This window comes from Microtus oregoni, unplaced genomic scaffold, assembly GCF_018167655.1.
Source record: "Microtus oregoni isolate MIOR12 unplaced genomic scaffold, Mior012 000045F_ref0000178, whole genome shotgun sequence".
NCBI classification, from domain to species: Eukaryota; Metazoa; Chordata; class Mammalia; order Rodentia; family Cricetidae; genus Microtus; species Microtus oregoni.
The window spans coordinates 6,418,343-6,541,229 of NW_024543219.1; the positions used below are offsets into that span (position 1 = coordinate 6,418,343).

A 122,887-nucleotide genomic window follows, 5' to 3' on the forward strand; every position below is an offset into this window, starting at 1 on the left:
GAGGGCTGATGAGACACCAAGGACAATGGCAGGGGGTTTTGATCCTACTTAATGTGCTGGCTTTGTGGGAGCCTAGCCAGTTTGGATGTTCACCTTCCTAGATATGGACGGAGGGGGGAGGACCTAGGACTTAACACAGGGCAGGGAACCCGGACTGCTCTGTGGACTGGAGAGGGAGGGGGAGAGGAGTGGGGGGAGGGGGAGAAGGGTGGGAGGAGGGGGAGAAGGGTGGGAGGAGGGGAAGGGAAATGGGAGGCTGGGAGGAGGTGGAAACTTGTTTTTTTGTTTATGTTTTTTTTTTCTTCTTTTCGCAATAAAAAAAAAAGGAAAAAAAAAGATTACTAAAGGGAAAGGCCTCAGGAGACACCATCGTGACAGGGCCACCCTCACACGTGGAGGAGGGGCACTGAAGCCTCTTCCCCAAGCCCCTCCTCATCTGTCTGACACGATGCCAGGGAACTACCACTGGGAATTTCTTTTAATTAAACCATTGTCTTCCCAGTATTAAATGAAAATGCCCCTGGGAAGGTTAGTAGAGCAAGCCTTTATCAACCATTAAAAACTTAGGGCAAATTAGTTTTTCTCCCTCCTCCAGGAAGTAGTAATTCACTTTGTTCTTAAAAGGAAAGAAAGAAAGAAAGAAAGAAAGAAAGAAAGAAAGATTGATTCAGGCAGGTAAAGAAAGTGTGGCGACTGGGGAGTAGGAGCGCTCCTGGAAATTGGCTATAGCTACACAGAAGCTACAGGGGACCAGGTGAGCATGGGGTGGGCAAAAAAAGCCTAGAAGGCAACAGAGAAGCCAAAGACAGACCCCTCCTCTAGACTTGGTAGAGGCCCAGGCCTCTACTGGACCACACTAGCCCAGTGCCATCAGACAGCAACATCCAGAGGCCACTAGAAGCCTAGGGTTACCTGAGAACCATGTTGAGGGGATGTGGCAGGGGCTGAAGATCCACCCACGCCCCTGGAGTAAGGTTTCTTCCTTTCAGGCCCAACCCAAGCTAGGCTGTGACAAAGCCCCGGCAGGCAGGAGGCCATCAAGAGATCGGTGTCAACTTCACTCCCTGAAAAATGGCCATCTTATCAGAACACAAACATCCCCTCACTGCTGGGGCTGTCTCCACAGGGGCTGGGACAGCCCCAGTGGAGAACAAGTGCTGGGAAAAGGCAAGAGGCTCCTTCATGGCGGGTTCTAGGCTGACCAATGTTTAGTCCAGAAGGAAGGGCTTACTGAGGAAACCTGAAAACATGACAAAGAGACAGTGGTCACAAAGTGCTGCTGCATCCTAACCAGCCTGGACCAACTCACGGAGGGAAGGCACCCATCTGCAGCAAACAATTTGCCAGGGCCAGTTGTAAATGGATGCCTCCAGGGTCTAGACAAAGGCCCTGCTTCCTCAAGGGAGTCATGTAGACCAACTGTGGCGTAGAAAACTGGACCCCCATGTTCCAAGGCCAGAACGTGGAGGGTGTTCTGAAACTTCCCCAGAGGTTTGTCCATCCCCTACCAGTGCAGCTGGGGTCACGGTTGAGCCAGACAGGAAGCAGACAGGCTGCACAGGCCTGTATTAGGGAGCATCCAGGTAGGAGCTCCACTCTGACCACCCAGGCAGCCGTCTGAGGCTTAAAGCTTTGTCTTGTCTCATTTTGCTTTGGGGTACACCATAGAGTTCAACTCCCAAGTCTCACGTGAAACCCTGACACCACTTCCCTATCAGGTGACATCCTGGGGGGAAGTGTGCCGGACAGTGTCTGCTACTGGGGTGGGAGGAGCACCTTGCTCATCGGTATGTCCTCATAGCGCAGTACCTGGCACCCGACAGACACCAACAAATGAACTCATGAGGACCTCCACACTTAGTCCTGGGGGGGAGCTGAGCTCCAGAGGGAAGAAGGGGGGGACTAATAGAGGACGTGACTGGGTGAGCCACCGCCATTTGCAAGGCGTAGAGTAAGCTGGCAAATCTATCAGAATAATGAAAACTTGAGTGGTGGCCTCTTGAGGAGGGCACTCCGTGCAAGCACTCACAGGCCCACTGAATCCTGGGAAACACAAGTTTCTAAATGTCTCAGCTCTGGTTGTATGTGACCACTGACGTCCCAGGGCCAAAAGGTCACTTGGTGTCCACTTCAGCTTCTCCTGTGACCCATACTATCCCCTCAAACCTACTTCCCTCAAGTAACACGTGGGAAGAATGGCTTTTGGCTTACTCAGTACAAGGGGGGAAGGCTATGTCCAGCCCACCCTGCCCTGGTCGGGATGTGAAGGCTGCCTCTGCCCACACACAACTAAGGCTGGGTCCCCAAGGGATCCTTCCAGGGTGAGTGTGAGAGAGACTGTCAAATAAGATGACTCTTGCTAGTGCATATGCTGGGCAGTCTGAAGGACCACCAGCCCCTGCTTTGTGGACGGCCACATGAGACACACCACCAGCTTCGTGCCTCTTCACACAGACACGGAAGGCACAGGATCTCCTCCAAGAATCACAGACAGCTGCACCCTGAAATGGCAAGCTGGTCAGATACCGATTCAATAGCCAAAAGTAGAACAGGAAATGGAAAGAGCTTCCCACTTCCCTCCAGGTGTTTGGGGCTGAACAGCCCCCTCCCATTTCCGTGACGTCATGGTTGCTGACAGGGGCAAACAGGGCGCCCTTTGAAGCTCTCCGCAGAAGCCACATCCTCTGGAAAGAGGAGTTAAAAATACAGAGTTGGAGATAGCATCTCTCCAGGCCACGTGCCCAGAAGAGGGAGGCTGGGCCGTTAGACCGCAGCCCAACCACAGGTGCAGAAAAGAAGGCCACCAAGCACACTGGGAGGGGCTTGCAGGCCCTGGTGCTAACACCCATGCCCGACAGCTGGCTGGGGAGGCACTGCTGCTCCATTCCCCAGAAATCACCCCCCCACCCCCACCCCCCAGACCTCTACTGCCCTGAAATTAGACCGTTCTGTATACTTAGTTCAAGGGAGAAAGCCTATTCCCGCCCACCTTGCCCTGGACAAGATGCGAAGGCTGCATCTGCCCACACACACTCCTAAGGCTGGTTTCCCAAAGGTACCATCTGCAAGAAGCCCCATACTCTCTTGTTCCCTCTCCAGACTGATCCTTAAATGTCATAGCCCTGGTGGACATCTGTCTTTCAGGGTCCAAGGAAGTCACAGAACCTGGGACCTGCAAAGCTTCAGTCTTGGGTACCCCGCTGTTGTAGTATCGCAAGATACCCACACGGGGGCGGCAGTGCTCCACCAAAATGCAGGTTTCTCCCGTTTTCTGTTTTTATCTGGATAAGGAAAATCCCCAGAGCCTAGGAAAAACTCTTTCCAAGGGAAAATAAAATGGCAGGTGACTTCCGTTTCACAAGCTCCTGCCCTGTGTCAGTCACTGCACCGGACTCCAGACTCATGTGATCCAGCGGGATCTGAACCTGCGGAGAGAGAGCCTAGGGCCAGGCCCTCAGGCAGCAGGGGGCACTGCCTGCCCAGGTTTTTGAGACCCACCTACAAGAGGCGCCCAGAGAGAAGCCACCCTGCTGGAAGCCAGGAGGGCACAGTAGATGGAATGACTATGGGAACCTGGCTGGCCCAGGATCTGTGGCTTCACTCCTCCTAATCTATGAAGGCACCGCCTCAGTTTCCCACTTTGTACCAACATTGTCTCTTAGGTAGTTTAGGAACCAAGGCTTTCTTCACACGGGATACCTGTCAGGAAGCAGACACTGTGCCAGGTTTCAGGGACTCTGAGACTCCATACAGATGAAGTTGAAGAACAGGCTAAAGGGATAGCCCATGCCAGGCACTCACAAGCGGAGTCCAGAGAGGAAGGAGTGGTGGGAATGGAGCGCACGGGTTTGGAATTCAGGGCTGCTGGCCTGGAATCTGGATGGCGCCTGTCAAAACACATCAAGCTGAAAACCCTCAGTTTACCGCATTCCATTGTGCATAAGTGAAACGCAGAGCGCCTGAAGCCAAGGAGCAAATGGTCCAGGCAGAACGTGAGCGACGCCAGTGGCCGGAATTCCATGGCTCCTGTCAATATCTCACTGGCATCCCCAGCAGGCAGGGGTTGCTCTGTCAGCTTCGCTGTCCTTCCTTCCTGGGGCTTTTATCTTTTCTCTGTCCCAATTTTTCATTATTCACTTGGAGACAGAAGTGCATGCCCACCTACTCCTCACTGTTGTCGATGGGGCTGTAAGAGGTAATGGCTGTGCTAATGCCTGGTGAACTGAAATCCCAAGACAGACGGAAAGCAGTGGCAAGTCAGAATGAGCAGGGGGATGGACCATAATCCTGCATGCCAGATGCGCCCATGCTCCCCCATGCTGAGATAAAAGCAGGCTGCCGCATAAAAACATCCATGCCCAGGTATGCTTGGACTCATGGAGTCCCCACTCAGCAGACGGCCACTTCTCCCATTACTGTGACCCCAGCAGCTTCTCACTGCCACACAGGTTTGTCCTTCCAGGGCTTCCAGGTCTCAGGAAGTCATGATGGAGAAATTTCAGGACCACGAGGAGGCCCCACAGTGCTCCAAGACCTCCCTGACGCCTGTCACTGTGTCATCCCTGAGGAGACATGTCTTCCCTCCTCTCTGGTACCCTAGGAACATTCCTGATGTAGGACTCCTTGAACCAGTAGCAGGACCCCCTGCCTCAAAGTATCTCCCACAGGCAGGTTTTCTGAGCAACTCCTCAGGCCACAGATGCCCCCACGTCATCCCCAAGGGCTCCCCACCTTTGAGAGAGGAGCCCAGGGTGTGCTTTGGGGATGTGAACAGAAGAACCCTGTCCAGAGGCTACAGCATCGCAGTTTCAAAGCCTCCTGAAATCCACCATGGAGTTGTCCAGTCCCCCCGCCCCCCGTTCTCTGAAACACCCGCATTAAAATCATCACCCAGGAAAAGGGAAAGCATCAGCTGGAGGAAGCGTATGCAAATGAGAGGGGCGGCCCTGCTTCAGAGGGTGAAGGGGACCAAAGAGTGGGATTTAGGTAGTGGGAGCAACGGTCTGCCTCATGGTCAGCCTAGGCAGAAGGAACTCAGGTGAGCCTCAAGAGACCGCTCTCGGTGGAGACTCTAAGACACTATAGAATGCCCTGCCTTCTCCTTGCTGACCCAAGTTACTGCAGTGATGCACCAGGAGACATGAACTGGCAGCATCCTCGTCTAGAACCCCAACTCCCAACAGCGTGTGCTGCTCAACACCAAAGCAAGCATTCCCTCCTCTGAGGTTCACAAGCCTCAACAGTAGGCAGGGTATTTATCTGCCTGGCTAAGAGCACTGCCTGTTCTTCCAAAGGTCCTGAGTTCAATTCCCAGCAACCACATGGTGGCTCACAGCCTCTTTAGGAAGAGACCTCATCAGCTTAAACCATGAAACCCTATATGGACAAGTTCAACAGAACCGCCATATACGGGCTGCCCATGCGTGCTTCAGCATTGCCAGGGCATAAATTTCTATTTCATTTCATTTCAATATTTTACAAGTTAGGAAGCGTGTGAATTGGCTTACAGAGGACCACGGTGGACCAGCCTTCATACCCTGACTTCCCCCCAAACACAGCGGACATGAAGCCTCAGGATTCAGTGCAGCCTTGGTGCAGGCAGGACCTCCCCCAGCCCCGGCATTCTGCTCCAGTGACTCTCATGTGACTGTGAGCGCCTACTTGTTCATCTCTGGGATTAGAACGGAGCCCTGCACACTCCACTGAGCATGGGTGGACAGGGCTCACTGCTGAGGTGACATTTCCCTCACGTACAAATTGTACTAGCCTTGTGACGAAGAGGGTTGTCATGGTGGGGAGGGTGTGCCATGGTGCGTGTGAAGGTCAGGGGACAATTTCAGTGGGGCCAGTTCTTTTACATGGACTCTTGAGGTCAAACTCAGGTGGCCAGGACTACACAGAAGGTGTCTTTATTCACTGAACCATCTTGCCAGCCCTGTGTCAAAAGTTCAGTGATGAGGACAAGCTGGCAAGATGGATCTGTAGATAAAGTACCTGCTGCCAGCCCTGGTGACCCAAGTTTGATCCCCAGTCCCTACATGGTAGAGGGGAGAACCAGCTCCTGTCAAGAAGTCCTTTCCCTCACACCCACAGACACACATGCGTGCGTGCAGAAAGAAAGTGAACCATACCCTGTCAAAATGCCAGTAACAGCCATCACGGGGTGCCCAGCCCCAGCTGATCCATCTACAACACAATTCCCGCACCTCAGGCTCAGAGAACATCTGAGAAGAGGGAGGCAATGGGATTTTAAGACCCAGACAAGCAGTTAGTCTATTTCCCTCAAAATGTGAGAGAAGCTATATCCGAAATCTCACCAACATGGCTGCCTAACAAGACAGGAAGAGGAATGACACAGACAGACGTGCTAGCAGAGGGAGGAGAGCACCCAGGCCCCGCCCTAGACAAGGGCTCAGGCAGCTAAAGAACACTGAGAGGAGAAACCGTCTTCCTCGGGGAAGAGCCCCCAGTCGGCTATCCAACACCAAATGGTCAGCCCTGAAACCATGTGTGCAGATACACACAGCAACAGTTAAAGAAAAGGAAGCCAGAGGCCCTGGTTTTGACAGAGACTGCAAGGGATGGGATACACGGGAGGGGCTGGAGGGAGAAAAGGAAAGGGGGAAAATAATGTACTATTTTAATTTCAACTTTTTAATTTATAAAAAAATCTTTTAAATTGTTTTTAAAAATTAAAAACAAACAAAATTAGGGCTGTCAAGATGTTACAGGGCATAAGGGTGCTTGTCTTCCAACCTGATTCCAACCTTCATGGTAGACAGAAAAAAACAGTTCTGTAAGCTGTCCACACACACACACACACACACACACACACACTCACACACTCACACACACACATACACACACTCACACACACACACTCACACTCACACACACACATACACACACTCACACACACACACACTCACACACTCACACACACACACACTCACACACTCACAAACCAACATTAAAGCATAGCTGATCATCTCTGTTAGCCCAGCGGGAACAGGTCCCCTGATGAGACTTCTCTCCTCCCTCTGGCAAGCCGGGTCCTTGGCAAGGGCCCATAAGGCCGGATGAGCCACCGAGGGAGAAAAGCGCCATGTCAGGGTTCTCAGAGTTCCTCATTCCCATGAGAACTCGTGTGTTTGTGGAGCAGTGACATGGCAAAATGCCATCACTCCCATGCTCGTCCTGATTAGCTCATCCAAAAGCCTAACGCAACCGCTTCCTTCAGAAAGAACAAGATCGCACCCTAACATTGGCAAACCAAGACTCCATGAGACTACCGTCCTCACGGGATTCTAGAACCTCATGGGGTCGTAGACCTTAAACAGCAGATGGGCACAGCCACTTAATACCACGCCAAACACACGGGCTCCGTGCTGGCTCGCTCACCCTGGTCACAAGGCGGCTTCTTATCTTACTGCCCCAGGCCCACTGAGCAGAGCCCAGGTGCCTCATCATTTACAGAATTTAGAGACAGAGGCCCAGTGAGGTTCAGAACATGGTGTGTGGCAGAACATAGCCTCAGTTCAACACTCTAGACCACGCAAGCCCAGCCCAGCACACTGGGCTGCCCACCTGCTGCCAATGTATATTCAGATTTATAAATCCAAAATTAAGCAAGTAAAATATTTTTGTCTAGTCTGACATAAGATTTCTTCTGTTTTTGTTTGTTTTTTCTCACTGAAGTACGTGTTCAAGGAAAAGGATCACACTACACCCAGGGAAAACTTGTTTTTATGTTAATCTTTTAAAAATTAGCTGTAGTCTTGTACTGGCTAGTTTTTATACCAATTTGGCACAGTCTAGAGTCATTTAGAAAGGGAGACCCTCAACTGAGAAAATGCCCCTGCAGACTGGCCAGTGGGCAAGCTTGTGGGGCTTTATTTCATGACTGATGAGGGAAAGTCCAACCATTGTGGGTGGTGCCACCCTGGGGCAGGTTGGTCCTGCTAGATAAGAAAGCAGGCAGGGCAAGGCATCAGGAGCAAGCCAGGAAGCAGCACTCCTCCCTGGCCTCTGCATCCGCTCCTCCCTGATTTCCATGGCTGACCAAGTGCAAGCTGCAAACTGAAATCAACCCTTTCCTCCCCAAGGTGTTGCTGTTTGTTTTGGTCATGGTGTTTTATTGCACCAACAGAAACCTTAAAGTCATGGGGTTCTCAAGTAGTAGTCTAGACTCCAGAGCCCAGATCCACGCCCGCCAGGATCAGTGAGCGCCCAGGAGCTGGAAACAAGCTGAGGCCAGGGACAAGATCTCTGACACTTCCGCCAGTGTTTTCCAGCCATCAGAAAGAAAGTGTTTTGTAGCCCCAGTTTAAAGGCCATGATCAAAGAGCAAGGCTGCTGAGGGGAAACATGAGAGACATTTCCATGTGGGGGAGACAGGAAGTGTGTAGGCAGAAGGTGCAAAGGGCGCTGCTTCCTCTCGCTGCAGGGAGCAGGGACAATGTTCAGTGGTTGTGGTAAAAGGCTTGCAGTCCCACAGAAAGAGCACAGGAAATGAAAGATAACCACCCCGGAGAGGCGCTCTGAGCCAAAAGCTGCAGGGACCTGCAGGACACCCCTCAGTCCATACAGTGGGACTCCAGGCACAGGCTTTGACCTGAGTCAGCAAAACAAACCCTTCAGCAGGAACTGGGGAAGGAGCAATGCTGCATTTCCCTAACTAAGGGAACCCACTGCTCATCTTCCTGTGCCCAGGGACTTGAGAACCACAGAGCAAGCTAGCAAGCAGACAGCAAATTAGCAACCTCTAGTGCATTGTCATATTTGAACTCAAGGCTGCAAAGGTGATCTGCAGTTTCCTACTGTTGTAATTGGGGGATGTGGCTGCCAGCAAGGATACTTTGGGAAAATCACAACCCCTGAGACAAAAGCAAATCTGATACTGGGGAACTCAGTGCCTGTCCCACATGGCTCTAAATCACTGAGAAATGCAAACCTGCGTGCATATTAAAGGCTGTCGTGATGTCTTCCTTGACAAAGTTATTACTCATTCCTAGCTGACTTGTTTTCTTGAAATCTGAGCACTTTCATTTTTGAAATAGCTATCAAAACTAAACAAAACATTCTCCAGCTGTCCTGGTAAAGCTACCTGTGTGTGCATGAGTGTGAAGCACACTGGGCCTCTTAGGTCATCTTAGTGAATTTCTCCCCATGGTCCACAGAACCACTGCCAGGTTTTGCCGTTATATTGAACCCAGACATCCTAAAAAGCTCGCTAACCCTGTCTAGAACCTCTCTCCATCCTCTCTGTCTCCTTCAGCAGAGAGCTGATAAGAATGGAGGCTCAAGCTTTGCCAAACTCCCAAGTAATTGCAGGATAGCCAAGGCTGGAAACCAGCGCTCATGACCGGCGCATCTAAGCTTCTGTGTGCACAGCAATCACCTGGGACCTTGTTAAAACACAAGCTTTACTTCTGTGCTTGGGTAAGGCCTGGGATTTCCTTTTCAAATAGCTCCTGAGTGAGGTCAGTACTACTAATGGGAGAGTGCCCATGGAATAGAAACCTGGCCACACCTTCAGATCACCTAGGTGACTAACTGTCCCCCAGAGACCGACTTGACCCAGTGTGGCCCAGGCAATGGAGCTGAGCTCCCCAGGCTTTGCTATGTGCAGCTCACGGGAGGACCTCCACAGCACAGTGGAACTCAGCAGGGATGTTCCCATACAAGGCAGACTTCCTGCTCCTGAGATGGAAGCAGAGCTCAGTTGATACTCAATGCCCAGACTTCAGCCACCAGACCTGTATTCTAAGCAAGCTTTGTCCTTAATGAGATCTTCTGTTCTCTGTTCTAAGACCGTGATCTGAAGCACAGATCTGAGCTTCAATTCTTAACCTCTTTGATGGGAACTGGGATCTCTGAAGACAACTGTGTGATGAGACTGGGGAGCTCTGGAAGGCGACACGAGATGCAAATCTACACAAATGCACAGACACAGTCACACTGCACAGACACACAGTCACACTCCACAGGGACATAGTCTCCCATACAGAGTCACACAGACACACAGTCACACTCCACAGGGACATAGTCTCCCATACAGAGTCACACAGACACACAGTCACACACCACAGGGACATAGTCTCCCATACAGAGTCACACAGACACATGACACTTGTGTCACAGACACACACAGCCACACTGTCATAGTGTCTACCTCTCAATCGCTCTCCTCTCTCTCTCACGTGTGTGCTTGAGCATGTGTGCGGGCACACGCACACACTCTTGAACAAGCATACGCATGCACCTTGCACCCAGCTTACACTGCCTAAGGGACACACGTTCACCTTTCTCCAGAAGCATGTCCAAAGAGATGTGCCGAGAAAGCACACAGCCCAGTTTCTGACAAAGCGCTCGGTGGTGGTGGTGCAGCTCCAGACAGGGAAGGATTAGGAGAGGATACGGAGCTGAAGGGAAACAGTCTCCACACGAGAGTGAGGAGAGCATGTGAGTGCACGGAGCTGAAGGGAAACAGTCTCCACACGAGTGTGAGAAGAAAAAATGGCAGTTGGAGGCACAGTGAGGCTGCAGAAAAACTGTTTAATTTGGAAAGTGAGGGTTACACTTAGGGAAGGCTGGGTTCGCATTAACAGGTGTGCACTGTGAAGCCGGACTGGCGGCAAAGGGAGGTCTCTGGACTCCCCATTTCATGCCAAGTCAGAGTCATCATCAAGCACAAATCTGAAGAATCAATGTTCAACGAGCTGACATCTCAAGAATTCTTTTCCAGGGGACATCAAAGAGTGAACCTGAAAGACAGAAGCAGAAGGGTAAAATGTCACGCCCTTCCATCTAAACTCTCATTCTGTACTCACTCCTAAGCACAAGACAGCATTTCAGCCAGACTACAATAACCAGAATGAGGCTGACTGTTGTCACGAGCACTGTGTAGGAGTAGTGTCTATAAAGACAACGCTCACACCTCCTTTGACAGGAGAGGAGCTGGAGAAAGCAGCCTCCAGCTCTCCAACTCAGCAGTCCTGGTTCTCATCAGCACCATCGTCCTGCCCAGACTCCTCACAAAGTGCTAGTGCCCAGTGTGAGGACACTCAGGACAGAAGGAAGACTTCTCAAGACTTCACAAAGGGCCAAGGTCTTTAGAAGAAGTGATTTGACCTCCAAAATATATAAAGAACTCAACAAGTTAGACATTAAAATTCTAAATAATCTAATAAAAAAATAGGATACTGGACTAAACAGAGAATTCTCAACAGAAGAATCTCAAATGGCCAAAAGATAATTAAGGACATGTTCAACATCCTTAGCTATCAAGGGAATGCAAATCAAAACAACTCTGAGATACCATCTTATTTCACCTGTCAGAATGGCTAAGATCAAAAATACTAATGATAGATTATGCTGGAGAGGGTGTAGAGTAAGGGAAAACACTCATCCATTGCTGGTGGGAATGCAAACTTGTACAGCCACTTTGGAAATCAGTATGGCGGTTTCTCAGAAAACTGGGAATCAACCTTCCTCAGGATCCAGCAACACCACTCTTGGGCATATACTCAAAAGATGCCCAATCATATTACAAAAGCATTTGTTCAACTGTGTTCATGATAACATTATTTGTAATAGCCAGAAAGTAGAAACAATCTAGATGCCCCTTCAGATCCAACTGAAGAATGGATAAAGAAAATATGGCACATTTACACATTAGAGCACTACTCAGCAGTAAAAAACAATGACATCTTGAATTTTGCATGCAAATTAATGGAATTAGGAAACACTATCCTGAGTGAAGTAACTCAGACCCAAAAGAGATGAATATAGTATGTACTCACTCATAAGTAGCTATAAACAAAGGACATTGAGCCTATAGTTTGTGATCCTAGAGAAGCTAAGTAATAAGGTGAACCCAAAGAAAAACATATATAGACAAATCGGGAAATTGGAAACAGACAAGATCACCTGACAAAACTGGGAGTATGGGTGTGGGGGAGAAGGAAGGGTAGAATAGGGGAGAAAAGGAGGGTTGAGGAGGACTTGAGGGAATGGAATAGTCAAGATGGAGGAAGGACATGAGATGAGAGCAAAGAAAAGATATCTTGATCGAGGGAGCCATTATAGGGTTAGCAGAAACCTGGCTCTAGAGAAATTCCTAGGAACCCACAGGGATGACCCCAGCTAAGACCCTAAGCAAGAGAGGAGAGGGGGCCTGATCTTGACTTGCCCTGTAGTCACACTGATGATCATCTTAAATATCACCATAGAACCTTTGTCTAACAGCAGATGGAAACAGAGGCAAAGACCCACATCAGAGCACTGCACTGAGCTCCCAAGGTCCAGTTGAAAAGTGGGAGGAATGAGAATATGAGCAAAGAGGTCAAGACCATGAAGGGTTCATCCACTTAAATAGTCTATCTGAGCTAATGGGAGCTCAGCAACTCCAGTTGGACTGGGAAGGAACAAGCATAGGTCCAAACTAGTTCCTCTGAATGTGATTGACAGTTGCATGGCTGGGGCAGATGAAGGGGCCACTGGCAGTGGCACTGGGATTTATCTCTACTGCTTGTACTGGCTTTATGGGATCCTATTCTCTTTGGATGGATACCTTGGTCAGCCTGGATATAGAAGGGAGGGCCTTGGACCTTACACAAGGCAATGTGCCTTACCCTCTCTTAGGATTAGATGGGAGTGGGGGATGTGTGTGTGGAGGGAATGGGAGGAAGGGAGGAAGTGGGAATTTGGATCCATATTTAAAAAAAAAAATCTAATAAAAAAAAGAAGTGATCTCATTTTTACTTAAAGTAAGTTACTTTGGGTAAGATGGGGCATGGCTGCAGACATGGCTGGGTTGCTGCCCTTTCCTTCTGATACTAAACACTTGAGCCTGAGACCCCAAGGCCAGCCCACATAAAAGGAAAGGGGCTCAGGAAAAAAAGCATTTTTGGCAGTAGTTTTCAGAAAACTCAATCCCCAAAGATCAACTCTCCCCCTTTTGCAGTGAAGATGTACTTGGTGGGTATTCAAACAACAGGGTTCATGATTTCTGAAATATTAGCTCATCACAACTGGGCCCCGTGGACAACTCAGAAGAGCGCTCTCAACTGTTAACAGAGCAAAGACATCACAAACTGCCTGAGAACCTCCTCCCTGATCGTGAGTCAACCAAACGGACAATACCTACTGAGAAAGGTACAGGGAGGTCCCGTCTGTCACCCAGGCAGACACCTGGGGACACTGAAGACCACTGTCCACAGAGGTGAAATTAGTGCCGGGCAGAGCTCCCTCCTGGACATGCTCTTCCGCAGCAAGCCCTCTACTCAGACACCTGAACTGCCACCATCAAATCCATCTTTCCTGGATTCTGATCACCCAATTAAAACTGAAACCGAGGCTGATATAAATCAGACCACTGTGCAGAACTCCCAAGAGCAGGTCGGTCTGATCACGCTCATCTTACAAGGCCCCGATCGTAACGTCTGAAAACCAAGGGCGCTCCAGAAATCAACTAGGCTAACCCTCTCATCTTAGAAATGACAAAACTAGAAATTGACAGCTTGGACATTTTATCCAGAGCTGTGCTGCCCAACCTAGTAGCCAGCATCTACACAGATTCAGTAAAATTAGGGGAAGTTATGGCTGGGCTGAGGACGGAGTTCAGTAGGTAGAGTACTTATGGAGTACACATGACACCATGGGTTTGATACTTAGCATCCATAAAACCAGGCATGGTGACACATGTCTGTAATCCCAGAAGATGGGGGTGGAGGCAGGAGGATCACAAGTTCAAGACCTTCCTTAGCTATATATTGAGTTCCAGGGTAGCCAAGGATTCCGAACAGCCTGTCTAAAAAAAATTTAAAAAAATGAAGGAAATTAAAATTTATTTCCTTGATTAGGGAGTCACTTTTCAGATATCCACCAACCAATATGGATCACATGACTAGTGGTTACTGTTGTGGGTGGTGCAGACCCAGAACAAGGTGCCAGTAGACGGAGTCAAGTCTCCCAGTCTGCATTGCAGTACAGCTCTCCTGTACCACAGTAAAGATGCCTGACTCTGCAGAAACACCTAAGGTTCAGTGTCCATCTCTTCTTATGAACTTCTCTTTAGTTTTTCCCATTCAATAAAGAAAGCAACTTTAGTATTTTAACAAGCATAATTTAATGGGAAATATATCATATATAATATGATTATATATTATAACAATATATATTATAGTATATATATATATAAATATAAATATAAAATCATCCCTCAAAAGTTCTTGAAAATAGAGAGCAACAAACACCCACATTTAGGCTCCAGGAATCTACTCTGCCACTTAGCACCAAGGATTAAAGTCAACTGAAATTTGGCCAAGGCTGTTTCCTCGTGGTATAACAGGGCACACAAGAAAACTATGCACTGATGTCAAAGTGCACATGAAGCCAAACAATGTGGGGGCGTGGTAGCAACAAAACATTTTATAGACGGTCGTTTCGATAACACCGTAGATTTTATTATGAACAATCCCACTTTAAAGTTCCACCTTCAATGCCCAGACAGTGGAAATATGAAAAAAGCAACAGGAGAGAGAGAGAGAGAGAGAGAGAGAGAGAGAGAGAGAACAAAGCCCAAATGGAGTCCACAAAACAGAGACCATCATAAACAACATTAGTGAAAAGAAACTGTGATGAAGGCCAAGCCCCCCACTGTACAGGCAGGAAAACCAAGGCCTGTCACCACCCTTAAGGGCCTCACCCTTCGGGCTGGAGAGATAGCACTGACTTCCAGAAGACCCGGGTTCAATTCCAAGCACCCACACAGCAGTTCACAACTGTCTGTAAATCCACCTTCACACCACCAGTGCACATAAAATAAAGTTAAACACATCATTAAAAAAAATCTTTAAAAATAAATAAAAACGTCCCCACCCTCAGGAACCTGGGTGTGCAGTGCAGGCAGGAACAAGAGTGGACACTTCTAAAGCCATGTGACAAATGCAGAATGTGAGAGGTGTGGACCTGAGAGCCCAGACACCAGGGTGACAACTTCGGGTCCCCAGGGGATGAGGACAGGAACAGAATTCCTAGCATGGATCCCCTGAGCCAGGTACAGCAGTGACTTCGTGTAGCCCACACTCAGGAGGCAAAGGAGTGGATCGTGAGTTCAAGGGTAGCCTTGGCCACAGAGCAAGACTGTCTCACACAAAACTGAAAATAAATTTAAATGAGAAGAACCCATGGGTAACGACACCTGCTGAGTCCAACAACTTCAGTGCCAGCCCCAGGGCCCAGATGGCAGAAGGAGGGGCACAACTCCACGTGGTCCTCTGTCCTCCGACCACGTGTCATGGCTGCAACAGCCACGCCCACGACCACATCTGACTACCTCTGACCGTCTCTCTCTCTACCTAAAAAACAGAAGACTTCAGCCACCAATTCAAAGTCAATCGATGCTTTTAACTATTAGAACTAACTGTAAAGAATTCATCTCACTTTCCACCCCCCGAAGGGCTAAGGAGCTGAGAAAAGGTTACAGGACCCACTCATCAACTAAAAAATCAAAGATTTGTTGCCCACAGCAGTTCATTGTTGGAGGCAATAAAGGGTCTGGAATAAAGGCAACTGACAAGAAAGGGAGACCCCAGGAAGGCAACCCTGGGTGGTGCTAAGGATTCCTAGCTCAACACTGCCCACTGCTGGCCAGAATGCAAAGCACCCGCCAGTCAGCATTTCAGCTCACCTGAGCCTCTGCTGCCCTCCTGTGACTGGGAACGAACTAGCTTTTGCCGTTTCACCAAAATATAACTCAGCATCTCAGCGAAGGAAATGTACATCCACTAGGTGGCAGCAGAGCTTAGAGGGTGACATCTAGGCTGGTAGGTAGCTGCAACACGTGGTCCCACTCCACAGGTGTGTGAAGTGAAGTGAAACATGCCCCCGGGCAATGCTGTTTCAGTGCCCAACAAGGGATGTAGCAAATGAATCAGTCTGGTTCCAAATATTCTCCCAAGTTAATCCAAGTTTATCATTTAAGTTTGGACACATATTGCTAAGTACCAACTGTCACTCGTTCATACTCTGAATGCCTAACAGGTAACAAAGGCCACACCTAACATCAATGACAATCAAAATTGGAAAAACTTCAAGAACATATCTTTTTAAAAATATCCCTGCAATTTATCATTCTTCAAAAATCTTTGGTGCACACCTGTAATCCCAGCAGGAAGGAGGCTGAGGCAGGAGGCTGACAAGCTTGAGATCTGCCTGGGCTACATAGAGAAAGCCTGCCTAGAACAACAAAAATAAAGGGAAAGTTTTAAATCCTGAGTGTTTTTCTTTCACAGTCACTAGTAGAATACACTGCATCGAGCACACTGCACTCTGCACCTTAATAATCTGCAGGACTAAGACGTGACTGCCCAGAACAGCAAGCTGATGATCATGCCAACAGCATACACTGAACCTCCAGGAAATTCTGCAAACGTCACAGCACCACAGAACTCTTCCAACTAGGAGCAGAGCCAGCCCCCTCTAATTCAGTGCTCTTAACTGCTGAGCCATCTCTCCAGCATTTTTCTTAACTGATGATTGATATGGGAGGACCCAGCCCACTACAGTCAATACTACACCACCCCCCCCCCCCCCCAGGCAGATAGTCCTGGGTTGTATAAGGAAACCAGCTGAGCAAGCCAGGGAGAGCAAGCCAGCAAGTAGCATTCCTCCATGGTCTTTGCTTCAGTTCCTACCTCCATGGTCCTGCTTTGCCTTCCCTTGATTATGGGCTGTAATGTGTAAGCCACACAAGCCCTCCCCAGGTTGCTACTGGTCATAGTGTTTACTACAGCAAAGCAAAGCAGGACCCTGTCCGAGAAGTGTGGGAGACAGGTGTGCGGAGGAGCCTCCAAGAATGGCCTGGGAAGTTTCTGAAGGATACTTACCATGCCGGAGACAGATAAGCTGCCCTGTGAGAGGTCTAACCCCTCCGAAACCTGTGTTACTCATGAACATGCCACATTCCTCACAGGCTTTGGACACAATTAAAACATGCTTGCTCCAGAAATGGGCCTTCAGTGTCTCCCAGCACTTCCAAAGACAGGAACGGACTCTCTCCCGAGGCAGCTGCTCCCCCACCCCACCCCCAGCAGTTCTGGTCCATTCACTCCTACATGCTCGTTTACCAAGCATCCTTCTAGATGCTGGGAACATGGCACAGAGCCAGTCAGGAGTCTGGCTCCCATGGAACTTAGTCTGTAGAGACAAACACATGTGCTTCCAGTCATAAGTCAGCAACCAAACAAGAACATTCTGGCAGAGCACACACCGAAGAAAATGGAGCAGGATGAGAAAACTAGAAAACGTCTTTTTAAGATGCTACTAAAGCCCATGTTTGAAGCCAGCCACGTAAAGGACAGAGCAATCAAGACAGTAAAATCAGTCTTGACACATCTTAGGCATAACAAGTCAGAGACACCAGATATCGGTGACCAAGTCTCAGGAAAGAGTCTGCACTTAAAGGGCAGTGTAACAGCACCGCAGGGTCCGAGCACCTGGTGACATAAACGACTCACATTCTTTAAAGCTTAGAACTGCAACGTGAAGAATGGCTTGTAGGACTAGAGATAACTCAGAAGTCATCCGGCCACAAGAGGACACGAGCTCCCCTGAGTAAGCGGAGGAGCTGGCAGCTGACAAGAGAGGGATATGACACCCCAGGGGGAAGCAGAGAGCACAGGCACGGGGCAGGCGGCCGCTGAGATTCAATGGACGATGAAGGGGCTCCTGGCCACGTTCACTCTGCTACTGAAAACCAAAATAAACCGTGAATACAGCTAAAGGAACGCAGAAAAGTGTGAGAGGTCACGAAGCACATTTTGGGAAAGTGAACACACTAGGGACACTGCAGGACCACTGGGCGGGCCGGTAGCCCAGCTGCTCCCATCCTCAGCAGCGCTGCTTCATTTACTGTCTCCAATCTTCAGACCGGAAGTGCAGGGCCGCATCTGTGCTCCTCACAGGTGAACGTGCAGCACCCGAGCAGAGCCTGGCAAACAGCCCTCCATGCTCCTTAAATTAAGACACGGGCCACAACACGCACAGTGCTAAGCAAGGATGAGGGGGTGGAAGCACCCGCCCTCGACTTCCAGAAGGCAGACAAGCACAACACACGCAGCCTGATGGGAAAGTCCCATCTCTCTTCTTCCTTAACTCCACCCCATCCCCGACAGACACAGAATGAAGCAAGGACACAGAGCCCTGGCTCAGCTGGAAGGGTCAGCAAAGGTTCTCCACAGGGGGAAGCATCGAACTGAGAGGGAAAGAGTGCCAAGTGAAGGCACAGGAGCCTGACATCAGAGCTCATGGGACATAAGTAACTTCCTGATACTGGAGCTGCGATGAAGAGGAAGGAATCAACGAGGCCGGCTCCCAAAAGAGCTTATGTGTCATGAAAAACAAACAAACAAACCAAAAACTCGACTTTGGGTACCACAGCCAAATGTGGTTAAGCAACACAATCAGGCTGGCGAGTCAAATCAAGCTAAACGAGATACCAGAGGCTGCGCAGTCAGGACACAGCCAGAGGTACCGAGAATAAAAAGTAGTGATGGATAGGACATTTAGAGGCAGGACAATCAGCCATGAGGTTGGCAAATTTCCATCTCCTGGATAGCAGCTCAGAGGAGTCAACAAATCTAACAGACACTCCCTCAAGTAGCCAGACCCCAGTCCACATAAGCCAATGACTCCTTTAAGACAGAAAATACTCTGGATTAGTCTCCTTGTTTCTCAAACTCAAATTCCTTTGGGATTTCTTAACTGGGAGCACTAAAACTTTGTTTAATAAATGTCTTAAATTTATTGTTTGTGTGTGTACCTGCATGTGCATATTAAGTGTACGGATGTGGTATGTGTACGTAGTGTATGTATGTGTGTGTAGATGCACATGCCTGTGTGTGCATACTTTCAAAGGCCAGAGACCACTGAGTGTCCAGCTCTCTCTCTCACCCTTTGAGATAGGGTCTCTTCTCACTGAACCTGAGCTGGCAGTCAACACTCAGCAATCACCAGCATTGCATTTCAGATATCCTGCATATCAGATATTTACACTATGATTTATAACAGCATCAAAATTACAGTTATGAAGTAGCAACCGAATAATTTTATGGATGGGAGTTATCACAACATGAGGAACTGTATTAAAGGGTCGCAGCACTAGGAAGGTTGAGAACCACTGCCCTAGAGCCCAACAGGGAGTGAAACCCAGTTTACCTGTTTTAGATTCTGACCACCAGAATCATACAGTCATTAATCCATACTGTTTTAAGCAATTAAGTTGGTGGTAATTTGTTTAGCTTCAAAAGAAAATTGTAACTCCCAAACAAAATGAAGGTTAGAGGCTCTGATATCAACTGTGAAGAGGGATGAAGAGAGTGTGTGTGTCTCTGAGCAAAATGACCTGCACTGAGAAAAGTGAAACAGGGAGAGTCGTTCATGGATATTTGAGAAAATAACCTATACTTCACAAGACAAATCAACGTCAGTGAATGGAGCAGTAAAGTGGATTTGGATACAGGGAGGCCTCATAGATGTGCCTTAGGGTTGTTGAGTCTAAAGACTTCCTATGCTTCAAAAGACACTCAGGGGTTGGGGTCGGTGAATCAAAGCAGAGATATCCAATCCACAGGCTGCAGGTCACGTGGGACCCAGATTAGATGATTGCGGCCCAGTACAAAATCTTAAAATAGAATCAGATATTTTTGTGGTTTTCTTTCATTTCTTTGATAATTTTATTGCATGTTTCTCTGTTGAGAACTTTGTAAATGACACTATCTTGTCACAATGTTAGAAAAATTAAACATATATATGTTCTCACAACCCTTAGGCCACAGTTTAGACACCACTAGATTTAACATTTGGTCCCAACTATGCTTCCTCATCAAGTGTAGCCCAGAGAAGCCAAAATATTGGACACTCCTGGTCTAGAGTTTATGTTTAATGATAGTACTGGATAGTGTTCAGTGGGTCTACTTTGTTTGACTTCAGTGTCTGAGTATAACCTTGCCGAGTTGTACCTGAGGTCTAAGTTCATCTGATCAAAATAACTGCAGAAGCAGGGAATTCTTGGAGAAGCATCCCGGGTGAGAGGACAACTGTAAGCTATGGCTGAGGGGGTAAATTCTTTAAGAGGCATCCTGGTGCAGAGGCCCTCAGAATCCTGGAGGGTTAGAAGACACAAAATAGGACAGTTTTATTAATCTGGACCCCCAAATGGGTTAAGGAACTCACTTAATGATACATGTTTTAGTAAGAAGATACCATAGCCTAGCCTTCTTCAAGATGTCAGAATCACAGTCTTAGGATATAGAACTTATATCTTCAAGGTTCAAGATGGTTGTTAATCAACTCAAATTTCACTTGATTGTAAGGAAGGAGGACAAAGGAAGAGAAGTAAGCTGTTTGTATCTCAAGGAGACCTTCCAGAAGATTCATATACCACGTGTGTGCATTTTTTCAGAGACTGGAACACATAAGGCCACATATAGCTGCAACAGAGGCTTGGAACTGGCATCCTTATGAAGCTTGGAGTTTCTGTTTTTCAGGCAGATGGTGTGCTAGCTTTTCATCCTTTGACAAGCACCTGAGAAAACTAACACGAAGAGAGGAAAGAATGATGCTTGACTAAGAGTTTCGGGACTTTCAGTGGATGGCCGGCATGCCCCAGTGCTGTGGGCCTGTGGCTAGGCAGAATGTGAAGACAGCAACAGCATGTGGTAGAGCAAAGCAGCTCACCTCATGACAGAAAGGAAGTATGTCCAGAGAGCCACACCCTAGTTGCTCTCCCGTTTCCTATTCTAGCCCACACATACCCTCAGCCTATGGGACAGCATGGCCCACATTCAAGGAGAGTCCCCTTTATTTGGTCACCTCGAGAGAACACTCTCATAGACATACCTAGAAGTTTAATTTGCTAGTCTAGGCACGTCTCAATCCACGTAAGCTGATGATGACCAGTCACCACAAATAAGGAAGGCATTGTGATACAGACTCCTGAGAGAAGAAAGGAGTGTACATTGATACAGGACTCTGCCATAGACAGTAAGGGAAACAATTCAACAGCTGATACTTCTGCTTTCTTGACAGTGTGAGCAGTTGTAACATGAGGGCCGGCTTGTTGGGGTTTCTGTACCACCTGCCAGCAAGGTCCCAAAGAAAATCACACAGATATCCATAAGATTATAAACTGATTGGCACATTAGCTCAGGCTTCATACTAGCTTGTATAACTTATATAGCCCATTATTCTTATCTATGTTAGCCACATGGCTCAGTACCTTTTTCAGTGGAGCAGGTCACATCTTGCTTCTTCCATGGTCTGGGCAGGAGGAGTCAGGACTTGATCATACTTCTAAATTTTATTTAGGTCCCCATAAGATTATCAGCGCCCCCAACCAGTCAGAAGTAGCCTGGAATACTATGCCCACATTCCCAAAAAATGGACTATGGATATTTTCCTTTGTTTAAAAAAAAGGGGGGGATAGTATGGGAGAATTGTCTATATTCTGTCAATTATGTTTTAAATAAACGCTGATTGGCCAGGCAGGAAGTATAGGCAGGTCAACCAGACAGGAAGTAGAGGCAGGGTGAGGAGAACAGGAGAATTCTGGGAAGAAGGAAGCCCATTCCTGCCATTCCTGCCCAGATCACCAAAGAAGCAGGATGTGACCTGCCCTGCTGAAAGAGGTACTGAGCCATGTGGCTAACATAGATAAGAATAATGGGTTAATATAATTGATAAGAGCTAATAAGAAGCCTGAGCAAGTGGGCCAGTCAGTTTTATAACTTATAGAGATCTCTGTGTGATTTTCTCTGGGACTAAACAGCTGGGGGACCGGGCAGGACAGAAACCCCAACAAGCCCTCTCCTAATGTTACAAGCAGTGAAGCAAAAATAAATGAATAAAATAAAAGCTGTTCTTATATTTTACCCAAACGACCCAGTGAAGACACTTCTCATACTCAAAGCCTCTCCTCAGAACTTCCAATGGAATATGTCACATTGAGCACAATCTTTGCTATGATTGCTTTCTCCCAAAACTCCACTAAGATGATATGCAACAAAACTTAAAAGCAGATGGGAATGAGTTTCTTCCTGAAAATCAGGGGATGAAGTGAAGGAAAGACAACACACTGAACATCGAGTCCCTTCCTACTGCTCTCCTTTTGTTTTCTCAAGAAGGTGGTAGCTAAAGTTGTCACCTCTTGCCCCCACTTACTTGTATCCTCACACGAAGCAGGTAACTGAACATCTTCGAAAGATGATTAATCTGTGAAAATTTATTTACCTCGAAAACAATTTATCTATTAGTGGTTGAAATAAAAAGGTGATAGTAGTATATAAAGCAAAGCTCTATTTGATGAGAAATTAGAGCTTAATTAGAATAGATTTCTCAGATTTAGTGTAGTGTTATTTTCCTCATATCAGCAAGAGATGAATCATCAGGGGACTTTACACTGCCTGGTATCAAGAGCACAGTGAGTGGGATTCTGAAGCAAAGGGCAAAGTCCTCATTTTGCCTCTGGTGGTTCTTTGAGTTTACACCCGCTCTGACTGTGGAAAACAGAATTATACCACCTCTTAAATATTTGCTTTCTAAGGGCAGGAGGTCTCCAGGATGGGTAAGCTCTGAAATACAATAATTATCATGACATAATTCTAAACTTTGTATAGTATAGAAAATTCTATTTGTTAGAGTTAATTTTTTTGTTTGCTTAAGTTATAAACTTTATTCATCATGGGAAATTAAATTTTCTCTCCTGTTTTAATTAAACTGATAATTATGATACATGTTATCACTGAATTTTCCAGTATTTTCCATATAACCTTCCTACATATTTTCTCCTTATAGTTGTGTGAACGAAATATGGAGCTTATAGAGTATTCATTTCTAAAATTTGATGTGAAAAACCATTCTTGTGTAGACTCAAGAGGGATTTGTAAACCCCAAAACATGGTGTTCCACCAAGCCACTGTACAGAAGTCCCAGCTGATGGAGGAAGTGAGCTCAGACTCCACAGCTCTCCTCTCGGGAGCAGACGCCTGAGAGAGACGCCATGCCCCGCTCCCGGGTAGACACACGCCATGAAGCTCCAACCCAGGATGGACTAGGCTAGAATCTTCCCGGTAAGACCGGTTCTCACAGATTATTAGAGATGGGTTGATCGGGATAACAGAATTAGCCAGTAAGGGCTAGAGCTAAAGGGCCAAGCAGTGTTTAAAAGAATACAGTGTCTGTGTAATTATTTCGGGGCATAAGCTAGCCGGGCAGGCAGCCAGGGTGCTGGGGACGCAGCCTCGCTGCTTCTTATTACTACACCCAGCCAATAGATAATCCATGACCATGCACTTGGGAGTTTAACCCTCTCCTTGTTTTTAGTGTCTCACTATGAAATACAGAAACATGGGACATACAAAAAACTGAGAAAGTCTTCCAGTATTTAAAAGAGAAAACCAAGCACAAAAAATTTTCCTAGAAAAAGCCTAGAGAATACAGCAGGAGAATATTTTGGATTAGAAAGATCATACCTAAGATATTATGTAAAGGAGAGGCTATTCAAAAACAGCAAGAAAGATGATGCCACCAACTCTAAATTGAGAGGTGGCCAAAAAGGCAAAGATACAGACAATAGGAGAGAAAAAAAATATACAAATCAATCCAAGATATCATGCGAGTAGTCACTGACATGAACAGGCACAGAAAAAGTGAAGAGATCGAAAGTATAAGAGAAGAAATATAAGACAGTAGAGTGCCATGGTATAAGATTTCAACTGTAGTAGAGTTCATTGAGCATCAAGCAACGTGACTGAAAAGATCACACCAGGGATGTCATCATGAAATTTTAGACCACTAAAGACAAGGCTAGTGTTTATTGCAACAGCTCCTGACTTCTTGTCATTTGCACTGGAATTTAGACAAAAGAGTTCCAATGACTTCAATGGGCCAAGAGGATGCCCAAGATGTCAAGAATGAACATATAACAAAACAGATTGCAATACCATTTTTAAAAAGTTTACCTGCCCTGTACCTTTCTGGTGGGAGCTGGTGAAAGGTGTGTCTCAATGACAGAGCAAGAGAAGGTACAGGGTGCAGCAGAGAGCATACAACCAGCAGCATTAGGAATGCAGTTGTCAGAATAGTTCAGAAGACACCTGCAACCAGGACTGAAAGGACTGGGATAAGGGCTGCAGGGAAGAAAGGAGAGAATGGTCAAGATCTGTTGAAAGGTTTGCTGATGAACTAACAGATGAGTATATGGGAAACAAAGAAACGGGAAATTAGACAATTAACAGCAGGAAACATGGTGTTATACAAGATGGAACTATAACCATAGAACCATACATAGTCAAACAAAAATATTGTTCAATTAATCATAAAACATCAGTATGTTATGTACTTCATACTTAAGCCAACTAATATTTATTATAGATGGGGTACTCTACAGGAAAAAAATTAAAGATTATGCTTAGTATCAAAGAGATTGGAGGAGGATTACGTATGAAAAGTGTAGAAACACACTAGGAGAATAAGTTAAAAAATAATCCCTAAGTTATACACACAGAACACTTCATAGATATATTATCAGAGACAAGGCAAAAGATAAAAAAAATCTGTGTGGTATATCTAATGAATAGTATTGTGTTGTAAAATAATGTAAGATCGTATATGTGGAAATATGTTAGGATACACACCAACGTTTTTGATGCATCCTTGATTAAAATCAGAATCAGCATCCAAGAGGAAGCCATACTGTCTCAAACGGGACTTACAGAGGAATGTTGGGGTGTTGTTGGTTTAAGCTTTGTGAACTGAAAGGGTTGTACTGCCATTCAGCCATTATCTAGATGGGTAAGGAAGATCTTGAGTAAATATTTACAGTGTCATTTGCCACACAATGTTAAGTCGAATCCATTACTCTGCATCTTGCCATTCTCCTGCATCTAAGCCATTCAAGTCTGTATGAAGGTGAGCAAAGCAATTCCTCTGATGTGTGAGACTGTTATTAATACTTTCACAACTACTCAAGCATGGATATCTGACAATAGCTTTTGGAATGAGTGCTATAGGGAAGTGGGTTTGTTCATAGAAAGCTGTGAACTATGTTTGCCACCCAAAGCTGTTCTTGTCGTGGATGTATTTTGCCTAGGTAACTAATTGACTCTGATCTCACTGACCTGGCATTTTCAAATAAAGTGAAAAGATGATTTTAATATGTACTCACAATAAAACTTAACTCTACCTCCTCTTTCCTATGAACTACACCAGGTAGCAAAATGTGCATTAGCTTTCAAGTAGCAGGTGCTACCACTGTGTGTAAACTTTCTATTAGCTATTTAAGCTTGTCTATAAAGACTTAAGATGTAAAATGGTGTGCTCGCTTCGGCAGCACATATACTAAAATTGGAACGATACAGAGAAGATTAGCATGGCCCCTGCGCAAGGATGACACGCAAATTCGATTCATTTAAATATTCAAGAAGCATACAGAACACCAAACAGACTGGATCAAAGAAAAACATCTCCTCGCCATATAATAATCAAAACACAAAATATACAGGTTAAAGAAAGAATATTAAGAGCTGCAAAAGAAAAAGGGCAAGTAACTTATAAAGGTAAACCGATCAGACTTACACCTGACTTCTCGATGGAAACTATGAAAGCCAGAAGGTCCTGGATAGAGGTTCTGCAGAAGCTAAGAGACCATGGATGCAAACCCAAACTACTATACCCAGCCAAGCTATCGTTCACTATCAACGGAGAAAACAAGACATTCCAGGATAAGAACAAATTTAAACAATACGTAGCCACAAATCCAGCCCTACAGAAAGTAATAGAAGGAAAATCGCAACCCAAGGAATCCAACACTGCCAACACTGCCTACAATAACCCAGGCATCTAATGACCCTTCACGAGCACATCTCAAAGAAAGGAGACACACAATCTCTACTACCAAAAGCAATAAGAATAACCGGAGTAAACAACCACTGGTCATTAATATCACTTAATATTAATGGGCTCAATTCACCTATAAAAAGGCACAGGCTAAAAGATTGGATACGAAAACAGGATCCAACATTCTGCTGTTTGCAAGAAACACATCTCAACCACAAAGACAGGCACCTACTCAGAGTAAAGGGTTGGGAAAAGGTGTTTCAAGCAAATGGTCCTAAGAAAAAAGCAGGTGTGGCCATACTAATTTCTAACAAAACTGACTTCAAACTAAAATCAATCAAAAGAGACCGAGACGGTCACTTTATACTCATAACAGGAACAATTCATCAGGAGGACGTCTCAATCCTGAATATATACGCCCCCAATATAAAAGCACCTACTTATGTAAAAGAAATATTACTAGAACTCAAGGCAGACATCAAACCACACACACTAGTAGTAGGAGACTTCAACACACCTCTCTCTCCAAGGGACAGGTCAATCAGACAGAAACCTAATAGAGAATTAAGAGAATTATTGGAGGTAATGAAGCAAATGGACTTAACAGACATCTATAGAACATTCCACCCAAATAGGAAAGAATATACCTTCTTCTCTGCAGCTCATGGAACCTTCTCAAAAATTGACCACATACTCGGAAACAAAGGAAACCTCCACAGATACAAAAAAATATCAGTGTCCACCTGTGTCTTATCAGATCACCACGGATTAAAGTTAGAAGGCAACAACCACGCTGCCCCCAAAAAACCGACAAACTCATGGAAACTGAACAGTCAACTACTGAACCACACCTGGGTCAAGGAAGAAATCAAGAAAGAAATTAAAGTCTTCCTTGAATTTAATGAAAATAAAGGGACAACATACTCAAACCTATGGGACACAATGAAAGCAGTGCTAAGAGGAAAGTTCATAGCACTAAGTGCCCACTTAAAGAAAACGGAGAATGCATACATTGGGGACTTAAAAACACACCTGAAAGCTCTAGAAAAAAAAGAAGCAGACGCGCCCAGGAGAAGTAGAAGACTGGAAATAATAAAACTGAGGGCTGAAATCAACAAAATAGAAACACAGAAAACAGTCCAAAGAATCAATGAAACAAAAAGCTGGTTCTTGGAGAAAATCAACAAGACCGACAAACCCCTATCCAAACTAATTAAACGACAGAGAGAGAACACGCAAATAAATAAGATCAGAAATGAAAAGGGGGACATAACCACAGACACAGAGGAAATTCAGAGAATCATTAGATCTTACTACAAAAGCCTGTATGCCACAAAACTGGAAAATACAAAAGAAATGGACATTTTTTTAAATAAGTATCATATACCAAAGCTAAACCAAGACCAGGTGAATGATCTAAATAGACCGGTTTCTCGCGAAGAATTAGAAATGGTTATCAAAAATCTCCCTTCGAAAAAAAGCCCAGGACCAGATGGTTTCAATGCAGAATTCTACCAGAACTTCCAAGAAGAATTAATACCTATACTCCTTAAGGTATTTCACAATATAGAATCAGAAGAGTCATTGCCAAATTCCTTTTATGAAGCTACAGTTACCCTGATACCAAAACCACAAAAAGACCCAACCAAGAAAGAGAATTACAGACCGATCTCACTCATGAACATCGACGCAAAAATCTTCAATAAAATACTGGCAAACCGAATCCAAGAACACATAAGAAAAATTATCCATTATGATCAAGTAGGCTTCATCCCAGAGATGCAGGGCTGGTTCAACATACGCAAATCTATCAATGTAATCCACCATATAAATAAACTGAAAGAAAAAAACCATATGATCATTTCACTAGATGCGGAAAAAGCATTCGACAAAATTCAACACCCCTTTATGATAAAGGTCTTGGAGAGAATAGGGATACAAGGGTCCTACCTAAATATAATAAAAGCTATTTACAGCAAGCCAACAGCTAACATTAAATTAAACGGAGAAAAACTCAAAGCCATCCCACTAAAATCAGGAACACGACAAGGATGTCCACTCTCTCCATACCTCTTCAATATAGTGCTTGAAATTCTAGCAATAGCAATAAGACAACATAAGGAGATCAAGGGGATTCGTATTGGAAAGGAAGAAGTTAAGCTTTCGTTACTTGCAGATGATATGATAGTGTACATAAGCGACCCCAAAAATTCTACCAAAGAACTCCTACAGCTGATAAACAGCTTTAGTAACGTGGCAGGATACAAGATCAACTCCAAAAAATCAGTTGCCTTCCTATACACCAAGGATAAGGAAGCAGAGAGGGAAATCAGAGAAGCATCACCTTTCACGATAGCCACAAATAGCATAAAATACCTTGGGGTAACCCTGACCAAGGAAGTGAAAGATCTACTTGACAAGAACTATAAGTCTTTGAAGAAAGAAATTGAAGAAGACACCAGAAAATGGAAAGACCTCCCTTGCTCTTGGATTGGGAGGACCAACATAGTAAAAATGGCAATTCTACCAAAAGCAATCTATAGATTCAATGCAATCCCCATCAAAATCCCATCAAAACTCTTCACAGATCTGGAGAAGACAATAATCAACTTTATATGGAAAAACAAAAAACCCAGGATAGCCAAAACAATCTTATACAATAAAGGTTTGTCTGGAGGCATTACCATCCCTGACTTCAAACTCTATTACAGAGCTACAGTATTGAAAACAGCTTGGTATTGGCATAAAAACAGAGAAGTCGACCAATGGAATCGAATAGAAGACCCTGACATTAACCCACAAACCTATGAACACCTGATCTTCGATAAAGGAGCTAAAAGTATACAATGGAAAAAAGAGAGCATCTTCAACAAATGGTGCTGGCAAAACTGGATGTCAATCTGTAGAAGAATGAAAATTGATCCATATCTATCACCATGCACAAAACTCAAATCCAAATGGATTAAAGACCTCAATATCAGTCTGAACACACTGAACCTGATAGAAGAGAAAGTGGGAAGTACTCTACAGCACATGGGCACAGGAGACCACTTCCTATGTATAACCCCAGCAGCACAGACACTAAGGGCATCATTGAATAAATGGGACTTCCTGAGGCTGAGAAGCTTCTGTAAAGCAAAGGACACTGTCACTAAGACAAAAAGACAACCCACTGACTGGGAGAAGATCTTCACCAACCCTGCAACTGACAAAGGTTTGATCTCCAAAATATATAAAGAACTCAAGAAACTAGACCGTAAAAGGCTAATCAACCCAATTATAAAATGGGGCACTGATCTGAACAGAGAATTCTCAACAGAAGAACTTCAAATGGCCAAAAGACACTTAAGGTCATGCTCAACTTCCTTAGCGATCAGGGAAATGCAAATCAAGACAACTTTAAGATACCACCTTACACCTGTCAGAATGGCTAAAATAAAAAACACCAATGATAGCCTTTGCTGGAGAGGTTGTGGAGAAAGGGGTACACTCACCCATTGCTGGTGGGAATGCAAACTTGTGCAACCACTCTGGAAAGCAGTGTTTCGGTTTCTCAGGAAATTCGGGATCAACCTACCCCTGGATCCAGCAATACCACTCTTGGGAATATACCCAAGAGAGGCCCTATCATACAACAAAAGTATATGCTCAACTATGTTCATGGCAGCATTGTTTGTAATAGCCAGAACCTGGAAACAACCTAGATGCCCTTCAACGGAAGAATGGATGAAGAAAGTATGGAATATATACATATTAGAGTATTACTCAGCAGTAAAAAACAAGGACTTCTTGAATTTTGCATACAAATGGATGGAAATAGAAAACACTATCCTGAGTGAGGTAAGCCAGACCCAAAAAGAGGAACATGGGATGTACTCACTCATATTTGGTTTCTAGCCATAAATAAAGGACATTGAGCCTATAATTCATGTTCCTAGAGAAGCTAAATAAGGTGAATCCAAAGACAAACACATAGGCATCCTCAGGAATATTAACCTTCATCAGGCGATGAAAGGAGACAGAGACAGAGACCCACACGGGAGCACCGGACAGAAATATCAAGGTCCAAATCAGGAGCAGAAGGAGACGGAGCACGAGCAAGGAACTCAGGACCACGAGGGGTGCACCCACACACTAAGACAATGGGGATGTTCTATTGGGATCTCACCAAGGCCAGCTGGCCTAGGTCTGAAAAAGCATGGGATAAATCCGGACTAGCTGAACATAGCGGACAATGAGGAATACTGAGAATTCAAGAACAATTGCAGTGGGTTTTTGATCCTACTGCACGTACTGGCTTTGTGGGAGCCTAGGCAGTTTGAATGCTCACCTTACGAGACCTGGATAGAGGTGGGCAGTCCTTGGGCTTCCCACAGGTCAGGGAACCCTGATTGCTCTTCGAGCAGATGAGGGGGGGGGGACTTGATCGGGGGAGGGGAAGGGAAATGGGAAGCGGTTGTGGGGACGAGGCAGAAATCCTTAATAAATAAATAAATTAAAAAAAAAGATGTAAAATGGTACACTAGTTTACTATGGTAAATTGCCTGACTTGAATTCTGTCTAAAATATTTTATAATACTGTTAATGAAAATCCAGAAAGCATGACTTATGTAGTGGTTTTCAATTTATGGGCCACATACGTGGGCTGTGAAAGGACATTTTCATAGGGGTCATATATCATATATCCTGCATAACAGTTATTTATATTACAATTTATAACAATAAAAATTATACTTATGAAATAGCAAGTAATAATTTTATGGTTAGGGGGTCACCATGACATGAGGAACTGTCTTAAAGGGGTGCAGTGTTAGGAAGGTTGAGAACCACTGACTTAAGAAGAGAAGGGTTTATGCTGCTGAGCACTTCCCGTGACCTCAATATGTGGATGCTCAAGACCATTGACTTGGTTGGGACACCACAATAGCAATATAAGATGAGTGGAAACAGTTCTCCTCATGGCTGACAAAAAGCGGAGACACAAAGATGGGAAGGGGCCAGGCAGGACAAGATAATCCCCAGTACCTCCCTCCCCAGAGAGCTACTTCCTCCACTTAGACTCTTCTTTAGAGCGTCTCAGAAACCTCCCCACAGGGCTGGCTCACATTTTGAACATCTGTCCTCCAGCTCTTGGTGCAACCTCAGGAGGTTGGGGACTCTACAGAGGGGCTTCCTTGGGAGAAGCAGATCACTATAGCTGTGCCTCTGGGCAGTAAAGCCTGGCCTAGGTCCTTGAGCCTGTGGGCAGCTTCCTGGCATGCTGCCATGGAAACAATTTCAGCTTCCCACCTCTGGACCCTGCTGAGATGGACTGAGTTCTAATAAACCCTTCCATTCGCAATTGTTTCTGTCAGGTATCAAGGTGAAGCCATACAAAACAAGGAACTTAGGTAGAAATTGACCTCACCACACTGAAATCTCCAGGCTCAGACTGCTTCACAGGAAAAGTCTAGATTCTCCTAGCTCTAGAGAAGAAATAATGCCCTTTTCAAATAAGACAGTCTGCTATGTGGCTCTCACTGGCCTAGGACTCACTATGTACACCAGGCAGGACTCAACATTGCAGTAATCCTCTTGTCTATGCCTCCTATGTGCTGGGTTACATGCTGGAATCATTGTGTTCACCTCAGCAATGGCTTTTCAATGAAAGCTGTTCCCAAACATAATGAAAACAGAGCCTCAACTCTCTGCTTTGTGTTTTCCAAGTGGAGGTTTCTCTGTGTGGCCTGGCTGTCCTAGAACTCACTAGGTAGACCAGGTTGGCATACAACTCAAAAATCTGCCTGCCTCTACCTTCTAAGTGCTGGGATTAAGGGGGTATGCCACCATGTCTGGCTCTGCACCAACTCTTTTTGAGGGTATGTTAGACTTGTTTACAAAATTAAGAAAAGCGAATAGTTATAGGCCTACTTTCACTTATTTACATAGATATTAATATTATAAGTAAATCCAACCGTATATTAAGATATAGTGGAACAAGTTTCAGGCTCCCAAGAAAACAATATTAGGAGTTATAAAATTTATCAATGTGTCTTATCATCTGGATGAAATAAAATAGAAAAATCACATGATTATGCCAATAGATACAAATAAAACATTTGATAACAAAGTTCTAGGGAAACTCAGAGCAGATGAGAGCTTCCTGCACCTGGTGAAGTCTGTATGGCAAATGTTAATAGCAATCACATTCTCTGAGTACACTGAATACATTGTTTTCGTAGATTATGAAAATGTGTTAGCACATAACAGAGGTTCTACTACAGGAATAATGCAATTAATAAGGCACTCAATTGACTGATCATGCATCAAACGAAATATGTATGAATTAGAAAGGAACACAGAAACAAAACACTGTTTTTGTTTGTTTGTTTTTAGAGAAGGGGAGGGTTTATTTCAGCTTACAGGTTACAGTCCATCATTAAGGGAAGACAGGACTGAAACAAAAGCATGGGCTTGAAGCAGAAACCAGGGTGGAATGCTCTTTGATGGCTTGCTTATCTCATATAAGGTCGAGTGTTCTAGATCTCCTCCTCTCTGCATATTGTCTAGCTGTGGATCCCTGTCTTTGTTCCCATTGGCTGCAGGAGGAAGCTGCTCTAATGATGGCCAAGAAAGGCATTGTCTGTGAGTATAGCAGAATGTTGTTGGGAATCGTTTTATTTCTGTTCCTTAAGCAGAACAGTAGCATTTGTTTTTCCCTATGGACCATGGCCTATCTAAGCTCAGGTCTTGGCCAGCCAAGCAATGCTCAGTGTGCTCCGTTTCAGGGAGTGGACCTTTGATCAAGTCAGATACTGGTTGGTTACTCCCACAAGCTTTGTCCCACTATTAAACCATCATATCTTGGATGCAGGTCACCATTCTACATTGGAGGTTTTGTAGCTGGGTTGGTGTTTACCTTTCTCCTTTGATAGTGAGCAGACTAACTTCCAATGCCATGAAATCTAGATCATAAGTGATGAGGGCTCTAGGGAGACATCAGCTTGAATTCTCCAAGTTCAATGGTTTGTGTTAGTGCCGTTTTCAGGAATTGCACCTTCCTGTTAGTTTATGGGGAGAAATGAATATCCTTGCAACACCTTGGATTGTTTGGGGTCCTATTGGACTGCTCTGACCCACAACTCGACTAAATGGAACACAATGCCAAGACTGCAAGCTTCATTTAGTGACAAGAGACATCCAGCTAGGCTTATGTCTCCCTTCTTTTGTGGATTCTCTCCCTTCCATCCCCTCCCCTCTCCTCCCCTTTCTTTCCTCCCCTTCTTCCCCTCCCCTCCCTTCCCCACCCCTTCCTCTTTCTTCTTTTTTCGTTCTTTCTTTTCTTCTTTCTTTTGCTATTTCATCTAGATTCCCTTCATATATGTATATATTTTTGAGTGGTTCTACTCTATTCGGGTTCCATAAGATCCCTCAATTGACTCTTAATTTTAGCTCTCCCTCCCCTATATTTCTTCACTTGTGCCCTCTTCTTGCTTGAATAACTGTTCCAGACTCCATCCCTCATCCGTCCATAAAAATGTACAATCTATTCTATTCCCCCTCCTTATGGAGATCAGTCCCTCCACCCCAGACCCTTACTCTAAGTCTCGTCTGTGGTTATACAAGTTGTAGCTTACTTATCTCCGATTCAACACTTAACATCTTTAACATCTATATATAAGTGAAAACATACCATATTTGTATTTCTGTGTCTGGGTTATCTCACTCCGTATGACTTTTTCTAGCTCTATCCATTTACCTGCTGATTTCATGATTTCCTTTTTAAATGCTGAGCCCATGGTGTAAATGTACCATATTTTCGTTAAACATTCATAAATTGAGGAGTACCTAGAATATCTTCAATGTCTGATTATTCTAAATAGAGCAGCAATGAACATGGTTGAGCAGGCAAGTGTGTCTCTGTGGTAAGTGAAGGATCCTTTGGATATATGCCAAGAGTGGTACAACTGGGTCTTGATTGATTCCTAGCTTCCTAAGGAACAGGCACAACTATTTCCATAGTGGCTGTACAAGTTTGCATTCCCATAGCAATGGATGAGTGTTTCTCTTACTCTACAGTCTCACCAACACATGCTATCATTTGTTTCATTAATCTCATCTATTCTGACTCGTGTTACATGAAATCTTAAAATGGTTTTGATTTGCATTGTCCTGATGACTAAGAGTTTTCCAGACACTAGCATTTCCTCTATTGAAAACTTTGTTTAGAACTGTTTCCTCATTTTTAGTTGTGGTATTTATTTTCTGGATATCCAGTTTTTTGTTTTGTCTTTTAGTTCTTTATATATTTTGGATAGGTAGTTGATAAAAAAATTTTTTTTTCCGGTTTGTAGGCTACCATTTGAAATATAACACTATTATGAGCAGAATAGATAATGTTTTATGGGTTAATACAAAAGTTGATAGACACATTGTTCTTAACAGAATTTATTAAAGATATTTAAAAAGATCCCTATATAAAATACATTCTTTACATCAATAATTTAATAAATATATTTCATTATATTTTTGCTTACTCTTTGAAAATTTTATAGAATGCATTTTGAATATACTCAGTCTTCAATTCTTCCCATTTTAAACCCCAAGTCTGTCCCATATCTGTGAAACTCAACTTTGGTTCTTCTTCATTAAATTACTTTTTAATAACCCCAGGGGAAGACTCATAAAGAAAACAAACTCTCCCTCTGCCAGAAGGCATGATTTGTCAAAAGCTCATCTGTTAGAGGAGAAGGGGCTCATGCACACATCCCAGCCCATGCTTGAATATTGACTGGCGTGATCCCGTCCAAGTGACCAAAGCTGTTCTGAGTCATGAGTGCAGCGGTCCTATCATGGTCAGAGTGCTGCTTGCTGCTCTGCTCAGCTACCTTTCCTCTAAGACCCAGGATCCCTTGCCTAGGGCTGACACTACACACAGAGGACGGAGCCCTACCCCATCAATTAGCTCCATGGAAATGCCACCAAAGCATCCCTGCAAGGCAGTCTGATAGGTCAAATCCTCAAATACTTGTCAAGTAGGCAGCCAATATGAGCCATCACAGCAAGTCATAAAGGGGAAAAGTAAACCAGCCCACTGCAAAGAAAAATAACCTTCCATGAATATAAATATAATTCTATGTCCAGAGTGAATTTCAATTGTAGGAAGAATAATTTCAAAGTCACAAAATGAAGCTATATTTAAAATACTGAGTGACAATAAGCATAAGCCACAAAGGAAAAGTTAGTAAATTTTACTTCTTGAAGCCCCTTCTGGAGGATGCAGGGTAGACATGACCATCTTTCCAGTGCTTTGGTGGAGGACTTCCCATCAGAAGCCCTACCCCTTACTACAGAGGATAGGTCCGAAATACAAGCCTGAGTGATCAACTGCATGCCAAAGCTTATGTTGTAAAGAAATGGAGGAGTGTGTTGTACTTGGTGGTTTGGGGAAGGCTGGATCCCATTTTGAAAGATAGAGATGTTGAAACCTTCTAAAGAAGCACCAGGCACATCATGTAAAGTTGGTGTCCTTGGTGGCACAAACTGCAGTGTCCACACTCATCATGCTAGTGTCAGTGGTGAGGTCTAGAATATGATTTAGCTCTGGAGTATGATGTGTTTCCTGTTGTTGCTGCCTCCAAATCCTGCCCCTTTGACTGCCATGGAGACTTCAAATCTTAATAAACCATTTTTGCTTTGAAAGCAACTAGAGGCTTCTACTGTTGTTCACAATGAAGACACCACAGGAGTCTTCCCTGGGTCCTCCTATTTTATCTAGAAGCCCTTTCCTTTCACAGGATCCATGGAGTAGGTAACACATGGTCTGGAGTTCTAGTCCAAATTCACATGGCTCTTTTTGACACCCCCCATACTTACAGGTACAGTGTTTTTGCTTTCTTCCCTTTTCTTTAAAGAGTACCCATTTTCTGACCCTTTGTACCCTTTCCCACCAGTTTCTACCAAGCATAAAATAGTTATCTGAATCTCAAATCTTCAATTCTAGAGATAAAACAGATTCTTCTGTAACTGGGTTTCTATCTGGTCCCCTCCTACCCAAGAAACCAAAGACTGGTATTTCATCCTGCTTTAGCCAACCATGGTCATACGGAGATCACTAAAAGTCATCATGACCATGAGATCTCCAGCTGATTCAGAAGTACATATTGATTATCACCAGTCCTTCTTTTCACTCTCAAAGGGAGACATTTGCTCATGAATATTAGTGAAGAAAGGAACATGACTGTGACAGCTTTTCTAGGTTGTCAACGTTACTACATCTGGTATTAACTAAAAAAGCAAAATCAAGGGCACACCAATGAGAGATTTCTTCTTAATTTGAAGTAGGAAGGTTGACTTCTAGTATGGATCTTTGAGGGCGGAGGTCACACCTTTTATTCAGATCTTTAATCCAGATGTAATCTAGAACACTCCTATTGGAAGCCTATATGTGTACATGGAGGAAGGAAGCGTTTACCCTTTCTCTGCTTGCTCTCTCCTTGTTAGCAGAACCATTCCTTCACTGGTGTTAGAGCCCATCTCCTTAAGATTCCAGCATATACTGCAGACCAGCTGAGACACCAGCCTTGTGGAGTGAGCAACTACTTGATTCTAGGACTTTCTATCCATAGTCAGTCATTTTTGGATTAGCTAGAGCACAACCTGAAAGCCATTCAATCAAATCCCCTTTCAATATACACAGAGATCCATTTTATAACTCTAGATAGCCCTGACTAATACACAGGCATGGAGAGAGGGCAGTCTAGAGCAGTTTGGGTCTCATAACAGTCTCAGCTCACTTACAAATTATCAACAGCCACTATACCATAACCTTAGCCTTCCCCAGGTGCTTTTTCACTTCAGAGGACTCAACCCTCCTCCTCCACATCATTATGACTTAATTTCTTGGCATGCTTTATTTCTCATATTATTGGGTATGGATGTTCAGGAGGGGAAGGGCCATTCTTGGTCAGTGTTTTATTAAGTCAGTTCAACTCTCCATGGGAGAAGCAGTGAAAGGATTCTAATGAAGCAGAGAGAAATCTCTAGTGTTGGAAGGAGGAAGTGCTGAATGGCTTCCCCTGTGTCACAGGAAAGACTCATGGAATTGAAGCTCAGCTTCTGCTCAGTTCAGGGAGAAATAGAAGAAGGCGAAGGCTGTGCCCGTGACATCAGCAGTTCCTTCTCTGGAAATTCTATTGTATCCTGGAGAGCTCTTGGAATCCTGTGATGTCACTTGTGTTGTAGCAACTCAACTGCCCTCAGGACGTTCGTTCAGTGGCTGTAAGATTCGCTTATAGACATGTTGTCTAGACTGAGGAGACTACTTGCGAGAGAAAATGGACAGCGTGGAGAGACCAGAGTGAGGCAGAAGGAAGCAGGCCCTAGGTCTCATCAGAAAACAGGGAGAAATAAATGGTCCTGGGGAAGACGCAGTGAGTTCAGGGAAGGGGAGGGGGAGTTTCCTGGATGTGGTGGGCTTGAGCCTACCAGGGCTAGGGCTCAGGAACTGGGAGCTTCTGGGAAGCAATAGGCCTATCCTGCTTCTCTGGGATCCTAAAGAGCAAACCCATATCAAGAATTCATGATGATTAGTTTGGCTGAGTCAGGAGTTGGCAAGGCTGTAACTGTTTTGTTGGGTACCCTCTATCTTCATTCTGAGTGGGGAAGGAGGCCCAGAGGACTTACTATTTCAGGTCCATCACCGCACTTCACCCCTTCTGAAGTCCTTTAGGTTGTGTGTCATTAATACTAGGGAAAGGAGAGTGCCCTGGTGAAGCGTGAGGTTCCCATACTTTACATCACAGCCAATAGCAGGGCAGGAGTCACCAAGTATGGCTGTCTTCCAGTTAGCTCTAAGGTTTCTGACTTCCCCCCATTGGTGGCTCACAGATCTCCAGTTTATCCTGAGAAATTAGAGCTAGTAGACCTGGGCAGAGACTGTTCCCATCCTGTCAGCACTGGGTGTCCTGTGCTTTCAATAAGAATGGCTCTATGTTCTACCCCTGCCTGACATCCCTATTAACATGCAAGTCTGAAGCTCTCAACGTATGAGAAAAAAGTGGATCAGTGTGTGCTAATCAGATGGCAGAGGGCTTCCTGGAGGAGGTGAACATGACCTGGGCCTTCTGGTAGTGACGCTCAGCAGCTGAGAGCTTCTGGGAAGCAATGGATCTATATTACTTCTCTGAGATTCCAAAGAGCAGATCCAGAGTCAAGAGTTTCTGATGGTTATTTAGGAGGATCATGAATTGTCCAGGCTGCACATGCTTTTCTGGGAGCTCCTTCCATTTCATTCTGAGTGGAAAAGAGGGCAGGAGGAAGAGATTGACTAATGAGGGTCTCTCTCTAGCTGGGGTGTTGCTGTACACTTCATCCTCAATGGATTCTTTCAGTTTCCATGGGAATCTGATGCCAATAAGATGGAGGGAAACTCCCCTGGCCATGCACCAAAGCTTCAGACATCAGATGCTTTGGCTCTGGACATGTGATCAGGACTCAGGGCTGCTAAGCACTAGGGACAACGGGACTCACCTGCATCATATCAGATGTGAGCTGACCTTGCCCTCCAATTCTACTGGGCTGGGCTAGCTTATGCCTTCCAGGGCCAGGGGACAGCAACAGGGAGCGATGCACGTGATTATCCAGAGGTTGATGATACGGAGCTCAGGGGCCCCAGTTTGAGGATAGCTGCCCTGCTCTTTGGAAGTTTCACTGGGTTCCTAGCATTTTCTCATCCTCAGGCTTCTTCTTAGGACTCAGCATGGACTCTCCTGGCCCTATGCCATTCAAGAACACAAGTTTATTTGTCTTTCTCTACCTGCAGGGACAACTGGGGAGGCACCATCCCAACTCTCCACCTTCACTGAGAAGCAGCAGCAGATGAAGAAGTTGGAGGAACTCACCCATCAGTTACATCAAATGACATGTGAGGCTGATGAGCTGCGTGAATTCTTGGCCAATTACACCGACAAGGATTTGAACAACAGGTAGTCCATGCCCAGTTCTCTGCTGACCATCTTGACACCACACAAGCAATCCCAGGTTTCCCAAGAAAGGGCAGGCTGAAACTCCAGAGTGTTTTTGGTACCTAATTTTTCTAAGAGCATTTGAGATGTAGAACTTGGAGCCCGGATAGGAGTGAGATGGGAACACAGGCTGTTCTGCTTTCTCCAAATGAAGAGCAGAGCCTATGACCCAAATCATTGTCTGGGGATAGGGACTGTAGTGTGTGAGCTCTCAGCATGCATTTCAAGAGGCCTTGACAGGTGTTGGTTTGTGGGAGATCCTAGGCACTGTGAGTTTGTAGTGAGTCTTTGTAATTGACCAGCGGACGACTGTGAGCTGAAGGCTCCTGGCCCAGCGCTGCTCCTCTCTAGTCTTTCTTATTCTTCCTTATGCTCTGCGGAAATGACATCTCCCTGCATTTCTGGGACATCCTGATTGCATGTGCTGTATGTGTGTGTGTGTAAGTGTGTGTGTGTGTGTGTGTGTGTGTGTGTGTGTCTGTGAGTGTGTGTCTGGGTGCTCCTGGGAGTCTGGGGTCTATGGCATGGCCTGAGGATTTTACATTCTCACAATTTTCAGGTGATGGCCTGCTGAGGCCAGGGAAGCCCACGTTGAGCAGCACACCTCTTGGGCACTGTGCTCCCTTTGGTGGAACATTAGAATCCCCTGTGGAGTTTACAAAGCCATCCTAAAGTTCAGACTCCTCCCTGGAAATACTGATTGTGTGCTCTGGTCCTCTGTGTAGCAAGAGGCACTCAGGAATTAGAATTCAGGAATTAGGCACCCTGTTCTGAACACAGGAGAAATCTCGTCATAGGTTTCTGCTGGGTCTAGATATGTGGCACAGATTCCTGGGATCTTCTTAGAGAGCCAATCTAAGCCCATTGAGGGTGCTCATGCAGCCAACCCTGGCTCCTTCCCTTTGGACCTCCTGCCTCTTCTTGCCTAGGGACAGGATAGGAAGTATAAAAAGCACCAGAAGGTCCCAGTGTATAAGTGCCAGGCTGTGACATCCACTGGCCTAGGGCAATCTATAACACAAGCTTCATTCATGTGTTCATGGTATTCTTTTCTCCTGGGTCCATGCTCTACCACAGGCTGAATTTTGAGCTTGAGATGCTCAAAATGGAGCATAAGCAGGTGGTGTCTGACCAGCTGAAACTGCCCAGGGAGATCAGTAAGGCCATGGACAAGTGCAATCAGCTGATGGAGGAGACCGAATCGGTCGGGTAAGTGCCTGATTTAGCTTGAGAGGGACTGTTTCTGTCCTCACTTGTCTTGACCCAAAGTGAAGGCTCTGGTTCCAAACTGTCTGCTCTTAGCAAGCAGCCTAGCCTGTGGCCATCAGCTTTGTGTCTCTTAGACTCAGTTTTGCTAAGGGCAAACATACACTGAGGCCCTCCCATCATTGTCCTGCCAGACTCAGGAGTCCTTAGAAAAAATGCTAAGGAGCTCTGGAAGACACTTCACCGAGCTGGTTTCCATGGGATCCACAGACAGAATTTATTCCCTTTGGGAATTCTTCCCTCCTTCAGAGGGTGTTAGCCCTCTACCCGCTGATGCTTTCTTATACCATGAGCAGTTAAGTATAGGTGGGGCTTCACTCTGTTGTCTTCTCAGAGGCACAGGATACCTTTTGGTAGCAGGGTTTTCCGACGTAGTTTGAATCTTCCTGGAATTTGGTTATTCTCTGGAGCTGGCCTGCCTCTGAGTGATGCTGCCTTGGCTCCTGAGAGCTCCAGTCTTGGGCTGTGTTTTCAACTTTTCAGTGTGGGTGGCACATGGACATAGGCATGGCATATGGAGACTGGTTGAAGCTCACCATTTTTTTTGGTGTTGGTCCAGTTACCGCCATGGCCAGGTCCTACAAGATCGGACTCAGCTGAAGAAAATAGTACATGTGTTGAGACTGAAGAACAGATTGCTGCGGAAGGAGAAGAGTGAACTGCAAGAGACCTGTGAGGAGGTGAAGAGGCTCTTGAAGGAGGTGCTTGAGAAGATCTGTGGCCCCTGTGCTGAGCAGCAGCAGGTAGGCTGTGGCAGTGGGGGCAGGCTGCCCACCTGTCCAAACATAAACGTACAGACACCCATGTAACCATCCATCTACCCATCCAGACTCCACCTACATGCCATCCAGTTGTGCTTTCTGTCTTCATTCACAAGGTTCTCTGTAGAGCTATCCTCTTACAAGAAACCAGATGTTTGGCCAGCAAAACCTCCTGTTTTGTTAGAAGCCACAGAACACTCAGAGAGATGCGTCAGTCACATATCACACCTCCATGCCGTTATGTTTGGAGGGCTGCTGTGCAGGGAACTACTTAGGGAACAGCACAGAGCTTTCCTCGATGAGGTCAGCACACTTGGCTCTTTTGCTGTTCAAGGGTTATGTGAAATCACAGGCAGGAAGCAGCTTGCAAGGACTCGAGCCAAGTGAGTGGTTCTCATTGTCAACTTTTTGAGCTTTGTGTGGTCTTCTCCTTTCTTCCTGCACCCCAATGTGTTCTCTTCCTTTTCTCAAGCTCTTGGTTAACAACAACAGAAGTCCGAGTAGCGCTTTCAGTCCTGTTTTCTGTGGGTGGTGCTTGACATTTCTCCCATCCTGGTCTTCCAGTCTGGTGCTGACCGAATGACCATTGACGTGGGATGACTTTGGCAGGCTTAGGGTTGGGGTGATTTGAGGATTCAAAATAACATTTTCTCCAATCACTTCAACACAGGCTGATGAAGCTGTGTGCTCCCCTAGGCATTTGTAGTCCCCAAGGAATGGACAGCAGTGTTGTGGCTCTCAGTTGAAACACCCGATGAGCATACTCTAAATTCAGCTGTTCATTCACCGTGATGTCCTCTTCATTTTTTCTGCTCACTTCTGATTCCTGTGGTCTGTGTGTATCTATGTAGGCTTGTGTAAATGGGTGCCATGGGGAGTCTGTCTGCAGGCTGCATAGTGAAATCCAGTGCTGTCCTCTGCTGTTCACTCCCTTATTCTCTTGAGCCCAGGCATTCACTGCACCGCAAATTTTCTGTCCAGGTTTCATGTCCACCTAGCTGTCTAGAACAACCCAACAGAAAACTGCTGTGACTCAGTGGTTGTTAGGTATTAGCAGAGGCAAAAATATTTATCTGCAAGGAAATCCTTGGAGCAAACCATAGAAATGTGTGGTACATGAAGTTTAGGAGGAGGCCACTGTGGCAAATCAAGGTGTCTGAGAGGCAGGATTGGCTGGATGAGGGTTTGTGTCCCTTCTCTGCTCTGGGTGAGTGGCGACTGCACCCTTAATGGTCAGGTGGCTCACTATGTCTTCTCTGTCCCTTTTTGTTGTTATACATATTTTCTGTTACCATTTTTTCCACCTTTGTCCAACCTTGGCTCGGTTAACCTTGTTCTTGGAGCTTGGCCTGGATTTTATTCTGTGGGAGATTCTGACGTGCAGTGTGCTTCCAGCACATCTCAGCCCAGCAGAGTCCACAGCCATGCTGTGACGTCAGAATGGGGCTGTCTCAGGGCACCCCTTAGGCTCCGGATGGTCTAAAGCACTCACCATGTGCTGTGTCTGCAGCACTCGGTAACTGCTCTGATTCAGAGTTGTTCACTCTGAGTTAGAACCAGCCGCATGGAGGACTGGAGAAACGAGGACCCTCAGACATTGCTGGTGCTATAAAATTGTGTAGTGCAGTGAGAAGCCACACACAAGTCTTCAGAAAGTCGAACTGCCATCCCCAGGCGACCCAGAACACGAAGTAGGTGTCCAGAGAAGCGAGGTGACATCAGGGTCTTAGCAGCAATCCTTAGAGGAGCCTCGAAGTAGAAACTACCCAGATGTCCATCATTCAAAGAGTGAAAAAGTACAGTGTGCTTGAGCCCTTCTGTGGAATATTTTTCAGCATGAGATAATACATGAAATCACTTGACGCTGACTTAATCAGCCATTTGTTACTCAAAGAAATCGCACTGTGTTCTTCCTTCTTCAGACAAAAGTTAACTTCCTCAACAATATCCCTAGGGATTGCTCTTTATATTAGCGTTAACTGGGCAACTACACATGTTATTGTATTGCACTGTGTTTGTATGTATACATTCACATTCATGCATATTCATGAGTGTATTGTGTACATGGGAGTGGGCAACCCTCCAGTGAGAACACAATCTTCTAATGAACAGGAGCAAGAAAGCCTGGATGAAGGACTGAAGAATGTCCTGAAACAAAAGGAGCTGGTCACCCAGCACAGGGACCTGGCAGAAAAGCTGCAGCATCATCTCAGTGTCCCCGAGATGAGGTAGGTGCCCAGCGGGAGGAGCACTTAGAACCAGGTCGCTCACCCGTACCTGGATTCTGTCTTTTTGGGGACTCTTGCAAGCTGGATGTCTCTCAGCCGCAGTCAGGGAAAGATCACCTCAGGGTATTGTGCTAGCCCAATCAAGAACTTCTCTAGGAAACACCATATTTGATCCTTAGTGTTTCTGAGAATTGTGTGCCCTTATTCCCTTCTGAGCTCTCTGGTATCTTCTCAGTACCTTGTCCCCTGTGTCTCCCCCAAAATCTCCCTATGGTAGTCCTAAACCTAGAAGGAGGGGGTTAGTAGTGGAGGACATTGTGTGCCCCTGCTACTCTATTTTCCTTCCAGAACATCACCTTTAGAGAGAAGCTCCTGCCTTTGGGCAGATCTGCACGCAGCACACTCCTGCTGGTTACAGGCTCTCTGCAGTATGCATTGGTTTCCTGTGAAAAGATTTCTGGGGTTATAAGAGAAGATTTAGGAGTTGAGGAGCTGAGTGTAGGAAGGTTTCTGCGCTGTGGGAATAATCAGAGCTTAAACTGTAGTGTTGTGTAGGCTCCCCTGGAGGGTCCACATTCCGTTTCCCAGGTTGATACCATTCACCCGGTATCTAATCAAGGCCATGCAGATCTGTCCTGAGCTGTTACTCAGGCATTGCTACACTAATATTTATCTAAAATAATGTATCTAGGCAACACGAGAAATGTGCTGTGTTTTCTTGTCTAGCACAGTGAAGTTCTCGGCTCATCTTCTAGCAGATTTTAAAACTAAGGAAAAAATTCCAGGCCCAGGTGCACTCTGACCCTTCTCCCCTGGGGAATGCAGGGAACAACCTCAGCTCAGCTGTAAAGTAATGATGGATTGTCCTGCTTCATTCAAAAGTCCCGCTGAATAGAGCTGCTTCAGGCTCAGTAGCTGTCTTAGCAGGTGCCCGCCAGGCCTGATCCCTAACTGCCTTCCTCTTCCAGCTCAGAAAATCTCCAGTCAGAGCTGGAACAGGTCACAACCCAGGACGATAGCTTCCTGCAGACAGAGCTGCAGCAGCAGGAGCACTAAGTCTCACAGGCAAGTGAGCCACCTTTGCTTCCCAGCCCATGCAATGGCATTTATAGGGGGGTGGGAGGCTAAGTGACTTTGGTTCCTCTCTGTGAATAGGCCCTGATTTTGTCTAGCCTGTGGTCTGCCAGGCTGCTTCTGGGACTGACTGTCTTTCCTTCTCACACAGCTGCTCTTGAGAGAAAGGAGGAGGCCAAAGAAGACAGTTTGTACCCATGGCATTCTCCACCCTAGCATCAAGGCCTCCTCCTCAGAGGACACCCTGCAAGGCCTAAGAAGGCATGGCTATACTATCTTTGAAAAGGCCTTGCACAATTGGTACCTGCCTTCCTACCATGTTTCCAAGGCCAGCCCCAGGCTGTAGGACTGCACTACAAAATCTGAAGCAAGACTAAGCTAATAGTTTAATTAAGCAAGCTGCTAAGCTTAATTTTTATGTTTGGTTTTTTTGGTGGGTTTTGTTTGTTCTGGGTTTTCTTGTTTTCTTTGCTATGGTTTAATGTTTTGAATTCATTTTATCTTCCTTTTGTTCCTGTTGTTTTGGTATTTTGTTAGGTTATTTAGTGTTTACATTGTGTTTCCTTAAAAGAACTATTGAGTAAAATAAATATATTTTTATTAATAAAAAAGTTATTTCCCACTCTTCGCTCTTCAGAGCAATTTCTTTGGTCAGTACTGCTCTAGGCCCTGATTTTGTCTAGCCTGTGGTCCAGCCAGGCTGCTCTGGGTCTGCTTGCCTTTCCTTTTCTGACAGCTGCTCTTGAGGGAAAACTGAGGAGGCCAAAGAAGCCACACATGACCACATGACATGCTCCACCCTAGGATCACGGCCTCCTCCTCAGAAGACACTCCTTTCCAGCTGTGAACTCACCAGTGAGGCAAATGCCAACTCCCTTCCAGGTGATCTCGCCCCAATCAGATCCATGGGTCTGTTGACTCAGTACTCCTGCAGAAAAGAAAGAATCAAAAATGAGCTTGAGATACAGAAATTCTGAGACAAGAATTACCGAGAACCTTGACGCTCAACATCTAGTGGCCCCCATGAGGGGAATAATAACATCAAGGGTAGAGATGTTGGTGAGCAGGACTTTTTTCTGACAGTTTAATGTCATTGGCCTTGGCAAACTGACTGAGTCCTCAGCTCTCCCTATGTGGTGGGAGATTCTCCTGTCATGGAAGATTGCGTTGATGTCCAGTTATTCCAGACAGACAGATTTCCAATTTTTTTTATTCTAAAGAACAATTTCTTTGGTTATGTGTAGTGTTTCATTCCTGTAGCCCCAGAATGTCCTGTGACCCCAGAACTCTTGGGTGCCCAGCTTAGGCTATATAGTTAGTTCCCAGAAAGCCAGGGCTAAACAGGTGGACTGTGTTTGTATGTAGATGGTGTTGCCAACTTCGTGTATACCCATTTCATGATGGATATATATATATATATATACACACACATATACATATATATATACACACACACTGCATCCTTATTGTCATATATTTAGCTATCACTAAACTATAGTATTCTGTTTCATGAAATGAACATGTGGAACAAATTGATGAGAAACACCACAGTATTGTTTTAATGCCTCTCAGGATACACAAACATCTACCAAGGTCGTGTGCAAAAACTTTGTGTCCTACTTGCTACCTGAGCCATGGTGCTGTCCCTGCCTGGGCTGCTGCCAAAGGCCATGGCTCTGATACAGCTGTGGGCAGCAATGCTGATATCTGTGACTTCAGTTACCACTGAGGGCTCTGTAACTACCTTCAGTCTAGGCCACTATGCTACTGTCACAAGAACATACTCCCACAGGGGGCATGCGTGTCTTGGAGTGCTGTGCTGCCACCCAGGACCATAAAGGCATCTGGGCCAGGACTGTTGCTGAGAACCAAGTCTCACTCCATGGCTCTCCTGAAGCCAGGGTCTGAGCATTTATGTCCCAGGCTCGTGCTGCCATCAAAGACAGTGCAGAAGCCTGGAATGTGGACCATCACCTAGGCCCACCTGGGGTCTGCTGCTGGGTCCATGCTGATCTGAGTGACCTGCATTGACAACCATGGCCATGGTGACATCCCTGCCCAGGATGTAGCTTAGGACCATATCTGGGTCCATGTTACAAATGCAGCCAGAGTCTGTGCTGATATCCATGGCTTATGTTTCCAATCAAGAGACACACAGAAGTAGAGATCTCAGCCACCGCCATGTGAGTCTCTGAGGGCTACACTTCTGCTGGGGTCACACAGATCTGAGTGTCCTATGCTGTCACCAGCAGCCATAAGTGTCCTCTGGGTCTGGGCTGCTGCCAAAGGCCATGTCTGCATCCACTGCCCTGCCAGTGCCTCTGTCCATGTTGATGTCAGCAGCTCCTGTTAGCACTGAAGACAGGATATGGATGCACAGATTAAGCCCACCCTTCACAGGCTGCAGCACTAGGGCGAACTGGACCTGCCTCTCCCCAACTATAATAATGGGGATGCTGGGTCCTGCACCTGGACTGAGCAGCACAGTAGAGCTGACCCTGTTAGCAGCAGTGCAGGGGAGCTGGCCCTGAGCCTGTGAGAGCAGAAGAGCTGAGTTTACCCCCTTCTTCTCCCTTGTGTTGGCAAAGATGAGGGAAAGACGTCTGCCTCACCTGAGTACATGTCACCTGCAGTGGTGGGAGAGATGGCCTCTGGGGCATGAGAACAAAAACCTGGGTCTGCCTCTCACCAACTGCAGCAACTGGGAGAGTGGGCCTGGGACCTCACCTGGGCTCAACAGTAGAGCTGGCCCTTTGTGGTCTGAGTGTGTGAGAGCTCGATGGGAGGGCGTGAGAGCAGGATACCTGGCCTCTCTGCATTCTGTTTGCTCTATTGGGAGACCTAACTGAGGCAGTGCTGGAAAGTTTGCCTGGGTGGTGAAGATGAGGGAACCCTGGCAGGTTCACTAACTCAGCTACAATACAGGCCCAGAACCAGGCTATGACTTATCCCACCCTAACATCCTCTTTATCTAGGAACTGCTGGAGCAATGAGGGCCTGGATCTGCAGACCCAAATCTGCAGGATCTCCATGACACAAGCTTCAATAGGATATCCAAGAGGAGTCCCAGTGAGGATATATTATCCATAGTGTAGTAGAAGCCAAAGGTCTGGAAAACTTACAGGAAAAGATGTATGAACTAAAGGGTATACTGTGTGACTCACTGGGCCACACTGCAGAGTCCTCACCAAGATTTTGTGTGTTTGTTTTTGATTTTGAGTTTTGGGTTTTTCTTTCAAACTTTGTTCTGTTTGGTGGGGAGGTAGCAAGAGCAGAGCACAGATGTCAGGGAATGAGTAGGGGGAAGAGTGGGATTGAGATGCATAATGTGAAACCAACAGAGAATTAATAAAATATTTTTAAAAAGAAATTACAATAACTGGAAGTATCTGTCTCTGGTTTCCTTGAAATACAGCATCAGGGATAACCACACAGCAGACAGAATGACTTCTAAGATATGTTGGCCATGTTTTTCTGTTTTGGTGCTGTGCATTAACTATGCTTTGGTTTAATTTTTAAGATTATTTAGTAGATATATATGTATGTATGTTTTACCTGCTGAAGGGCTGTATATCACATGCATTCAATTCCACAAGAGGCCAGAAGAGAGCATCAGATTCCACCAGAACTTGGAGGCTTTTTATCTGCACTGTTGTTCCTTTGGGACAGAAAGAAATACTGAAAATTATGGCACCATCTTTCCAGCCCCTACAATTGACTTATATCCATCATATTAGTTAGATTGAATTACCCTCAAGCAATAAGAGAAGTTTAAGGAGACCAGAGGGACAAATTCAAGATGTAGGAATGCGAATTGTCTTAGGATGCCAGACATTCATGCAAGGCTTTCACAGGTTCAAGACCCTGCTCCAGCATCACTTGTTGTCATGGCTGGAGCTCCAGCATCACTTGTTGTCGTGGCTGGAGCTCCAGCATCACTTGTTGTCGTGGCTGGAGCTCCAGCAACACTTGTTGTCATGGCTGGAGCAGATCTCTCACATCTTGTCCTGGAATGACAGTGCAGATTAGGGACATCTGATGAAATGCAGAATTGAGAAGACCTTCCTGGTGGCAGTGGTATGGTTAAGGAGTCTCTCTTGATGCTCCAACTAAGTGTTGGAAGGAAGCTTCAAATTAGCCAGAGTGGATGGAGCCTGCAGCAAAAGCCACTTGCCTCTGCCTGAGAGCACAAATGTGCAAGGCTAAGAAGGGAGAGGGATGCATGACGCTGCTGTGGATGATCACAGCAGATCTCACTGCATACTGAGGAAGGGTTTCTTCCAGATGACTGCTTTATTCTTGTGCAGCTCCCCAGAAACGGATCTGACATCTGAGACTGACACTGAGTCACAGTTAATGTGTGGAGGAAGTAATCTTGTGGGTCCACAAATGGTGCTGTCAAACCAGGGGGAGTGAATCCACTCTAGATGAATGAAGGACATATGTATTCAGAACACCAATATAGATATATAGCTCATTCAAGTCCATGGATAACGTGATCCACCAGAGAGATGTCTCAGAGACTATAGATATCGGCTGACAGCCTACAGGCCTGAGTTCCTTCCCTGGGATTCACATGGTGAAGGAGAGAACAAAACTCAGACAAATTCTCCTCTGCTTTCATGTGGGTGTGGGTGCCACCCATGGTCCACAGAAGCTAAGACACCCAACTTTCCACTGAATCTCTCCATCTCATGCACTCATTTAATTATAGTACTGTGGTATCCATACTATTTTGTCTTTCTGGCTCTTGGGGATTTCATTCAAGATGTTTTTTTTCCTAGTTCCATCCATTTGCCTGCAACTTTCAAGATGTCATTGTTTTTTACCTCTGTGTTAAATGTACCACATTTTCTTTTTTTTTTCTGTATCATGATAATAGGCTTTTCTTTTTTTATTATTATTATTTTTTTTAATTTATTTGTTTATTAAAGATTTCTGTCTCTTCCCAGCCACCACCTCCCATTTCCCTCCCCCTCCCCCAATTAAGTCCCCCCCCCAGCCCGAAAAGCAATCAGGGTTCCCTGTCCTGTGGGAAGTCCAAGGAACCCCCCACCTCCATCCAGGTCTAGTAAGTTGAGCATCCAAACTGCCTAGGCTCCCACAAAGCCAGTACGTGCAGTAGGATCAGAAACCCATTGCCATTGTTCTTGAGTTCTCAGTAGTCCTCATTGTCCGCTATGTTCAGAGAGTCCGGTTTTATCCCAGGCTTTTCCAGACCCAGGCCAGCGGGTCTTGGTGAGTTCCCAGTAGAACATCCCCATTGTCTCAGTGTGTGGGTGCACCCCTCACGGACCTGAGTTCCTTGCTCGTGCTCTCTCTCCTTCTGCTCCTGATTTGGACCTTGAGAATTCAGTCCTGTGCTCCAATGTGGGTCTCTGTCTCTGTCTCCTTTCATCGCTTGCTGAAGGTTAATATTCAGGAGGATGCCTATATGTTTTTCTTTGGGTTCTCCTTATTTAGCTTCTCTAGGATCACTAATTATAGGCTCAATGTCCTTGGTTTATGGCTAGAAACCAAATATGAGTGAGTACATCCCATGTTCCTCTTTTTGTGTCTGGCTTACCTCACTCAGAATAGTGTTTTCTATTTCCATCCATTTGTATGCAAAATTCAAGAAGTCCTTGTTTCTTGCTGCTGAGTAATACTCTAATATGTATATATTCCATACTTTCTTCATCCATTCTTCCATTGAAGGGCATCTAGGTTGTTTCCAGGTTCTGGCTATCACAAACAATGCTGCTATGAACATAGTAGAGCATACACTTTTGTTGTATGATAAGGCCTCTCTTGGGTATATTCCCAAGAGTGGTATTGCGGGGTCCAGGGGTAAGTTGATCCCGAATTTCCTGAGAAACCGTCATACTGCTTTCCATAGTGGTTGCACAAGTTTGCATTCCCACCAGCAATGGATGAGTGTACCCCTTTCTCCACAACCTCTCCAACAAAGGCTATCATTGGTGTTTTTGATTTTCGCCATTCTGACAGGTGTAAGATGGTATCTTAAAGTTGTCTTGATTTGCATTTCCCTGATCGCTAAGGAAGTTGAGCATGACCTTAAGTGTCTTTTGGCCATTTGAACTTCTTCTGTTGAGAATTCTCTGTTCAGCTCAATGCCCCATTTTATAATTGGGTTGGTTAGCCTTTTACGGTCTAGTTTCTTGAGTTCTTTATATATTTTGGAGATCAGACCTTTGTCAGTTGCGTGGTTGGTGAAGATCTTCTCCCAGTTAGTGGGTTGCCTTTGTGTCTTAGCGACAGTGTCCTTTGCTTTACAGAAGCTTCTCAGTCTCAGGAGGTCCCATTTATTCAATGAGGTCCTTAATGTCTGTGCTGCTGGGGTTCTATGTAAGAAGTGGTCTCCTGTGCCCATGTGTTGTAGAGTACTTCCCACTTTCTCTTCTATCAGGTTCAGTGTGTTCAGACTGATATTGAGGTCTTTAATCCATTTGGACTTGAGTTTTGTGCATGGTGATAGATATGGATCTATTTTCATTCTTCTACAGGTTGACATCCAGTTTTGCCAGCACAATTTGTTGAAGATGCTCTCTTTTTTCCATTGTATACTTTTAGCTCCTTTATCGAAAATCAGGTGTTCATAGGTTTGTGGGTTAATGTCAGGGTCTTCTATTTGATTCCATTGGTCGACTTCTCTGTTTTTATGCCAATACCAAGATGTTTTCAATACTGTAGCTCTGTAGTAGAGTTTGAAGTCAGGGATGGTAATGCCTCCAGACGCTCCTTTGTTGTATAAGATTGTTTTGGCTATCCTGGGTTTTTTGTTTTTCCATATAAAGTTGATTAGTGTCTTCTCCAGATCTGTGAAGAATTTTGATGGGATTTTGATGGGGATTGCATTGAATCTATAGATTGCTTTTGGTAGAATTGCCATTTTTACTATGTTGATCCTCCCAATCCAGGAGCAAGGAAGATCTTTCCATTTTCTGGTGTCCTCTTCAATTTCTTTCTTCAAAGACTTAAAGTTCTTGTCAAATAGATCTTTCACATCCTTGGTCAGAGTTACCCCAAGATATTTTATGCTATTTGTGGCTATCGTGAAAGGTGATGCTTCTCTAATTTCCCTCTCTGTTTCTTTATCCTTAGTGTATAGGAAGGCCACTGATTTTTTGGAGTTGATCTTGTATCCTGCCACATTACTAAAGGTGTTTATCAGCTGTAAGAGTTCTTTGGTAGAGTTTTTGGGGTCGCTTATGTATACTATCATATCATCTGCAAATAACGAGAGCTTAACATCTTCTTTTCTGATATGAATCCCCTTGATCCCTTTATGTTGTCTTATTGCTATTGCTAGAACTTCAAGCACTATATTGAAGAGGTATGGAGAGAGTGGACATCCTTGTCGTGTTCCTGATTTTAGTGGGATGGCTTTGAGTTTTTCTCCATTTAATTTAATGTTAGCTGACGGCTTGCTGTAAATAGCTTTTATTATATTTAGGTATGACCCTTGTATCCCTAATCGCTCCAAGACTTTTATCATAAAGGGGTGTTGAATTTTGTCAAATGCTTTTTCAGCATCTAATGAAATGATCATATGGTTTTTTTCTTTCAGTTGATTTATATGCTGGATTACATTGATAGATTTGCGTATGTTGAACCAGCCCTGCATCTCTGGGATGAAGCCTACTTGATCATAATGGATAATTTTTCTAATGTGTTCTTGGATTCGGTTTGCCAGTATTTTATTGAGAATTTTTGCGTTGATATTCATGAGTGAGATAGGCCTGTAATTTTCTTTCTTGGTTGGGTCTTTGTGTGGTTTTGGTATCAGGGTAACTGTAGCTTCATAAAAGGAATTTGGCAATGACTCTTCTGTTTCTATATTGTGAAATACATTAAGGAGTATAGGTATTAGGTCTTCTTGGAAGTTCTGGTAGAATTCTGCATTGAAACCATCTGGTCCTGGGCTTTTTTTCGAAGGGAGATTTTTGATAACGGTTTCTAGTTCTTCGCGACTAACAGGTCTATTTAGATCGTTCACCTGGTTTTGGTTTAGCTTTGGTATGTGGCACTTATCTAAAAACATGTCCATTTCTTTTGCATTTTCTAGTTTTGCGGCATACAGGCTTTTGTAGTAAGATCTAATGAGTCTCTGAATTTCCTCTGTATCTGTGGTTATGTCCCCCTTTTCATTTCTGATCTTATTTATTTGCGTGTTCTCTCTCTGTCGTTTAATTAGTTTGAATAGGGGTTTGTCGATCTTGTTGATTTTCTCCAAGAACCAACTTTTTGTTTCATTGATTCTTTGGACTGTTTTCTGCATTTCTATTTTGTTGATTTCAGCCCTCAGTTTGATTATTTCCAGTCTTCTGCTCCTCCTGGGCGTGTCTGCTTCTTTTTTTTCAAAAGCTTTCAGGTGTGCTGTTAAGTCTCCGATGTATGCTTTCTCTGTTTTCTTTAAGTGGGCACTTAGTGCTATGAACTTTCCTCTTAGCACTGCTTTCATAGTGTCCCATAAGTTCGAGTATGTTGTTTCTCTATTTTCATTGAATTCCAGGAAGACTTTAATTTCTTTCTTGATTTCTTCCTTAACCCAGGAGTGGTTCAGTAGTTGACTGTTCAGTTTCTATGAGTTTGTCGGCTTTCTGGAGGTAGGATTGTTGTTGAATTCTAACTTTAATCCGTGGTGATCTGATAAGACGCAGGTGGACACTGATATTTTTTTGTATCTGTGGAGGTTTCCTTTGTTTCCGAGTATGTGGTCAATTTTCGAGAAGGTTCCATGGGCTGCAGAGAAGAAGGTATATTCTTTCCTATTTGGGTGGAATGTTCTATAGATGTCTGTTAAGTCCATTTGCTTCATTACCTCCAGTAGTTCTCTTACTTCTCTATTAGGTTTCTGTCTGATTGACCTGTCCATTGCTGAGAGAGGTGTATTGAAGTCTCCTACTACTAGTGTGTGTGGTTTGATATCTGCCTTGAGTTTTAGTAATATTTCTTTTACATACATGGGTGCTTTTATCTTAGGGGCGTAAATATTCAGGATTGAGACATCATCCTGACAAATTGTTCCTGTTATGAGTATAAAGTGTCCATCTCGATCTCTTCTGATTGATTTTAGTTTGAAGTCAGTTTTGTTAGAAATTAATATGGCCACACCTGCTTTTTTCTTAGGACCATTTGCTTGAAAGACCTTTTCCCAACACTTTACTCTGAGTAGGTGCCTGTCTTTGTGGTTGAGATGTGTTTCTTGCAAACAGCAGAATGTTGGATCCTGTTTTCGTATCCAATCTTTTAGCCTGTGCCTTTTTATAGGTGAATTGAGCCCATTAATATTAAGTGATATTAATGACCAGTGGTTGTTTACTCTGGTTATTCTTATTGCTTTTGGTAGTAGAGATTTTGTGTCTCCCTTCTTTGAGTTGTGCTAGTGAAGGGTCGCTAGATGCCTGAGTTATTGTAGGCAGTGTTGGCAATGTTGGATTCCTTGGGTTGCGATTTTCCTTCTATTACTTTCTGTAGGGCTGGATTCGTGGCTACGTATTGTTTAAATTTGTTCTTATCCTGGAATGTCTTGGTTTCTCCATTTATAGTGAATGAAAGCTTGGCTGGGTATAGTAGTCTGGGCTTGCATCCATGGTCTCTTAGCTTCTACAGTACTTCTATCCAGGACCTTCTGGCTTTCATTGTTTCCATAGAGAAATCAGGTGTAAGTCTGATCGGTTTACCTTTATAAGTTACTTGCCCTTTTTCCTTTGCAGCTCTTAATATTCTTTCTTTAACCGGTATATTTTGTGTTTTGATTATTATATGGCGAGGGGATGTTTTCCTTTGATCCAGTCTGTTTGGTGTTCTGTATGCTTCTTGAATATTCAAAGAAATATCTTTCTTTAAGTTGGGAAAGTTTTCTTCCATAATTTTGTTCAAAATATTTTCTGGGCCTTTGAGCTGTGACTCTTCTCCTTCTTCTATTCCTATTATTCTCATATTTGGTCTTTTTATTGTGTCCCATAATTCCTGAATGTTTTGTGATGAGAATTTGTTGGCTTTGCAGTTTTCTTTGATCAGAGCGTTTATTTTCTCTATGGTGTCCTCAGCATCTGAGATTCTTTCTTCTATTTCTTGTATTCTATTGATTATGCTTGTTTCTGTAGGCTGTGCTCGTTGACCTAGATTTTCCATATCCAGCTGGTCCTCAGTTTGTGTTTTCTTCCTTGCTTCCATTTCAGTTTTCAATTCTTGAACTGTTTCCATTACCTGTTTGATTGTTCTTTCTTGGTTTCCCAGGGTATTATGTACGTATTTACTCATTTCTTCAAATTTTTGGTTATACTTCTCATCCATTTCTATAAGGGCATTTTTCACATGTTGTTTAAGGGACTCTACTGCTTTCAAAAAGTCAATTTTTTCCACTTCTTCTGTGTTAGGGTGTTGGAGACCTTCTGTTGTAAGATCATTGGGTTCTGGTGTTTTCATGTTGTTTTTCAGATTATTGGGTGAACTCTTTCCTTGACGCCTGCCCATCTCCTCCTATCGATGCTATCTTAGGGGTCTGTTAAAACTGGTTCAGGTTTCCCTGCTGGCCAGGGGCTCCTCTTACAAAATTCCCTTGCTCTGTTTCCTGGTTCCTGCCGGGGGGCCAAGATCCCTCTCACCCCTCAGAAGGGTCTTCAAGAATAGGACCCGGCTCCTCCTTTGCCAGGGACCTCCCCAACCGAATGCCTACCTCTTTGGTTTAATTGTAGTGGGGCGATCTGTTCTCTGTGTTTCGCGCGGTCCCTGCAGCCTGCTTCTGCTGCTGGGATGGTTCCCGCCACCAGCAGCCTGTGTCCTCTGCTGCCGCTCAGGTCCCAGCCGGTTCCAGCCTGTCCCAGTTGGTCCCCGCCGGCTGCGCTGGGCGTCCTCCGCCGCCTTCTGCCGCCCAGTGTTCCGGCCGCCTTCCGCCGCCCAGCCCCTGTACCACATTTTCTTTGTCCATTCTTCAAGATATAAGAGGCAGCTAGAAATATGCCTGAGTTATTGCCCAAACAGTGTTGCAATTAATATAGTTTCTGTGTGATTATTCAGGTCTGGGTAGCCAGGAAACAAATGAGCAATCTCTTGTTACAAATTGGGAAACCAATGTGGGGCAACTATATCAACATGAAAACTAAGAAAGCTTGGTAAGGAACTCTAAACACAAAAGAACAGAGGTAAGCACAGTTTCTTGGTAGCCACATTTTTTTTTTTCAGATAGACTCTGATTGCTGGGCATGGCACCATTAAGAGAAGTTTTAGCAGCAAAAAGTTGCACAGATTCTTTAAGATCCAGCTTCCTGGTTTGTGCTGGCAGAATGAACTCTTGTTATTTCAGGAGGTCCTGTACCTAAATGGGGTCTGTGAGCAATGTGTTACAAATTGCTTAATGGCGACATAGATCTGTTGGGCCCTCTAGCTGGGGTGATGAGTATGGCTCACAGAGGCAGTGAACATGCCTCCACCATGTTGGAATAGGTGGAGCAAACAGTCAGAACTGCAGAGCTAGTTATAGCCATGCCTTCTTTGCATTAAACAAAAGGCACTCCTGGTCAGAAAAGGATTTCAGATACACACTTGAATAGATTCAGACATAAAAGACCTCTAAAGGGGTCACAGCATGTTTTTAAAAATGTATGTAGGCTTTGGAGAGAGAAGAAAAAGAGGAATGAGAATATGAGCAAAGAGGTCAAGAATATGATGGGTACCCACTGAAACAGTCTACCTGAGCTAATGAGAGCTCATAAACTCCAGCTGGACTGGGAAGGAACAAGCATAGGATCAAACTAGTCCCTCTCAATGTGGCTGACAGTTGCATAGCTGCGGCAGACTGAGGGGCCACTGGCAGTGGCACCAGGATTTATCCCTACTGCATGTATTGGCTTTCTGGGAACCTATTCTCTTTGGATGATAACTTGCTCAACCTAGATATAATAGGGAGGGCCTTGGACCTTCCCTAAAGCAATGTGCCTTACCCTCTCTGAGGAGTGTATGGGGGTGGGGTGGGAGGGTGTATGGAGGTAATGGGAGGAGGGGAGTGAGTGGGTACTTTGATCGGAATGTACAATGAAAAAAGATTGATTTCTTTTAAAAATGAATAAATAAATAAAATAGTTTTAAAAAATAAAGTTTTCAAAGAAACAGTAAAAGTGATATGAAAGAGTAAATACAGTTATAGATTAAAGGGCTAAAGAAAAATAAGTCATGTAAAGATGGAATATTTACAGAGAATCTGGATTATGATATTGTTGTATTTTCTTTGAATTTTTTGACTGAAGAGAGAGACTTGATTCTGGGGGCTGCTAAGTTAAACCAACATAAAGGTATCTTGACTTCAAAATTTGAGTCTAGGGATATGTTACTTTGTAAAAGAGTTTCTGATTTTGTTTCCACAGAAGATGAGAACCTATGGATTCCTTCTAGGCTAATGTGGTTTGATGGAACAGACCGTCCTGAAAGGTCTCCATGAACCCTAAGAATACATCATTCAACAATCAGAAGGAAGGATGCCCAAAAGTTCTATAGGAATTCTAAGAATACTTCACCCAATAATCAGCAGGAAGTAGTCTCTAGAACTATGCCCAAATTCCCAAAATGATTGGTTATGTTTGTTTTCATTTAAGGGGAAACGATTATAAGTGTTTAACGGTCATAGTCAATTTCTAAGAAGAAAAATAAGGGGGATATGACATAGACATAATGCTTTACATTGGTATAAACTTTGGTTTATTGATACAAATTTAAGATCAATTTTATTGTATGTATATATCTATTCTTGTTTAAGATGTTATATTTATACAGCTCATTTATAATTAAAAATTACAGATTAATAGACATTTATAACAGTCAAATTTGTAGTCATGTTAGTTAGGTTTTCTACATGTACAGAGATATTATTTCAAATGGATATGTATTCTTCAACCCTTTCAAAGACCTATAGAATACGGCATTTTAAGGGTTTTAAGAACTTAGAATTTTCTCAACAGCAAGACAGGTCTGCTTCTGGCAGCACCAATCTACTTCACAGAGATTGAGGGGTATTGAAGAAAATCATTATGGAATTTGCCTTCAATGTGGCAAGGCTAGCCATTTGGGCAAGAAACTGCTCTTGCCTAGACTACTTGATAGTATGCTGTATGAACTAGACTTGCAGGGCACACAAAAAATAACTGGTGAACTTACCTAAAGAAAGTGAGACAGTCCTTCAGGGCTCCTCATTCATGAAAGAGTCTGCCAGACATTTTGTAGGACAACAAAGATATTATGGGTCTGTAAGCTGAAGATGGATATCCCAATAGTACAGAAGAACTTTGGGCGACTGTCCAGGCAGCAAGATTTCTCTGTCAAATCTAGAACTTTGGAAGTTGTTTATAATGCACGTCCTGTTTACTTAGGTAATATTATATCCTTCTGAGGTTTTTAAAGAGCTGAAGACATATAGTTATAGTAACAGTTTTCCTTAGTTATCATAAAAGATAAATTAGATATAAAACTTCAGATTCACAAGGATAGGATAGATGATAGAGTATTTTACCTAATTTGACAAATGTAAAAGGACTAAATATTATAACTATAATTCTTGCTTGATAACTGTTTTGTATATGCAGTTTTACAATATTAAAACTTTCTTTTTTATTTAGACAGAAAAAGGTAGATGATGTGGGATGTTATTCTGTTTATGTGTGGCTTTTATTGGTTGATGAATAAAGCTGTTTAGGTCAATGGCTTAGCAGAGTAAAGCCAGGCAGGAAATCGGAACAGAGATAGAAAGAGAAGGCAGAGTCAAAGAGACACCATATAGCTGCCAAAGGAAAAGGACCAGGAATCTTTCCAGTAAACCACAGCCTTGTGGTAATTTACAGATTAATAGAAATTGGTTATATCAAAATGTAAGAGCTATCTAGAAATATGTCAGAGTCATTGGCTGAACAGTTTTATAATTAATATAGGTTCTGTGTGACTATTTGGTTCTGAGTGGCTGTGAAACAAACAGTCTCCGCTTACAGTCAGAAAAGCACAGTGATTTAAGTTCAGTGACTGAACTACACATCAAGATGGAAGGACAGAAAAGACTACAAGAAATTTTACTCTGGGTTCGCGAGCTAACCAAGCAGCGCAGAGTTTCGATCTGGGCACCGAGTGAAACATCATTGTGGTGAGTGAGTGCTGCGGCAGCTGGGATCATACCTCAGCCCGCCCACACTTCCTGGCCATCCTACAGGGGCTATACTGCCCAAACCGCCTCTCTCTTCCTATCCCATTCAGCTTACATCCAGATCCCCACACCCCCTGTCTCCCTCCCTCCTTTGGGGCATAGCGCCTCCCTGCCCAGCCTGCTAGGGTGCTGGGACAGAACCCGAACCAGGAGGACAAAGGGGTGGCCGGTAGCTCCTTTGTTCCCATAGCCTGCCCGCAGCGAGCAGGGTGGGCCCTTTGTTCGCGAGCTAACCAAGCAGCGTGGAGTTTCGTTCTGGGCACCGAGTGAAACATCATTGTGGAGAAACATCTCTGGGGAGTGACATCATCACTGGGAAGGTACATCAGTGGGCAAGAAGACCTGATCCTATAAAAGAAGATCCAAAGGGGAGTATTGGGAGGAAGAGATGGGCAGACGCCAATGCAGGAATTCTCCCAACAATCTGAAAAACAACACAAAACCACCAGAAGCCAGTGACCCCACAACAGGAGGACATGAACACCTTAATCAAGAAGAAGTAGAAAAAACTGACTTCATGAAAGTGATTGACACCCTTAAACAGCATATAAAAAACGCCCTTATAGAAATGGATGAGAAGTATAATAGAAAGTTCGAGGAATTGAGTAAATCAGTGAATGATACCCTAGGAAACCAAGGAAAAACAATCAAGCAGATAAAGGAAACAGTTCATGACTTGAAAACTGAAATGGAGGCAAAGAAGAAAACACAAACAGAGGGCCGACTGGACATGGAAAATCTAGGTAAACGAATAGAGACTACAGAATCAAGTATAACCAGCAGAATACAAGAGATAGAAGAAAGAATCTCAATTCTGAGGATAACATAGAGAAAATAAACACTCTGATCAAAGAAAACAGCAAGTCCAACAAACTCTCATCACAAAACATTCAGGAAATATGGGACACAATAAAAAGACTAAACCTAAGAATAATTGGAGTAGAAGAAGGAGAAGAAGTGCAGCTCAACGGTACAGAAAATATACTTAATAAAATTATAGAAGAAAACTTTCCCAACCTGAAGACAGATGTACCTATGAAGGTTCAAGAAGCATACAGAACACCAAATAGGCTGGATCAAAAGAAAACATCCCCTCGCCATATAATAATCAAAACACAAAATATACAGAATAAAGAAAGAATATTAAGAGCCGCAAAGGAAAAAGGCCAAGTTACTTATAAAGGTAAACCTATCAGACTTACACCTGACTTCTCTATGGAAACCATGAAAGCCAGAAGGTCCTGGATAGATGTTCTCCAAAAACTAAGAGACCACGGATGCAAGCCCAGACTACTATATCCAGCCAAACTTTCATTCACTATAAATGGAGAAAACAAAATTTTCCAGGATAAAAACAAATTTAAACAATACACAGCCACAAATCCAGCCTTACAGAAAGTAATTGAAGGAAAATCACTAACCAAGGAGTCCAACAATGACCACAATAACTCAGACATCTAGAGACCCTTCACCAACACAAAACAAAGAAGGGAAACACACAAACTCTACGACTAAAAAAAAATGACCGGAGTTAACAACCACTGGTCATTAATATCACTTAATGTCAATGGACTCAACTCACCTATAAAAAGGCACAGGCTAAGAGATTGGATAAGAAAACAGGATCCAACATTCTGCTGTTTACAAGAAACACACCTCAACCACAAAGACAGGCACCTACTCAGAGTAAAGGGCTGGGAAAAGGCCTATCAAGCAAATGGACCTAAGAAACAGGCAGGTGTGGCCATACTAATCTCTAACAAAGTTGACTTTAAACTTAAATCAATCAGAAGAGATGGAGAGGGGCATTTTATACTCATAACAGGAACAGTTCATCAGGATGAAGTCTCAATCCTGAACATCTATGCCCCTAATATAAAAGCACCCACGTACATAAAAGAAACATTGCTAAAATTCAAGGCAGCCATCAAACCGCACACACTAATAGTAGGAGACTTCAACACTCCTCTCTCACCAATGGACAGGTCAATCAGACAGGAACCTAACAGAGAAATAAGAGAATTAGTGGAGGTAATGAATCAAATGGACTTAACAGACATCTATAGAACATTCCACCCAAATAGGAAAGAATATACCTTCTTCTCTGCAGCTCATGGAACCTTCTCGAAAATCGACCACATAGTCGGTAACAAAGCAAACATCCACAGTTACAAAAAAATATTAGTAACCACCTGTGTCTTATCAGATCACCATGGATTAAAGTTAGAATTCAACAATAATGCTACCCCCAGAAAGCATACAAAGTCATGGAAACTGAACAGTCAACTATTGAACCACAGCTGGATTAAAGAAGAAATAAAGAAAGAAATTAAAGTCTTCCTGGAATTCAATGAAAATAAAGAAACAACATACTCAAACTTATGGGACACTATGAAAGCAGTCCTAAGAGGAAAGTTCATAGCACTAAGTGCCCACTTAAAGAAAACAGAGAAAGCTCACATTGGAGACTTAACAGCCCACCTGAAAGCTCTAGAAAAAAAAGAAGCAGACTCACCTAGGAGGAGTAGAAGACTGGAAATAATCAAAATGAGGGCTGAAATCAACAAAATAGAAACACAGAAAACAATACAAAAAATCAATGAAACAAAAAGCTGGTTCCTGGAGAAAATCAACAAGATTGACAAACCACTATCCAAGCTAATCAAACGGCAGAGAGAGAATTTGCAAATTAATAAGATCAGAAATGAAAAGGGGGACATAACCACAGACACAGAGGAAATTCAGAGAATCATTAGATCTTACTACAAAAGCCTATATGCCACAAAATGGGAAAATGTAAAGGAAATGGATACTTTTCTAGATAAATATTATATACCAAAGTTAAATCAGGACCTGGTGAACAATCTAAATAGACCTGTTAGTCGCGAAGAATTAGAAGAGGTTATCAAAAACCTCCCTACCAAAAAAAGCCCAGGACCAGATGGTTTCAATGCGGAATTCTACCAGATCCTCCAAGAAGATCTAATACCTATACTCCTTAATGTATTCCACAAGATAGAAACAGAAGGGTCATTACCAAACTCCTTTTATGAAGCCACAATTACTCTGATACCAAAACCACTCAAAGACTCAACCAGGAAAGAGAACTACAGGCCAATCTCACTCATGAATATCGACGCAAAAGTCCTCAACAAAATACTGGCAAATCGAATCCAAGAACACATCCGAAAAATTATCCATTATGATCAAGTAGGCTTCATTCCTGAGATGCAGGGCTGGTTCAACATACGAAAATCTATCAATGTAATCCAGCATATAAATAAACTGAAAGAAAAAAACCATATGATCATTTCATTAGATGCTGAAAAAGCATTTGACAAAATTCAACATCCATTTATGTTAAAAGTCTTGGAGAGATTAGGGATACAAGGGTCATACCTAAATATAATAAAAGCTATATACAGCAAGCCGACAGCTAACATCAAATTAAACGGAGAGAAACTCAAAGCCATCCCACTTAACTCAGGAACACGACAAGGCTGTCCACTCTCCCCATACCTCTTCAATATAGTGCTTGAAGTTCTAGCAATAGCAATAAGACAACATAATGGAATCAAGGGAATTCGAATTGGAAAGGAAGAAGTTAAACTTTCGTTATTTGCAGATGATATGATAGTGTACATAAGCGACCCCAAAAACTCCACCAAAGAACTCCTACAGCTGATAAACAGCTTTAGTAATGTGGCAGGATACAAGATCAACTCCAAAAAATCAGTCGCCCTCTTATACACAAAGGATATGGAAGCAGAGAGGGAAATCAGAGAAGCTTCACCATTCACAATAGCCAAAAACAGCATAAAATATCTTGGGGTACATCTAACCAAGGAAGTGAAAGATCTATTTGACAAGAACTTTAAGGCATTGAAGAAAGAAATTGAAGAGGATACCAAAAAATGGATGGACCTCCCTTGCTCTTGGATTGGGAGGATCAACATAGTAAAAATGGCAATTCTACCAAAGGCTATTTATAGATTCAATGCAATCCCCATCAAGATCCCATCAAAATTCTTCACAGATCTGGAGAAGACAATAATCAACTTTATATGGAAAAACAAAAAACCCAGGATAGCCAAAACAATCCTATACAATAAAGGATCTTCTGGAGGCATTACCATCCCTGACTTCAAACTCTATTACAGAGCTACAGTAATGAAAACAGTGTGGTACTGGCATAAAAACAGAGAAGTCGACCAATGGAATCGTATAGAAGACCCGGATTTTATCCCACAAACCTATGAATACCTGATTTTCGATAAAGGAGCTAAAAGTATAAAATGGAAGAAAGAAAGCATCTTCAACAAATGGTGCTGGCACAACTGGATGTCATCTTGTAGAAGAATGAAAATAGACCCTTATCTATCACCGTGCACAAAACTCAAGTCCAAATGGATTAAAGACCTCAATATCAGCCCGAACACACTGAACCTGATAGAAGAGAAAGTGGGAAGTACCCTACAGGAGCTGGGCACAGGAGATCGCTTCCTATGTATAACCCCAGAAGCACAGACATTAAGGGCAACATTGAATAAATGGGACCTACTTAAACTGAGAAGCTTCTGTAAAGCAAAGGACATAGTCAATAAGACACAAAGGCAACCTACTGATTGGGAGAAGATCTTCACCAACCCCACAACAGACAAAGGTCTGATCTCCAAAATATATAAAGAACTCAAGAAACTAGACTTTAAAATGCTAATTAACCCAATTAAAAAATGGGGCACTGAACTGAACAGAGAATTCTCAGCAGAGGAAGTTCAAAAGGCCAAAAGACACTTAAAGTCGTGCTCAACTTCCTTAGCAATCAGGGAAATGCAAATCAAAACAACTTTGAGATATCATCTTACACCTGTCAGAATGGCTAAAGTCAAAAACACCAAGGATAACCTTTGCTGGAGAGGCTGTGGAGGAACGGGTACCCTCATCCATTGCTGGTGGGAATGCCATCTTGTGCAACCACTGTGGAAGTCAGTGTTTCGGTTTCTCAGGAAATTCGGGATCAACTTACCCCTGGACCCAGCAATACCACTCCTGGGAATATACCCAAGAGATGCTCTATCATATGACAAAAGCATTTGTTCAACTATGTTCATAGCAGTATTATTTGTAATAGCCAGAACCTGGAAACAACCTAGATGCCCTTCAATGGAAGAATGGATGAAGAAAGTATGGAATATATACACGCTAGAGTACTACGCTGCGGTAAAAAACAATGACTTCTCGAATTTTGCAGGCAAATGGATGGAAATAGAAAACACTATCCTGAGTGAGGTGTCCCAGACCCAAAAAGATGAACATGGGATGTACTCGCTCATAATTGGTTTCTAGCCATAAATTAGGGCCACGGAGTCTACAATAGGTGAACCTAAAGAAGCTAAGTAAGAAGGTGAACCCAAGGAAAAACATATAGTTATCCTCTTGGCTAAGGGAAGTAGACCCAATTGCCGGGGAGAAAATTAGGATCTTGGGGGTGGGGTGGGATGGGGGTAAGGGGAGATGGGGAGAGAAAAGGTAGAAGGGAAGGAGGGGGGATTTGGGGAATCAGGAGAATTGGGATAAAGGAAAGGTGGATAGGGGAGCACGGAACCACAATTCTTAGTTAAGGGAACCACTTTAGGGTGAGCAAGAGATTTGACCCTAGAGGGGCTCCCAAGTGCCCAAGATGAGGTTCCCAGTTAGTTCCTTGGGTAGCTGAGGATTGGGAACCTGAAATGACCCTATCCGAGACCAATACTGACGAATATCTTGCATATCATCATAGAACCTTCATCTGGTGATGGATGGAGACAGAGACAGAGACCCACACTGGAGCACTGGACTGAGCTCCCAAGGTCCCAATGAGGAGCAGAAGGAGGGAGAACATGAGCAAAGAAGTCGGGACCACGAGGCGTGCACCCACCCACTGAGACAGTGGAGCTGATCTACTGGGAGCTCACCAAGGCCAGCTGGACTGTGACCGAAAAAGCATGGGATAAAACCGGACTCTCTGAACATGGCGAACAATGAGGGCTAATGAGACGCCAAGGACAATGGCACGGGGTTTTGATCCTACTTAATGTGCTGGCTTTGTGGAAGCCTAGCCAGTTTGGATGTTCACCTTCCTAGATATGGACGGAGGGGGGAGGACCTAGGACTTACCACAGGGCAGGGAACCTGGACTGCACTGTGGACTGGAGAGGGAGGGGGAGAGGAGTGGGGGGAGGGGTAGAAGGGTGGGAGGAGGGGGAGAAGGGTGGGAGGAGGGGGAGGGAAATGGGAGGCTGGGAGGAGGTGGAAACTTGTTTTTTGTTTATGTTTTTTTTTCTTCTTTTCTTAATAAAAAAAATTATTAAAAAAAAAAACAATACGTAGCCACAAATCCAGCCTTACAGAAAATAATAGAAGGAAAATCACTAACCAAGGAGTCCAACAATGACCACAATAACTCAGACATCTAGAGACTCTTCACCAGCACAAATCAAAGAAGGAAAACACACAAACCCTACTACTTAAAAAGTGACCGGAGTTAACAACCACTGGTCATTAATATCACTTAATATCAATGGGCTCAACTCACCTATAAAAAGGCACAGGCTAAGAGATTGGATACAAAAACAGGATACAACATTCTGCTGTCTACAAGAAACACACCTCAACCACAATGACAGGCACCTACTCAGAGTAAAGGGCTGGGAAAAGGCTTATCAAGCAAATAGACCTAAGAAACAAGCAGGTGTGGCCATACTAATTTCTAACAAAGTTGACTTCAAACTTAAATCAATCAGAAGAGATGGAGAGGGACATTTTATACTCATAACAGGAACAATTCATCAGGAAGAAGTCTCAATCCTGAATATCTATGCCCCTAATATAAAAGCACCCACGTACGTAAAAGAAACATTACTAAAACTCAAGGCAGACATCAAACCGCACACACTAATAGTAGGAGACTTCAACACTCCTCTCTCACCAATGGACAGGTCAATCAGACAGAAACCTAACAGAGAAATTAGAGAATTAATGGAGGTAATGAAGCAAATGGACTTAACAGACATCTATAGATTATTCCACCCAAAGAGGAAAGAATATACCTTCTTCTCTGCAGCTCATGGAACCTTCTCGAAAATTGACCACATACTTGGTAACAAAGCGAACTTACACAGTTACAAAAAAATATTAGTAACCACCTGTGTCTTATCAGATCACCATGGATTAAAGTTAGAATTCAACAACAATGCTACCCCCAGAAAGCCTACAAACTCATGGAAACTGAACAGTCAACTACTGAACCATACCTGGATTAAGGAAGAAATAAAGAAAGAAATTAAAGTCTTCCTTGAATTCAATGAAAATAAAGAAACAACATACTCGAACTTATGGGACACTATGAAAGCAGTCCTGAGAGGAAAGTTCATAGCACTAAGTGCCCACCTAAAGAAAACAGAGAAAGCACATATTGGAGACTTAACAGCCCACTTGAAAGCTCTAGAAAGAAAAGAAGCAGACTCACCTAGGAGGAGTAGAAGACTGGAAATAATCAAGTTGAGGGCTGAAATCAACAAAATAGAAATGCAGAAAACAATCCAAAGAATCAATGAAACAAAAAGCTGGTTCCTGGAGAAAATCAACAAGATAGATAAACCCCTATCTAATCAAACGAAAGAGAGAGAACACGCAAATTAATAAGATCAGAAATGAAAAGGGGGACATAACCACAGACACAGAGGAAATTCAGACAGTCATTAGATCTTACTACAAAAGCCTATATGCCACAAAACTGGAAAATGTAAAAGAAATGGACGCTTTTTTAGATAAATACCATTTACCAAAACTAAACCAGGACCAGGTGAACAATCTAAACAGACCTGTAAGTCGCGAAGAATTAGAAGCTGTTATCAAAAACCTCCCTACCAAAAAAAGCCCAGGACCAGATGATTTCAATGCAGAATTCTACCAGAACTTCCAAGAAGACCTAATACCTATACTCCTTAATGTATTCCACAATATAGAATCAGAAGGGTCATTACCAAATTCCTTTTATGAAGCCACAATTACTCTGATACCAAAACCACTCAAAGACTCAACCAGGAAAGAGAACTACAGGCCAATCTCACTCATGAATATCGACGCAAAAATCCTCAACAAAATACTGGCAAATCGAATCCAAGAACACATCCGAAAAATTACCCATTATGATCAAGTAGGCTTCATTCCTGAGATGCAGGGCTGGTTCAACATACGAAAATCTATCAATGTAATCCAGCATATAAATAAACTGAAAGAAAAAAACCATATGATCATTTCATTAGATGCTGAAAAAGCATTTGACAAAATTCAACATCCATTTATGTTAAAAGTCTTGGAGAGATTAGGGATACAAGGGTCATACCTAAATATAATAAAAGCTATATACAGCAAGCCGACAGCTAACATCAAATTAAACGGAGAGAAACTCAAAGCCATCCCGCTTAACTCAGGAACACGGCAAGGCTGTCAACTCTCACCATACCTCTTCAATATAGTGCTTGAAGTTCTAGCAATAGCAATAAGACAACATAATGGGATCAAGGGAATTCGAATTGGAAAGGAAGAAGTTAAACTTTCGTTATTTGCAGATGATATGATAGTGTACATAAGCGACCCCCAAAACTCCACCAAAGAACTTATACACCTGATAAACAGCTTTAGTAATGTGGCAGGATACAAGATCAACTCCAAAAAATCAGTCGCCCTCTTATACACAAAGGATAGGGAAGCAGAAAGGGAAATCAGAGAAGCTTCACCATTCACGATAGCCACAAACAGCATAAAATATCTTGGGGTAAATCTAACCAAGGAAGTGAAAGATCTATTTGACAAGAACTTTAAGGCATTGACGAAAGAAATTGAAGAGGATACCAAAAAATGGATGGACCTCCCTTGCTCTTGGATTGGGAGGATCAACATAGTAAAAATGGCAATTCTACCAAAGGCAATTTATAGATTCAATGCAATCCCCATCAAGATCCCATCAAAATTCTTCACAGATCTGGAGAAGACAATAATCAACTTTATATGGAAAAACAAAAAACCCAGGATAGCCAAAACAATCCTATACAATAAAGGATCTTCTGGAGGCATTACCATCCCTGACTTCAAACTCTATTACAGAGCTACAGTAATGAAAACAGTGTGGTACTGGCATAAAAACAGAGAAGTCGACCAATGGAATCGTATAGAAGACCCGGAGTTATCCCACAAACCTATGAACACCTCATTTTCGATAAAGGAGCTAAAAGTATAAAATGGAAGAAAGAAAGCATCTTCAACAAATGGTGCTGGCACAACTGGATGTCAACCTGTAGAAGAATGAAAATAGACCCATATCTCTCACCGTGCACAAAACTCAAGTCCAAATGGATTAAAGACCTCAATATCAGTCCGAACACACTGAACCTGATAGAAGAGAAAGTGGGAAATACCCTACAACAGATGGGCACAGGAGATCGCTTCCTATGTATAACCCCAGAAGCACAGACATTAAGGGCAACATTGAATAAATGGGACCTACTTAAACTGAGAAGCTTCTGTAAAGCAAAGGACACTGTCACTAAGACACTAAGGCAACCTACTGACTGGGAGAAGATCTTCACCAACCCCGCAACAGACAAAGGTCTGATCTCCAAAATATATAGAGAACTCAAGAAACTAGACTTTAAAATGCTAATTAACCCAATTAAAAAATGGGGCACTGAACTGAACAGAGAATTCTCAACAGAAGAAGTTCAAATGGCCAAAAGACACTTAAGGTCGTGCTCAACTTCCTTAGCAATCAGGGAAATGCAAATCAAAACAACTTTGAGATATCATCTTACACCTGTCAGAATGGCTAAACTCAAAAACACCAAGGATAACCTTTGCTGGAGAGGCTGTGGAAGAAAGGGTACCCTCATCCATTGCTGGTGGGAATGCAATCTTGTGCAACCACTGTGGAAGTCAGTGTTTCGGTTTCTCAGGAAATTCGGGATCAACTTACCCCTGGACCCAGCAATACCACTCTTGGGAATATACCCAAGAGATGCTCTATCAAATGACAAAAGCATTTGTTCAACTATGTTCATAGCAGTATTATTTGTAATAGCCAGAACCTGGAAACAACCTAGATGCCCTTCAATGGAAGAATGGATGAAGAAAGTATGGAATATATACACGCTAGAGTACTTCGCTGCGGTAAAAAACAATGACTTCTCGAATTTTGCATGCAAATGGATGGAAATAGAAAACACTATCCTGAGTGAGGTGTCCCAGACCCAAAAAGATGAATATGGGATGTACTCACTCATAATTGGTTTCTAGCCATAAATAAGGACCACGGAGTCTACAATAGGTGAACCTAAAGAAGCTAAGGAAGAAGGTGAACCGAAGGAAAAACATATAGTTGTCCTCTTCGCTAAGGGAAGTAGACCAAATTTCCGGGGAGAAAATGGGATCTTGGGGGGGGTGGGATGGGGGTAAGGGGAGATGGGGAGAGAAAAGGTAGAAGGGAAGGAGGGGGGACCTGGGAAACGGGAGAATTGGGATAAAGGAAAGGTGGATAGGGGAGCACGGAACCACAATTCTTAGTTAAGGGAGCCACTTTAGGGTGGGCAAGCGACTTGACCCTAGAGGGGCTCCCTAGTGCCCAAGATGAGGTTCCCAGTTAGTTCCTTGGGCAGCTGAGGATTGGGAACCTGAAATGACCCTATCCTAGAGCAATACTGACGAATATCTTGCATATCATCATAGAATCTTCATCTGGTGATGGATAGAGATAGAGACAGAGACCCACACAGGAGCACTGGACTGAGCTCCCAAGGTCCCAAGGAGGAGCAGAAGGAGGGAGAACATGAGCAAAGAATTCGGGACCACGAGGCATGCATCCACCCACTGAGACAGAGGAGCTGATCTACGGGGAGCTCACCAAGGCCAGCTGGACTGTGACCGAAAAAGCATGGGATAAAACCGGACTCTCTGAACATGGCGAACAATGAGGGCTGATGAGACACCAAGGACAATGGCAGGGGGTTTTGAACCTACTTAATGTGCTGGCTTTGTGGGAGCCTAGCCAGTTTGGATGTTCACCTTCCTAGATATGGACGGAGGGGGGAGGACCTAGGACTTACCACAGGGCAGGGAACCCGGACTGCTCTGTGGACTGGAGAGGGAGGGGGAGAGGAGTGGGGGGAGGCGGAGAAGGGTGGGAGGAGGGGGAGAAGGGTGGGAGGAGGGGGAGAAGGGTGGGAGGAGGGGAAGGGAAATGGGAGGCTGGGAGGAGGTGGAAACTTGTTTTTTTGTTTATGTTTTTTTTTCTTCTTTTCGCAATAAAAAAAAAAGAAATTTTTCTCTGACCTCCACATGCACTCCATCACGTGCACAATGCACAACACACATGCACACACACACCATGTAGACACAATAACAAATTTTAAAAGAACATAACTGCTTAATAATGGAAAACCAAAACTTTAAATATAGTATTCTCAGCACTGATTATAAAATCAAGTTAATCACCAACTTTAAAAAAATACTCAAGATTCTAAGTTGTTCATTATCAAATAAATTCTCCATCCATCTCATTAGTATGCAAACATTCTTCCATCTTTAAAAGATGATAAAATAAATGCTTTTGTTTTAAAATAAATTTCTTTAATATGTTTTACCATTAAATCTTTAATTTGTATACCTATTTCACATATCTATATACTCAGTATAATATAAAACTTCTCAGGTAAAAATGAGTTACAGGTGAGAAAAGGTTAAAAAGACCTGTAGTAGAGGACCTATTAGTTCAGTTCTTTCAGAACTTGGAAATATGGGAGGTAGGCAGAGAGCTCCCTCATGGAACACAGGGAAGGTGACATTGCTATGTTAAATGTTTAGCAACACATAAAAAGTGGAAGACAAATTTTTACTCAGAGAATTTTTTGGGTTCTTTCCACCAAGCCTACCACTTGAGTTCAATCAGGCCCAGCATGGTGGAAAGAGATGACCAGTTCTTGCAGGTATCCTTTAGAGTCCACATATGCTCCAGAACATACAACATACCCCACAGATAAACAAACACAGAGATAGATATGACAGATGGATAGATGGATGGACGGACGGATGGATGGATGGATGGGTAGACAGAAAATTTACAAAGAAAGAAACTGAAAATAGGAATAAGTTTATAAAGTAAAATTCCTCTTTCCTATCCTTTCAGGACCTGAATTTCAAAATGGCAAAAGGCCACTGTCCCTCCATTACCTTACAGAAGTTTAGGTGAGTGTTAAAACCACACTGAAGACGAGAGAGGCAAAGGACAAAAATTACATAAGAATGCATGAGCATACTAGCATACCGCCATCAAAACATTTGCAACCACTTTCAATTTTTTTTAACTCTATTTCTGTTTTGGCATTAGAAATTATCAAATATTCTACCATTTATTCCTGGTTCTGTGATACTCTAAAATACTTTCCTAACTCCTTATAACTACTTTCTTATAAAATATTCTGCCATTCATTTCAGTATCTAGGACAACCTAAGCGACTTTCACCATCACAAGTTAGTAAATGGCAACTGTAGTGTGTAAATGGAGACTGTATTTTAGTTTCTTATCTGCCCAGACATGAATATTCACACAAAAACCTATACTAATTACAACACCATTTAACCAATGTCTTAGGCACATTCTTAAGCTAGCTTTTATATCTTAAATTAACTCATTTCAATTAACCTATCTATCATCATGAGGAAGTGGCCTACAGGTATGGTCCTGGTGTCTTTCTCCTTCAGCTACATGGTGTCTTCTTGACTCTGCCTACTCTTTCTCTATATCTCTGTTCATATTTAGCTGCCTAGTTTTACTCTGCTAAGCCATTGGCCAAAACAGCTTTATTTATCAACCAATAAAAGCAATACATATACATAAGGACATCCCATATCATCTCCCCTATTCTGTCTAAATAAAATGAAAGGGTTTAACTTAAACATAGTAAAGTTACAGATAGCAAAACAGGCATCAATAAGAATTACAGTTACAATATTTAGTCTATTTGTACTAGGCAGAAATTAAAGAAAATATTCTATCATCTATCTTATCTTTGTGAATCAAAAGTTTTATATCTAATTTATCTTTTATTATAACTAAGGAAAACTATAACTGTCTGTCTTCAACACTATCAAAGACCCTAAAAGGATATAATATTACCTAAGCAAACAAGAAATGCATTGTAAGCAACTTTTAAAGATCTAGAAAGGACAGAGACATCTTGCTGCCTGGACAGCCACCCAAAGTTCTTTTGTACTATTGGGGCATCCATTTCAGTATACAGGCCCATAGGATCTAGCAGACTTTTCTGTGAAGCAGGAAATCTGAGAGACTGGTTTGCCTATATTGGCAGTATACACAGTGTATAAAATCAACCTTAAATTTGTATCAATAGGCCAAGATCCTTAACAATGCAAAGTATTCATCTTTATATCAAAACCCTTATATTTTTGAACTAAAAATCACCCAGTCATTTATTTTTGTTACATACCAGAGAGACAATGAACATATTAAAAGGAAAAAGTATTTTTATGCCAACATATTTCACTGGGCTTCTCTTCTGGACTCTGCCGTTCAGGAAACAGGGACTGCCTTTGCAGTAAGCTGTGGCTCCTCTCCCTTTAACCTATGCTTAGGTTAAGGAAGACTGTGTTTATACAATTATGTAATTAACTTTAAACCATACACAGCAATTAAATTATTCAAAGCCTCAATACAGTAGCTAACTTTTGGAAATGACTTTTTACAAAACCTACTTTGCAAAGTAAAAGAATGTTTTATGTGCTATTAACAACCACATTCTCTATGCAAGTATCAGAACATATTTATTTCACTTTTTATTTTCAATTCTTGCGAATGCCTTAGGAAAGTAAAAATTACACATAAACATTGTCAACTACTGTATTTCTAAAGTCAAGATGATTATCATCTTGTGTTTAATTTCTGCAATGACTAATTTTTAAAACTCAAAATTGCTACTGATGTAATTTAAAAACGGCACTGTGAAATGCCTATTTATGGGTGTCAACAACATAAAGGCTAAAATGTACAGAATATGAAAAGTATAAAATGGCATGGCTCCATAAGTACAAAAACAGCTGCATTCTGACTACAAATGTGGAAATCTGACTCAAGTCTCAAGGCATAAGGGCCTGAAGCAGATGTGCTGGAACTGGGGCATATTGAGCCCAGGATGCTCGACAGGCGGAACTGCTGACACAAAGCACTCACGTGCCAGAAATGAAGCATCACAAATGGAAAGGCAGTCTCAACAGTGCACACTGCTCTACCCCTAAGTTCAGTTACATCTATAAGAACAAAGGGTTAACATGTCTCTTACGATAACATCTTTGGTTTTCAAAGAAATACCTAAAAAAATAAAAATACATCAATCTGCTTTAACAAGTCATACTCATGCTAAAAGAAGTTTTACTAAACAGCTGAAGGTCAAGATCCCAAGTATGCAAAACTATCTTCAGAAAACTTGGGATGTAGCATGCTTAGGTTACTTAGATATCATCAATGTCTTCATCATCATCTCCAATATCATCAAACTGGATTTCATCATCATCCCCAGAACCAAATGTGTCTGTTTCATTGATTTTTGCATGTTCTGGAAGTCCTCCATACGCCTTCAGACTTCTTGCTTCATCTGCATTATACTTTAAGATTACATCAGCTTTGTTATCTTGATAGTCTCATAGACCAATCAATATAATGTCTGAGGTATTTATCCAAACCTTTTTTCTCAACTTTCCTCTGATGTGGCACAGCCCTTCCTTACACCGTCGAAACACGCTGCTTCCAACTGTCCCTTTCCCAGCATTTTGATCACCTGGGCATACTCTTGCCCATCTTCTTATAACACCAACTCTCTTTTTCCAGATTCATTTTCATTTTTACCTCTGTGCTTGTTTTTGCCTCCTTTGCCTTTATTCTTCAGCATGATGGTAAGGGCAACCACAACAGTCGAGGTGGGAGACTCCTTACTGACGGTGATGTATTGACGTTTCCTCTCCAAGAGGAAAGGATGGGCAACAGGAAGTGTCTAACAGTGGTAGGTTGGAAGCAAATCTGCAGCGGCTGGAGCTTTCTGGTAAACTGTCAGTACAGAAGATCCACAGGCAGCAGAAAGGGTTCCAGAGTCCTGGCTTCTGATAGGGTGACAAAACGCAGTGGAAGCCCTTCACCACCACAGCTGAGCGAGCAGCCCAAAACCCTTATTTTTAGAAAAAGATTGACTGTGAGCATTTAATCATTTATGATCAATCCCCTGTAAATGAAAACAAACATTTATAAACAATCATTTTGGGAATTTGAGAATAGTTTTCTCCAAACTGCTTCTTGTTATTTGCTGGGTGAAGTATTTTTATGGTCCATGGAGAACTATCAAGGGGTCTTGTTCTATCAAAGCACATTAGCCTGGAAAGAATCCACAGGTTTTCATCTTCTGTGGAAACAAATGCAGAACCTCTTTTCCAAAGTAAAATATCCTTAGACTCAAATTTTGAAGTCAAGATACCTTTAAAATATATGTTGCTTTAATCTAGTAGTCCCCAGAATCAAATGTCTCTCTACAGTCAAGAAATTCAAAGAAAACGCAGTAATATACATAAACCAGACTCCCTGTGTATTTTCCATATTTATATAGCTTTTTCTTTCTATTATTTTTAATATTAATTATCCTTATTCCTTTAATATATATTGTCTGTCTTCTTTAACATATAATAATATATAATATTGTCTGTCTTCTTTAATATATCATATATAATATTGTCTGTCTTCTTATAAGCTTACATATAGTTTTAAATACACTGTGTCTTGTTCAGAGGTCTTTTATGTCTTAATTTTCATATTGTGTATCTAAAAAACTTTTCTGACAAGGAGAATTTTATAATGATAAGCAGTGTGGTCAAGGCAGCCCTGGATGCTGGCTCTGCCTGTCTTGTCCTTTCAATATGGCAGCTGGCTCTGCCAGCTCTGGGAGCCATGTTCACTGCCCCAGCTTCAGGGATGCAGCAGTCTATGTTGCTTTCATTAAGCAATTTGCTGCATGCAGCTCTCAAACCCTATATGTGCTCCATACAGGACCTCCCAATAGAGTCAGTGTAACACCCTATTCTGTGTTACACCGTCAGTACAGTTCACGTGCCACTGTACCACATGCAAGTTGGGCAAGGGCCTGGAGATTGAAAGAACACACAAAGAGATCTGGGTCATTCGAAAGGAGATCAGCCAAAAGCCCATTTATTCAGACTTGGGGACTACCTAACTGCTGCACAAGGACCTCCACCCAGGCAGGTGGGAAATTACCACATCAACAATGGAGTCAATGCCCTACAGCTAATCACCAGGTGGGGCAGGGGAAGTACAGGGACAAACAGAATGCTTTGTCAGCTGACCAGAAACTGTCCTCCAGATGCACCCCAGGAACAAGGGCAGACCCGGCCCTACAAGTCAGACCATTTGTACCACCAGCATGAACCAGGAAGCTGACTCTTAAGGGAGTTTTACAGGTTTCGCTGCTAATGCTGAGTCAGGAAGCTTCTCTTACAGGAGTCTCACCTCTGTTTGCCACCAGCAAATAATCTAAAAAATGTGGCTACCAAGAAGCTGCACTTTGGCTTCTGTTTTTGTGGGTCTAGAAGCCCTCTATTTTAAGCTATTTTAGGTTTTACATGGATCCATGCCACAGACGGTGGGCACCATAGGCAAATGGTGACTGCACTTTAGTTTCCTGGCCACCCAGACTTTATTAATCACACAAACTATATTAATTATATATTAATTACAACAATGTCTGGCCAATGTCTTAGGCATATTCTTAGCTAGGTTTTATATCTTAAATCAACCCATTTCTATTAATCTTTGTATCACCACGAGTCAGTGGCCAACTGGTAAGATTCTGGCATCTTTCTTCAGCAGCTACATATCATCTCCTTGAGTCTGCCTACCCTCTGTCTATATATCTGTTTGTATTTCTCACCTGGCTTTACTCTGCTAAGCCATTGGCCAAAACAGCTTTATTCATCAACCAATGAAAGCAACACAAATACAGAAGGACATTCCACATGAGTAGTGGTCATGCCTGCGGCACAGTACCATCTTTTCTACCGTCCAATCCCTTACACCAGCATCTACACTAAATCTTCCCAAGAAAGTGTGTGTGCAACACTCACTAAGTGCACATGTATTTCAACCAGCTCTGTGTACATAGTAAGGGTCACTTTTCCCACTTTACACACAAGGAAGCTAGAACTCAAAAGTGAATACCAATCTGAGGCCACAATGGGAGGGGAAAGAATAAGACACAATCATAAAAATACATAATACCAAGATAAATTCAGCCATAGTCCCTCACTAAGAATATGATATACATTTATAGAAGCAAAGATAGCCAGGCACTGCAGAATACAGCTTTAATCACAGTATTCAGGCAGAGGCACGCAGAATGTGCTTACAAACACATTCAAAATAAATAAATAATCTTAAAAATATTTAAGATTTGGATGTAAAAGTTCTGCCTACACATCTATATGTATACCATGTGTATACCTAGAACCTGCAGAGACTATTGATCCAATAGAGCTGGAGTTACAGATGGTTGTGAGCCATCACGTGGATTCTGAGGAACCAAACCCAGGTTCTCTGCAAGAGCCATGAGCATTCTTGGTCACAGAAGTTTAACAATTCTATTCTCAGACTACATGTATTTCACATGTTTTGTAGTTTTCAACTTTAAACATATACATAAAAGTTTATAGATTAAATCTAAAATCAATTTATTCTGTAGAAACAAAAATGAACAATATTAATTTAAAAAGAAAGGATGAACAAAAGCACAGGACTCTTTAATTTATTACTGATTACTAATAATCTGGTAATTTTTATGGCATTAAAAACATTAATAATTGGTACACTCATCCATTGCTGGTGGGAATGCAAACTTGTGCAACCACTTCGGAAATCAGTGTAGCGCTTTCTCAGGAAATTCAGGATCAACCGACCCCAGGACCCAGCAATACCATTCTTGGGAATATACCCAAGAGATGTCCTATCATATTACAAAAGCTTTTGTTCAGCTATGTTCATAGCAGCATTATTTGTAATAGCCAGAACTTGGAAACAACCTAGATGCCCTTCAATGGAAGAATGGATGAAGAAAGTGTGGAATATATACATATTAGAGTACTACTCAGCGGTAAAAAAAAAAATGACATCTTGAATTTTGCATGCAAATAGATGGAAATAGAAAACACTATCCTGATTGAGGTAACCCGAACCCAAAAAGATGAACATGGGATGTACTCACTCATTATTGGTTTCTAGCCATAAATAAAGGACATTGAGCCTATAATTCATGAGTCTAGAGAAGCTAAATAAGAAGGTGAACCCAAAGAAAAACATATAGTTATCCTCCTGGATATTGGAAGTAGACAAGATTGCCAGGCAAAAGTTGGGAACTTGGGGATGGAGTGGGATGGGGGTAAGGGGAAATGGGGAGAGAAAAGTGAGAAGGGGAGGATGGGGAGAGCTTGGGGAATGGGATGGTTGGGTTAAAGGAAGGGTGCATATGGGAGCAGGGAAGTATATATCTTAATTAAGGGAGCCATTTTAGGGTTGGCAGGAGACTTGACTCTAGAGGGGTTCCTAGGTGTCCAGAGAGATGTCCCCAGCTAATTCCTTGGGCAGCTGAGGAGAGGGTGCCTGAAATGGCCCTATCTTATAGCCACACTGATGAATATCTTGCATATCACCATAGAACCTTCATCTGGTGATGGATGGAGATAGAGACAGAGACCCACATTGGAGCACCGGACTGAGCTCCCAAGGTCCAAATGAGGAACAGAAGGAGGGAGAACATGAGCAACAAAGTCAGGACCGTGAGGGGTGCACCCACCCACTGAGACAGTGGGGCTGATCTATTGGGAGCTCACCAAGGCCAGCTGGACTGGGACTGAAAAAGCATGGGATAAAACCGGACTCTCTGAACATGACAGACAATGAGGGCTGATGAGAAGCCAAGGACAATGGCACTGGGTTTTGATCCTACTGCATGTACTGGCAGCATAGCCTAGCCTGTTTGGATGCTCACCTTCCTAGACCTGGATGGAGGGGGGAGGACCTTGGACTTCCCACAGGGCAGGGAACCCTGACTGCCCTTTGGACTGGAAAGGGGGGGAGAGGAGTGGGGGGAGGGGGAGAGAAGTGGGAGGAGGTGGAAATTTTTAATTAAAAAAAAAGAAAAAAAACATTAAAAGTTTTCTACTGAGAGATGGGCATAGTGGCACACACCTGTAAACCAAGCACTGGGGAGGATAAAGAAAGAGCATCACTGAGTTCAAGTTCAGCCTGAGATAAACACCAAGACTCTAAAGAAAGGAAAAAATAAAACTGTGAAATGGGAAGCAGGTACTCATGACTACAGGTGAAACTGTGAACGACAGATGCTTTCCACAGACAAGTCAGCACTATCTACTAACAGCTGCTGATGCAAACCCGTTTGTGCTTGCAATTCTATTTCTGTGTGAGGACGTAACCAAGGATACACAGATATATGTTATAGGACAACAATGTCAGTAAGTAGCAGAAAGGAAGAAGGGAGCAACAGGGAGCAAGAGAGGACAGAGAAATGCAACATAAATATTCAAAACAGATAATTAGTGACCTAAGGATAAATCTAAGTCAACTAACAAAATGGCATATAGCCATTAAATTAATTATACCATGTAGTTAATTGTATATAAACCCAAGTTTATGAAATATTTTATAATCTGTTTTCTCCAAGTATATAATGCCACATATAATTTACATACAGGTACATAAGAATACATGTAAGACCCTCTTCAAATTTTCAAGTTTGGAAAGAGAAGCAACAGATTTCAATAAAAATTTTCTCTTAATAATGTCAAGTATTCCTAAGTGTTACTTATTTGCATTATATCCACTCCTGAATTTCTAGATGGACTTCTCATTATGGGAGTGATGGAAACCCAATATCTTTCATGATGCATAAGAACTATCTGGTCACAGAGACAGAGCGGCACGGCGGCCAGAAGCGGCACAGCGACATGGCATTCAGGAAGAGGCTTTGGGGGAACGGTGGCGCGGCTACAGATGCAAGCGGCTGGGACAGGCATGCGATAAGCAGAGCAGATCGCCCTACTACAATTGAATCAAAGAGGTAGGCCATGGTTGGCCAGGTCACTGGCACACGGGGAGCCTGGTCCTGTCCTAAAGACCCTTGGGAGGGGTGAGAGGGTTCTTGGCCTGCGGCAGGAACCAGGAAACAGAGCGAGGGCATTTTGTAAGCAGAGCCCTTGGTCAGCAGGGAAACCTGATCCGGTTTTTAAAAGACCCAGTAGATAGGATCAATAGGAGGAGATGGGCAGGCGCCAAGGCAAGAATTCACCCAATAATCTGAAAAACAACATGAAAACACCAGAACCCAATGATCTTACAACAGAAGTATTTGAACAACCTAACACAGAAGAAGTGGAAAAAAATGACTTTATGAAGACAATAGAGTCCCTTAAACAACATGTAAAAAATGCCCTTATAGAAATGGATGAGAAGTATAACAAAAAGTTTGAAGAAATGAGTAAATACGTACAAGATACCCTGGGAAACCAAGAAAAAATGATCAAACAGGTAATGGAAACAGTTCAAGAAATGAAAACTGAAATGAAGGCAAGGAAGAAAATACAAACTGAGGACCAGCTGGATATGGAAAATCTAGGTCAACGAGCAGAGTCTACAGAAACAAGCATAATCAATAGAATACAAAAGCTAGAAGAAAGAATCTCAGATGCTGAGGACACCATAGAGAAAATAAACGAACAGATCAAAGAAAACAGCAAAGCCAACAAATTCTCAACAAAAAACATTCAGGAAATATGGGACACAATAAAAAAACCAAACCTAAGAATAATAGGAATAGAAGAAGGAGAAGAGTCACAGCTCAAAGGCCCAGAAAATATTTTCAAAAAAATCATGGAAGAAAACTTTCCCAACTTAAAGAAAGATATTCATTTAAATATTCAAGAAGCATACAGAACACCAAACAGACTGGATCAAAGAAAAACATCTCCTCAGCATATAATAATCAAAACACAAAATATACCGGTTAAAGAAAGAATATTAAGGGCTGCAAAGGAAAAAGGGCAAGTAACATATAAAGGTAAACCGAACAGACTTACACCTGACTTCTCTACGGAAACTATGAAAGCCAGAAGGTCCTGGATAGATGTACTTCAGAAACTAAGAGACCATGGATGCAAACCCAAACTACTATACCCAGCCAAGCTATCGTTTATTATCAATGGAGAAAACAAGACATTCCAGGATAAGAACAAATTTAAACAATATGTAGCCACAAATCCAGCCCAACAAAAAGTAATAGAAGGAAAATCGCAACCCAAGGAATCCAACACTGCCAACACTACCATCAATAACCCAGGCATCTAGTGACCCTTCACCAGCACATCTCAAAGAAGAGAGACACAAAATCTCTACTACCAAAAGCAATAAGAACAACCAGAGTAAACAACCAATGGTCATTAATATCACTTAATATTAATGGGCTCAATTCACCTATAAAAAGGCACAGGCTAAAAGATTGGATACAAAAACAGGATACAACATACTGCTGTTTGCAAGAAAAACATCTCAACCACAAAGACAGGCACCTACTCAGAGTAAAGGGTTGGGAAAAGGTGTTTCAAGCAAATGGTCTTAAGAAAAAAGCAGGCATGGCCATACTAATTTCTAACAAAACTGACTTCAAACTAAAATCAATCAGAAGAGACCGAGATGGTCACTTTATACTCATAACAGGAACAATTCATCAGGATGACGTCTCAATCCTGAATATCTACGCCCCCAAAATAAAAGCACCTACTTATGTAAAAGAAATATTACTAGAACTCAAGGCAGACATCAAACCACACACACTAGTAGTAGGAGACTTCAACACACCTCTCTCTCCAAGGGACAGGTCAATCAGGCAGAAACCTATTAGGGAATTAAGAGAATTATTGGAGGTAATGAAGCAAATGGACTTCACAGACATCTATAGAACATTCCAACCAAATAGGAAAGAATATACCGTCTTCTCTGCAGCTCATGGAACCTTCTCAAAAATTGACCACATACTCGGAAACAAAGGAAACCTCCACAGATACAAAAAAATATCAGTGTCCACCTGCGTCTTATCAGATCACCACGGATTAAAGTTAGAAGGCAACAACCATGCTACCCCCAAAAGACTGACAAACTCATAGAAACTGAACAGTCAACTACTGAACCACACCTGGGTCAAGGAAGAAATCAAGAAAGAAATTAAAGTCTTCCTTGAATTTAATGAAAATAAAGGGACAACATACTCAAACCTATGGGACACAATGAAAGCAGTGCTAAGAGGAAAGTTCATAGCACTAAGTGCCCACTTAAAGAAAACAGAGAATGCATACATTGGGGACTTAACAACACACCTGAAAGCTCTAGAAAAAAAGGAAGCAGACGCGCCCAGGAGAAGTAGAAGACTGGAAATAATAAAAATGAGGGCTGAAATCAACAAAATAGAAACACAGAAAACAGTCCAAAGAATCAATGAAACAAAAAGCTGGTTCTTGGAGAAAATCAACAAGATCGACAAACCCCTATCCAAACTAATAAATGAAAGAGAGAGAACACGCAAATAAATAAGATCAGAAAAAAAAATAAGATCAGAAATGAAAAGGGGGACATAACCACAGACACAGAGGAAATTCAGAGAATCATTAGATCTTACTACAAAAGCCTGTATGCCACAAAACTGGAAAATACAAAAGAAATGGACATTTTTTTAAATAAGTACCAAACCAATGCTAAACCAAGACCAGGTGAATGATCTAAATAGACCGGTTACTCGCGAAGAATTAGAAACGGTTATCAAAAATCTCCCTTCGAAAAAAAGCCCAGGACCAGATGGTTTCAATGCAGAATTCTACCAGAACTTCCAAGAAGAACTAATACCTATACTCCTTAATGTATTTCACAATATAGAAACAGAAGAGTCATTGCCAAATTCCTTTTATGAAGCTACAGTTACCCTGATACCAAAACCACACAAAGACCCAACCAAGAAAGACAATTACAGACCTATCTCACTCATGAACATCGACCCAAAAATTCTCAATAAAATACTGGCAAACCGAATCCAAGAACACATAAGAAAAATTATCCATTATGATCAAGTAGGCTTCATCCCAGAGATGCAGGGCTGGTTCAACATACGCAAATCTATCAATGTAATCCACCATATAAATAAACTGAAAGAAAAAAAACCATATGATCATTTCATTGGATGCTGAAAAAGCATTTGACAAAATTCAACACCCCTTTATGATAAAGGTCTTGGAGAGAATAGGGATAAAAGGGTCCTACCTAAATATAATAAAAGCTACTTACAGCAAGCCAACAGCTAACATTAAATTAAATGGAGAAAAACTCAAAGCCATCCCACTAAAATCAGGAACACGACAAGGATGTCCACTCTCTCCATACCTCTTCAATATAGTGCTTGAAGTTCTAGCAATAGCAATAAGACAACATAAGGAGATCAAGCGGATTTGTATTGGAAATGAAGAAGTTAAGCTTTCCTTATTTGCAGATGATATGATAGTATACATAAGCGACCCCAAAAATTCTACCAAAGAATTCCTACAGCTGATAAACATCTTCAGTAATGTGGCAGGATACAAGATCAACTCCAAAAAATCAGTTGCCTTCCTATACACTAAGGATAAGGAAGCAGAGAGGGAAATCAGAGAAGCATCACCTTTCACGATAGCCACAAATAGCATAAAATACCTTGGGGTAACCCTGACCAAGGAAGTGAAAGATCTATTTGACAAGAACTATAAGTCTTTGAAGAAAGAAATTGAAGAAGACACCAGAAAATGGAAGGACCTCCCTTGCTCTTGGATTGGGAGGATCAATATAGTAAAAATGGCAATTCTACCAAAAGCAATCTATAGATTCAATGCAATCCCCATCAAAATCCCATCAAAATTCTTCACAGATCTGGAGAAGACAATAATCAACTTTATATGGAAAAACAAAAAACCCAGGATAGCCAAAACAATCTTATACAATAAAGGATTGTCTGGAGGCATTACCATCCCTGACTTCAAACTCTATTACAGAGCTACAGTGATGAAAACAGTGTGGTACTGTCATAAAAAGAGAAGTCGACCAATGGAATCGAATAGAAGACCCTGACTTTAACCCACAAACCTATGAACACCTGATTTTCGATAAAGGAGCTAAAAAAGTATTCAATGGAAAAAAGAGAGCATCTTCAACAAATTGTGCTGGCAAAACTGGATGTCAATCTGTAGAAGAATGAAAATAGATCCATATCTATCACCATGCACAAAACTCAAGTCCAAATGGATTAAAGACCTCAATATCATTCTGAACACACTGAACCTGATAGAAGAGAAAGTGGGAAGTACTCTACAGCACATGGGCACAGGAGACCACTTTCTATGTATAACCCCAGCAGCACAGACACTAAGGGCATCATTGAATAAATGGGACCTCCTGAGGCTGAGAAGCTTCTGTAAAGCAAAGGACACTGTCACTAAGACAAAAAGGCAACCCACTTACTGGGAGAAGATTTTCACCAACCCTGCAACTGACAAAGGTCTGATCTCCAAAATATATAAAGAAATCAAGAAACTGGACCGTAAAAGGCTAATCAACCCAATTATAAAATCGGGCATTGAGCTGAACAGAGAATTCTCAACAGAAGAACTTCAAATGGCCAAAAGACACTTACGGTCATGCTCAACTTCCCTAGCAATCAGGGAAATGCAAATCAAGACATCTTTAAGATACCATCTTACACCTGTCAGAATGGCTAAAATAAAAAACACCAATGATAGCCTTTGCGGGAGAGGTTGTGGAGAAAGGGGTACACTCATCCATTGCTGGTGGGAATGCAAACTTGTGCAACCACTCTGGAAAGCAGTGTTTCGGTTTCTCAGGAAATTCGGAATCAACCTACCCCTGGATCCAGCAATACCACTCTTGGGAATATACCCAAGAGAGGCCCTATCATACAACAAAAGTATATGCTCAACTATGTTCATGGAAGCATTGTTTGTAATAGCCAGAACCTGGAAACAACCTAGATGCCCTTCAACGGAAGAATGGATGAAGAAAGTATGGAATATATACATATTAGAGTATTACTCAGCAGTAAAAAACAAGGACTTCTTGAATTTTGCATACAAATGGATGGAAATAGGAAACACTATTCTGAGTGAGGTAAGCCAGACCCAAAAAGAGGAACATGGGATGTACTCACTCATATTTGGTTTCTAGCCATAAATAAAGGACATTGAGCTTATAATTCATGTTCCTAGAGAAGCTAAATAAGAAGGTGAATCCAAAGACAAACACATAGGCATCCTCATGAATATTAACCTTCATCAGGCGATGAAAGGAGACAGAGACCCACATTGGAGCACCGGACAGAAATCTCAAGGTCCAAATCAGGAGCAGAAGGAGACAGAGCACGAGCAAGGAACTCAGGACCACGAGGGGTGCACCCACACACTGAGACAATGGGGATGTTCTATCGGGAACTCACCAAGGCCAGTTGGCCTAGGTCTGAAAAAGCATGGGATAAATCCGGACTAGCTGAACATAGTGGACAATGAGGACTACTGAGAACTCAAGAACAATCGCAGTGGGTTTTTGATCCTACTGCACGTACTGGCTTTGTGGGAGCCTAGGCAGTTTGGATGCTCACCTTACGAGACCTGGATAGAGGTGGGCAGTCCTTGGGCTTCCCACAGGTCAGGGAACCCTGATTGCTCTTCGAGCAGATGAGGGAGGGGGACTTGATCGGGGGAGGGGGAGGGAAATGGGAAGCGGTTGCGGGGAGGAGGCAGAAATCCTTAATAAATAAATAAATTTAAAAAAAAAAGAACTATCTGGTCACCCTAGCTTAATAGATCATAAAATAGAAAATGATGCATAACAATAAGTCAACTGGCAAATTCAAGGTAACATAAGGCTCTGCCAGAGTCATAGCTCACAATGGATATCCTTTTCAGTTAAGTATTTCCATGTCTCTTAGACTGAAGCATACTGAAGTGTTTGGGTTTGAAAGCCAGATCCTCATTAGTTTAAGTCCTAATGTTGAGCAAGTGATCTAGCCTCTCTGAGCCTCATACTCCACAGCCAGAAAATATGGTAAGCAGTCTCCATTGTTATTATAAGAGTGTAATTGTGAGCGTTCAAACTCATCTACGCAGTCACATCCTCTTACAGATGTGAACATTTAAGCTCGTCTATGCAATCCCAACCTCTTATAGTTGTGAGCATTCAAACTCATCTTGCAGAATACCTGTACTGGTCTTAACATTTTCATCACAAAGTTATAAAAAAATCAAAATCATACCGCTGTTATTTTAGTGAACTTGCCCCTGGCCATTTCTACAGGCATCAAGGGAACGTATAAACCATTTTTCTTCTGGACTCGTATTTGGGTCCTGAGCCATCTCCTAGAGGAATCATCAAGAAGGAACTGTCTCCACTGAAGGGTGCATATCCTACGGAGCTAACTACTCAAGTGGTGAGCATTACACTGGCACAGAACTTTGGGCAAAGCAGTCAAATAATACTTTATCATGGTCAGGGCAGAGAACTTAGGAATTTCACAGAATTCACGGTCTAGCATGCACTGCTGTACAACAGGGGCCATGAGAAACAGTCTATTGTTCTTCTTATGGCTTCAAGTGAAAGCTTTGAAGATGATGGTGTAAATCAAAAACATGAAAAAAAATCAACATTTTTACACACACTACCCAAACTATGAAGCATAAAACTTAAGGTATACATTAACCTTAACAAAAGTATGTTCTTCACAAAAAACAAAGTGGGGATGCACTGTATGAAGAAAAGTTATCCCCAAAGGGAAAAAGATAACTAAATCTTATGTGGAAATATGAAAACACATCATAATACCAAAGATAATTTTATATAAATCACAGCAGTCTTGTAATTGTATTTAAAAGAAATAGTCTACTGAAGGAGAAAATAGTCTAACATAGGGAGATCTGCTTTGATAAAATATCTGTCTGATTAATGTCCTGGAAAGAGATCATGTCATGTTTTATAAAAGATGTTTCAGTTTGTATAGTACTATGTATTAGTGTGAGATGCTATTTAAAACTCAATATTGAAAATCAATAAAATTGGGACTGGAGTGATGGCTCAGTGGTTAAGAGCATTGGCTGTTCTTCCAAAGGACCAGGGTTCAATGACCAAACCATACGTGGTGGCTCACAAATCTGTAACTCCAGTTCCTGGGGATCCGATGGCCTTTTATGATCTCTGGGGACACTGTAAGCAAGTAGTGCACAGACACAAAGCGCAAACACAAAAATAATAAAAAAAATAAAATGTGAAATCAAATGTGGTAGCACACATGTTTAATTCTAGCACTCTAGAGGCAGAAGCAAGAAGATCTCTACAAATCTGAGTTAAGACAAGGAAAGGCTACATAGGGAGATTCTGTCTCAGAATTAACTAGCAAATAAAGAAACTAAAAGAAATATATGTTTTCAACTCCAGCACCTGGGAAACACACCTGCTCAAATCTCTTGAGTTTAAGGTCAACCTGGTTTCCACAGTGAGTCCCAGGACAGCTAACAATATTCTGTAGGACACAGACACTGAATAAAAAATAATATATATATTTACATATATAAATGTTTATATAAATGCACACACATATCTATGTGTGTGTTTGTATGTGTGTGTATGTGTGTGTGTTTGTGTTACTTTAAAAACACAAAGAACCAAATGTACTCTACTTTGTTATTTGGGGACTACAGAGATTGGCTCAAGGGTTAAGAGCAAATAGCACTTGTTGCTCTTGCAGAGAACCAGGATTCAGTCCCCGAGCTCCACATGAGCACCACAGCGGACATGCTCTGATACAATAAATAAATAAGATTAAGTAAAAAATAAAAACAAGTATTAAAAGTAGGACTAGCCATATGGCTCAGCAGTTTAAGGTGTTTACCATCAAACCTTAATCCCTGCAACCCATATGATAAGAAAACGGACTCCCACTAATTGTCCTCCGACCTTCACATGCACAGTGCGGCACACATACATGCATGTGTGCTCACTCGTACACACATGCACAAAAAATTGTAAACTTAAAGATAATATCTAAAGACAACTGTTTTACAAAGGATCTCAAACTGCATCACCTATTCCAGATCAAGCGTCAGGCAGGCAGTGTGCAGGAGGCTCTCCCTTCTAGCTATCGAGTCAGGCACTAAGCTTACAGACACCTACAGCTACCCTGAGCTATCACATGGGTTCCAGAGTCTGACCCCAAAAGAATCCTGCACATCATGCACTTTTACCAGGTGAGCTTATCTTCCTGGCCCTATGGCCAAAACTTACCTAGCACTGTGAAGAAGTGACCCATATTTATGATAAAGTTTTAATTAAATATACAAGGAAGCTCTTAGAATTTTTCTTCTTCCTGCCATCAGGTACTAAAGTTTCCCTGGAGAGATTATCCAGACTAAGATTCGGCTCCCTCTGGATGTTGAGGCTATAAACAATGACAAAAAGGATGCCCTTGTCCTAGGAAAGCATTAGACACAGTATTTATTACAAATGCAGCATGTTTTAATAACATAAAGTCATCTATTCCATACAAGGTAGGAAGTCATCAAATCTTAAAGTAATCCTCAATAATATGAATCAGTCTCTGTCCTATTTCTTGTCTAAGAAACTCCTCTAGCCACCCCTTTAAGAGTAAACAAAAGGTGAGTCACCAAAGTAAGACGGTGTGCTCGCCAAGGAAGCCACGTGTCTAGAAGACAATTTTCAAAGCCGTTTCTCTACCATTTTCCCTACTACAGAATAGAGGATCCTGATCTGCCATGGAAGATGCAGTCATAACGTGGGTGACACCAGACAGAACTTTTAGTTTTTATTCATTTCTAATAAAGCTTTATCTTGTGTTAGTATAAACCTGCCATATTTCTATTTTCCAGATGACCAAGACACTACAGCAGAGCTCTGACATCTAACAGTGCTCAGTTTCTCACCTCTTGTTGACACAGCATTTTCCTAAGGAAGTCAGCAAAGGCAAAGTCTCTAGCACAGGACAGTTCTTTTTTTTTTTTAATTTATTTATTTATTAAGGATTTCTGCCTCGTCCCCACAACCGCTTCCCATTTCCCTCCCCCTCCCCCGATCAAGTCCCCCCCCTCATCTGCTCGAAGAGCAATCAGGGTTCCCTGACCTGTGGGAAGCCCAAGGACTGCCCACCTCTATCCAGGTCTCGTAAGGTGAGCATTCAAACTGCCTAGGCTCCCACAAAGCCAGTACGTGCAGTAGGATCAAAAACCCACTGCAATTGTTCTTGAATTCTCAGTATTCCTCATTGTCCGCTATGTTCAGCTAGTCCGGATTTATCCCATGCTTTTTCAGACCTAGGCCAGCTGGCCTTGGTGAGATCCCAATAGAACATCCCCATTGTCTTAGTGTGTGGGTGCACCCCTCGTGGTCCTGAGTTCCTTGCTCGTGCTCCGTCTCCTTCTGCTCCTGATTTGGACCTTGATATTTCTGTCCGGTGCTCCCGTGTGGGTCTCTGTCTCTGTCTCCTTTCATCGCCTGATGAAGGTTAATATTCCTGAGGATGCCTATGTGTTTGTCTTTGGATTCACCTTATTTAGCTTCTCTAGGAACATGAATTATAGGCTCAATGCCCTTTATTTATGGCTAGAAACCAAATATGAGTGAGTACATCCCATGTTCCTCTTTTTGGGTCTGGCTTACCTCACTCAGGATAGTGTTTTCTATTTCCATCCATTTGTATGCAAAATTCAAGAAGTCCTTGTTTTTTACTGCTGAGTAATAGTCTAATATGTATATATTCCATACTTTCTTCATCCATTCTTCCGTTGAAGGGCATCTAGGTTACAATGGAAAAAAGAGAGCATCTTCAACAAATGGTGCTGGCAAAACTGGATGTCAATCTGTAGAAGAATGAAAATTGATCCATATCTATCACCATGCACAAAACTCAAATCCAAATGGATTAAAGACCTCAATATCAGTCCGAACACACTGAACCTGATAGAAGAGAAAGTGGGAAGTACTCTACAGCACATGGGCACAGGAGACCACTTCCTATGTATAACCCCAGCAGCACAGACACTAAGGGCATCATTGAATAAATGGGACTTCCTGAGGCTGAGAAGCTTCTGTAAAGCAAAGGACACTGTCACTAAGACAAAAAGACAACCCACTGACTGGGAGAAGATCTTCACCAACCCTGCAACTGACAAAGGTTTGATCTCCAAAATATATAAAGAACTCAAGAAACTAGACCGTAAAAGGCTAATCAACCCAATTATAAAATGGGGCACTGATCTGAACAGAGAATTCTCAACAGAGGACAGTTCTTTTGTGCTCAGAATCTAGCCATTCTGTTGAGGGAGCCTAAGGGGAAATTTTAAAAAATCAGCTTCAGCTTGTCAAAAGTAACAAATTATTTCATTCAATGCCACAGTCCACTTCAGAAAAGCACCTACTATAGACCAGACAAAACTCAATGCCAGACGAGGAGATGTGCTTCTACAGAGGCAGCACTCAAATCATTCTGAGTTCTCTAAGTGAACCGTGGATACAGAAAATTTAAAATTTAAAAAGAGTCAAATAGGCACCACCTTTAGCACAGCCATCAGCTGGAAAAAATAAGACATCGAAGTGATATATTTCAGATTCTAATAACCAAAAAGTTCATCTTAAGTTTCCATTAATTTCACAACATAGAACAGTACATGTTTTAAGTCCCACATTCATTCCTCCTTAAAATTCAAAATGCAACTGAGGGATGTAAAAAAATAAGTTATATAATTTTTTATTACAAGAGGGAAGAACAAGGGCACATTTGCAACCATGCTTAAGCAAAACCAAATTACAACAGTGTAAAACAGCCATGTCTAACTCCTAGAAGCACGGATTTGGGCTCCAGAAGCTCAGGCAGCTTACTTCTCTGGCTCTGCCATCTGACACACACTTTGTCTCAGAAGCTCAGGCCAGCTCCACATCTGTCACTGTCTTTGGGGGTATCCACTAGAACCAAGGCTATATCTTTATCAATAGCCTCTCCTGGTCTCTTGAGGGAATTTTGATTCGGCTACATGGTGCCAAGTCTCAGCTTCTCACCATGGGCCTCTCAATACTGCAGCTTACATGCTGCTAAAAGCAGTCCTACTTGGGAGACTCTTGCTATTACCAAGCTTGGTCACTCTGGACCACACGTTCTGCATGCTGACCCTGAAGAAATCTTCACATTGATTTCACCTCTTCTAGCTTGTGTCAAGATGACAAAAAAAGAAAGAAAGAAACAAACAAAAACACTACCCAGCACTCCTGGTCTCTTCTCCCTCAAAATATCCTACTGTACCATATCATCCGGCTTACTGACACTGAAACCATGGATCCTGAAACCACATATACGGAACCAAGGACTGTATAAATAAAGCTTTATAAAAATGCATGATTCAACTGCTGAAGAGCACAACACCAATAATGAACCAAAGACCTAGATTAGCAGATCATCCATTTCATGACTCAATAACACAAAGACAACAGTTACCCCTAAGTATTTTCAGATTCAATCCAGTGTTAATCAAAATAGTTGTTGACTAGATTTATATATTTAGCTCAATGGCAGAACCCTTGTCTAACATGTAAGAGGCTCTAGGAATGATCACAGTGCTTCAGAACCTAAACAAAAATCAGGAAGCATATAGCTCAGTGCTAAGTAAGGTATTACCTATGTATTCTAGTCGAAGGTGTGTTCTTTAGCACACTTGAATAATAATAAAAATTGATGAAATACAGTTTGGTTGGTAGAATACTAAGACACTGAGTTCAATAGCAGCATCATATGAACCCAATGCACTGACATACCCCTGTTCTCCTGGCACTCAGGAAGTAAAGACAGGAAGATTAGAAGTAAAAATCCATCCTCAACTACAGACTTTCAGGCCAACCTACTGTATACAAGACCCTTGGAGGAAGGTGGAAGGAAAGGATAAAAACATAAGCAACATATTAGAAGATAGCATTTTAAAATAATAACTGCACATATACAGGGTTACGGTAAGAGGTTAGGGTTAGGATTAGGGTTATGGTTCAATTAGCTGAAGTTTTAGAGTAGACAGTTTTGAACAGATATATCACCAAGAGATGGAAAATAATCACATGTAAAGATAGCATCAGTTAACATACAAAAAGTTACATTCTATATAATTCCATTTTTAATGACACCCCCCCCAACACACATAAATTTTGAGACAGGACTTAACATAATTCAAGGTAGGATTGAACTCTGTGTAAAAATAGATAATCTCAAATGTGTGATCTTCTAGCCTCTACCCCTTCTACCCCACCCCAAGTGCAGGGATTATAGACATCTACCACCATATACAGGGTTATCTGCTACTAGGGATTGAACATAGGCTTTTGTACATACTAGAGAAACACAAATTTCCATACATCCCTAAACCTAAATGTTCCTAAAAAGGATCAACAACAACAAAAACAAACAGTCAACAAACTAATAAAAACCAGATGAAGACAGAAAACAGATTAATGGTTTCTGAGAATTAGGAATTAAAAACTGAATGACGACAAAAGGATACAGCCCAATCTGGAAGGACAAAGGAATTATTCTAATTTAAGCAGTGGTTAGATGAATATACACATTTGCCAAAATCTGTAAGACATTATACACTAAAGTCAGCAAATTTGAATAAATGTAAAGGAAATAATTTTAGAGAATGAAAGTAGTGGGAGACTAAGGAGACATAGTGACAATGTACTGAGTGAAGCTTGACTTTCCCTAGCTCACATCTGTGTGTGGTGTGTACATTATGATGCAGGCCGTGTGCTAGTGCGTGTAGGGAGGACAGTGGGTGTCAGCTGTCTTCCTCCTATCACTCTCCATCTTTGTCTTTGAGACAGTTACTCAGAGAACATGGAGCTCACAGACTGGCTAGACTAGCTGGCTAGGAGCTTCAGGGATCCTCCTGTCTCCACCTTCCAGCCCTCAGATTACAGACACATGGTGTCATACCTGGTCCTCAAGGTTACCACATTAACATTTTACCCACTGACCCATTACCCAGCCCCTCCATAGCTTTTAAATGAATGTTAAAAGAACATCAAATATATGCTGAAAAATATAGTATTGTTCACATTAGATGTGAATAACTGGGTCTTGTTAGGTATAATTAAGGCTCAACAAATTACTTGTGTAGAAGTGTTGAGCTCCAAAGCAGCCATAGACAATATGGGTGTGGCTGCATCTAACTAAATCCTTATTTACAAAAAAAGGCAGCAGGTCAAAGAAGATAGCACTACACTACCAAAATGCAGAGTACCCTAGGGGATGCCTATGGTAGAGTAGGCAACAGATGAGCATTAAAGAGACTAGCCTAGAAGGTGGCAGGTGTATCAGTCCTGAAAATGGTAAAAATGTTGGTTTGACCCTGTTGAGTTACAGGCAAGTATGCTTTATCATAACATACTAAACCTCATGTTCTCAATATGGGTGTATTTATTGCATTCTGTAATACCTCAACAAACTTGATTTGTTTTTAAAATGAACTTGAAATTTTCATGTGACAACATCAACGATATGGAAAGGCCTGACCTCTGAGGCATAATTATCAACTCAATGACACATTAAGGCCTACTAGGTAATTTTTCCTTATCCTAAAAATTGGTTAATAATTTCATTCTCAGGATTCTTTGTTGGTCCCCACCCATAGGAGGGAGGGGTTGAGAATGAAATGATGAAAGTAGGTAAAATAAAGGGCACCTAGCACAGAAGAAAACTGAGTGAACTAATTTTAAATGATAAGTATGAAAATGACAGTAAAGAACAGCAGCTACACTGACCTCCTCCGTAGTCTGCTTTAAAAATCCAGACACTGCTCACTGTTAACTGCTGCTTCATCCGACATCAGGCCCCAGCATCAAAGTCAGCTGCTGCATCCACTGTGATTTGCAACTAACAAGCATTCTGAACAAAAGGTTAGTTTAAAAATACTCCCTGATAATTATTCATGGAGAGAAAATGTGAGAAGACCCAAACGGAAAATGACAACAGGCCAGCGTTCCCAAGCAAGAGGACGGACAGATGTCTTATACTAGTTTCGTGGCTTTCCATGGGGGAAAATAACAGTGAAGTGAGTGACACGTATTCCGTTGAGGGCTAGGGTTTCCATTTTGTCCATACCAGGAGCTGATCAATGAAACTGGACCAGCACACAGTATGGGGCTTTCTGGCCTGTTTCCCACAACAGTAGCATTTAGCTGGCAGGATAATAGTGGGGAGTGGGGGTGGAGGTGGGAATAATAAGCAAAGATACAAAGTCTGAGAAAGATAAAGTGGCTTGCTCAAGATCAGACAGCGGAAAATAGCAATGTCCTTTAGTAGAGATCACAGGAGAGTACCAACTTGGGGTTCTACAAAACTTGATGCTTACCTTCTAGGAAAGGCTTTCCCCTATGTTGACATCTCAAGTTAAAAATGGCAACTGATTGCAGTGTGCTACCCTAATTAATTCCAAACCTTTCAAGAGTAATTTATTATTTGTGGTGGCAGGAACTGATTCTAAGATCAAGAGCAGGCTTATGATCAGCAAATAAAAATCCCTACAAGAAGCCTACATCATGGCATAAAGAGTAAATGCCTCACACCTTCCCCTTTCTTTCACTTACCAAACATATCATACAAATGTCCCAAGACGCAGCTCTGAAGAGGTAAAACAAAGCACCCCATTGCCCAATGCAGAATTCAATCACAGTGTTTCAGTACTGATCTACCAGTCCAACCTCCCAGCAAAGACTGATAAAAATAATGTCTGATCTACTTACAATGACCTGATCAACACAAAGATGAACTAGAAACTATACACTTGAAGACATGTGCATAAAATAAACATCTTCCTACTAACAGCTTCCTTCTCTCTCCCCCAATGTGGTAAGCTAGGCAGAACACACAGCACAATGACAATCACTTCCATGAGGATGTTCATCCTTGTCAGTAATAACTATAGTTCAAGACTCTTTCAGTGAACTTAAAAGTTAAATTTAAGGAAAGCAAGGATCAAAGTCCAAGCTTTCCCAGGTAATTTGGTCAAAGATATATATATGTGTGTGTATATATATATATCCACAATCTTTAGGTTCCATCAGGTAAACTGTTCTAAAACATATCTACTCCATTTGGTATCTTAAAAATTCTAAACTAAGTTGGTACAACCCACTTTAATAAAAACTTTCTTCTGTAAATGGTGGCATTTGGAAAGGCAAGTGAGTGGTGTGCTTAAGTCTCTTAACTGTGTATTCTGCTAACACCCAGTCCAGTTCTATCTTGTGCAAACTTGAGATGTCAGAAAGCCATATTGTTTTCAAGGCCAATGGAAAATGGAAAAGTTAAACTGTCTGTAACTTAGACACTGTGGTGCTTTGAATAAGAACGGCCCCCACAGGATCTTAGATTTGAATGGTTGGTCACCAGGCAGGGACATTAGTTAACAGGGTAGGAGGTGTGGCCTTGTTGGAGGAATATGTAACTGGGAGTGGGCTTTGAGGTTTCAGAAGCCAAAGCCAGACCCAGAATCTCCCTTTTCCTGTTGCTTGTGGATCCAGATGTAGAACTCTCAGCTACTTCTCTAGCACCATGTGTACCCGCATGCTGCCATGCTTCCCAGCAAGATGACAAACCTAAAACTTCGCAACTGTAAGCAATCTCCAATCAAATGCTTTCCTTTTAAAAAGTAGCCATGGTCATGGTGTCTCTTCACAGCAACAGAACACTAAGACGGACACACTATTGCTAGTATTGGAAACAATTATCTCTTGTCATTTCCCAAACCACACAGCTGTACAGAATTCTTTCCTTCCACACCATCTGGAATCTCACTGAGAAGAAGGCTAACAGGTGATGAAACAGTATAGTTTCTATCATCCTCCTGGTCAAATGACATTTTGTGATTTTACAGTCAATTGTGAGTTTAGAGTGGGGATAAGTGTCACAGTGTGAATGTGGAGGTCAGAGAACAACTTTCAGAAGTTGGTTCTCTTCTTCTATTATGTGGAATTCTGGAGGCTGACCTCAGGTCATCAGGTTTGGTGACAAGTGTCTTTACCGACTGAGCTATCATCTGTCCAGAAACATCATTTAAAAACACTTTCTAAAGTCATGTAAAATGTATCAAAATTATCATTTGAACCACCAGGAAGCAGCCACAACACAATATCGGACAGTGTACTAAGTCCCTTTTACTGTTTCATGCATTCCTAACAACATGTAACGCTACTACCCCTTACAAGGAAAAAAACAAGCTCAGCACTTAAGTGAGATGCTCAAGGCTTCAAACACAGATGAAGAGAAGATAAGGATCTAAAACCAAATTTACATAAATAGAAAAACTGAATTTCTTCTAAATTGAGCTCTCTTCCAGTTTCACAATAGAGGAGCGGGAAGAGCTATGAATGAATTTGTTTAGCGGTTTAATAGTCTCAAGGAGGAGGAGTGAGGGACAGATGTCTAAACTGCAATCTTTTCTTGGAAGTACACAGTGTACTGTCCAAACCCCACTCATCTTCTAGAACAAATCAATAAATTAATCAACAAATAAAGAGTTTTGAAAACTAAGGAAAGTCATACAAACCTTCTATGTAGCCCTAAAGAAACTGAGGCAAGGAAGTCCTGAGTTCAAAGCCAGCCTACACTACAAGACAAACACTAAAACAAAGAGAAAGAGGGAAGCTAGGCCTTTAATTCCAGCACTCAGAAGGCAGGTAGATATCTGTGAATTCAAGACCAGCCTGGGTTACATAATGAGATCCTATCTCAAAACAGAGAGAAGCTTTAGCCAATTTTCCTAATCTAAATTTCACCACAGATGTGCAAGCTAATTACCATCCCGTTCAAGGCCCAAGAATTACTAAGTCTCTCCTGTGTACACTATCAGTAGCTGGTAAAAGTCACTTCACCCAAATCAAACGAATGCTCAATACCAACTGTGTGTAGAGACTTTTCTAGTAAAGACAGTACATAGCAAAATACAGCCCATCAGAGTCCCTAAGGAGGAAAAAGACCAGGAAAGACCATTTTTACTACATACAGTCTCCATTTAGTGAAGCAAGTTAAATTCTAAGAAACCCTGACACAAACTTATGTGTTGTCACAGTCCAGGGAAGGAAAGCAACTGGAGTCCTGGTCACCTGATTTTGTAGGCAATTATGTTTGTATTATGTGACTCCCTAATAACTTCCAACTTCTGCCAACCTCCTTTCCCTCACCACACCCACCCAGGAAAGGAAAACTAAGCACAAAGATTGTGAGTCCTGGATTCCTGTGACTTAAGAATATTTTCCCTTGGTTTCATCAGGTAAACAGAGCTGAATTTCAAGTCAATAAAAGCCAAACAAACCAGAAAACCCAAGTCACTCTTCTCTACGTTATCCACATAGAAAATAAAGCAAAATATCATTTGCAGTATTTTTCAAAGAAAACTTTAACTTTATAAGATGCCAAAGAGATGGAAATTAACATGAAATGGCATGGCCATCATGCTTCAATATGAATGACAGGACACTTAAGCTAGTTCCACTTGGGAATTAAAACAGAATCATAACCATAGCATAAATCCAGCCAAGGAAATGCAGTGGAATGAATCCACCCCAAACTTAAGAAGGAACGTGGTCAATGCAGTTAGGAAAGCCCCAAGAAATAAAGCTGTACAAAATGACACCGGTTTATCTCACAGATACCTGAACTCATGGGAACGTCTTTACAGACAATGATCTTTAAAGAACTGGAGCACTTCTCCAGACCCGGGCAATCCAAAGGTTTAAAAAAATGAATAAATGACTTTGGGAAATAAGAGGGGATGATAAGGGGGTGACTGTAGTAACCCAAAAAGACACATCACTTTGGCAATGAAATCCTAAAGTAGCTTCATTGTGGAATGGAAAAGCAAAGACCGAATACTAAAATGTTGCTCAATCCAATTTTCATTGTGAATTCCTGAATTCACAGTAGAGTCTAGAAACTTAATATGACCCAGATTTTCAGAGGCAAGATGGGGTGGGAATGAGGCTAGACAGTTTCCCAACTAAAAGAAAACTGGGTTTTCTACATCAATTGTTTCATGCATCCTGAGAGTCCTATTTACCAAAAGCAATAACTTCCTGGATCTGAAAGTCTTAGCCTCTGCACTAGGGCCCCAGCTGAGGTTCTGAATGCAGTTTTCTGAGCGTTGGTCACACCCCCTCCCCCAGAGAAAGCGTGGGAAAATGCCCTAAGACTGCCAGGGCACGCAGTGCTTACCTGGCTGATCCACTGTACCAGGGAGCTCTTTCCTGCGATGCCTCCGCTGAGCACCTGTCCATCAGAGGAAAGTTGCAGCAGGACCCACTGAAGCTCGCGGCAGGAGAACACGGATCCCTGGAGGCTGGGATAAGTGGCCGCACCTCCCACTCCTGGCCACGGATGCTCTCGCCTGACCCCCCTCGCGCGTGGCCGCGGGCAACCCAGGCAGAGAGGCCGATGCGCGCGACCGCTCCTCAGACGCCCAGACTTCCCTCAACTAAGTTGAGCCCTCACCGGTCGGCTCCCCCCGGCTCACCCGCGGCCAAGTCCGAGCAGCTCCGCGCCTTGGCGGTGATGGAAGATAGGCGGCAGCTCCTTGGCGGCGGTTGGGACAAAGGTCGAGGCTCTGTGGTGTTGAAGGAGCCCAGAAGCTTAACAGGGGTCTCCTTGACTCCCCCTGTATACAGCCCGCCCACCCGCGCATGCGCTGCCTATAAACCTTGATTAGACAGCTGCGCTCCCCCCCCCCGTGAACGCCCCTTCTGGGGGCGGGGCTTCTGAGGAGCTGTTGACAGTTGATCTCTTCAGGGAAAGAGAGTCAGTTTGAGAATTGGAAGCCCTTTGATCAATCATGTCTCAGTGGATGCCCAACCCCCAATTCCTGTCCATATACTGGCAGCAGAAATTGAACACAGTGAAATATATATGTGTGTGTGTGTGTGTATGTATACATACATATTTATTTGTATGTATGTGTGTGTGTGTGTATATATATATATATATTAAAAAGAAGGAGAAGAAGTTGAGAGGGATGGCGTGGGTGAATATGTCCAAAATACGTTATATGAATATACAAAGTTTTCAAAGAATTATATGCACAGTACCCCCTCTCAGTGCTAGGACTACAGGATTTAACCTGTGCAAACCTTGTGTTTGCTGCCACAGTCTACATGAGTTCATATGTACATCAGTCCTTCTGTGCCTGGAAGTCACTGTTTCCTTGGATTCATCCATCACCTCTGGCTCTTACAAGTTTTCTGCCTCCTCTCCTCACACCTCCCTGAGCCTTGTGAGTCGGGGTTCAATCAAAACATCCCATTTAGGACAGAATGCTCCAATGTCTGTCACTTTCTACACATTGTGCACTTGGGGGTTTCCCATCTACTAGAAGAAGAAGCTTCTCTGATGTGGATTGGGCAAGACTGATGTATGGGTATAGCTAGCTGCCATTAAAAGACATTTTATAGATATGTTCCTTTATCAGAATAATAGTAGGCATCACCTAAGATCTTGACTTATCAGTTTGAGGCTCTTAGCCACTTTGTAGTGTAGGTATGACTTCCATCTGAGGGAATCACAAAGTTATTGGTTGCTCCCACAAAATTTGTGCCATTTTTAAGCTAGTGTGTCATACAGGCAGGTCACTGCTGTAAGTCACAGGTTTGTAGCTCGGTAATATTGGTGATTACCTTTCTCTTATGGTATCAAGCAGAGTAACTTCTAGAACCAAAATAGCTGATCAATAAAGGTGAAGCTTCTAATTAGGCACTAGCTCAGTTCTTCCATATTTGATGAGATAAGTAAACGTTACCTTCAGCAATAGAGCCGTACTATCAGTTTATGGACGGTGTTCAGTAGCATTGGAAATAACCTGTGATATTTGAGGGTTTCCATGGGGCCTCTTTGGCCAACAGCTCAACAAGGTATCAGCTATTACGGGCACTGGAGGATTTACTTGGTGGCATAAGATGTCAAGTTGTCTCCACTGTATTTGGTAACTCCATTTAGATTCCTCTCAAACATGCATGTGTTTTAGGAATCTTCTACAGTAGTAGGTTTCCACATTGGTTTCTCAAATGTCCTTTAGTTTTAGTTGTCTATCCCCATAGTCTCTCCTTTACCCTTTTCACTCATCTCCTCCCATTTTAATTCTCCTAGTATCCCTGTCTCTCCACAACAACATATTCTATCTTTTATTCCTTCAGGGAATCTCATTCCCCCAGTCCTTTACTTGGTATCCAACCTCTGTGGTTATTTGTAAAATAACATATATGTTGAAAGCTTAAAAGCTAACATCTACATATGAGAGAAATCATACAATGTCTTTTAGGATCTATGTTACCTCAGCTGAGATGATGTTTTCTAGTTTTATCCATTTACCTGAGAATTTTATGATTTTTAAGAGGTGAATAATATTTCATTGTCTAAATGTATCACATTTTCATTATCCATTCATCAGTTTGTTGACATCTAGGTTGCTTCCTGTGTCCAGCTATTATGAATAGAGCAACAATGAACATGAATCAGCAGATGTTTCTGTATTTTGGTATATATCTAAAAATGGTTTAGCTAGATCTTGAGGTAGATTGATTTCTAGCTTCCTGGGAAACCACCACACTGATTTTCATAGTGGCTAGAGAAGGTTGCACTTCCATCAGCAATGGATAAGTGTTACCTTTCCCTACATCATTGAAAGCACATGGTTTATTTTATTGATCTTGGCCAACGTTGTAAGAGGTAGAACAGTATCTCTAGCCAGATTCCCAAGAAACTGTCCATGTCTGCCTAGTCCAACCTTGGAAGAGGGAACAGAGCATCCCCAGCCTGGCTCACTAGCACATGGCCATCAGTCGAGAGGCCAGTCTTGGAATAGTGGGTGCATCTTCTGCAGCCTGGATCTGCTGGGCATGGCCAGACCTATCGAAGTCATCTGTGAAAGAGAGTGCACAATTTTCCAACCCTAGATCCCAGAGAATGGCTGCCCTGGGAAGTACAGTCGTGGGAGAGGTTGGGGCAGCTCCACCAGCCTGATTCCCCATGAGATGGTCAGCCCAAGAGAAGTCTGTCATGGAAAAGCAGTGTGCCACACCCCTAGCCTGGCTCGCCAAATACTCTCCAGTCCAAGGTAAGCCAGGAGTTGAAGAAGGGGAACAACTTACTTGGCCTGTCAGTCACTGGGAAGGCTATCCAAAGAAGAGGTGGCACAGATTATTGTCAAGGGCAGAGACGCCCAGGTATGCCACCCCAGGGCCTGTCCTTTACTGTGGAGACCAGCTGTGGACAATTGGTGGCACAGCTTCACCAGCATTTCTCTTAACGGGTTGTTCAGCCCTGAGTTTATCATACGTGGAAGATAGGGGCATAGCATCCCAGGCCTAGCTCTACAGGACCTGTTGTGACCAACCATGGAAAATAGGGGTGCAGCTTCCCCCTACTGTCTCTGCAGGGCCTGTTTAGTCCTGTTGAGGCCAATCATAAAGATGTGGGTACAGATTCCTTGGCTGGCCCTGCTGAATCTGGCCACACAGAAACCAGTTCTGAATGAAGTGTGCATACTATACGGAGACTGGCATTCCATGTCCTGTCATTGGACAGCTGTGGAAGGAGGGATGTAGCTTCCCAAGCCTGAACTCTGCAGGGCAAGGTAGGACCTAGGGAGGCTAGTCATGGAAGAGGGGCACAGGTAATCCTTGGAAGAGGGGCACAGCTTCCATCACCTGGCTTCCCATTCTATGGCTGGCCACTGGGATTTCTGTCATAGAGGAAGGAGCACAGCTTGCCTTGCCTGGCACCACAATCCATGTTCTGTCCTGGAAAGCCAGTTGTGAATACAGGGTGTGACTCCCCAAGGATCTCAGGTCCTGTGGAGGAGTCTCAGACCAGGCATCGAAGATGGGGCAGAGCTTTCACACAAGACACAGCAGTTACTGGCCAGTCCTGGATAGGCCAGCCATGGAAGAGGAGAGGCAGATTCCCTATCTTGACTCCCCATGTCCTGTTCATCCCTGGGGAGACCATTCATGGAAGAGGGGTGTGAAGCATCTCTGGCTGGGCTCCCCTGGTACTCTTCTGTCCATAGCAGGCCAGCAATCAATGAAGGGTATAACTTGCCTGTCCTGGCAGTCCCAAGGGAGGACATGCATAAAGAGGTGGCATAATTCCTCAGACAGGCTCCAGATGTCCTGTCTGGCCCAGCAGAGGTTCACCATGGAAGAGGGGACATAGCATCTCAGGCATGACATCATAGGTCCTAGTCTGCTACTAAAGGACTCTCAGACCCTGCAGTGGACAGTCATGGAAGATAGCGGTGCAGCTTCCCCACTTTGGATTCTGAGGGCTTGTTTGGCCCTGAGACATCAGGGATGTCAGGGTGCCTGGCATTGCTCTCCAGAGACTCTCTCACCATACTGAGGCAGTTGTGAAGAGGGGAGCACAGCTTACAGGGCCTGGCTTCCCATGTCTTGTCTGTCCCTGCCTAGGACAGCTGTGAAAGAGGGCAGTGCAACTTCCCCAGCCTGGCTCCACAGTACAGGGCAGGCCCTGAGGAGACCAGTCTTGTATAGGGGTGCAGCCCATCCACATAAGAGTGGGCACAGCAATTTGGGTCTCTGTCTCTGTCTGCCTTCATCGCCCGATCAAAGTTAATCTCCAGGAGGATGACTTTTGTCTTTCTTTGGGTTTACCTTCTTATTTAGCTTCTCTAGGATCCCGAATTATAGGCTCAATGTCCTTTATTTATGGCTAGAAACCAAATATGAGTGAGTACATCCCATGTTCCTCTTTTTGGGTCTGGCTTACTTCACTCAGGATAGTGTTTTCTATTTCCATCCATTTGCATGCAAAATTCAAGAAGTCAGAGACCCAAATCGGAACACCAGACTGAAATCCCCAGGTCCAAATCAGGAGCAGAAGGAGAGAGAGCACGAGCAAGGAACTCAGGACCGCGAGGGGTGCACCCACATACTGAGACATTGGGGATGATCTATCGGGAACTCAACAAGGCCAGGTGGCCTGGATCTGAAAAAGCATGGGATAAAACCGGACTCGCTGAACATAGCAGACAATGAGGATTGCTCTGTGTGTTGACACTTATATGAACAATGAAATTTGTGATTTGATTTTAGATCTATCACACAGTAGGGAACTCTTGGCTGGTTCTGTAAACTTGGTTAAGAGCCCAATGACTGAGGCCATGGTCATGTAATATGGCAATATGTCTTATTCTAGAGACTGGAACCTTTGCTTGACATCACAGCCAGAGTTCATAACATACCTTGAGGTCACTTAAGACATAAGGCTGCTCTCCTACTGTGTACTCAAATGGATTGTTTAGCCAACTTTTAAGAGAAAAATGTAACAATTACCTCTACTTTCCTTGGTCTTCCTACATAGCCACCTTTTACAAACTAAACTAATACTTAATTGTAATGTTAAATTATGTCTTCTTCTGTGCTCCTGATCCAGAACAATTCATGTATATCATTTGTATAAAAGAGCAAACATAAAGAGGTTGAAAACACTTCTAAATGAGTATCCACCAAAACAGTTGGGCACAGCCAACATTACTGGGCAATCATGGTATTTGTAGTTTTTTTTCCCTGTCTGGGTGAATTGGGTTCAGTTGCACTCATTACCTTAATCCCTTGTAAGACTCCATGAATGATTTCTGTAAAGTACCCCACTCCTTCCCCATGTGATTCTTATGGGGAAATTCAATAAAAGAGAGAGCAAGAAAAGGGGCAGACACACAAATTCACACATAGGGACACATGTAGGGACAGACAGACATAGGGACAGACAAAGACTCACACATACACACACACACACACACACACACACACACACAAAACCAGACAAAGGGACAGGCAGACTTCTTCAGAAAAGCACAGATTTGGAGGGAAGACAGGGAACATGGAGAAAATTCAAACCTGGAAATGACTCCCAGTGGAAGTGCTTTTATTTCCTTACTGCCATGCTGATGCAGTATTGGTGACTCTGAGTTAATCACTGATGTGGTGAATCCACACAATAGGCCCTCTGTTGTTGTTTTGTTAAAATTACATGGCATCAAGCTGCCTTCTACGTACTCTCCCTGACACCTATACGTTTGAGCAACTGGGATCCCTAATGAGAGAGGCTTCTTTAGGAAGTGGGCTCTGCTGACTGCACAGACTCACACCTGGCCAAAGTTTAGAGAATACATAACTGTGCAGTTCTCAGACCTCAGCAGGACACCTGAACCACAACACGCTGCAAGGCTCAGGGACAACTTTGGAAGTGAGAGGCAGAGGTTGAAGATTGTTTCTGTGAAATGGTGTCCAGGACACAATGATAATCAGGCACAGGAAGGGGCTCATAAGGCCCCACCCTCAGAGAGGTACTTTGCTCACTTAACATGTGCTGGTGATGGAATGTCATAAAAAGTAAAGAGGGAATGCAGGTAAGCAGCCCCAGTTTAAATCTATGGATGTTAAGGCCAATAGAGTAGCTCGGGTGGTGTTTTTACTCATGTGAGAGCAGTGTGAGAATGGAAACCTCAACATGACTGGTTTGTGCCTTGGAAAATCCACTAAAATTCATTGAACTCCAGTTTCCAAAACTGCAATTGCTGGCCCAGACACCCAGAAATGGGCTCAACCTGGACTTTTGGAGGATTTCTGGAGCATAGATAAATCCAACATTCCTTAAAAACTTGTGAAGCTACTTCCTCTTCTCAAAGGGGTCATTTCTCTTCTCACTGGCAGTAGGAAAAGTTGACTATCTGTGGTCATTATCTATTACTATAACAAGGTACAGACTAGCCTCCAGGTCCTTCAGTAGCACCAGTACCCACTGGACATGTCAGAGTCCATGCTCGTGCTCTAGGTCTTCTACCCTGCTCCCTACCCTAAACTCCCTCTAGTTCAGAAGCATCCCTCTCCCAGCTTCTCATTCTCTTTCTAAACCTATCTCTCTGTCTCCCCCTGTCTCTATGTTCCTCTCCCTCTCTGTGTGTCTCCTCTTCTGTCTCTCTCTATCTGCCTCTCTGCTCTGCTTCTGCTTCTATCATAGGCAGGTGCAGTTGACTATGTTCAGACAACATCTATTTCTGCTCTGGGTGATTTGATATGCCGCTGTCTGTTCCATCTCTGATAGCTATAATAGAAGCTTTCTCCTTAAACATGTCACCAAGAGGTCATGCCATCAGCTTGTACAATACAAAGAAATAGTTTAAAATATTTTCATAGTACATTTTAATGAAAAGCTACTAAAAACTTATATACAAAATTCAATATATACTGTATCAATTTTCAGAGAAATATTTAACATTAAAATTTCTAATTTTTTTCTGAGAGTAAGTACGAATTTTATTTTATTAATTGTTATTATTATTATTAAAAGTTTTCACCTCCTCCCCTCCTATTTTCCTCCCCCTGCCCTCATTCCCCCTCCCCCTCCCTCTCCAGTCCAAAGAGCAGTCAGGATTCTCTGTCCTGTGGGAAGTCCAAGGTCCTCCCTCCTCCATCCAGGTGTAGGAAGGTGAGCATCCAAACAGACTAGGCTCCCACAAAGCTAGTACATGCAGTAGAATCAAAACCCAGTGCCATTGTCCTTGGCTTCTCAGTCAATCCTCCTTGTCAGCCATGTTCAGAGAGTCCGGTTTGATCACATGCTCCATCAGTCCCAGTCCCGCTGGCCCTGGTGAGCTCCCATTAGATCAGCCCCACTGTCACAGTGGGTGGGCGTACCCCTTGCTCATGTTCTCTCTCCTCAGTGGTAAAAAACAATGACATCTTGAATTTTGCATCCAAATGAATGGAAAGAGAACACACTATCTTAAGTGAGGTAACCCAGACCCAAAAAGATGAATATGGTATGTACTCACTCATTAGTGGATTCTAGCCAAAAATAAAAGACATTGAGCCTATACTTTGTGATCCTAGAGAAGCTAAATAGGAAAGTGAACCCAAAGAAAAACATGTAGTTATCCTCCTGGATATTGGAAGTAGACAAGATAGCCAGGCAAAAATTGAGAGCTTGGGGGTGGGGGTGAGGAGGGGGTAAGGGGAGAGGGAGAGAGAGAAGTGAGAAGGGAAGGATGGGGAGAACTTGGGGGAATGGGATGGTTGGGATGGAGGAAGAGTGGATATGGGAGCAGGGAAGTATATATCTTAATTAAGGAGCCATTTTAGGGTTGGCAAGAGACTGGACTCTAGAGAAGTTCCTAGGTATCCAAGGAGATGTCCCCAGCTTGTTCCTTGAGCAGCTGAGGGGAGGGCGCCTGAATTGGCCCTATCCTATAGCCACACTGATGAATATCTTGCATATCACCATAGAACCTTCATCTGGCAATGGATGGAGATAGAGACAGAGACCCACATTGGAGCACTGGACTGAGCTCCCAAGGTCTAAATGAGGAAAATTTCTAAATTTTATAAAATATTTCTGACAGATTGTCACTTGAAAACCAATGTAATAACATCATAAAAACATCATTTTTAAAGGTGTCTTGATGGAGGAAGGTCATTGGCTAATAAAGGCACTGCCCTGGCCCATTTTATTGGTTAGAGGATAGGTGGGAGGAGTAAACAGAACAGGACGCTGGGAGGAAGAGGAAGTGAGCTCAGTCTTGACAGCTCTCCTCTCTGGAGCAGACGCCTGGGAGAGACGCGACAGCTCTCCTCCTGGGAGCAGACGCCTGAGAGAGATGCCATGCTCCCGGCTCCTGGGCAGACACACGCCATGAAGCAAGCTGCCAGGTTAGACATGCTGAACCTTTCCCGGTAAGACCGGTGCTCACCGATTATTAGAGATGGGTTGATCGGGATAACAGAATTAGCCAGTAAGGGCTAGGGCTAAAGGGCCAAGCAGTGTTTAAAAGAATACAGTGTCCGTGTAATTATTTCGGGGCATAAGCTAAACAGGTTGCTGGGGTGCTGGGGATGCAGCCCCGCTGCCCTTACTACTTCAGTGTCTAATATCTTTAATTTTTTCAAAATAATGTACAACAGGTTAATAGGTTTTTTAGAATATTACAAAAGGAGGTGAATTAAGAAGGAACTAGATTACTATATGCTACCAGAAATACATTATAATTTATTTTATGATATATTTTGATAGTATTCTTTCCTCCCCTGAAGTATATTCCACATGCTTCCTTAAAAACACAGTTTTAAAACCATGCATTCTGAATAAAATTGAGCTCATTTAAAGGACCAGGTATTTTAATTGTACATAAATACATACATAAACCTCACACACATATGCCATGTTGATTTTTATATTCTAACCCTAGCTGAGCCTCTTAGCATCAACAATTCTCAGTGGAATTTTTCATTCCTGAATGTTGAACAATAGGGTGCCAAGGAACCCATACATATCTATATTTGTATTCATAAAGATGTGGCAAACTCGGCATCTAATATTTGTTATCTTTTGTTACAAATGAACATCTCCACTCAATTTCTGGAAATCTCATGAAATTCATTCTAGGCAGAAATTGATTTCAATATTTTATCGGATGGCAGAATAATGAATTTATTGGCCTCTTGGAAATACTTTTGACCCTTTGCTACTTTCAACTTTCCATTACAGTTCCTTAACCTCCTTAGAATTTCACACAACTAGGAGGCTTCTGATCAAGGATTAAGAGAGAAAGTCCAAGTAGTAAAGTGTTTTTGTTTATCTTTCAGAATTTATCAGTATGTTCCACTAGATAAAGTCAAATTCCTATTGAATTGTGTATCCCCTTAAGTTGTGTTCTCTCTCTGGGGATGCATGTACAGTACATGTTTAAAAAGGTGAATGAAAGTTTAGCAAGCTTTACATGTACTGAAAGCATAATAAGGTCTATAGAATTAGATAAGATTTAATGTTTTAATGCCTGGCCAGTAATTCAAGGAACAAAACACTATATGTAATTTATCTGCAAAAGTGGTGAAAGATGGATGTTATGTCTCCCTCCCTTTTTTAATAACTCACTTAGTCCAACTGATAATGTCCACATGCACTTGGCTGTGGGGGACCCTACTGGAAGTCTTACTCCTTAAGATAAATGACACAAAAATGGGATGGGGACAAGTTAGGGGATGGGATGGAGGCAGAGGACAGGGATGGGGAAGATATGAGCAACATGGATGATCTGAATTACATACATTAAAATGTCAAAGAGTAAACTGAAAATATTCTTCAAACAATAAAATGAAAAAAAACCTCAAAAAATATTTCTGACACTTGATGACAGGAGCTCCTCATAGGTTGTTCAGCAGAAACTAAAAAGAAAAGCAAGAATTATCAGTAGTATCAAGAACATCATTGGCAGCATCATCAAGATAAACAGTAACAGAGGCATCACCCGTAGAATCCTATGTGTATCATGTCACAATGAGTATCATTGTATTTGAGAATGGTGAGAATGTGGAGTCTTGTTTCATTGGTTTTATTCTCAGAGGTTGTTTTTTTGGGGGTGTTTGTTTCCAAAATAATGCTGTCCACATAAGTCACAGTGAATGGACACAGAAAAATAAAAACTAATATCTAACAGTTACATTTCCCTGCTTAGCCATTCAGAAAATACAAGTTTCACATTAAGAGTGAAAATAATTTCCTCATTCCAGCATGGGAGGCAACTGTGTGTTTACCAACTTTACTTGATCAGTTTGGTTGGACTAAACTGATTTTGTTAATTTTATGTGATGCATTTTCAATATGACTAGAAAAGATAATCATTTTTTTCTAGTTATAGGTAATATCTAAAGAGTCCTATACAAAGTATAAAATTTATTTATCATCATGCATATTAGAGCCAAAGAGAATTGGATTTCCCGCACAGAAATATTTATCTATTTTAAGCCATTGGTGTGGTCAACCTTACCTTGTTAAGCTCCTTTAACTTTAACTGTGCAGGATTTCTAAATTAGGTTCCATACCCACGGCATCGTCAAAGCCACCAACTGCAGCAACCACATTGACGATGTTAGGAGGAGCAAGGATGTGGTTGCTGCCCAAAGTGGAAAAACCATGACGGGAGTATTCGCTGCATAGCTGGTGCCGTGAGCAGGACTTGAAGCAAGAACCCGCATATGAGCATTCTGAGGGTCCAACGTGTCACCTGGGATATAAACAAGAGCAGATTTCTGGTCAGTAGTGAAGCTAAGACACTGTGTTCTCTTCTAAGCAGGGATCAAGAACAGGGTCAGAATGTTGCACAGGGTCCATGGTGTCACCAGTGTGGCTACCAGGAGCAAGGTCAGGGACAGCATGTGTTCTCCCCCTTGCATGCCCAGTATAAGTACCTAGAGAAGGTGTGTGATCCACGCTGGTGGTGTTAACAGTAGTCTCCTCAGAAGACTGAAGATTGTCACCTCTTTCACTAACGCTGGTGGTGTTAACAGTAGTTTCCTCGGATGACTGACGATTGTCACCTGTTTCACTAACATGAGAAGTTGATGTGGCATCAGCATAGGCAGGAGGCTGGGGCACGATGTCATGCATATTAGGTGGAGGAAGGAAACCTTCTCCCTTCTTTGTTTCAACCTTTAAGGAAATTTTGAGATGTTAGATTTCATTGAAAATTTCACTTATTTTTGTTCATTTTAGAACTTATCTGTTAATGTCAGGGTCTTTATTTAGAGTCCCCAAATGTTTGTTTTCTCAGGCTAATTTTATCACTATAACCGCTAATATCCTGAAACTTTTGCTTCCATTGGTTTAGTCAAAGGCCCAGAGTTTGAGAATCTTAAAAGGGGATTCAGCTTTATGCCTTCTTTTCTACTGTTCTTTGCTACCTCTCTATAATGGAAGATGGAAAAAAAGACACAATGTGTCCTCTCCTGTCTTTATGACAAGGATTTTACATTCCATCCAGATTAAGAGAATGTGACAATCGGGGGCTTTGGAAACAAAAAGAACCTCGCTCTTCTGCACCACACTACTGCTTTCCCCATGGCTTTCACAATTGCCCATTAGGTTCCCGGGATAACAGAATAGTGAGGGTGACTTTTGAAATGAATGAATAAAGTGTGCCACTACCCACAGTGGATGGGAATTATGGAGCTGAAGGAAGGGTTCTGGGAGATGCCATCCAAACTCTTACTCCTTAGCTATGACTGTTTTTATATACGGCTGATGAATGCGATGGCCTGTTCCAGCATCTCTGTGGTGGCTTGAATGAGAACAGACTCATGTACCAGGTTTGAGGAGGATTTGTGCTGCTTATGTGAAAAACTCAAACGTTCCAGAGCTTACCCAACATGATCAAACAATGTAACGTGGAGATGGTAAACAAAATAGCTGAGAAGCATTGTTTGTAAAGGAAAGCAGATGAGGAAGTACACATACTACATGTGTGTCCAAACTGCTCAAGGGCATCAAGTGAAAATGTTCAGTTCATTGGTTTCCTTGAGAATGATGAGCGTGAACACATCAAAGCTAGAGATTTGTGAGCCTTAGACACATTTTCACACACCATATGTTTCACTCATTGCTTCATCATTAACTAAATATGCTTAAGCCAGTTATAAAAAGGAAATGAAAGGGCCACATGGTACAAGTATAGTTTTCCAGGACACATGTCACATGGAAATTAGAAACACTGAAGATGACTGAGAAGACCCTGAAAATATTTTCCTTATATGTTAGTTACACAACAGGAGTGCCAATGAATATAAAGACACCATTTATTATCTGAATAATCAATATTGTATCATCCTAAAAATTACTATTGGAGTGTGTGTTTGCTTGTGTGCTTGAATTAATATGCCTGTTTGTGCTATGCTAGTGCATGTGTGTATACATGCATGTATACATGTGTGCGCGCACGTGTGTGTGTGTGTGTGTGTGTGTGTGTGTGTGTGTGTGTGTGTGTGTGTGAAGGGCATAGGATAACCTTCAGGAGGCAGCTCTCTGCTTTCACTGGGTGAGACAGGGTCTCACAATGTTTCTGTGCCTCTGTGTGTTCCAGTCTGGCTTGTTTGTAGGTTTCAGAGCTATTCTACTCTTTCAGCCTCCAATCTGGATTTAGGGGAGTTGAGATTACATATGTGAAACACTTGTTGTTTGTTGTGTTATCTGGGATGGAACTCCTATCAATAGGATTGCAATGTAAGGGCTCTGATCTGCTGGCATATGTGTGTGTCTCTCTGTGTGTGTTCTAGCTTTTTAATGAAAAGAAGTGTGTGTGAGAGAGAGGAGAGAAAAACAGAGATAGAGGTAGAGATTGTTTTTTATCAGTTCTGAATGAAGATGGAGAAAAACTCATTGTGATGTGAGCTTTTTCTTTCTCCTAAGCTAAGCATCATCTTTGTGCCTTTGAAGCCTGTGTCATTTATCAGCGTGTCTGACTGTAGCTCTTCATGAAGACTTCTGCTTAGTATTCTGTTAGCATGGGGAACTGACATTATCTAGATCAGGTGGTGATTTTATACTCATTACACTGCAATCACCAGGTAATGGGTTCTGGAAAACTCATGTGTTAATATCATTTTATGCAAATCTAACATCATAAAAGTGATGTCTCTTTTTATTTCAACCACATCTTTGAAGGATAGAAACAACTGCCCTTTTACTTTATTTGCCTCAAGAATATGCTAAGATCTCATTTCTATTAGTGATATTGTGGTTTGTATATTGTGGTTTGTATTCTAATCCTTTGCATATCCAAGATGTTGGTCCCTTCACGCCAAGGGGAACACTCCATGGTCGCCACACTCATCACATTACCATTTACTTTCTGTATCAAACTAAAATTTTGACATTAGTCTAAAATTTGCATTTGTATTGATCATGTCAATTTATATGCTAATGATTTTTCACTGAAATCTTGGAAGGTGTCTGGCAACTGAATGTCTGTTTATTAAAATCACTTGAGATCTGTCTCCCTGTTAAGACCTCCCTTGACCATACATAATAGCTAATATTAATTTAGAAACCAAGTTGGATTAAGCTTAAAAGAAAGAACTTTTGAGTTTGGTTCTGACAATATTAAAATTACAGTTACTAATGGTTTTATTAAGTGTCATAATTATGTCAAGTCTGCCCCTGTCTCTCCTAATGCTGAATTTAGATGGTTCAAGGTAACTAGCTAGTTGTTAGCCATTTGTAATGGAAACTGGCAATTGGTTAAGTAGGGTATACAAACAGAGCGAGCTCTTCTGCTTGCTTTATACCTTCTGAAGGTTTAAAACACAAAAGAAAATTGTCCATTTCCTTTACATTTTCCGCTTTTCTCAGATACAGATTTTTGAAATATGACCTGATAATTCTCTGGATTTCCTCAGTGTCTGATGTTATGTCCCCCTTTTCATTTCTGAGTTTGTTAATATGGATTTTGTCTCTCTTTTGATTAGTTTGAATAAGGGTTTGTCTATCTTGCTGATTTTCTCAAAAACCCATTTCTTTGTCACATTGACTCTTTGTTTCATTTACTTTGTTTCTATTTTATTGATTTTAGTCCTCAAATTGATAATTTCCTGGTATCTACTCCTCCTGGGTGAGACTCCCTTTTTTGTTCTAGAGCTTTCAGGTGTGCTGTTAAGATGCTAGGGTGAGATTTCTCCAGGTTCTTTATGTAGGCACTTAGTGCTATGAATTTTCCTGTTAGTACTGCTTTCAAAGTATCCCAAAGAATTGGGTATGTCATGCATTCATTTTCATTAAATTCTAGGAAGGCTTCCTTTATTTTTCCTTGATCCAGGGATAATTCAGTTGAGAATTGTTCAGTTTCTATGAGTATGTAGAATTTTTGCAATTAGTGTTGTTAAATTCTAACTTTAACCCATAGGTGATCCAATAAGACACAGAGTTATTTCCACTTTTTTTAATCTGTTGAGATTTGCTTTGTGATCAAATATGAGGTCGATTATAGAAAAAAAAAATCCCTGCAGAAACAGCTGACCCAAGGTTGTGGGAGCTCACTGGCTCTTGACTGACAACTAGGGAACTGGCACAGGACCAAACTAGGCCCTCTGAATGTGGGTGACAGTCATATGGTTTGGTCAGTTTTGTGGGTCCACTGGCAGTGGGTCCAGTATTTATTTATCCCTAGTGTGTGAACTGGCTTTTTGAAACCCATTCCCTATGGAGGGATACTTTGCTCAGCCTAGATACAGGGAGGATAGCCTTAGTCCTGCCTCAAGGGATATGACAGACTTTGTTGACTCCCCACGGGAGACCTCATCCTCTATGAGGAATGAATGGGGAGTGGGGTAGTGTGGAGTGGGGTGGTGGGGAGTTGGGAGAGCAGGCACAAGGGAGGGAGAGGGAATTGGGATTGGTATGTAAAATAAAAAAGATTGTCTTAAAGAATAAAATAAAAAGTAAAATAAATAAATAAAAAACAAAGAAGGCTATTACTTTTATAGTTGCTGTGACAAAATATCTGACAGAGATTATTTAAGCAAGGGAGAAAGGCTCATGGCTACAGGGAACTACTGTTTGCCTTCCCTGCTCTAACTGACTGACTTTCGCTGCAGCAGTTGAAGTAGGTAAAGCAAACAGGGAAGCTTTGTCTGTGGCAATGGTCTATTGCTTCTCACATGCTGGTAGACAGGGAAGGAGACAACTCAGAACTGATTCCAGAAGTAGTGATAACCATTAAGACCCACCACAGACAACCTTCTGCTAACCAGACCAAATCCCATCCCAAAGGTTAACCAGTCTCCTAAATTGTAACAAAGTATTCAAACACATGATATCCCTTCCCTCTCTGTCACTCTTTTTCTCTTGTTTGGTGGTGGTGGTGGTGCGGGTGGTGCTGGTGGTGTGTGTGAGTGCTACAAAATTTCAGTCCAAGTGTAAATCAGAGAGCCAGTGTGATGGCTAAATGGATGAAGGCACTTGCCAGCATGACTGACAACTTGAATTTGATACCTGAGCCTGAAATGAGAAAACTTACTCCTATATACATTATCCTTTGACCTCCACACTTCTGCTTGGTGCACATGTTCCTTGCCTCCCCCCATCCTTCAAATAAATAGAGACCAGGGTGTCCTTGAACTGACAGAGAACAGTCAGCCTCTGCTTTGTGATTACAGGAATTAAAGGTGTGCACCAACATGCCCAGCCTCCTATTGCTCTTTGTGCTGCCTCTGTGTTCTCTGGATTTCAATGTGTCAAAGTGGCCTAGGGCTAGCAGTTTAGTAAACATCCTGAGACTGACTACTCATTTCCACTGATGATATACTCTATTTGTGTACCAAACAGATTCATTCTGGGGACTGGAAAGATAGCTCAGTAGTTTATGACCCTTGTTCCTCTTGCAGAGACCTGGACTAGATTCGAGCACCCACACATATGCTGACAACCATCTGGAACACCAATTCCAGGAGATCGAATGCTGTCTTGGGTGTCTGTGGGCAGCACACACACAAGGTGAATGGAGATAATGCATGCAAAATATTTATACACATAAAATAAATCAGTTTAAAACATTGTATGTACATTATGTGCACTCACGTTGATAGTTATGACTCCAGGGGTCTTTATTTTTTATTCTCTGTATTTCATGAGTCCTCCACAACTGTGATAAAAGTTACTCACTTTCTGATTTTTGTTTCCATAGTCTAATTTGCTATCACTTACACCTTAGAACAGGGATTCTCAACCTGTGAACCCATTTGGGGATCATAGGACCTTTTTACAGAGATCATCTAAGGCCATGTGGAAACACAGATATCAGCATTATGATTCATCACATTAGCAAAATTACAGTTATGAAGGAGCAGCAAAAATCATTTTACTGTTAGGATCACCACATGAGAAATTATGTTGAATGTTCACAGCATAAGGAATACTGAGAACTACTGTCTTAGAAGGGGACAGGCTAGCTGGGTATTCATAGGAATTAGAGTATGATGGAGGTGAAAGATATGTTCAAGGCTTTGTCTTCTCTGACATGATTTGCAACTATACAGACTTAGAAACACAAAGTCAACATTCTCCTCACAGGCAAATATGTTACTTTTTAAATTAATAGGAATTACCATCAAGCATGATTTCTTTTTAGAGAACTCAGGCAGTGCCTCTCCGAGAGTACTTAGGTCTATCATTGATTTTGATTTGCTAAGACCTGCTTGGTCCTGCTTCTTCGTTGCAGCGATCTTCTTGGAATACAAAATTTGTTTCTCTATGATCTGAAATGAAAAAAACAGAGGATCAATTTTCCTAGTTTGATTAGGAAATGAACTCTTGATTTGCGGTGCACAATATCAAAACTACTTTATTCCTTACTAGCTAGATTGAGAAAATCATGAATTGAGAAATTTGGCCTTTCCCTGTGATTGAGACTAAACTTAACTCACTATATTTTAAACTTTCTGAATCTTATTTGAGATGATTATTACTTTTAATAGCCCCCCTTCATCAGTGTTTCTCTTCTATGTTTGGGAGGCAAAATGTATATTATTTTCAACTTATAAATTTCTTATAAATATACGCTCACTTACTAGTGTCCTCCATATCATAGTATCTGTGAAACTGCTTTATAGAAACCCATTTTTCTGCTGAGGCCCATTCAAAAGTCATTAATATTCAACTTCTGATTCACACAACACTTACTCTAAGGCTAAGGTTACAAACTAAGCTAAGGCTAGGTTACTTACTCTAACTCTAAGGTTACAAACAGGATTCCTAACCTCCAGCAGCTCACAGTGATGAGGTCACTTAACTATGAACATATAAATGCTAAGTATAACCCTAAGATATTTTAAATAGGTGAACATGATACAAAGAATCAGAGTGTATATTATTGTCAAATACAGAGCAAATATCCAGAAACCCAAGTATTACTATATGGTAATTGAATCTTCATATCTACAATTGCTGGCTAATTGGGGAAAAATACTTACCGTGTACCTGGAGGAACAGTTGTCAATATCCTCCTAGTGGAATCAAATAGAAAACAGACTGTAATCTCTTCATAATGAAAACTTGGTTGAACAGATTACAAATAGCTAAATTTCCAAAATTTCTTGCTAATATAAACACAGAAGAAAAGAGACAAACAGAGGAGATGCTTTTATCTGTGATCCTGAAATAGGAATATCCAAGGGAAAAGAAAAATCTACCTGCAATTATGCTGAGAGAAAAGGCACCTGGGTGATGCCTGGACCACTGCAATAACCGGACCCTCTAAAATGTATTCAGATGTATCACCACAGTTGTTTTTAAAATCAGTCTAATGTGTATCTATTTCTGCAAATCATCCTTGATCAAGCACCAGGCATCTTCTAATATATGAGAACTGCACTCAATCTTCCACTCCCTGTGTTTCCAGTTCATTCTCCTATTGGGCCACCGCTATCTGCAAGGACTTACTGCTCACTGAAATTTATAGAAAGGATGGTTCACTGATACCAAACACTTTTCTGTGACCAAATTTCCATATAAAACTGTGATAGGTAGAGTACTGCTGCATTTTAACAAAATTCATAAGAAAACAAATTTCACAAAGGAGAATTTTACCTTAATAGCAGAGGTGGTGGCCGTGTCCTCTGTTGTAACATGAGGGTTTTCAGAGAGCCTTTAGAATAAAAACATGCAGTGAGGGGTGAGTTTGGTCCTTAGAGCATCTCTCTTGAAAGATTTGTTATCTGTGCACTAAGTGACATTTTTGCATTTATGTAATTCAAAGTTGACCCCCGTTTTAAAAAATTTTTACTTTGGCAGTTTCAACTTGTCTCAATCTATGTAACATTCAGTGAAGACTCACTCATAGTTCTATTTAAAAATAAAAATTTAAAAAGCCAGTGGTTTGGGAGATGGCTCAGTCAATAAGAATGTTTGCTGCCAACACAGATCAACCTGAGTTTGAATCCTCAGCATCCACATAAAAAACTGGGCATGGACACATGCACATGTACCCCAGTACTGTGGGTGGAACAGGCTACCAATTGGGCTTGTTGGCTGCCAGACCAGCTCCAGGATCAGTCAGAGATCTTATGTCATGTGGATAAGTTAGAGAATGATGCAAGACACCAATATCCTCCTCTTTCCCTCATGTCTGCACAAAAAAATATGCAAAGCATGCAACAGGCACAGACACATGCACACATGCAACACACACACACACACACACACACACACACATCCAATCACATAAGAGGGGGAAATGGTGAGTTTTGCACACACTTGTTATGATGGTTGCAGTAACTGGTTGTCTTTTTTTTTTACACATTTATTTATTCATTCATTCATTTGTTTATTTTTGTTTTTTGTTTTTAAATATAATTTAAAGATTTCTGTCTCTTCCCCGCCACCGCCTCCCATTTCCCTCCCCCCCAATTAAGTCCTCCCCAGCCCGAAAAGCAATCAGGGTTCCCTGTCCTGTGGGAAGTCCAAGGAACCCCCACCTCCTCCTGAATATTAACCTTCAGCAAGCAATGAAAGGAGACAGAGACAGAGACCCACATTGGAGCACAGGACTGAAATCTCAAGGTCCAAATCAGGAGCAGAAGGAGAGAGAGCACGAGCAAGGAACTCAGGACCACGAGGGGTGCACCCACACACTGAGACAATGGGGATGTTCTACTGGGAACTCACCAAGACCAGCTGGCCTGGGTCTGGAAAAGCCTGGGATAAAACCGGACTGTCTGAATATAGTGGACAATGAGGACTACTGAGAACTCAAGAACAATGGCAATGGGTTTCTGATCCTATTGCAAGCACTGGCTTTGTGGGAGCCTAGGCAGTTTGGATGCTCAACTTAATGCTCCTATTTCATTTGTTCCCCTAAACCAAAAGTACCATGGCCTGTTTTTTGTAAAAAAAAAAAAAAAAAAAAAAAAAAAAAAAAATAGGCATTTCATTTCATAGCACTCTCTTCAAAGAGTTGCTCTGGGAAAACATGAAATGTACTCCATGTCTAAGCATTAAGTTTCCATCAGTCTCAGAAGTCATCATATTTTGGGGCCTTGAAGATTTGATAATGTGTCCACATGCATATGTTGAAACTCTTCATACTCAAGGGTATTTCTGAGTCATTTTATAGGACACTAGGGAGCAACACTGTCCCCTCAGCTTTGATTCATCGGATCTACAGCTAAAAGTTCCTAATTTCAGGGTTTCTGACTGGCAAACTCTGGAACAAACACTTTCTTTTTGTAACTTCCACCTACCTAGGGATTCACCACAGAGGTGGAACTCATTAAGAGGGAAATAAACCCGCTAAACAGAAGCATGTTTATAAGGCCATTCTGAGGTGATTTTCTCACCAAAGTTTGGGAGAGTTTTGACCACACTCTTCCCAGCAGACACCTTGTCCCAAACATACTAGTAAACAGGATTAGCAGCCTGAAAACTAATATTTTACATATATGTAACTGCATGTTATGTGCAGTGTATTTGTAAGTATGTATGATTTCAGATAAATACGTGCCAATGTATAGGTGTGGTGATTGGAGTACAGACTTGGGTGTCGACCCTCACCCTCAGCCTTAGTTATATGGCTGAATCTCATTCTTGAATGCAAGCCCCAGGCTAGCAATCCAGGCAAGACATCCAGAAAATGTGAGAGTATGCTCTGTCTCCACCTGCAATCTCACCAAAGCTCACCAGGATTTTAGAAGCGCACAAGACCAACAGGCCTCATGTGGACCCTGGGCATCCATCTCCCATTCTCCCATATGCACAGCCAGCATTTTATCTGCTGAATCACCACCACAGACAGGGAGTCCTAACAGCATTGCACACTGTAGCTGAAGCATAATTCCTTTCATTAGTAAATAATCAAGAAGCTAAAACTGTCTTACACAGAGGAAAACTTGGTGCCAGCTTCTGAACTTTATATTCTCTACATACTGTATTTAAAATCCAGACATTCTTACCTGAGTGGGATTTGGTCTTGATTTCTTCCATTATCTACAGAGTAGAAAGGCAAAATATGTTATAAGCAACTGTAGAAAAAAGAGCATTGAATGCCAAGGCCAATGCTTCGTCACTACATATCCTTTGAATCTGTGTAGCCTTCAAGGTGAATACTGATTTATAGACAATAAAAACAAGGATAACTCTTAATTTACACTTCTTTGTATGTTTAAAATACAGAGACAATTTTATCAAAAGTCGATACTAATAATAAATTGGTATACAAAATACCTATGATCATGAGCACTATCAAACAGAGAAACTGACATCTTAACCAGAATCAATATCACAAGCTGAAGTGTTAATTGGTAGCACAGTGTTGCTGCTGCTGGATTTGTCTCTGGACTAGTGATGTTAGGAGAATTGCAAGTGAGCATACTCATCTTGCATGGAAGTGAAAAGAGCCTCTCTAAAGATTAAGTTGAACTTATTTCGTTGACGATGAAAATTCCAGACACAGGGAAGCTGAGTCTATGAGGACCGCTCTTTGCAGCATAGCAAAAGTTAAGAAACACAGGTAGACCAAGGGCAAAGAATTCCCAGATGCCAGGGTGGCAAAGCTACATATATATATATATATATATATATATATATATATATATATATATATATAGAGAGAGAGAGAGAGAGAGAGAGAGAGAGAGAGAGGGCATTGTGTGTACTCTCCCCAAGTGCTTCTGAGGAAGCTGCAGAAGCCCCTCAGTTCTAGCTTCTGGTCCCTCGCTAACGGGCAGTGCAAAGAAGCTCAGCACTAGCTGCTATCACCTCCCATGGTAAGAGCTATGGGAAAGCCCCTTGCAGTAGTTATGACCCTGAACTGTATCTTCAGGGCGAGAAGCATGGAAGAAACATGGGGAAAAAGCAGCAATTCCATGGGAGTAGTACCTCACAGGAAACGTTTGTGTCCACACATACACAGCTTCAAGTGAGCAGCTTTCACTGCATGCTAACAGCCTGTCCTCTACAAAGGAATAAAGCAAATTTTTGCTTATTTCACTCACAGTATGGAAACTCCAGTATAACCTCCTCAACATTGCCTATGGCTGAGGCAGAGCATTTGTCCCACCAACAAATGGACTGCCAATGAGGCTTAGCATGTGAGAAACCTCCATCAACCATCGTCACCACAAAGGAAATTTAGTGTGGAAATAATGTAAAGGACAGTCACCCACATTACAATAATGCTGACTCTTTTCAATAAAGTCTTTCAGACCCTCTACACTCCACGTACTCCTATTCACTTGATGCTGTGCTCTCTATAGGCAAGGTAGGTGTGAAAGACACTGTGGTGACAGCGGAGAGCCCAAACTCTGCAGTGTTCCTCCCACTCTTAGAATCTTAATCCAGACTCAGTGGACCAGTCAGTGCTGTCCCCTGCAGAATGATGCTCTTTTCTCAGCCTTCCTCGTACTGTGGCAAATTGTTCTGGAAATTATGTCTATCAGCATATAAACCAAGTATCACCATATCCTACACTAATAAAACCAAAGGAAAAGGTGCTGGCGGTATAGCCATTAGGGCGAGCGCTAGTCTAGAATGCTTAGAATGGCAATGTTCAACCCGCAGCACTGCCTACAGGATTCAAAGTCCATTTTTTAAAAAAGTTGACCAAGCCTATTATTTCGTATGCCAAGAAATAGTCAGATTAAATAGCAGATAATTAAAGATAAACATAAAACCATATGTGAATTTTCTAATATGTCTAAGTAGAGAAATTATAGAAAGGAACAAAACCCATAAAAATGTAGGTAATTTAGTTCTCAAAATCCTTAATAAAAGTAATTGAATACTGTATTTCTGTTTTTTACATGATCACCTTTCATTGACACTAATATATATGTAGCATAAATGTAATATATTTATTATAAAAATGAAAGAAAAATTCATTTTATAACAAGCAAAATTGCTGTCACATAATTCTAGAGGACACATACTGTGGACTAGTTAGAAGTCCTTTTATTTATACAAAGATACTGTGTGCATCAGAGACTCATGTTAAATAAATAAACATGGTTCAGATAATATAGTTTGATACTGAAATTTCTCAGAAAATCATTTCTGAAATAATTTTGAATGTGAAGAGCATTAGGAGGCAAATTTTCAAAAATTAAATTACGTTTATATCTTATTTACTTTGTTCCTTTTTTGAATGAATTAAGTTGCTATTGAAACTAGGGAAGTAGCAGCAAAGTATTCATGATTACTCTTACCTCCACTGATCTGAAGAGACTTCTTAAGTATTGGTTTCAGCTCTCCAGGTGGTCGTTTGCCGCTGTTGCATATTTTAAAATGTAATATTTTAATATTCATACAAGAACATTTACCAAATGCTTTGATTATTTGCTGTCTGATTTCCTAACATACATTAGAGATTTACAGTCAAGCATTAACTTGTCCTTCAATCAGTTGATTAGGTTTGGTGACACTTTTTTAAAACTTTTCCCATGTGAAAGAAAGGAAAGATTTAGTCCACAGAAATTAGTCCACCGAAAGCATAGAAACACACGAGGGAGACAAAGAGAGAAAGACAGACAGAGATAGATAGAGAGAGAGAAAGAGAGAGAGAGAGAGAGAGAGAGAGAGAGAGAACACCAAAGACAGTAGTTTCTTTCCAGCACATTTTTTAAAATTGTAGTAACTGATAGTCACTCTTGTGCTCAATGTAATTAGTACCCCGATTCCACTTGTCATGTCATCATCTGTTCCTAGAGCATCACAGAACCCCTCTCTCTCAGGTTACTTCGTGGGCTCTCAATGCTTGTGATGCTATCTCTCACAAGGTTTGTTTGTGGACCATAGAATAGATTCCTGTTTCTGCTAGCACTCTGACAAGATACCATGGCCTAGGCTATGCTCAAGCTGTCCCTTAGTAGTCCATTCATGAGTGAATCTTGAAACCACAATCGGCCTGTTCCTATGCCAAATGAGCATTGCTATTCACTTAATGAGATAAAAATATGAACAAACAACAATAAAACTCAGTGGATAATTTCAGGTTATTAGCTTGAGACAGTTTAGAATTCCTAGTAGAAGAGAACATGGTTTTTACAAGGTGTGTCTTTGAACAGTTGTAGCTACTGTAATTTGTGAATCTGCACTTTGGACCTTTTAACTTGGAGTAATTTATTAATAAATAATTAGTAATAAGCAGTTTACTTATGTGTATCGAATGCTTTATGATACATGTTCCCACAAATGATAACACAATTGTCCTCTATTATGGAAGTAATCAATTAAGATGAGCACAGAACTAGCTTGACATACCACCTTTAATTTTCTGCCAAATCAGTGTCTGAGATAGCAGATCACTGACAGAAGGGGCCTTTTACTCTATGTTCATGTCCTACTGATGGGGAAGACAAAGCCCCTTTTATAGACACATAAAGAGTAAACATGCCACAGTTTGGCTCTCTACATCCAGATAATCTACTGAGATCCAGAGACTTCATTACTGTAGAAAACAGCTCAAAGGAATGGAAAAGTGATGGATGGAGCACTGTGGTAGGAGGAAGGCATGGGATCTTCCACCATCTATAAAAGGGTCCTACGCAGAACAAAAGGGCCTCTGCATGTGGAGATGGTGTCAAAGGAAGAAAGTAATTTGTTAGCTTCTTATAATACTGTGTGATAATGCAGAATGATCCCAAATCCTGTCAGCTCTCAGAATGACAAATGCGATGAAGATCTAGTTCACTATCTGATTTCAGAAAAATAATTGAAAAGGCACTAAGTGTCAGATGGACATAGTGAGTGTGGTTTTCATCAGTAGGCTCATTTTCCAAAACGCAGAATTGGTACTTGGGACATGATGGTTGAGTATACAACTCATGTCCATGATCTAAAAACAACAATATTTCTGGCTAAAATACATTGATAATAATATGGGGATTGTAAGACAAAGCAAAAATTGAGTGTATAAATTAGTATCTATCTGAGAATACAACCAATAATTGGCTTGTTATCTTGGAATTTCCTTAGTATTATTGTATTCTTAGACCTTACCTGCAAAAAGGCTTCTTATTGGTATTGTAATGTACTTCTAAAAAAATCAAAATGAATTTGTTACAATGCTAGAGAAATATAACATATAAAATGATTAGATACATAATATCCATTTTTAGACTAATCTAGACTATTCTAGAGTAAATACTCTTTTTTAGGAAATTTGTTCATGTAGAATTAATCCATTTTGTTTATTTCAAATCAAACAAGACTTAAACTTATCAAGCACAATACCTAAAAATAAACAATCACCCTGTGATTCCCAAGACAGTCAGAACTACATAACAATAAAACTGTGTCTCACAAAAAAAAAGATTCAAAATGGAAAACAAGATCCAAGGGCCTATTCATATTTTTGTTCTTCAAGGAAACGAAGAACCTTGTTGAGCCTTTTAGTTAAAATTGTTCATTTTATCAGGCAAATTCCTACCACTGGAACTATATGTATTGTTTCTGTCTTTTGTATCAGGATGAAACCTGGCAGAAAGAAAGAGAAGAGGGACAGAGACCTTTACATAACAGCTCAAGGGAGGGCAGGCATCAAGCTTTCTCTCCTCATCCCCTTTGGGGAATGAATATCCTTAGTTCCATCTGTGTTCCCAGACTTATATGCAGCTTAAAGGATGCTCATGATAGCAGGCATCATCTCCCCTGAAATGAATTATTGGAAAGATCTCTCCCTTGGGAGTAATAACCCCAAGCTCGACCTCAGGTGCAAGAGCATCAGAGAAGCAGCTGTGAGACTGGAGCAGCAAATTCCATGGGCTTCCTTCTGACATAGGATCATTGTACAAGTTCACATGTGTAAACAATAAACTCACTCAATCCTTCACTGTTCACTTGCAGTTTGCTTTTAGAAATGAAACATTGGAGGCTGGCAGTGGTGGCTCACACCTTTAATCCCAGTGCTTGGAAACAGAGGCAGGAGGCTCTATGGGAGTTCAAGGCAAGCTTGTGTAGAGAATACATTAAAAGGCAGGCTCCAAATATACATACAGAAAAACCCTGTCTCAAAAAAAAAACCTAAAATAAACATAAACAAACCAAAAAAGAAATGAAATCATTCATTTTTGTCTTGTTTAAAGTCAAGGAAACTTAGTGTGCCTTTTCAGCATTCCCCCATGTCTCAGGACAGCCATTTGAGCCACCAACTAGTGGACTGGGATTGCTGCTCAGTAGGAAAGCCTATGCTTATTATGCAGGAGGCCTCAGTCAGTTCTCACCACCACAGATGCCATGAACAGCAAACTTCATAATACAGTGACACAAAGCTGTCTCCATTACAATAATATTGACTCTCTTCATCTTACCTCTTGAGAGAAGAGGGTTTTGCATTCTCTACCTAGTGTGGTTGCCACTGGCA

The 122,887-nt window shown here is 42.4% G+C and overlaps 1 long non-coding RNA gene, 1 other non-coding gene and 1 pseudogene across 2 annotated transcripts; 1 reads left to right on the forward strand and 2 right to left on the reverse strand.

Annotated features, from left to right (window-relative positions):
• Positions 1–10,543: 10,543 nt before the first annotated feature.
• On the reverse strand, positions 10,544–97,355 carry LOC121435045. Its single transcript, XR_005972537.1, has 4 exons — positions 96,922–97,355; positions 47,788–47,890; positions 45,086–45,160; positions 10,544–10,766 (listed from the first exon to the last, which is right to left on the reverse strand). It is a non-coding gene; the product is annotated as an uncharacterized LOC121435045 (long non-coding RNA).
• LOC121435163 lies at positions 25,378–25,480 on the forward strand. Its single transcript, XR_005972551.1, has one exon. It is a non-coding gene; the product is annotated as a U6 spliceosomal RNA (small nuclear RNA).
• Positions 72,977–73,434, reverse strand: LOC121435044 (annotated as a pseudogene).
• Positions 97,356–122,887: the final 25,532 nt, after the last annotated feature.